General features: G+C 42.3%; 2 protein-coding genes across 3 annotated transcripts; one reads left to right on the plus strand and one right to left on the minus strand.

Moving 5' to 3' along the window:
* Positions 1-14,860: 14,860 nt before the first annotated feature.
* ATP6V1H (ATPase H+ transporting V1 subunit H) lies at positions 14,861-54,966 on the minus strand. Its single transcript, XM_082755018.1, has 14 exons — positions 54,849-54,966; positions 53,765-53,891; positions 47,299-47,401; positions 46,770-46,859; positions 43,401-43,514; positions 41,389-41,493; positions 40,467-40,511; positions 37,647-37,744; positions 35,216-35,408; positions 32,212-32,390; positions 31,330-31,455; positions 29,716-29,817; positions 25,129-25,242; positions 14,861-15,729 (listed from the first exon to the last, which is right to left on the minus strand). The coding sequence occupies exons 2-14, from the start codon at positions 53,866-53,868 to the stop codon at positions 15,669-15,671; spliced, it is 1,434 nt and encodes a 477-aa protein (XP_082611144.1). The 5' UTR covers positions 53,869-53,891; positions 54,849-54,966; the 3' UTR covers positions 14,861-15,668.
* Positions 54,967-60,945: 5,979 nt separating this feature from the next.
* On the plus strand, positions 60,946-119,375 carry RGS20 (regulator of G protein signaling 20; the record flags this gene model as incomplete). Of its 2 annotated transcripts, none has more annotated exons than XM_082754820.1 (5): positions 60,946-61,068; positions 112,098-112,246; positions 116,707-116,793; positions 117,660-117,894; positions 119,187-119,375. In XM_082754820.1, the coding sequence occupies 5 exons, from the start codon at positions 60,946-60,948 to the stop codon at positions 119,373-119,375; spliced, it is 783 nt and encodes a 260-aa protein (XP_082610946.1). The 2 variants fall into 2 exon arrangements, with proteins under 2 accessions (XP_082610946.1, XP_082610947.1); XM_082754821.1 differs by lacking the exon at positions 60,946-61,068 and adding an exon at positions 101,402-101,432.
* Between the last annotated feature and the right edge of the window lie 2,521 nt (positions 119,376-121,896).

Raw genomic sequence — 121,896 nt, forward strand, 5'->3', positions numbered from 1 at the left:
TTTGCTTTAAATGAGAGAAAACCCCCATGCACGTTGTGTGTCTGAGGGCAGATGGGCACACACAGTGGTGCCAGGTGAACCTCCTGGAGAAGCCCCACCACCTCTTGTTCCCCTTTGGTGAGCTGTTGCTCAAGCTGGTGAGGATGTGCTTGGCAAATGCTGTCACCACACCTTCCGTGCCAGTTCACAGTCAGCAAGGCTTTATCTGAGAGTTCCTGTCAGGCTCTCCCTTGGCCATGGCTCAAGGTGTAAAGCACCAACACACAACCAGACAGTTTTCTGCTTACACCACATCCAGAGCTTCTCCTAGGCATTTCTGCCACAACACCACAAATTGGTTACAGATTCTTAAAGTATCTTGCCTCTATTCTTAATATTTATTTTTATTTTTTGCTATGCCTTCATTATTACAGCCTTTATTACAATGTCTCCTTTAATTAGTTTTATATCAACAAAATAATTCTGTTCAATCTACTTCAGCCTCCGTGTTTTTTGCTCAAGTGTACGTATGAAGAACTCGTGCCTTTTTTTTTTTTTTTTTTTTTTTACATAACAGTCCATAGCTAGTGAGTGCAAAATATATTCTCTCAAGTATTAGGAGTGGAAAAATTATACTGAGGGAACATTAGAGAGCTATGCTTTGGGGAACTGTAGCTTGAAGGTGTGTTTGAAGACAGAAATTAAAATATAACAAAGGAGTTGTAACCTGCGTTATTGCTTTATGTAAGATTTAAATCACATTGGCAAAGTATTGCACAAAGAGTGTAGAAAAATATTTTGCACAATAGTGTTTATGCAGATAACACAGTCCTTTCTGTGCAGTTGAAGCTCATGGTGGTGTTCATATGCTAACCTACTTCATTCTAAATTCAGACTGCAAATCATTTTTCAAAGTTTGTATGGAGTAGCTTTAATTTTTCCATTAAACATTTTTTTTGTTTGTTTTCTTTGCTATTTAAAGGTAGAAAAAGAGGGGAACAGGAAAAATAGGTGGAGAAATAACTTGTTTGGCTAAACCAATGCTTCAAAATTTCAGGTGGCTTATTCATCATTCTTAATTTAATCAAGATGGGGATAAAGGAACAAAGCCCTATATTTTATTCTTTCATCCCACTAAACAAAATGCTTGTGAGCTGACCAAGTAAGAGCATGTGACAGCACCCTTTTCTGTCTGTATTTGAAGATGAGTACCGAAGTAGGAGTGTTTCAAATCTCTACCACCTAGTATTTCCAGAGCATCTTTGAGATCTAAATGCTTTAGGCTGTTACTAGTTTTTACTTTAATTCCATAGGAAAACCAGGCTTAAAAGGAAAAATGTTTCATGAAAGAAAATTATTAAGCCTATTGCTTTGGAAGGGATTGACGTTCTTACGTCAATTGATCAGCTCTTTTCTTCTTATTTCAGCCAACCTTTACAGAAAAAGAGCCATAAGCTTTAGGATAACTATAACAACAAATGATCTAAAAATATGAATACACATTTCAAAAGCACTGGAAACCCAACAAATAACAAATCTCTTGAAATAAATATTGCCCTGTAATACAGATCATAGGGGAAAAAAACACTTCAGTGAAGAGCTATAGGGAGCTTGTATTTATTTTTTTTTTAATAAAAACCTAGGTTTAAAAAAATAATAATAATGAAAAACAGTCCCTCAGTAACTAGCAGACTTACAGTTCATTATACACGGGGGGGAGATGCAAATGAAGCCATCGCTAAAGATACATGCATAGGATCCAGTTCTCCTTTTGACCCGGGCTCTTGCATGCAATTACCTGCCTTTTTTCAGATAGTTGTTTCTCAGCTGGTGAAAAACACCTGCTGTTTCCATAGTTGTTAATCTTTCTGTGGACTAACGGGAGCTCTGTTCCAACAGCTCTTGCAGAAAATCTGAGGATTTAAGATGCTGTAAGACACCCATTTTCTTGGGCAGCCAGAGCCTATTGCCTTTCCAAAGCCTAGTGCAGATATACCCCCAGAAGGATGGGATAAGCCAGGCATAGCAAAGCCTGCAGAACACTGACAAAATCTTTTTCCCCCTATCTATGCAACTTGGGTGATAAAATGATACAAATTCTTGAACCAAAAATGCAACTGAGAAGCTGAGATAACATAACCTGCAGAGTCAGTGTAAGGGCCCAAGGTGTCCCCCTTGATAGAGAAGCAGCATTTGGCAGCTGTGCCCTCTTCCATCTTCCCTGTTGGGTTTGCCAAGATTCCCAGCAAGACTCAGGAGTTAAGCACTCCAGTCCTTCTGTTCAGGTCTGAATCACAGTCAGCCATAGATAGCACAGGGGAGAAGTTGCTGTTTCTCAGCCTGAAAGGTGAAAATATCTTGCAGAATTGCAATAACTTATATGAAAGATTTCTACTTACGGGTTATCATCAACTTGTAACCAGAAGGGCTGCAAAGCTGATGATTCTTCCCAAACGGGCCCAGCTGACAGCTATTCACAGGGAAAAGTATGCATCAACTAAAAGTTATCAGAACAGTAATTTTTCCCTGAGATCCACTACCAAATCCACGTTTGTCACTGTCCATAACTTCTGGCAATTCTGTTTATGCTATAGTGTATGTACCTAAAAGAGGCTGTGTAACAAATTACTGTCTTGAATGTAATCACATTTCTTTTGTCTGCTTCCCAGAACAAGAAAACAATATTGCATATACACAAGATATAATTATAAGTCAAAATGCTCAGCATTTAAACCACCAAGGCTCTGCAGCTAGTACAGCCCATATGGGATGATGGGCCCTATTTCAGGCAAACAAGCAAGATGCTGTTAGAGTACACACTGCAGAGCGAAAAGGGCAACAGCCCCCATTGGGGTTGGGAGAAACTACTGTAATATAAATAATTTGCAAAAGGAGATCTCATTTAACATCCAAACTCAAAAGAGAAATAAAGATAGGCCATTGTGTTTAGGGCTGACATTTCAGATACTGTTTAGGTCAAGAGAAGTTTCCTGATCCTCTCCATTTACGGCTGAAAGTTAACGGAGTTTACGGAGAAAGTTAAGTCAAATTAAAGAATAAAAAAAGCACTGATGGAATCACAGCCTGCTCATAGGCATTTCTATGTACAAACTTCATCTCAAATCCAATAACTATTGTAGCAATCCACTCAATACCACTTCTATCCAAGTGAATGAAATTTTACAGCAAAGTTAAGAGAGAAACAATAAAGCACCACATTAAAAATCAAGACAATATTATATTAGCTCTTCTGTGTGCACAGGAGATATCTCCTATCCAGGTGTTAAGTGGATTAACTTCTATTGCCCTGTAAGACGAAATCAGGTTTGCCTGGCTGGATTTAATTTCTGTTCTACTTATTACACTTCAGAGTTCCCATTAACTCCAAAGCATTTAAGCTATTTAGGAACTTAGGTCAAAACAGAAAAATCAGCAAGCCTCAAAACAGCGGTTAGACTAATCACGTTGTGAATGCTACTGTTCAAATACCTCATCTGCCTAATTTCAGTTTGAAACCAGTTCTCTCTCTCCAGAAAGAAGCTGGGAGCACCAGCCTGGACTTCCTTAGACACTTCTCCATCTGCTTTGCTGCAACAGCTTCATTTCATATAGCTGATTCACTGAGATAGGTACAAATCTCTGCCTTCTGTGCCCAAAGCAGGTGCTCAGACTCCTCTGTCCCAGTATTTCATGCTCTGTATAAAGTAAAGAGTAGTGCATCAGTACACGTCCAGTTTCCAGCATCAGCTCCACTGTCCCCTTGGAGCTGGACACGGGCTAGAGGCCTCCAAAGACGGTGACTACAATTTCAGACTGGCAACACCAGGTCATTCTCTTGGGGAGTCTCATGTTAGCATCATTAGTTCAACAGTTACTAATTATCTGCTTTTAAGGTAAACCTACTGGAGAATTGGTATCATACTCAGAGTAGTTACCAATACCGTAATACCTAAGCAATTTTGTTAAGATAAAATCACCAACAACTTGTGATCCGAACATGTTTTTCTAAAAAGACAATTTTATGCTACATTAACAATCAGCCCATTAAACTCTGGAAATATTTCAGTGCAGTTCAGCTCAGGAAAAGGACTGCAAAACCTCTTAATCAGATCTTGCTATGCAACCACATGCATGCAGTAAAAATCCTGCATTTCAGGACAACACATTAACATACTGTTAAGTCTTGTGAACAGAAGCAGGAGTTAACCTCTTCTTAGCTCCAGAACTAGGAGAAGAGTTCTTCATCTGCTCTGCTAGCAAAATTAGCAACACAAAAAAATAAATCCTACCCTTATACTCAATAACCTTGTGAAGCCTGACTATTTTTTGCAGGATTATACTAGTCTCTTTCATGAAGAGCACGGGTGGTTCTCATTGCAGTAGCAAGTCAAGAACTGAGTTACAGAAGCCTGGGTTTTGTCCTATCAGCCCATGTAGACTGAACAGAATGGACAACTGAACTGGGGGAGGATGGACAGACAGGACCTAAAATACTGTTGCACAGCACTAATATTTACATGAAACGGGTCAGCACGGGAAGGGCACTGACATCAAGGACCGATGATTAATAAGTAAGGTAGCACCCAAATTATCTCAAATTTAAGGCTTATTTAATGCTACATATCTTCATCATCCCTTCACATATTCAATTTCATATACATCAAATAAATTAAGAGACCACTGGGAAGACAATGATGAAACAAGCACAGCTGTGTGATGTTAACAGAATATAGTAGCAGTTACATCAGAAAAACAGAAACTATTCAAAGGAAAACAGCTTCCCGGGGAAAAAGCAACTCAGAGACAACAGAATTGACTTTTCTCTTTGAGAAGAAAACATTAGCATAGAAATGGAGTAATGCATTTCTAAATTATTCCTATGTCACTTAGGTAAGAAGGAAGTGAAGACTGACATATTTGGCCACATAATTCTTTGGATGCAAGAGAAAAACAAATTCAGGTAACAAAATCAGGGAAGAGTATCGTTATACTGCAGGGTGGTTCATTCTGTGTGGAAAAACAAGTCCAAACAGCAGACTCAGTCACAAGATAATTGTGAAGTATCACATTTACAAGAGCTGTTTTGCTCCTCTACAGAACAATAACAATGAAAATAAATAAATAAAATAAAAGCCACATGTATAAACATCTTAATTAAAGCTTCTTTTTTTTTTTTTTTTTAATTTAGATACAATACCAGTCTTCCCCAGAAAGCCACAAATCTGACCCAATCACAACAAATAGCATATCAGTTCAGTAATTAAACCTCTAGTTATCCACCAGCTCATTAGTTATGTGCGTGTTACTCAAGCACAAGATTTTTGTTTGTGTGAGAAGGTATTAATGCCATTACAGATAACACCCATGCAGCCTATGTTTTACAAACGAGTTCCCTCCAGCACAGATTGAAGTTCACATCAGAACTTCCTAGCACCTCTAATACATCTGGTCTGCGGTGCACTTAATTGTGTGGGGTTTTGTTTGCTTTGCATTCTGACTCAAGGAAGAAAACAGACTTTGTGGTAAAATTAAGTCCCATTAAAGACAGAGGTTACCAGTGTTTTTCCCTAAATGGCTGTGGTTTCTCCCTAAATGACCTAGGGAGGTGCCTGGGGGAAGTTACTGCCACAGGAGTGTAAGTAGCTGTAGGAAAATACTTGCAAGAGTAAATGACAATATCCTTGCCATAGCTTCAGTGAACCTGGAAGAAAGGTTTAGGGCCAGAGGAGTGGGTTTCTGGTCCAATCTTCCAGAAGGAAGAATAAGAGCAAGAAACAGCTGATACTAGGAGAAAGACACTTAATGCTGCAGCCTCTGAGAGCTGGCGACCAGAACCATGTCAGACCTTTGCTGATCTTTCCTGAACCTTTCCTCCAGTCACAAGACAACTCTGTTTCCAGAAATTCAAACTTTCAAGCCTTTAATGGAAACTGGTTAAGCCCCCAGAAAAAATACAGGGGAAAAATTGTTTTATTTCTTTTCCCTGTTGTAACATCTTTGTGGGCACAAACGGGCAGTAGTCTGACTCCTGCAGCTCAGGAGAGCTTGCTGCAAGGATCTGCCCTTGGAAACCAGATCATGGAATCAGCCTCTAAAAGGGATGAAATCAAGAGTAATTCTTATGGTGTGAGCAACCTAGAGGTACAGCACAGCAGCACCAGCCCCTCATGGGGCCCCTGTGCACGTTGGCCTAACGCTCTGGTGAGCCTGGGGTTACCAGGCCGTGCCACGCACTGCTCCTGGCACCTCTTCCAAAAGCTGGGCCCTTCCCATCAAAGCCTTGCTGTTCTGTATAAAACAGGGTCTCACGATGCTGCAGCCCAGAAGGGGGCTGTGCAGCCAGTTAACTGGGGAACCTGCTCTCTCCACATGGCATAACAACTATTTTCGTAACAAATTACATCAGAACACAAATTGGTTTTGGCCTCTTCGGCTTTTTATAAACCCTGTGCTGCTATTTAATCACCACTGTTGCATTTCCAAGCACTGGTTTAATTGTCTTGCTAGACAAGAGCTCCTGATAATACTGTAACCTTTATTTTTCCCTCCTTCACTGCAAAGTTGTGCTGAAAAAAGCAGCATCTGCCTTCTACTCTGATCACTCCCTTACTAGTTACCAGACGCTCATTTTCCATTTTGCCACCTCAAAGATGTTGGGAAAATGGCATGTGTTTTTGAAAAAAGTAATGTTTACAGCAAACAAATTCCCAGACATTTAGAGAGGCTCTATGGTGACCCATCTGTAAAAGCCTAAAGCTTTCTGTGGCAGTTACTGCATCCAAAATACCGTAGCAAGGAGGTACCTCAAGTGAAGAGATGAGTTGCTACAGTCTGTCAGCAGAGTTTCCAAAGGCTCAGAATGGTCAGCAAAAACATTTAGTGTTTGACTTTTGGTCACTGGTGAGGAACCCCTTTAAAAGTAAACCAGAAGTTGTTATACATAGTATTTTATGTATACAAGGAATCAGTTTAAGTAAAGATGAATACCAGGGGCCCAGAAAGGATATTTTTACTAACACATCCCAACCAGCACATGCTGCCCCACATACAGGTAGTTGATGCCCTCTCTGATCTGACACATGCTTCAGCCTACAGGTAGAAAGCCAGGACACTATTATCAAGTCCTGAGCAAGTCTCAGAAGTACCACTTTATGATGTATGGCTCTATTTCACTCCTGCCCCAGGCACTTCAGATTGAAAATAGCTTGTCTGCCACTCCATAAAATGAGAAGTTTTATCTGCAATTTCTAACAGCTTCATATAATAGGAAAAATATAATCAAGATAAAAACAGCTCTAAAGGAACAACAAACAACATTCACCCCTGGAAAAGCTGCATGGAGCTCCTTAGCCATAACTACAGCAGGAGGAAACATCACCTCTCCTGGCTTGCCTGCTGTTTATGCCTCAGGATGGGGAGCAGGTTTTCCTGTGGTCATACTGGAAGAAAGAAAAAATGAAGCTGTACATCCAAGTACAGATAGAAGCAAATTGACAGCAATGAGGTATATTCAGAACAGGCTATGCAACCCCCTCTGCTTCTTCGCCAGCCTCCCAGAAAGCCCAAAGGTTAAGTGAAAATAGCAAACAATTCTTCACCATCTTGGGAGTCTGCATTTGTATCAAGACACATCATGGAAGTATGGTAAGGTGCATTTAGGAGAACAGCAAAACTACTACTACACAGATGCTATAGTAGTGCCTCAGCATATATTCTCAATGGGTTTGGTTTGTTGTGTTTTTCCAAAGGTAAGCAAGATGTAATTTTGTCCATAGAAAGAAAAAAGCCATTGATATAAATTCTTTTTGCTTCTGTGAGACAGATCTAGAAGCTGCCTCATGTTTGGTAAGGGCCCCACTGCTGACCAGACCCGAGCCAATAAGCGATGTTGGTTTGTGCCTCTGTGAGAGCAGATTTAAGACAGGGAAAAAAACGCTGCGCCACACAGCAGCTGGGAGAGTGAGAGGAGTGAGGAACGGCCTTGCAGGCGCCAAGGTCAGTGCAGAAGGAGGGGGAGAGGTGCTCCAGGCGCCGGAGCAGAAGTCCCCTGCGGCCTGTGGTGAGGACCATGGTGAAGCAGGATGTCCCCCTGCAGCCCATGGAGTACCACGGTGGAGCAGGGTTCCACGCTGCAGCCCGTGGAGGAGACCACGGTGGAGCAGGTGGCCCTGCACTGACGGAGGCTGCCGCCTGTGGAAGACCCCTGCCAGAGCAGATTCCGGGCCAGACCTGTAGCCCGTGGAGAGGAGCCCACGCAGGAGCAGGTGATCTGGCAGGAGCTGCTGCCCATAGGGGAGCCAGGTTGGAGCAGTTTTCTCCTGAGGGATGGACCCTGTGGTATGGAGCCATATCTGAAGCAGTTCTTCAAGACCTGCTGCCTGTGGGAAGCCTACACCAGATCAGTTCACCAAGGACTGCATCCCATGGGAGGGACCCCACAGCACAGGGGACGAGAGTGACCGAGAAGGAGCGGCAGAGAAGAAGCGCTGTAGACCGACCATAACCCCCATTCCCCCGTTCCCCTGTGCTGCTCTGGGGGAGGAGGTAGAAGAGGATGAATGAGGGGGAAGGTGCTTTTGGTTTCTTTCCTTTGTTTCTCACTTCTCTAGCTTGTTAGTAATAGTAAGATTTATTGTTTATCTCCTTACTCTGAGTCTGTTTTGCCCGTCACGATAATTACTGCACAATCTCCCTGTCCTTATCTCAACCCTTGAGCCCTTTCCATCGTATTTTCTCCCCATTCCTCTTTGAGGAGAAAGAATGAGAAAGTGGTTGTGGTAGAGCTTGGCCACCCACCTGAGTAAAACCACCACAAACACATACTTCAGAATCATTTTCTGACATCTATTTCTCAAGCCATCTTGAAGCAGGAGGCAGAGAGAAATATATTTTAAAAAATCATTTCAAGTATCCTGTTTATTGTTTCTGATGATTTAGAACTACTCCATTAGTACAAGCTGGCTTTTTTTAACTCAGGTCATAATTTGTTATATCTACATACAACACTTAAATAGAAGAGTTAAAATTTAAATTACACCCTCTTGACACTGCAGCCTCACAGCCAGCAAGAGACGTGTTCCCATTGCTGTAGAAAAAGCATCTCCGTCTTTTCAAAACATACATTTAGAAACCCAACCAGCTTTACTAGGTTCTATCAAGTAAACTGCCAATTTAAAACACTTTTTGTTTTCTTGTTAGGTTAACAGAGGTTTTAAAGAGAAAAAGTGCCTCATCCAAGGTGATAATTGAGCAGTCCTCACTCCTCAGAAATAAAGGAAGAGAGAATACTGATGGCAACTGATGAAGCACTGAAGATAGACCCAGTAAAGAGGACCATAAGTAGAAGTTCTAATTAATAATCTCAAACTCAACGGAGATGGTGGGGTGGGTTTTTATTGCATAAAGCATTGGGCAGATGGAAACTGAAGATGCATCTAGAAATGGAGTTCATATGCAATTTTAAGGAGACAGTTAACTGAGCATCTGCAGTTTAAATAAAAATAGCTGAGGACAAAATGGTCTTATAATTATATGACCAAAAAGGCATCAAATAAAGGAGAAAGTAACAGTCCTGTAACACTTCAGAACATGGAAGAAAGGAGCAGAAAGAAAAGACAGAATGGCTAATAGAAATAAGAGACCCCAACAAAGAGGATTATGTAAGCAAAAGGCAAGCCAGAGAAGACCAGAGGTTTGTCCCAGTACAAGAGACGCAGCTATACATGACTAAGGACTTTCTCATGCAATGAACCAGCTGATAGAAAAGTCAGATTGTGTTGAGAGCAGGAACACAGGATGGAAAACAGAGGATGAAAAGGATTCTCAATGGTTTGATGGAATAATCCACTATTTATCCTCCACACTGAGTTGCACCAAAAGTCTCATCCAAAATGGCAGCTACCATCCCTGATTAGGAAACAACAAAAAGGAAGATTCCAGCAAACTTCAGAGTTCCTTCCATCTCCAGAAATGGCACATAGACATAACAGGACTAACAAGTTGTAACAAAGAAGTTAAACCACTTGGTCCCTACAAGGTGAACAAAGCCTTGCCCCCAGCTCAGCTTTGACCCAAGCTACTTGATATCTACATTTAATGCCCATAAGTGTGAAAAGGGGGAATTATCTTGACATAAACAGGCTCTTAACATGATCCTGAGTCTTTCTTTTGGGAACAGTATCTTATAGAATTTGAGCTGGAACGTGTAAGGAAAAATAAATAAGATCCAAGACAGAGGATCCAAAAATATTTCTGTCTTACCAGTAAGAGATAATTTTTTCTAAAACATTTCAATTTTTCTAGGTCTCATCCATCATCTGCTTGACACAATATCATGATGTAATTAAATTGGGAAATATCACCAATTCTAAGAAGAATTAGGATATAATACAGAAAAAAATGGATGGCGCTATGAACTGGAATACTAACAGAGAAGTGACATTCCACAATACTACAAGATGTACAATTTTTTGCACTTCATAATAAGAATCTTCTGTATAAAAGAAATTCATCTATTTAAGACACCTAAGATGTACCTGTATTTCAGTATCTTAATTATTAACTGATGATGATTATGCAAAGCTTTGTGAACACACATCCTACTGCTCCTCAAACTTAAATAGGCTTAAATAGCCTTACTCGAAACAACTACGATAATTTTTTTTGTAGATTTAAAATATTGAAGAAAACTTTAGAAATGTAAATTACCAAATGTGTTAATCTGTTCTGTAATTCTCCATCAAGTGTTAAAACTACAGTTTTAAAAAAAAAGTGGTCTCATACCTATGTATCTGGATAGGACAGAAGTAGCTCAATTCAACTGCACTTGGCTGGGGAAGCCAAATACAAAGTGATTCTTTCAGATTAATATTCCTTATGATCTCTTAACAAAAAAATAAAAAAAAAAAAAGTTGCAACACTGAAAAGGCTTAAAAGAAAAAAAAAAACATTTCTAAGAACTATTTTTCTACATGGTATTTATGTCAATTTTTTTTCACCTTTTTGATGACTGATGTATTTGTACGCATCTACAATCCAACTATTAGCTGTGATCCCCACAGTGGCAGGCTCATTATCTGAAGCTGTATTTTAGCCAACTGAACATGATAGAATAGGCTTGTTTTGCACCACTTTCTTTTCATTTAAATTATCTAGAGAACAATGACCTTCAAGTCTGCAACTTGATTACATTCTCCTACCACAAAAGGATCTGATACCATGGTAGTTCTGGAATTTCTGAATCAATAGGTTATAACTGTCATTGCCACAATCAGCTACCTGTTTTTTTGCCCATTTTATGGCTGGGCCAGATGTAAAGTAGCTTATGACTGCATTCAAAAAGATATTTAATTTTTAAGCTTTGTCTCTACATAGAATCGAGACAAGGAATACTAACTGAAGAGCCTTGAAAACAAAAAAAGTCATATCATGAATATGCACAGAAAGACACCGAGATGACTCATGAAAATGTAATTGTTCTTTGCTGCAGATTTAGTTTTCTTACAGACACAAATTGTACACTTCTGGGAAAATCTGTGATATTATCAGACTGAAAAAGAAAAAATATGTTCCTACTGCCAACATTTATATAAAGGGCTTTTAAAAAAGGAGTTGTTTCCTCCAATAAAAATTAGGTTCTTAAGGCACAGAAATTTTCTTGGGTAAAACCAAAGAACAGAAACAGAAAGAAGGCACAGCACAACAGTTAGACATTATTCCTTTTCTGTTATTATGCTCCTTACTGTACAGTAACCTAGCTTTAAAGTAGCAGTAAGGCCCAGGGGCAGGTCATGAAAAATATTCTTACATACGTTAACTGCTTTTAGCATGTTTTTCATGTTCAGCTGCTCCTTCAGCAGAAATTAAAGCTTTTGGATAGAGATGAGTCAAGAGAACAACTTCAGACCCTTTGTAATTTACTGGGCTAAAACTTGCACGGAAAATTCACTGAAAAAGAGTATTTTCCCAGCAGGTCCAAGTAGTACAAACTGAAAAACTTAATTTGTTCATGCACAAAGATATTTTTACCATTCTGATAAGCTATTAAAGAGGTTCAGTGCAGCAGGGTCCATCTAGGGCCCAGGCAGTCCACCTCCTGCTCAGCCCTTGTTTGGTTCAGTGTGGGAAAGCAGCGCACACTGGCCACGACCAAGACCTGGTTTCTTCTTCATCCAACTGCAGGCTTGTAAGAACCGTAAAAATGTACTAAGCATATCATTAAAGCATTTTCTTAGCTTACTTCTAGAAGGCAGTACTGTTCTTCCTCATGCTTCCTTTCTATCTCTTCTGCTTTGATTTATGACAGGTTTAAATTCCTTTTATGATTACTGTGTACTGCAAATTCACTCATTTATTTCCACTTACGATTTCAGACCCGGAGTCCAAAAGTTTAGAGAAAATCATTTAAGCAAATGTATCATGAAAAGCAGAAGAAACCTCAAATGAAGAAAATTTAAAGTCTGCTTATAAAGATTTCAGAGGTGCAGTTACTTTCATTATAGGAAAATTAAACTCCTGGAATCAAAGTGAGAGTGCAAACAAATTTAGGAAAAAAGAGTATTCATAAACAGATGTATTACCCTAATTTAGAGGAAGGTAATTTTAACTCTTTGCTTTATGAGCAAGGTAGTCACCTGGTCTGTGACAGATGACTTCCAGTAATCTCTAAGCCTTCAAGTCACCAGAGCAATAGAAGGAAGCTGCTGGCACACACTTCTCTTCCCAACACCAAGCTCTACCCATGCTGTCATCACAGGGCCCTGAAGTGTTCAATCTGCCACCATGGCATCTGCCCATATTCCACATGCCAGATTTTGGGAGAATGCGACTGAGCAACTTAAGTGAGCAAACAGGTGAGCAGTAAAAAGTATTAAGAGCTACAGCTAATCAGAACTTTTCAGACTAAAAACTGACATAGCAGAAAGTTTTATGAATTAATTGAGATTCAGTGAATGTTTTTGGTCAGGTCCCCCAATTTCCACATTTAAAAGCTACAGGACAGCTCCACCACAACCGCTCTCTCACTCCCACTCCTCAGAGGGAAAGGGGGAGAAAATACGATGGAAAGGGCTCAAGGGTTGAGATTAGGGCAGGGAGATCACTCAGCAATTATCATCACAGGCAAAATGACTTACCATAGGGAGATTAATGTAATTTATTGCCTATCATTAGCAGGCTAGAACAGTGAGGAAACTAAAAGCAAAGTAGAGCCCTCCTGTGTGGTCTCCTCTCCACAGGCTGCAGCTCCGGCCCGGGGCCTGCTCCTGCGGGGGCTCTCCATGGGCCGCAGCCTCCTCCAGGCCACATCCACCTGCTCCACCGGGGGCTCCTCCATGGGCTGCAGCGTGGAGATCTGCTCCATGTGGGACCCATGGGCTGCAGGGGGACAGCCTGCTCCACCAGGGGCCTCTCCACAGGCCGCAGGGGAACTGCTGCTGTGTGCCCGGAGCACCTCCTGTCCTCCTGCTGCACTGACCTTGGGGGCTGCAGGGCTGCTTCACACTCCTCTCTCTCCCAGCTGGCATGGCACAGCAGTCTTCCCTCCCCTTCCTTAAACCTGCTCTCCCCAAGGCCCAAACAGCATCTCTCCCTGGTTCAGCTCTGGCTAGCAGCAGATAACTTTTGGAGCTAGCTCTGCTCTGACACAGGGCAGCTGCTCTGCTTAGAGGTCACTCCTGCGGGCCCCTACTATCAAACCCTTGCTATGTATACTCAGTACAACAGTAGACAAGCATAACATTTAGACGTTTGTGGACAATCCCACTGAAACCCAAGTTTCCTACCAAACAGTTCTTCTGTATTCTCTTTAGACAAGAAAACACCCTAGACTTCTGTTTTTGCAGACATAGATATACCTCCCCCTTAGTGCTCCATCACCCTGGGCCCAACATTACAGCTGTAAGCATAGGACCAACCTTTTACAGCATCTTCAAAGTTTGTCTTGAGCTATACTGACACCAACAAGCAGGGTGACCCAAGAGTCTCATTTGTGAAGCAGTGCCAATTGCCTTAAGCCAGTCTTCACTCCACATGCATTTCAAAGGGCTTTATTTCAAACAAATTCTTACCTGGTTCAGCGGACTGAACTCTTGCCAAGTAACCAAGGTACGTGATGTGCATCCTGCAGCTGAATCAAAGAATTTGTGTACCAACAGTAATGTGTGGTGCAAATCCAAGTGTGAAATCAGGGAGGACTGATTTACTTTGAGACCACTCAACTGACCCAAGACACAAATGGCTGTCTGTATGCATGTATCCAGACTCTGCCAACAGCTTCCCAGGTCACCAGCATCTCTCATGACTACAGGAACATTCACCATCAAGTTAAGATCCACCTAGATAACCCTCACTCTTACTCAAATCAATTCATATCCATTCAAGCCTTATTATTCTATTTTTATGATAACCACAATATCAATGCCTACTTCATACGTGCGTAAGCAAGCAGTCATGAATTTACATAATCCAATTTTAATCCATGAAATTGGAAATTGTCATCCATAAGCCCACTCTCTCTCCTTTGCAACAGTGGTCAAACTTTAGTTGCGTACAATGAAAACCCAAAAAGCCAAAGAAGTTCCCCCAGTTTGTTTTTTGCTTGACAAAATATCCTAAGCTTTCTCGGAGACTTGCACCACACATGAAATTAAGTCACATTCTCTCATTACTTTCCCTTCTAAAAAGTGAAGCACAAGAATATGCTTGGTGTTGCAAGCACCTGTAGCCATGCTCATGTGTGTGCAACAAAGCTTTTCATATGCAAAATCCTATATAATCCTTAATCCATTGATGTTTACAGGTGATATCAGGTGCTATAAAATACAGAAAAACGTGATAGCCAAGTAACTTGAGTTAATGTAAATGGAATACAATGGATTTTAGAATGACACCAAAACCACAGCATTTACAAGTATCTCTAATAATCAACAGAAACACTCCATCAAATTCTGAGTTCACCTATTACTGCACTTTTGTTATTAAAATGAAAAATCATTTAATCTTTGATCTGCAATTTTAACACTGCTATTATTCAGCTCCACTAATAACCTTAAGTATCACTTCTCATTAGAGGAGTCTTCTCCCTGCCCTCCCACCTTGTCCCCTTCTTGTGTACCAGTTTTAAAATATAGTCTCAAAAGAGAGAAGTCTACCCAAAACTGCTCCCATACATTTCTTTTATTTACAGTATTAACATTGTTTTGAGAGTTGGTATGTATTCCAGTACTGATAGTCAACAGTTCTCAGGCATTGCCTACAGAACACCAAGTCAAAGCTTTATTAATTTCTCTGGAGACACACAAGTGGATTTATCTTTGCTTTTCCTGTTAAGTGACAAGACTGATAATCCACTAAGAAAACAGAACATTTTTTCTAGGTTGTGACATGGAATGAAAATCCTTTAGTAGCATTCTTTATTATTAGAATAAATACATAAAACAAATGCAATATATTAGCCACATTTTTTTTCAGATACATTCAGAATATAACAGGAAGAGATAATAGGCATATTTGTCAGAACTAGCTGAACAAATTTTTACTAAGCCAAAAAACACTGAAGGAAAGTTGGAAAGCTTATGCACTAGCAGCAGGCAAAGACAATGAGATTTGTTTCCTTGGACAATTAATTTAACAATTAAAAGACAAACATATTCTAGTTAGAAGCAGGAACTGCAATGCACTGATGGAAGTGTTTAGCTCCGTGCAGTGGCCGTTTGAGGTTGTTCTGACTGCAATTGCTTTCCAAGGTATTCCCTGAAATACAAAAAAAAAATAAGTTGAGAAACATTCTAGAGAACAGGGAGGTGGATGGTGGTGGGAATTAGAAAGAGGGAAAAGATTTTTACATTTAGAGCTGTTCTTTCAAATAGAGTCTACTATCATTTGACAGTCACTGGAGCTACTATGACAGTACCCAAGCTTTAGGTATCCAACATCTAATCTTATGAAAATAAGGTATGAATTGAACATCAGCAAAACTCTCTGGAAAAACAAAGAGCCCTCCTGTAACATTCATGAGTCCTGCTAACTGGTACAGAACACCCATGAAGTCTACAGATTTTCCTTGCTGAATAAACATTTTAAATAATTTACCACAATCTCTAATGTGTATCTCCTTCATGTGTTCACACAGATGTTTTACAAGTAGTACTGTGTCAGTTTAACCCATAAATTGTCATTTTAACCCATATGCTAGCAAAGTCTTCCTATAGCTAAAGAGGCACTTAGGAAATTTAATTTCACGTTGGAAGAAATAAAAGGTATTAAAAGTCACACTGCTGTATATGAACAGGTCCTTTGAATTTTTTTTCCCCACTTGTTCTGAAGTCTACCTAGGCAGTTATTTTGTATCTGTCCTCTCAACAATCGAATAAACACCAAAGTTTCTTAGCATTTGCCTTAGCAACAATATCAAAATTCTACAGAAAACTGCACAATTCTGAGTCTTCTCATCTTTCGCTGTCTCCAATAAAAGCAGCTCAACACTTCACAGAAGCACAAGGAAGTTGGAAGAGGTCTTTAACAGTAGGTGGGTTGAAATTCGTTTTCTATAATAAGCATTAGTAATTGCACTGCTGTACCAGTTGAAAGAAAGGTCTCCAAATCTGTGGAATCTAGGCATTTTTCCACTTGCCAATCACACACTTTGAACCACAGTTTTCCTCACTAAACAGCTGTTTCAACCTATACAAGTTAAGCATTAGAAGCAAAGGAATGATGTTCAGAATTGAGTTTAGAAAATAATTAACTCAGAAGTATGCACTTGTGCTTTAAAAAAATCCTTTTCTAAAAGAAAAAAAATCAGTTCTTATTGCCCATTCCAAAAAATTGCTTTTCAGTTTAGTGTCTTGTTGATCTGCAATTCCCTATGCATAACAATTTCTATTGCAGAATAAAATTTAGCAACACACCTGTATCACCCAACAGCATTTGTTTTAAAGCTAAAAACAGCTAGAAAAGCAAAATTCCTATAAAATACAATACTAGCTTCACACTCTACAAGCAATAATAGTAACATTTGCATGTGGAGCCACACTTGATGTTTTAGCACCTTCCTTCACAGCTTTATCAGGTGTTCCTGCAGGATTGCTGTATTTTAAGGCTAGCACTCAATAGAAATACTTTTGATCGTAATAAATAGGTTATCAGCCTCAAAGCAGAGGCTCCTGATGGCAAAGAAGGAAACAAACTGCTCTCTTATGGTTTGGCAGGACCCAAAATTATACCACCAAAATACATTTGACAGCCATCCAAAACCACAGCCAGCAAGTATGGAATGGCTTCCAAAATCATCAAATCTCCTTCTGCTCTTTCTTTCATTCATGCCTACATGCATGTACCAGTTTTATTTCTTCTCACATCCAAGCCTTGAAAGCAACTAATGCTTGCATGTAGATCTGCTCGCAGCACCACAAGCCTGCCAAGTTATTTATTCTTAAAGCACACATGAACCACTTTGAACATGAATTTCCAAGGTAATTATTTAGAAGTAGGTATTTAGAAGTAGGAAAATCAATCAAGCTAACAATCCTTAGCAGTACAAATTGCAAAGCTTACACCAGTTCAGAAGCATACTCAAGGCATAGTAAAATCCAGCCACAGTACACTGTACTCAGCAAAAATGGCTTTTGAGAAGGCAGAGCAGGAGAATGTTTTATGAGCACTCACTAACATAATCAACCTCTACCTGCTGTTGTTAGAAGTACCAGTTAATCTTCAGTTTATCGTTTCCAAAGTATGTTTTATTGCTTAACCTAGGACCTTTTATCACCTCCCACATATCTTCCACTAAAACTCAAGCTTCAGCAGCCCCCTGTTCTCCCTCCGTTAAAATAGATACTGAAATACATGAAGATTTAAGTGTGTGCATGTATATTTTTTTCCACACATGGGTATTTCAATCACATCATGAGATTAAGCATCATTGTAAGCTTGTCTTCACACAAGCTGGGCACAAGCGTCCATCATTATGCTCTTACAGATCAAATGTTTAAGATTTGACTTATCCTGCATTTATCCTCAGTTAAATTTTAAAATACAAAATGGGATTTCAGAGCTACTGTTCACACCACAGAATTAAAGTTACCTTTAAGAACACAAGCATTCCAAACACTGCACTGGAAGATCACATAGAGATGAAAGATGAATAGACCTTGTCAGCAAGGTAACTTCACAAAATATTTAAAGAAGCATCTGACACAGATTAGGGGTGCACACTACAGTGGAAAGTTACAAGGAATTAAAGTGATTTTTGAAATAAAAGTGATATATCCATGAATTGGACCACTTCTCCCTATCTTAAACATACTGTTATTCCTTCCTTTCCTTCACAGCTGCAGGAAAAGGCCAATTTTATTTTTTTTTTTTTTTAAAAGCATCACAGTCTTTTGCAAGCACATCAAGTTTCTAAGATGGTTATGCTCAGAAGCAAAAGTATGACAGATGAACACGGCAACTACTGGTACAAGTTTGTGCCTGCCTGATCAGCTCGTTCTATAAGCTACATACATGTAGTCCTACTAACATCTGAGATCACCAGCTTTTGGGACCCACATACCCATAGTCTTGCATTGCTTGAGTCTTACAAGTTATTGTATGCTTCCCTTCTAATCAGGTCAAGCAGATCTTTCTTAAAGAACACACATTGAGTGATTTGCTGAAGATACACAAAACTCAAAGAACAAAGCTGTGGAAAAAAGAGTAAAAACACTGCCAAAATACAAATTCAGTCAATAGTTCTTCCCACTGGAGGGCTGCCTTTTGTCTCAAGTAAGCATTGCATTATGGCATAAAACACTACACACCTGTCAGAATAGTAAACATTTTCACAATGCACACATGATTTTTCTTTTGAATCATTTAAGGAGATGAAGGGAAATTAAATTCTGCATCCTGGTAATCCAGTAGTACTGAACATGTTTATGTATCACGCTTTATTCCTTAACTGCTGTCCAGAAAGTGAAGGAAAGCTCCTGTGCATTTAATGGTGCTTCAAGTACCTGGAAAGTTCTGCCCTTTTCCACACAAAGCAGACTTACCAGTAAGCACATCACTTCAGTACACTCTCCTCGCTGGGGCTGCCGAGTATCTACAGAGTTCGCTTCTCATGTATTGAGGGTACCTGGCAGCAGTTCCTCTGAACTTACTCTGAATCAGCACTAGAAACCACCCAACAGAACAAGCAGGCAATTCATCCTCCAGCCAGCATTAATAACCAAGATGTAAAATTAATTGAGCAAAAAGGCCCAAGCACCTCAGAGATTTAAATTTGCAAGTTTAGCACTTTGGAACAACAAGTTCTACTCTTTTTCAGTTTTCATCACACTGGAGCAGAAAGACCTTTATAAAGCATACGAAGCCAATCTAGACAACCTTGCAGTTACAGATAACTGCATTCAAACATGAAACAATCAATTCAACTTACAAGAGCACAAAATATTACCTCTGCGCTGTAGAAGCGTGTCCAAACATGCAAGTTAAGTATATCACTTTGTAGTGACTCAAAAGTCCTCAATAACTCAACTAAAGCTCAGACCAACAAAAATTGAAACTCCACATTTACCCCTCCTTGAAGTGAGGTGTAAATTATATTCCATATGAATCCTTTAATTCACACCAGAGAACCAAGTCCTTATACATTAGCAATTTCCCCTTTTTCAGACCTCATCTTTAAACACAGGTTTTCTAAGGTATCCTAAATGCTTTTTCCAACATGAGAAGGAAAAAAGGAGTATACAAGAATTTCTTGCATCTCAAACACTTGTTCTAATTTGTTTCTTAATTCAGTTATGCTCATTTAATTGGTTCTGTTTGCATACAAGAGACACGAACACACTGGAGCCGAGATATACTTAAACATTACAGCAATTGCAACAAATGCTGAAAGGTCATTTGGGAAAAGGCACAAGGAACTGAGCCAACTAGTAAACCAGCAAATCCACCAAGTATGGGGTAAGGAGATAACCACAAACAGGCACGAGAACCAGGCACAAGACTCTGAGAATTTTATACTAATTCTCAGATTCAGCAAAATCATTGTCAACAACAAATAATTTATGATAGGAAATTTTTAAGACACAGACCACATTTCCAGAGGTCACATGCCAAAAGGAACAAGCTTTGCAGTTTAAGTAGTATTCCTTCTAGGGTTATATTCCAATTTCCAGTCCAGTTTAGTCTTTAAAGGAACACTAATCAGAAACAAAACCACCAGAAAATTACTTTTTTGGTGACATCTTTCCCTATTATTCAGCATAGCACATGAAATTATTTCTTTGAAAAATAAAAAGCAAACTGAGCAGGATGGTCGATATTTGCAAAATATTTTCAGAGTTTCTACCGATGTGGAACAAATATCAAAGTGTGTTTTATAAATGGTGCAAATCTCATGAGAGGAGATACAATCATAAACTGCAAGGTCCTGGAGAGCACATGCACAATACAAACCAGTCTCTAACTATACTGAATGAACCTTTACAAAGACACATTTACATCCAAATGAAAAGATGGAGCACTCATGCTAAATATAAAGTATGCCTATAATTAATTGGATTTTTGCTTAATTTGTCTCACTCTACCTGGCAACCATGCTCTTCAAAAATTATTAATCTTTAATCAGAGAATCTTCTCAATAATAGTTAACTACCTGAAAAGTTTGAGAAGAAATACCATTGATAATGAAGGCCACAGAAGATAAATATGTTTTGGATTTAAGTCTACTGTGTTAAGCATTACATGTCTGAGTGCTTGGAGAAACAAGGGGCAAACTTCATGGCTGCCAGTTAACTATCATCACATCTGCACTTGCTACCAGGAGCAAGTAAGGTACAGAAGCTATCTCAGGGGTTGCATTGGCTTTGGAGAAAGAAATTTATGCCTAAGAGAAGAATAATGACATGCTGCGTGCTCAGCGCAGGCTCCAGAACAACAGCTTCTAAATATACCATACTGCAAATTCTAGGCAGTTTCAGATTTTTTTATTTTTTTTTTATTACTGTCTCTCTGCACACCTAGTCATTTTAAAAGATGAGAAGCAAGTAATTTTGTCTGGGATGTGCACTCTGAAAATAGCACATGAATCTGTTGCATATTCAAAGCTTACCTGAATGTGTTGCTTCCTTCAGTACGCCATTTGTTAATTTTATTCCCAATACCATACTTGATTGTGCAGAGTATGAGAACAGAGGATGCTGAACAATGGGAGTTCGGATGTGTCACTGATGCACATTGATGCCTATTCATTGAATCGTATTTTATTTGAAAAGCCTTTTCATTTGAAAGAGGTTTCTAGCTCAGAGCCCACGCAGGTAAAAGGTCCCTGGGTAGACCAGGCATTACACCTGAGCCCAGAGATGCAATCCCTCACTAGCAGCAGCTCACTAAGGCAGGAGTAGAAGAAAGGTGCAGCACAGTTCAGTGCTTTATTCAACGGGAGCGATCGCCGAAGATGCTACCAGTTCAGCCATTACCTTGACTCAGCCAGAAGAAAAACAAGCTTGCAGCCAGATTCACCGTGATTTTAGCACTTGTATGAAAAGTGAAGAAAATTTCACCTATAGGGGTTAAGCTACCACATTTTACTTCAAACTTGCATGAACAAAGAGCACAAGCGGCACATCTCAGCTCACTGACAATAGGCCAGTTCCTCCCTTGTCATAACAAGTACACCCAGGCAACCTCCACTTGTCAGCCCTCCACCCTCCTTTCTACAGCAGTAGAGCACTCATCTTAGCACACAATCTGTAAAGTTGGGAAAATAAGTCACCTAGGGGGAAGGGACCTTCAGGATCATCGAGTCCAACCGTTCAAGTGTTATGCTGTGAGGGACATGGTTCGTACGTAGGGATATGTGTAAGTCCTGTCACTTTAGAACTTAATTTGGTACTTTTTTATTCTGCATCATAAAAACATCACTCCAGCAATAGGTTCCGCAAACCAGTTCCTATTACTAAAATGGTCAAGTTGGGCATTGCCTCTGAACACCATCAAAAACAAAGATGCTCCTCACACACAGAGAAGGCATAAATGGAACAGGACAGCAGAAAAACCCACACTGTTATTCCCACTCCAAACTCCCTCATCTGCCGGTAACAGGCTTTCATCAGCAGCAGTGTCAGGACTATGCACACAGTTAAGTGAAATTAAAGCACAGAACAAGTTATCATTTAAAAATATTTAGCAACGCTAAAAGAAACCTTCACTACCTGCTTCCTCAAATGCATGACCATTTAACATGCAAACGTAACCAGAATATTTCACCTGAATTTACCTCAGAGAAACTGACAGCAGTTGCTGCCTTTGCCAAGGAAGTTTTGCCATTAAACAGAATGCCTGACAGGCTGATTTCTTCCCCATTTATCCCTAACTTAAAATCCCCTAAGGAAAAGCCAGCTGAGCAGCCTGTAATGAACTATTCAAATTACTTAGAAGTTAATTGTCTCCAAGTTGAGGTATTAGCAGCCTAATGATACAGCTGTGTTCTAAGCAGGATGCCACTTCAGCTGCTTCATGACACTCCCACACTCAGGTACAAGAAGTTTGAGGCTTGGTGCAAGCCTTTATTTTCTTGTCCTTCTCTATTAGGCTCCAGATCTAGGAAAAACTCCACTGCTGTCATGCACGCATCACAAACAGTAATGCAGGGCTGTACTGCAGAAATTAAATTCAAGGAAAAACAATTGCCTCAAGTGAAATAACTGGAACTCCAAAACATATGAAAGCAAGGTGAAAAACGCTTATTTCCCCACCTCTGAAGAGCAAGGTAAGCAAACTTTGACACTGCTAGTTAATCCATATTATGCCAAAACGAAGCTAAACAAGCAGGCACTCCAACTGCACTATGCAGCATTTAAACACTCCAGAACTAAAGTTCTCTCTCCTCCCCAAACAAGCTATGAAACTGAAGAGCTCCCAATTCATATCAAAAGCCAAACCTATACCAAGACAAATTTATCTTCCTACTTCCAAACAATGCGTCATTTCTCTAGCACAAACTAATATAATTGCCAAAGTGTTCTCCTTATAACGGATGAGCCAAGGACAAATCACTCCCAGAGACTCTTTCCAACAAGCATTAAAAAATTCCCTTGAGAGGTGACAATACAAATCTGAAAATGGCGCTAACAAATTTTCTATTGACACCTCTGGAGATCTGAAATGAGATTTAACTGCAATCCCTCATTCTCAAGTCTAAAGGTTCACAAGCTGGGAAAGAAAATCAAGGGAGGGATGTATTCACACCATAAAAGAGCCAAGACTAATCCAGAATAGCAGATTTTATACATTCAAAATTAGTACACAAGTTGAAATTGAGAAAAGCCAGGCTAGGCATCCAGGAAAACTTCCATTGTCAATGAGATACATGCTGGAGAAAGACCAAAGATTAATATTTTGATTACCAGATTTTCAAGGCATCAGAACACACAGCAATTAAGACCCTGTAGAAGACAAATTCAGTAACCAGCCCTTCCATGTCGTGATCTCTATATAGCAGTGGAGAATTTATGATACTAGGAATGTTTCAAATATGTCAAAGCAGCATGAAGTTAGAAAAAAATACTGCTAAAAACAGCCATGCACGGTAGAGTGCAATACATTGCACTGCCCTCAGATTACGTTGCACAACACCACACCTCATCCCCATCTCCACACACTCAGAAATTGAATGTTATTTACCAAAGTCATGCTTACAGGCAGAGAACATTCACTCTGGATTTGTTGTAGTACATGATTTAAATTTTTAAGTGTTTCTCTGTTACAGGAGGCTGCCCATAGTATGAAAGGAAGAAGCAGGACAACATGAATTTTATAATATGCATGAGTTAGAAAACCAAATACTTCAAAAAATGGAGGAAACTAGCACTGTTTTATAGAAGATATTTTTCAGGCAAAGGGGTCAGGAGGCTTCTGTCATCCTTGATAGCCTGTCTTCTACAGAAAGTAGGTCACAATGAACCTTACAGAACATACTTGGGAAAATTCCTGCCCCTTACCACTTTGACACTGTGTTATCATCACTAATCAGCATTTAAAAAAAAAACACAAGAACATCCAATAGAATTTATAGGTAATTCCAACGACCAGTCTTTTAGAATTAAAATGGTTAAGTTCAAAATTAAAATGGATGTTTCTATCTTCACATCTGTGTTCTAATGTATGCTGCACTTCACATCTGTGTTCTAATTCTTCCACACAGAACAGGACCTTTATAGGTGAGGCACTTGAGAGGCGGTGTGACCCACCAGCAAGTTCTGTGACAGAACACTCCAAGACTTGAAGATTTGTGGAGCTTTATTAGGAAACTAGTTGACAAACAATGAAATGAAAAGCCTCACTTCAAATGCTATTCTAGGCAAATGATGAAAGAGAAACTGCTGAGTGGTTTTCAACTTCAACTAACCAGCCAGCCCAAAAGCCTTTGTATGCCATGGGCTCAAGAAAAACTGCACTTACGTCCCTTAAAATGGAAACAGAAAAATACCAGTGTAAAGAGGCAGAAGAGATCAGAGCAAAGAACAACAGTGCAAGAGAACAGTCAAGCATGCACTTCGCAAAACAACTGTTACTTAAATATTTGAAATACCAATTCTTATAACCACATCAGCCAAGACTAGTAAGTTTGTCAGGATGCCTATGGACATTCTTATCATTTTCAAGACTTTATAGTTTTGCAAGCCTGAATTGCAGCTCATATTAAGCATTAAGCAGTTCAACTAAGTCCAGAATTTCACTAAACCAAATTACTTATTACTTCAGTCCCATAAGGTCAAGCTACAACATTCAATGGCAGTAAAAACATATGGAGAACGTAGCTAAGATCCTACACATCAGCATTACAGACAAGGATTATTGAGTCTGACTCCATATAGGACCACCCAAAAATCAAACCAGATGTCATGGACTGTTGTCTAAATGCTTCCTGAACTTCAGCAGGCTTGGTGCCTTGACCACTTCCCTGGGGAGCCTGTTCCAGTGCCCAACCACCCTTCTTGGTGAAGAACCTTTTCCTAACTATCCACATCACTCTATCATTTAACAAGTGTAGTTTCATCATATTGAAGTGTTATTCCCACTCACCACCCTTAAAGAAATTGGTTTTCATTTCTCTTTATAGCCCAACATCTGTTACTAGTATATTAAACAAGCCTCACATACCAGTTGTGAACCATCAGCTTCTGCACAGCCAGCAGTGCATTGTAACGAACTTGTTGGTCCTCGTGATGCATGTGGTTCATTACTAGCTGTTTACCACCAAGTTGTTCAATCACTCTGAAAGACAGAAGAGCAAGTTTTTTCACATTACTTCAGCTTCTGGGTAGCAATGCTATCCAACATTTTCATGTTCAGGGCATTAAAACTTGAAGTAACGTACTATTATTTTATTACAAGTATTTACTTCCTAACATACACATCTTATTTGACATGTTACCAATGCAGATCTCTCATACTACCTACTGAAAATATATATATATTTTTTTTTTTGGAGAATCCACATCAGAACAGGAGTTTGCTACCCACTACCATAAATTTTGGAATAAAGCAATCATCAAGCAGGGAGCCCTTTTCACAGGAAGGGTGAAAACTTTACGCAGCTTGCTAAAGAACTCAGTATTGCCTTGAGAAGGTTGGCAGGGTACTGCACTATCGAGTATTACTTAGGGGAAGGTAGCATCCTCTATTAATTGATGACATCCAGGTGACCCCCTTTGATTAATAATAAATCTCTAACCCAGTCCAGCACTGCTTACTGTGCTAGGTATATCAATACCTAAAGATCAAGCCTAATCTTCATGGCAGTTATCAACAAACTGGTACTGCTCACAGGGCTTTTTGCCACTCAAGCTATACTGTATCGAGCCACAGTAATTCTTGTACAAGATGCTGAACTGGCTGCTAACAGTTACAACTGCCAAGAAAAAAAAAAAAAACAGTTTAAGCTGCATCTCTTACCACAGATTTCATAGTAGTCAGCCAGACCTTAATATCTATGCCAAATCCCATACAAAAAGCTGATGAAGCCTTGTATCATTTCATGAATAAATTGCTTCATAAATAAGCTGGATGGCAACATACTTAATCCTATAAAAGGTTGCATCCAGATGATATTACACGCAGAATTCTAGTCTTTCATAATAGTTTGGAGAAAATTTGCAAGGAATGTGTAAACTGATTACTCACCAAGTTGTAGTGTTGTTTTGTTTTGTTTTAAAAAAAATTGGTTCTCCTACTTATCACTGAGTAGTTAAATATGATTTCTCTGTTAAGAGGCTATCAACAGCATTACTCAACTCAATGCTACCCTGATATTCTAGTCTTGCATTAGCTGCCTATTTTATTTTTTATTTTTGCAAATTAACGCATTACTACTGCATAACACACCATGTTTTTGTAAACGACAAACAAGTATAAAGACAAAGCGGAGATGAAAAAAAACTTATTTCATAACTCAGACAAAAACCATCCTGGAAACCCCAGGGAATATTATTTCCCAAAAGCATTAAAACACAAGGATGTTTCATACAAAAGGCACGGATTGAGAAAAGTGCAGTTGCTTTAAGCCAGAAAATCCTCACCAAGAATTCTCTAAGTTATTAGTAACAAGATGAATTCATCAAACCTTTACTCCTGACTTTGGGTTTCTCACATTTCTATCAAGTTAAACCTAAAACCACTGTACACAAATACAAGACTATGAAATAAAATGAAGACCCTTTTCCTCATTACAAGACTGACTTGAACACTGAATTTCCAGAAAGTTAAAGAAGGTAAAAGGGGCACAAAACTCAAAGCCTTCCTTTTGCAAGGAGCATGCAAGAATCAAATGGAAAGGTCAAATTTGACCTACAATCAAATTGAAGTATTTTAGATGACAGGACAACCCCTGACTTTATGGCTGAGAACATGAAGAGCCCAAGAATGGTGTCACTGCCCTTACAAAACACTTCCTAATTGTACAAATCACTTCCCAGCTACATGTTTTAGTCTGAAATGTAAGCAACTAATGAGGAAGGTTCATAGTAAAGCTTATTGCTTCAATTGCTTCAAGTTCCAAAGCTGCTTAACACTTTTTTTTTTTACCTGCTCAAAAACTTTAAGTTCTTTTCCCTCCCCTCAATTTCTAGCCATTTTAAAATAAAATACAGCTCAGTTGGCCAGTTACAATCTTTGTACATCTTCTGCAGACTCTTCCCAATAACAACAGTGCAGTACAACAAGACAGGGGCAATTCAAACAAGTCTTCTGGATGCTGAAGAGAGATTTTAATATAGCATATTAAAGGGGGAAGGGGAAAAAAAGATAATGAGAACAGATTAGACTATTAAAACAAAATATATTAATTTGAAACATACAGTACATATCTAAAAGCAGACTAAAGTGAAAAATGGAAAGCAACCAACCTGTCCCTGAACCACAAGCTAAGGAAATGAAAAGCTTGAGGTGACAATCTTAGACATGAAAAGAAATTTCGGAGTTGAGGTGATTGTAAACACGCCATATGCAAACTGTAGAGGAGACTGATGTTTGATCTGTGCTTATTTTAATGACAAACACCAATTACATACTTTATTTCTGCTGTTATATTCTCAGCAAATGCATATTACTGACTTATCAGAAGCCCCCAGTGCTTAGTGGCCTTAATAGTCTGCACTATGATGAACAATTTTAAAGGCAAGTTAAAATTATGTAAGCTGACATCATTAGAGAACAGTCATACAAAAAATGTAGCATTTGACTTAAAAGATATTTTCTTTTGTCAGACAAAGAGGAAGGTCGGTGACCTTTTAACTCCTGAGTCTCTGCTGCACGTAGCTGGTAAACTCAAAAAGTTTCAGGATTTAATCAAACACTTCAACATTCAAAGGCTTAAAGAGGATCCATTTAGAAGACAAGGATAAACACTTAGAAGAAAAATTTACTTAAGATATTTGAATTCTCTCTTCTAAACCATTGAAAAGCATCCATTCTCCCAGTGAGTCACACAATAAAAGTGTGAAATGTCAACCAAGCACGGGAGCAGTAAATAGCTATATACCGAATACCACTGTGCTAAGGAATGGACTTTTCAATAAGAACTGACACACAGTCCTTTGGTATTTTAAGCTTTTAGCCCTAAAACTGTTTAACTGGAACTCGTTGGATTCCAATGAAATTCCTTAAAAGAAACAGGCGTTTCAGTTTGTCCTTCAGAACACGAACCTAAACAATCCAGGTCTGCACATAGAAAACAAATTAAGTATTAGAAAATGATAAAAGAACATGGGTTAGAATGGTAGTAAGGACACTTGTCATTTCCAGTGTTCACTCCTTTTGAAGGAGGATACAGTTGTGAATAGGTTTACCAGCCTGGGAGGAAGGTAGCATAGCAGCTGAGCAGAGCTGAGGTCCCACCAGAAGTACATTTTCCCAACCAGAAGCAGAGAAATACAGGTCCTGTTCATCCACTCATTTGACTTCATAGCTTCAGTCCAGCAACTGTACAGCTGTACTAGACCAAGCATTACACTACACTTGAGTATGCATGCAAGCTGCTTGAGGATTATGCAGCTATCTAATAAAATTATTTCAGACAAAGGACAGCTTGAAACAGGAATATTCAGTACTAATCCTTCAGCTTTGCCTCCTTGCAGGCAGCAGTATGTTTCCACCTTAGAAAATATATTGCCTCCACTCCAACATCACTTGTCATAAATCTCTTCTGGAAGACACAGGAGCTAATCAGCAAATACACAGCACTTCTCAGTGTAAGTGGAATACTGAACACCTGATTTTTTTTCTTAGTAGACACAGTTAACTTGTTCCAATAATCTAAAAATACCTTCAGTTCAAATTGCTTATACAAAGTCTGTGAGTACTTGAGCAAGTCTTTCTAGCATATGGCATCAAGTTGCAGTCTGGTGTTCATGATGCTGCTAATGTCAAGATAGCAGTCTACACAAGAAACGTTCACGCCATTTCCAACAAGCCCAGAAAACCATGCCATCCTCCCTGTTAAACCCTATGCAGAAACCAAAACCTGACAGCTTCATTGCTAGAGAAATTAAGTCACATGTCACCTTGGTGACTGATGAGTATGATTTCTGCAAAACTGAAAGGCCCCTTTCTGTTTCAGCAGTCTCTCTTCATTAGAGATGCAATTATTCAGCAAGTAATTTCTTAGCTCAGAGTTAAGCAAAGCAAATACAGTAGTGTCTGTATATTTTGACTAGAATTCAGGTTTACAATAAATTAACATTTTCAATTAAAATTTATACTTGTATAGCCACAAGATGACACAGTAAAAATAACGCAAAAACTGAGTCTGTGCTAACGCCACTGAAGTTACAATGCCAATTGTTTGTGACAAAAATCTTCTTGATGGTTTTAAGTCACAAAATAGACTTAATCCTTGTGGAAATAACCCATCACTATTCTAAGTCCAATATGTATAGTCCAATAGTTACTGAGGGCAAAAGCAACATGGTAATTAAATAGCTGTTCTAATTTCTTCCCATGCACATCTGCTGCTTTAGTCTGAAAAACTTACTCAAGATTGCTTTAGACATAGGAAAACGCAGACTAGGTCTTTGACTTCATATATTCTAGCATCCCTTAACAGTGGAGAAAACTTATCTGTAAACACCTTCCCAACCAATTACCTTAGTCATCACCTGCAATCCCTATGTAACATTTTAATATAAATTAGAAAAAAATCAGGTGAAGTGTATAGTAGCCAAGTGTTAAGCATATTGGCCTTTTTCTTACCGTTTCCCACGGGGATAGTGTCGTACATATTCTCCCACATCATGAGCAGCTACAGCCAGCACTTGTGGATCATCAGAAACCTCCAGAAGTTTTGTCAGGATCCTAGAAAACAAACAAGTCCCAGGGTTTTTTTTGTTTGTTTGGTTTTGTTGCTTTTGTTTTTTTTTTCCTCCCCTCAAACTGATAAACTGAAATAATAAAGCTGGCAAACAAAATCAACACTACAAGTCACGCAAACAGTAAAGCAGAACTTTTTTCAAATATGTCATTGCATTTAAAACAGTAGAGACCTGGCTTTCATTAACAGAATTATTACAAGTATTTACTAAATTCCAAACAAGTCCAGCATCACTCACTTAAGAAGTCAGTCATAGTTGACGGCAGAAAGAACAGTGAGTTCAACAGTAAGTTGAAGTATATTAGAGTTAGAAAAAGAGTAAGATGGTAGATAAAGGAAAATAAAGTGACGGGGCTTGAAGCGAAAAGAGAATTGTTTGTCAAATGCCTTACAACATAAGAAATTCTTAGATACAAGAATCTCTCCACATTTTTGTTTTTGCTGTTGTGTTGTTTGTTTTTGGTTTTTTTTTTTGAAGGAACTATTGTAGATCACTGTCTTTGTGTTAGTACAAGCACGATATATCTAGCTAAACTGTCCCAAAATCTGGAGAGAAGAACAGAGCAAAGTATTTCCTGTAGTAACTGCAATACTAAATCTCAACATTATATTCATGTTGCAGTTGGCAGCAGCTCTTTTTTTTTTTTTTTTGTCTGCAATACTGAATATTTAAGAACATGCCCTCAACGTGACTTATCAGACTGGGCTTGATGAAGTCTCAGTGCAGACTGAAATGCACCTAAATTTCAGACTCGGTACATTCACTGTCTTCCAACATCATGCATATTTCACTTGATGTCCTGCCTGCTGTTAGGTCTTGCACTCATTAGTGAACACCAAACAGAAAGATCACCACATACTATCAGTTAATGACAACAAAATTAGACAACTAACAGCTCCCACAGAAGTTTAAAACCCAGACACCTTTTGAGTACATGCTTCCAGAAGTCAGCAAATAAGTCCTTGACCACAATAAGAATAAACTTAAGCTTCAGCTTCACTTCATCTAACAAACTTACACCAAACTGTGTCCCAAGTAAAACCAGACTGTATATATCTCAGTAACACTGATTTTCCATGAAATAGTACCACTACTTTCGACTCCCAACTACTCAAGAGAAAAGCTCATTGCTCATATCAATGACAAGACAAAACACAATTACAATTAGCATAATTAAAAATGTTTTTAACATGTCTATTATTATAGCTGTTTTTCAAGTGCAGGCATTAAAAGATTCAACTGTACACATCTGCAGCTGGGTTAAGCTAGAGATATTCCCTCTATCATCAATACATTTTGACCAGTAGAAGCAAATAAATAATTCAGCTTTTGAAAAAAATTAGAAAAAGTACTAAGGACCATCCATTCTAACAACAGAAAGATGCTCTGACTTGCATCTCATTCTGCACATTCACACAAATAAAGCATTAAATACAGGCTCAGTTCAATATTGAAAATATTAAAGAATGATATAATTCAAGACTTGAAAACCTACTTGAGTAGTTCATAGTTCTTCTCATTTAATCTTACAGCGTTCTCCCGCCAAAACTTTTCAGACTTGTGCACAGGACTCCACTCCAGCCTTCCCGACTTGAGCTCGGAACTGTACTCATCGAAGGAGCTGCAGAACAGAAGACCTGAATGAAATACTGGCTGTTTTCCACAAATGGAGTCTGAACCATACACCAAAGCCTGTGCCTAGCAAGACAGTTGGAGCACAATTTGTTATGACACATTTAACACAATTGGAAGACTGCTGTCATCAGTGCATGAGAACTGCTCCCTGTCTCAGAGTTCAGGTGAAAAATACAAAAAGGCATGAAAAGTAAGAGAAAAATGTCTTCAAAACAATCCCTCCATCCAGTCCAAAACAGGAATCCTGAAGAAAAAACACATAACACTACGATTTTGGGAATCTGTTGTCTGTTCTGCATGGTTTCTGTTTTAACTTCCCTAATCAAGGATCCTGGTCCTTATCTTTCATAGAATCAAACTTTTGATAGCAACTACAACACAGTTCAATTTACACACAAAAGCAAAAGTTAGGTAAGCACTAGCAAAAACTTGAGTTAGCCTGGACAGCAAGATGTATGCTAATTAGTTTTTAGCTTAGATTAGAACTCCTATAAACCTATTGTTGTCACATAATTATCAGTTAAGAAGATTATATATCCAGAAGTGAAAATTTATTTTCTATTCAGCCAGCATATACTCATTTCGAATAGGAAACTTTTATAGATAGAGAATGTACGGAGATTCTTATTATCAGCTATCATTTAAGTATCATAATTCCATATATTATACAGCTTTAAAGTAAAAAGGTTTTACCAACATTCATATAATTACACTTTTTGAGAAGTTCCTACTTAAAACATACCTAAGGTCTTGCACGCTCTCACCAAGCTTATCCAGTAGAAACTTGATATCTTCACTTATGTCTTCATCATCATATTTCTGCTGATCCAAATTCTCTAGCTGCTTTAAGACTTTACACTGAATCATGGCAAGAGCATACTCTTGGCGAGTTTCTCTCTCAGTCGATTTCTCCAGCAAATTCTAGAAAAACAAAAGGTTGTTTTTTGTTTTTAAGGACAGACTGTTTTGACCGACTAGTACCATTGAGAAATTCTTATTGGAACAATTTATTTTAATAAGTGACCATTAGGCAGAATTGAGCAATTCCTGAAATAATGTCTCCAAAGAAGTACGACTTTACCAAACAATAGCTGCTTTACACCTACATTTAGCGGTGTCACCTAGGGCAGACATTGCTACACAGGAGTATTCATGTGTGTCACTCTAGCAGACCAAGAGGAATTTTAAACAAAAAAAAAAATAGGCTCTAGCTTGCAAGAGCAAAGTAATGCAACCATGCAAGATGAAAAGCACAAGTACCACTGCATTCAAGTTTGGGTTACTCAGACTCTTTTCTTCCTAGATGGTATGCTACCTTAAATATTAGAAAGTATTAATTACCTGTTTTTTTTTTTCATTTTCCATGTTAAATTGGGCTGACTAGAAAGACTATTCAAAGAAAAAGGGCACACTTAAATACCCCAAATCCCAGAACCTCTACCATGAACAATTGGTTTTATCTGGAATTATCGTTTTAGCTTTGGGTGCAACATCGGTACAGAGCATGAAAGCCTTTTTAAGAAAAAAAAGGAGTAATCTTTCTATCTAAAAAGCTAGCATCTGGATTAGATCAGCTTCTTTTGAAATTGGGAACATTCTATGTATTTTTATTCAAAGAGATGCTTATTGGTAAGACTGGAATTAGAAGCACAGAATGTAATAGTCAAGTTCCAATGTCATTTATTCATTACGTTTCTACTCAATCAGCTTCAAATTACGTTGTTCAGAGCTAGCCACCTACATTTTCCATGAGATAAATTCCACGTAAAAGATGCTGTCCTTAGCAAACAGAAGGTGTGTCCATATAAATAAGCCTTAACACCTACCAGAAATAAGCTATGCAACCACACAGAAGAAATTAGACTGCATCATTAGTTATATCACAGAACCCCTATACTTAAGTTATTAGTAAGGTAGAACACTGCAAAGAACTACTAAAATTTGCCTATTGAAAGTAAGTCGTATTACTGCTTTTAAAGTTAATTGTATGTGGCCATTAATGTGTGGAAAAAGATGCATTTCTATTTCAGCAAGAGAAGGTAATTTACACAAAGTAATGCAAAATTACCTACTTAGAGTTGTAAGTGCTAACAAAAGAACAAATCATGGACCTTGAACTTAAATTTTGTCTTTTAAGGAGCAGGTATATAAAGTTTCCAAAGAGATATATAGACAGCTACTCCAAATACTATTACATAACTCACACCAAAGAGCAGTATTGAAGCTTTTTATAGTGAAAGGATGTATTAGGAAAATACAAACATAGGACTAAGTAGAATGGATCACTGAACTATTCACTGATAAGTTTCACAGTACAAAATGAGTCACAGCTATGAGAGGGGCATAAAACGCAATGAAATCAAAGAAATACAGAAAACAAGGAAAAAATTTTAATAGGTAAACAGAGAAACTAAATGATATAACATAGACAGTTGCTTTACAGATAAAAATGTAATTACATACTTCATATAACTAACTTACCAAAGAGGTAAACCAGAACAAATTAGAAGTCAGACAGTAAAGAAAATGTACTCAAGTCGTTAAGCCTCATGCCAAGCCTTTGGCAGGACAGCAGGCATGATTTGGAGAATTCTCAAGCCTACTTCTTTATACAGATCACACCCACGACCCCCAAAACTAATACTGCAACCTCTCACACAGAAAAAGGTCTATTTTGCCTCCACTACCTATTTTAACTTTGCTTCAGAATTCACAGTTCTAACATCTAATTTCTAATCTGTATTTCCTGGCAGCCAGTTTAAAACCTCATGCTCATGCTACCACTTACCTTCAGTGTTGGGAAAAAGAAAACAGACAATTTTCCCTGAAGCCTGTAACAGAACCATCTTATTCTTTCTCAGCCTTTATTTATTAAAAAAGCTTCTCTTGATTTTTGTCTTGTCTTGCAAAACACACCAACCCTAAGAACTAGAAGTTTTTTCTCCTGTTTATAACTTCAAGAATTGGAAGAAGTTGAAAATGAACTGCTGAGCCCCTCAATTTTTTTTTTTTATTTTTTTTTTTTTAGAAGTTGTCTTGCTGTAGCTCCCTGCCTAATCCTAGCGTCAAGGCCCTAAAGCACACTAGAACATCTAAAGAGATGGATACAGTAAGAATAGTCCAACTGGATACCTCACATCACTGACCTCCTTTAATAGGATAAAAATCATGTTCCTATAATCTGCCTCATCCAGTTTTTCAAGTGACAGATGCTTTTGGTTAGAGAGACCATTTAAGTCATAGATTGAGCACCTTCACACAGCTAGTTACAGCTGATCAGCAAGTCAGTAAGCAACAACTACCCTCTCCTCATCCAAATTTGTCTTCAACAAATCCTCATTCATCTTGACAGAGTAACCAAGACAAGGGTTTTGGACTAGGAGATAGAATTCAAGTCAAAGAGCTACCTGATTAAAATATATTAAAATATATTAATTTTAATTGCTTCATAAGGCAGAAATGTATCAGATATTAATGAACTCCAGTCTTTTAGACTAGGACCAGCAGAAAAAAGTATCTTGAACTCAAGCAGCCTGCACTAAGAAAATTTTTATCGATCTCATTTTAAGAGACTGAACAATAGTCATTACCCACAGCAGCATGTCTACTACCAAAACTCAGCTCACACAAAAAGGGACAATTAAGCTTTCATTCCAGGATACCTAATGCCTAACAGAAACAGCTGTGCATCAGCAGCATCTAACATCTGCTCACCTGAGAGAAGATTGCAGTCCAAAGACACTTACCCGAAATGCTGCAAGGATGATTCTAGTCACTTTCTCTTTGACTGACTCCTGAAGAATATCCGACAGCACTGGAACAATATTATACCGGCGGAGATATTCACACATTTGAGGGCTAAACGCCAACAGCCACACGCAGAAAATCATCTGATACTGGAGCTGGAAGCCACATTTGTTGCTCAAGACTCCCATGATACTGAAAAATTAACAGAAGTGTAATTTGATTTTAAATTAACTGCATACATTGTATTGTTCTGCACAGAAACATGAAAATAAATGTGTAACAGGAACTTATTGGAAAGAGCTGCTGAGATGCGTATGCAACCCACTTCACAGTATCCTGCACCAGTATTTATCATTGCATGAGCAGCTTGTTCAGAAAGCCATCTTTAAAAAATATGCTTATTTCCTCCTCAGCCATACAGCCATAAAGAAGCTTTTCCAATTTGAACTACGGTGGTAGTGTATCCACCTTCAAGTTTACTGAGATTCTTTTTCCAGTGCGAAGTTTCGAGCATTATATGTCATTCCAGGAGAAACGGAGCTGCTTTTTCAGTTGAGAAAGAAGAGTAAAAAGGCAGAACAAAATCTACAAGGATTGAATTTGTTCCTGTAATTGTATTTCTCCATCTAACATCTGAATTGAGCTGAGGTAATCACTAGTTAACATGTGAGTTTTCAAAAAAAAAAAAAAGGTTATAGGTGTAACAGGACAAACATACAGAGTATAACCAGAGAAGAAATGGTATCACAAGACCTCTGAGGAAAAGAATTATACAGAAGCTTTGTTCAGCTCAACTTTTGAAAATTTAAAAAGCAATTTACAAGTGCATTCCAAATAAACACTAACCCAATTAAAAATTACTTTCAAAACTTCTCAACAGTGAAACAAGGTTGAAATGTAGACTTACTGTAACACTTCAATAGTTTATTGTATCAGCTTCCTTAGTGAAAAATTTTGTTTCAGTAGCATCATCTTGACACATATTTTGACCTTTCATTTTAAAATTAGAATAGTTCAGTTGAAAGGGACCTACAAAAATCATCTAGTGCATCTGCCTGACCTCTTCAGACATAACCAAAAGTTAAAGCATATCATTAAGGGCAGTAACCAAATGCCTCTTGAACACTGACAAGCACAGGGCATCAACCTCCTCACCAGGAAGCCTGTTCCAGTGTTTGACCACCCTCATGATAAAGCCATTTTTTCCTAACATCCAGTCTGACCCTCCCCTGGCACAGCTCTGTGCCATTCCCAATCATCCTGTCTTCAGTTCCCAGGGAGCAGAGGCCAGCACCTCCCTCTGCTTCCCCTCCTCAGGAAGCTGCAGGGAGCAGTGGGGTGACCTCTAGTCCTCCTTTTCTCTGGACAGGACAATCCAAGTATCCCCAACTTCTCCACACAGGACATGCCCTTTACCATCCTTTTTACCAGCTTTGTTGCCCACCTCTGGATGCTTCAAGTACCTGAACATCCCTTTATATTCTGGAGCCCAGAACTGCACAGAATATTCAAGGCGAGGCCATATCAACACTAAACTAAAGTGGGAGAATCACTTTTTTGGACCAGATTGCTATTCTTAATGCATCCCAAAATAGGGTTTGTCTTCTCGGCTGCCAAAGCATGCTGCTGGCTCACATTGAGCCTGCTGTTGACCAGCACCCCAGGTCCCTCTCCACAGGGCCACTCCCCAGTCACATTTCCCATCCTGCAGCTGTGTCAGGCATCACAAGTGCAGAACCCAGCTTTTAACCCTTGCCAAATTTCATACCACCAATGACTGCCCAAAATAATTTTACTGAACACTTTGACTTTTCTCCAGCTCAGAGAACAGTGCCATTTTTTCTTAAAATTAAAACTGTATAGCCACTGTCCCCAACAGACATACATGACAGAAAAGTTACTTACAATTTTTAAAGATGAGTGATACCATCCTAGCCTCATGCAAAACTAATTGTGAAGTAAATTTGAACTAAGGTCTATTTGAAGCCATATATAAAATAAAAAAGACACGGGATCTTAGCTCTAGAACATATTTCTTAGTTTCTCCTTTCACTAATATACTGGAATTATTTAATTTCAAACTGAAAGACGATGATAATTAACAGAAAATTATTTCTTCAGTTTTTGTTGTAACAAGTAAAAAAAAAAAAATCAAAGCATCTTCAGCTGGAGGCAGTCAGCAGGTCTATTACCCTTCAGATATTTATGTCTACTCCATGAAGAGTAAAGCAGCATTAAGGCCTCACATTGGTACCCACATCTGCAGTTTATTTGTCTGGCTGTATGAATTTAACACAAATACGTTTTGTACTCCGACAAAGAAGCTGTCTTTTGCAAGAGAATTCTATTCCGAAAGAAGTCATTGGGGAAAATGCTATTGTAAGGTCAAGTATATCCAAATAAAGTTAAAAAAAAAAAAAAAAAGCTCACCAGTTTACCCCATCTGCTTCTACCCACGCAAAGCGATATTCGTTGACCCTTAGCATCAGCTGCAGGCATCCAGCAACGCACTGCACGTACTGGGAGCTCTGGGTGGAAAGAAGAACACATCACTTCTTACAAGAAGAGTTAGGTGGCAAAGGCTAAAGCTCAGTTTTCCAAGCTAGGCTCTACTGGCATATTTCAGTACACTTTTCTTCAGCAACACTTGTGAGTTAAAAAAGGCTCACCCATATAATGCTTTCCAAGCCCCTATTTAAATTAAAAAAAAGGACAAGAAAAGGAAAGGCAGAAAGCAAAATACAAACAGAAGCATTTTGAATAGGAAAGAAGTGTTATGCAAGCAATGCCATTTTACCATGCCAGCAGTAGATTATGGATAGCTCATTTGAACGTGCCTTCTTTTAGCACATATGAAGGCTACCTTCTGTTTGATTATAGTGCCAGAGCCATTTGATCAACTGAATCAATTACTACTCTATAGAGCATAGCAGAAAATAAATCAGCCAACTTTTACAGAGCCTGGTTAAGTCTGCTGGAGGCCTTTGTAGTCAGAGGAACTGAGCTCAGTTTCTTCCCATTTCCATTCTTGACTCAGAGCAGCAGCGATGCCATTACAGCTTTATGCTTTCCTATGCATGTGCCACAGAGGACCACGCTCACCATAACGAGATGTGTATTTACACAAAAAAGATAACATTAGGAAGATGAGTACACAAAACCATCCTCAAACTTTAGCCCTGCATTTTAATTTTTTCTGTATTCATTGAAGTCTTACCACATAACACCGTGCCAAGAAAAGAAAAATGAGTAAAACTTTCACATCAGAAAAATGCTGTGAGATGCATCGCTGAATTCCATTTTCATCCAGATTCCTTTATGAACTGTCACAGACTTAATCATTAAACAGCTTTCTAACTCTAAATGTACGTATTTTTCATGTAGTAACAAGATCAGCTGAAATTCAAAAATGCTTTTTTGGTTGTTAAAAAGAAAGATCAAGGTATTACAGAAGTGGCATTTTATTCTCCCTCCGTGCTCAGATTCTGGTATTATCTTCGCTAACACTCAGACACCCTGCAGATAAAATATTTTTTCCTATAAGCCTTTTTCTTTATTAAGTGTCTTAAAAGTCTCACGGTAGATCAGTCACATAACTCAAGGTCAAACCTTTCAAACATTTACTGGAAGAAATGAATCAGGCCAGCCCATAGGAAAATAAGATAAAATAAACAGAACAGTATCTGATGAGGGTCACAGAATGAATTTATCCTTATTTTTAAGACCTTTTTGTAAAAAGTGATTCCAAACACCTAGATCCAAATCAAATAACATTTATTTCACTGGATAGCTATTTGCTCTCACATTTTCATGCAAATTATATAGTATAAACACAAACACTTCTGCCCCAAGTAATGTATTAACTTATCTGCATCACCAACCTGTGTACTACTGAACTTCTTAAGGCATTCTCTTATAACCCTATTACAATTGAAATTTCTGAGGTCCCAGACATCACTTCCAATCTAAAATTTTACAATTGCATCACCAGTTTACTCTGATATAAATTAGTTAGGACCTGCTTGGAAACGCAACCCAAGCAAGATCTGAAATCAGAAACAAAATCAACAGCAAACTTGCCCAACTTAATTATCCTGGAACATATTTGTACCATCAGTTCTGCTGCTTTGGGACCCTGCAGTGGTACATCCATGCAGTGCTAAAGCACAATGAACACATTTCTAACCAAACTGGAACTGCTAAACAGCTCTGCAGCAAGTGGTATGGCGTGCAATAGAACTATTTACTGTCATATGGCCATATGACAGAGCCTAACACAACCTAACAGTATGGGACATTGAACTACACACAACCTACTGAAATACTTCAGCTACCACTCTCAGGTTGTAATTTCCCCCCTACCTATGGCCATACATAGCAGTCTTTCATCTTTACTATTTTAAATCCCGGTCAGGTGGTAATTTAAGAGGCTTTTCTCTACAGGAAGCTAATGCTTTAAAGCTATGACCGCTTTTAGAAAGGAAACAAATTCCAGGCTCATATTTAAGTCTTCTGAAAGACTACAAACACTTTCAGGTTACAAGAGGAACAAAACCCACACAATCCCGCTCCACGTTCAAAAGGCAAAATAAACTGCCTCGCTGCGCCACAACAAAGATGAAAATCAAGTGTTATCATCACTTGCATTTGCTATACTGCCTAAATTCATCTTGGAGCCTAATACCCATTATAGCCACAAGAAATTTAATGTAAATGAACACTGATGAGAAAAGAACAATCCACTTTCCCCTGAATTCAGGCTATTCAAATATAAACAGTTTATAGCTTCAAAAGCACTCTTGCAATTTCATGCTACAGAAGTTTCCAGGGCAATGTTTGCTTTAACAGTTGATGTGCTGTAAGTTCTGCACATTACAAGACCCAGAAACTTCATACCTTGTCTCATATTAGTCAGACAGTTTGGTGCTAAACAGCATCGTTCAAATATTAGATGAATTTGCCCACCATTCCTTCAAGTTTTATCAATAAGGATACCAGATACATCTACAGTTTTCACAACCCAATCCAACTTTGGAAATACATACTTCCACTGCCAGCATTTTCTGTGAAACCGGTGATTTTAAAAATACTTTTGTTTCTTGGCGCCATCACCTGGCACTCTGTTGTTGTACAGTTCCATTTGAAGCATTTTCTTTATTATGGATATCAGAACACCTCTGCACCTTAATCCAAGGAGTGGTTATCACCTGCCTTAAACAGCAGATTGAAAAGCTCGAAAGAAACACTCACATCACTTGTGGAGACTGCTCCTGCTTCCACAGAACCACGTAACTTCTAGGGAAAAAAAAAGTGTAAAATCAGAGCTGTCCTTCACACATACAGAAAGGCTGTTCCCAACACCGCTACAATTTTCCCATCCCTCTAGTCATAAGATGTTAAGAATTTATTAGATATTTTTTCTGGTTAATATATTATGATAATATATTGTATTTCTTTCACACACACCATCATGTCTAGAGGAATATGCTTATCGTGGCATGCCACAATTTCATTTTTTTTCCTTTTTAGCTTAAGCATAGATTTAAGACTTTTATCCACCATTATCTTTGGATTCAAAAGCTCTTTTGAATCTTTCTGTAAGAAATTCTAAGATTCTTTCAGAGAAAAACAGAATTCTTAATAAAACTACAATTAGGAAACCTATGCAAAAATACACTGTTACTAAACATACTGAATTATGTTTCTCTGTTCTCTGTAATCTACTTCTGTTTTGGCACTACCTTAGAGAATGATGAATCACAAGGTTTTGATAAGGACTGAGGTGAAGAAACAGGTAAACCTCAAAACAGGAGGCAAAGGAGGAAGATTCATATCTGAAGGACATGCCAGCAGGAAGCAGGAGGTAATGCCATACAAGTTCTGTCCAAATAAATCAGGATTTATTTAGTTTCAACTGGCAACTACAAAAAGACTTATAGTAAACTGGAAAAAAGTTTCCACATTCAATTCCTGTTGCCATGGGATTTTTCCTTCCTAGAAACAAGCTAGGAGAAGCAAAACAATGCAGTGAGACAGAAAACCGTCATGGTTCCTTACTGCCCAGTAGACAACGTACAGTAACCAACAGAAAAATCAAGTCTTATTTTTTAATTTTAATTCAAACTTTTAAATGTAGAGTCACTGTAAAGCTTAAACAGAAGTAGCTTTTTACCTGTGAACTTAGCTGAGTTTTAATCCAGTTGAAATAGTAGTTCAAGTCACTGCCCTCCATAAGTTCTCTCCCCCAAGCAGCCAGTTTGGCAATAATTCTTGCAGCCTGAAAGAGAATGGAATTAACAGATTCTCAAATCCAGTAGTTTCAGTATTCAATGTCAGAGAACAGTCCTACCAGCTCCAGAAATCAAGTTTAGGTAAAGGATGGCCCCTTACAAGGAAAACAGGTTTCTATCCCTGTGCCTAGTAATTTGGTTTCTTCAGCTTTCTTTTGCTTCTACTTCCTAGTAACTGGTGTATTTTCACAAGGTTATCAGATAGCTGCAGCTGCTGAAGTTCAAAGCCCCAAAGAACTCAGAACGGGCCTATCAATGGGATATGCCTGCAGGATTCTACTGAAGTCAGAAATCCACCAGCAAAAAGACACTTAATAATCTAAGACATACATGAGCACGCTTACTTTAAGCAATTAAGGCAAATGCCAACACAAATTTAATAGTTTGCAACCATGTATTTTGTACTTAAGTTGAAGCAAGTCATTTTCAAGATGGAAGAAGGTTCCAACCTACAGAAAGAAAAACAGAAAACCAGAAGGAAAGGTAGAACTTAAGAATGAGGTTGAGACATAAAAATGGTGCCAGACTAAGAGTTTTCATTAAGTCTACAGCATAAGACTACACACAAGGAATCAGAGGAGTGCATTTCTATGCCAGCCTTCTCAAATTATTTTAAAGTAACTATGTGCTACAGCCTGCAGCATATAAGCAGAAATATCTGAGCTAAACTTATACATAAAGAAACAGTCTAAAAAAATTACTGAAGCAGGTGTTAGTTTACCTGCATACAGCTCCATGATGCAGTGGGAAGTCTATTGCAGGGCCCTTGCCACTGTACTGCAATGGACCTAATTTTCTTCATAGCAGCCCACATGGTGCCATGTTTTAGGCTGGTGACCAAAACAGCTGCTAACACACCAGTGTTTTAGATATTGCCAAACGGTGCTTGCACAACACCAAGGCTGCCTCTGTTTCTCACTTGGCGTTCGCAGCAAGTAGGCTGGACAGAGGTGCAAGAGACACAGCAAGGACATCTGACCTGAACTCAAACAGCTATGTTCTGAGTTAAGTGTTCAAGGCCAGGCTGGATGGGGCTTTCAGCAACCTGGGCTAGTGGAAGGTGTCCCTGCCTGTGACAGGGGTTGGAACTGGGTGATCTTTAAGGTCCCTTCCAACCCAAACCATTTTGCAATTTTATATAACATCACACTCAGTAAGAAAGCTGGTAGGGAAGCTTCCAAAGTAGCTCAGTGACTGGCTAAACATCAGTCTGCTGGTGGTGAGGGATTGCTTTTCCATCATTTGTTGTTCTGTTTTTTGGGGCCTTTTTGCCCCATTTCTGTTTGTTGCCACCCCACCACCACCCCCAAGCCTCCTTCACTTACTAAACTACCTACTCTCAAATCATGTTTTCTCACTTTCACCATTCCAATGCTCTCCCATCCCACTGTGGGGAACGGGACAAGCAACTGGGCGGGGCCTTTTTTCCAGCCATCCAGGGTAAACCCACTACAACAGCAGCTGCTGTTTCCTCCCTAGTATGCTTACAAACCATTTTAAGAAGACTTCAAGCAGCGTTATAAAAATTTGACAGAGTAACGTTCAGCAAGATTTGTCACAGGATTAGAACTGAAATTCTGATGTTCATATAGGAAGAGGAGCATAGACTGGTAGCTGTTACAGAATTTACTTCTCTAGTTACACCTTACTGTGCCTAAATCTAAAATCCTTTCTTTTCTGAATCCTTAAAATCTACTCTAGTCCCCCAAAAACCCAAACATCAGCAAACAATACAGCTTTTCCTTCTAAAGAGTGGTTAAGTCCAGCTTATATTAAGAATGACTCCAACTAGAAAACTTTGAAGTCCAGGCAGTAGATTAAGTTTCAAACTCCAAAAGGAAAATAAAGCCAGCATTTTTCTTCGTCTTCAGAGGTGGATTCATTTGAAGCTTACCATATGCACAGTGAAAAGATCTTGTCGATTCAACATCGGCAGGAAGTAGGACCATGCAGTGTTTTTACCACGTTTTGCATAATCGAAGAAGATACAAACACGCTGATGATTTTCCTGTAAAAATAAGGAGAGGGCAGAAGATACAAGTGTAAGAGCATTCAACAAGAGAGAGGTACTTCTGCTCATCATTATATGTTAATACACTTTATCAGAGCGTATCCAGGATTGTAATAGTGCCTGGAAATTTTTCAGTTCGACAGTTACTTGCAGATACAGTCCTTTTCAGCACACTAATATTGAAGTTGGAGATTTGAGAAAAGTGGAATTAAGCTTTGAAACCCTAATTGTATCTCAGTGTTCCAACACCTGTTACAGTAAAAATTGATATGTCCTTCTGATCAACCACAACGAGAGACTAGTTAAGTGATGCCATTTGTCATTATGCTTGAATAAAATCCAGGAAGTCTTTCACATACTGTCACTTCCACACTCCTCCCCTTTGTTGAGTCTGGCTGTGTATTCTATGACCAAAACCACAAGCACAAGCTAGCCCTGCCTCTCAACTCCCCTCAGTGGGAAGCAAGCTCTTCCAAAGCTGCAGCTAGTTCACCTTGGGCAGCCTGAGCACCAAGAGGACAGAACCACCACAAGTCTGTTCTGCAGAGCTGCTACACTGAACCCCAGGATATCACAAGTGCCTGAACTCAGGCACTCTGCACAGCTGCTTCTAGCATTTAATGTAATAACCAGTGCGCAAAGCAGCTTTAACCTTAAAGCAGAGCAGAAAAGAGGCCACACAAGCCTGAAGAAGAAAGAGCAGCTCTAAGTGCCTGAAATATATTCTTAGAGAAAATAAAGTACATGAAGTCGTGTTTTCCTCAGCACTTCCACATATTATCTAGCCTGGTGGATAGTAAGCTTTTATTATAAAGAGATGTCTTCCCTTTGAAGTCAAGCTACTTCAAACAAATACACAGTTTCTATCAAGGAAGATGAAACTGTTCAAGACACTGTAATTAGGAAACTTGCACAATAACAGTATCTCAGCCTCCACTATTGCACGAATTTTTCAAACTCCACTAACCGAAGAGCTTTCCACCACTCATACAGCACACGATTAACAATATGTGGATGAAAAAAATCAGCTGGGCAAGTCCACTTATTGGAGTACCTTCCATTAAACACAAAATCTGAACATATCCAAGATCCAAATACTGGCATTTTACCAAGTATCAGAGTTGCAGCCAACCCTTTCTTTACAGTTTCAAAGTTGTTGCACCAACTGGGCTGCAAATTTCTGCCCTGCCTCCTTCCTAGGGAGGATCAGATGTCGCTAATTATCTGATCCTCATAACTCTTCCAGAGATTCACCATTCAAGCATTTAATACTCTGAGACATATCAAAAAGCTCAAAAACTCAATTTCTGTTGTTCAAACTATGGAATGAAAAGAAAAAAAAAGACTTAAGATCTCAGAAACACCATGTCTTCACAGAGAGCCTCAGCTCTGTGATAACTAGTTTAAGGAAAAATGACAGCTTGATCAAATAAAGTCACTGTTAGCATCTATACTTGTGCTACACAAAGCCTAGCTAAGAAGAGCAAAAATAAGGTCAATGAATACAGTTTGCAGCATAGTTACAAAGGAGACGGGTCTGTAAGCAGGAAAGCTGAAATAACTTCAACATGCTGTCAATCAGAAAATCAGTCTGGTGTTTGCTGTTAAGGTGAGGCACAATGACAGGAAAAAGGACTGGAGAACAGCTGATGGCCCTGAAATACGTAGTGCTGCACCTTTCTAGGCAGCTGACTAGATCAATAAAGAGGAAATCCTAAACATCCAGATCAACAGTTGATTAATTATCCTTTTTCAGAAATGCCAGATGTTAAGTGAAGCTCACTTGGGTGGTATTGCTCCCTCCACTAACTACTCTGCAGAAGTAGAAATCTTAAAGATTTCACAATTAACAGACTGTGAAGTGTGATGGGGTCACTAATTCAGAGAAATCGTTCCAAGCATTTAGCACATGATTAGAGAAATGAATGCTTTCTTGGGGATCCAGTACGCAAACACTCTCCATCTGCATAAACAGAATGGTGATGTTCTCAGAAGGCAATTTCCACATCAGCCTCCGAAAGAAATCTTCCTTAGAATGACAACCAAACCCCTAAATAGAACTGCTGGAACGATCCTAGACAGCCAGCTGGGCTTCTAGCACACTCAAAGCACAGTTGACATGATTTTTACAACCTCACAAAAAAAGTATTGAAAGAAAATAGACACAGATTGTCATTATCACAGAGAAAAGCTGGATGTTATTAATTATTATAGCTTCTAGAAGTTTCAGCTATCAAAGATGGCTTTCAATTATTGTTCCTTCATCTCATGAACATACAGCAGGCATCCTTGTTCAAAACAATTTCACTGGGAGAATCAGTGGCACCATGAACAACTTATTGCTTAAAATCTTGGATGTACTGAATTAAGCCCACTAAGGCAAAAAAAAGGAGACATTTCCACTATTGTGGATTCTTCCATGCTTGCCAGTTGCAGAGCACTGCACTAAATTCAGCCACAGAATTAGTGGCCAATAAATATCCTGCTCTCCAACAAGAACCTTGCACCTTGGAAGTGCGCAACAGAAGGTCCATAAGGTATCACTGTCAGCATTTTTACCATCTGAACAAGATCAAAACAAAGTAGAAGCCCTGTTTCAGCTTTGTCTAGCAGAAGCATGAAGGGCTAGGCAGCTCTGGGGGGATGTGATGCAGATACCTGCACACAAAACCTCTTTGCCAGCAGCAAGATATCTCTGAATAATGAAGTGTCACAGAGCATTACAAAAGCCAGCACAGCCTTTCAGAAACTGAAGCAGAATTTCTGAAATGAAAGACATCCCAATTCAAACAAAAGCAAATATACATAGAGAAACTTGCACTGACACCTCTTTTCTGCTCTATCGCCATAAAGCCTGAACAACTTTAAATCATTTAACTTTAAGAAGTTCACACTGCTGTAACATGGTAAGGCCCTGAATACAGAAACATCAGTGCATGACCATAAAGTCGAGAAAGCATCTGCATCTAGTTGAACATGACAGAATCAAGTACATGGTTATTTCCAGCTACTTTCTGTAACCAGCTAGAACTAATGCAGTTGTTTGTGTGGGCCAGAGATAACCTCTACCTATGGGGTAAAGCACAGCACAGGAGAGGGTATCACTTATTGCATGCTGTAGCTACAGGGGATGTACTAACATCAAGACCCATAAGCACAAGACCCACTAACATTCACTAGACTTGAACTTGACCAAGTAAACATACCAACATTCCTTTAAAGACTTGAAAATAAGAGAGGTTATTGACCTACTTGCAGCATATCATCAACCATAGTCAGAATGTACTGAACCGTCTGCTCCTTCGAGATGTGAGTCATCAAGTTTATAAATGTTTTAGCACACTAGAAAATAAAAGACATTAAAATTAATATTAACAAGTGTGTTCATTCCTTTTGATAATACAAAACAGAACCTCATTAATTCGCAGTTAAGTCTTACACATTAAGCATCCCAACATTTTATTCAATTGCAGTAAGAGATGAATACATTTGGCATTCTACAACAAAGAAAAGTTTTCTGTCACTGATTATTACCCTTTACAAATTGTTTTATGGCTTTCAAACGAGATAAATACTCCCCAGCAAAAGTCAGCAGCTTTCTTGAAAGACTGATTAGGAAAATCTCCATCCTATATTTAGCAAAAAGTAATTTTTTATACAAGCTTTATACTTCTTCCACAACATCTTAACTGTATCATCAATATTAAAATAAAGTTGGTATGAAAATTTCCTTCCATTCTCCCTCCCTGAAAAGGTATCATTAAAAAGAAAGGAAAATTACTTGGTTGCCTTCAGTTTGCAACAGCTCTTGTTTCTCTTCTGGATTTCTTTTCTGTTCAAATCTTTGAATAAATTCACAGTCTTCACCTGAAATCATCTGCCCTCTGAAAAGCAAAGTGTGAAACCATTAGCAACACACAATAAATTATTAAAAACCTTACTTTCTTCAACCTGGTATCTCAGCACAATCATTTTCACCAATCCTATATCCCACAGCAGAACATAAAGGGCTCCTTTTTGTAGATAGTCTCACGTGCAGAATTTAAAACTAATAACAGAACAATCGCTCTGAATCCTTCCCTGTGCAGTGCTTCTGTTCAACAGCATTCTCTAAATCATTCTTAAGCTTCCAGAGGTTGAACATGATGGAAGTAGTTGAAAGAACTGAAATACATACAGCTATCACTTTATGCCATAATTATGAGTAATAGTCTAATCCAACCTGAAATAAGTGGTGAAAAATAAAATTGTTATTTTAAGTTTGCCATAAGCATTGAAGAGAATTTTCAGAAGTACGTAGAGGTTGATTCCTAATACATTTTTAGCTTTCATAAATTAACATTTCAGCTTTTCCTGATAATTTAAAAGCTGATACGCCCACGAGCCCATCCATATACATAGCAAGAGGACTTGAGACAGTGAACTGCTGCAGGACAATTACAAGCTAACAGATCTCCATTTGGTCTTTTCCTTAGCTAAAACAAATAGCAATATTCAAGGGGTTACTGCCACCAGAAAGCTGTTGACTCAGCTGAGGAGCTGGCAGAATATCCTTGGGGTTTGTTTATTTTTGTTACAGTGCAAAACTTACCATCACACCAAACAATGAACAAGTCAAAATAGCATAAGTCAGGTAGTCTTAGGATAAGAAAACTAATTTTAAATCAGGTAGTCCTGAAAATCCAAGACCAATAGGTGACCAGCTTTACTAGTTAATATCAGGAATGCTGCAGGAAAGAAGAAAATCGTGCACATCATCAAAATCAAATCACAGAGGATTAAAATATTAGACAGGAGGCTGAGGGGAGACCTCATCACAGTCTACAACTTCCTCGTAAGGGGGTGTCGAGAGGCAGGAGACCTTTTCTCCATTAACACTAGTGACAGGACCCGAGGGAACGGGGTTAAGCTGAGGCAGGGGAAATTTAGGCTGGACGTCAGGAGGGGGTTCTTCACAGAGAGGGTGGTTGCACACTGGAACAGGCTCGCCAGGGAAGTGGTCACTGCACCGAGCCTGTCTGAATTTAAGAAGAGATTGGACTGTGCACTTAGTCACATGGTCTGAACTTTTGGGTAGACCTGTGCGGTGTCAAGAGTTGGACTTGATGATCTTTGAGGGTCCCTTCCAACTCAGGATATTCTATGATTCTATGATCTCCTCTTAATATTTCCACTGAGTCAACTGCCTCCTCCACTTTTCAAAGCTATATAGCATGATTCTTTTGACCCATCTTTTCCATGTCCTGGGTCAGTTTCTGGATGTTCTGTGAATAAAGGTTCCATTAAAATCCTTGTAAACCCAAGTAAAAGCACAAGTTTTCTGTGATTGTCTCACTCAAACTCATGAACTACAGAAATATAAGATGTACAACATGTTCTCATTTCTATTCTTCCTTAAACAGTTATATCTCAGGAAAGCCTCATTAGAGGCATCTTTTTTCACACTTACTTTTCAAGCAAAAACATAAGCAATCCGTACATTGTGTGCCATTCTTGTATTCTAGCTGTTTGTGTTTTTTTTTTTTTTAAGAAATATCTTCATATGTGCTGAGAAAAGGCAATTAAGACTGACTACACAGAAGATTCATGCAGCCTGTGGTAGTCTTTAACAGTAGTTTCTACTAAAATTGAATTATAGAGAAAAAATAATTAGCCAACAGTGACCATGCTGCCACCGCATGCCTTTTAGATTAAATAGTCTTCTTTCTCACCTATTAAAAACAGAGTTTGAGTAGTTGATGAAAAAAGAGGACAATTCATTTGCTAACAATATTGGCCACAATGATGCATGACTAGCAGCCACTCTTTTTTCAGTCAATGCTGGCCAAGTCAGGAACACCTGGATGCCAGCTATAAACAAGTGTTTATAAGAATACTGCCACTTCGGAAGCACTTCAAAGATGACTTAAGGTGAACCCTTAATTTTCAGCTTTAATGGTAGAAAAAAGCCTCAGCCCAAGAAGTGCAATGCTTGTTTACAGGCAGGCTATTAGAAAACATATGCTGATTTTCAAGGAAAAGTGGGATTTCCCAACCCCTTTAAGCAAACAAGGTAACCAAAGCTTCCCTCTATCCCTATTCTTAACAACCATTCGATTTCATTGCTTTTATTTTCCAGGACATGTCTACACAGTCTTTTGTCAATATGTAACATTCTGACTGAGCTTCAGCTGTCTGGATATAATCAGGTTCGGACCAAGGGTTCTGTAACCCTGTTACCAAAGCTCTGTGTTTGAAACAAAGTCCTGCCTTTGAGGGCACTAGCTACAGGACCGTAAACTGATTTTTAAAAGCATGAATGTGAGATCACCACTTTTTAAACCTCTTGGTCTCTCACAATGATTCAGAAACTTGTGATTTATTTTTGTTATTATACATTTTCTCCAACTGCTGTTCCTCCTTTTCTTTGTCTGAATGACTTAATTAAAATTATGGACTTCCCTCCCCTTAAAAAAAAAAAACACTAAGTACCATCTGCTACAAGTGTGAAGCTTGCATTTAGGGCTACCTACCACGATGTCAAGGCATGATTTCTTTTAAGCAATTATCTATAATACTTTACAAAAAAAAAAGTTAAAACCTACAAGTTAGGAAACTTCTCTAAGACAAGATTTGCTTTTGAAGTCTGAGGTAACGCTTGAACTGCTTTAGAAAGTTCCCACCCCCAGGAAAACTAAAACAAGTATTTTAAAATCAGAATTCGCAACCATTTGTGAATTACTTGAAGACACATGGGAAGCTAAATACAAGTCAGCCACCAGGCACCTCAGCTGATTAAACAGGGAGTACTGTCAAATGCTGTATACCTAGAAAACCTGCAGTGCAGTAAGATGTAATCTCTGAAACGAGTTCACTTCTCCAAAAAATCACTTACTACCCTTAGAAAACAAAACCAAAGTTTCCTTCCTTTGGGAAAAGGTACCCTACAAAGGCATTCTGACACCTTGAGGCAAATGCTGACAGCAACCCCACAGAACAAAACAGCAGCATATCATATTTCCCACTGACAGCAAGCACCAACATCTCTAAATTACTAGGAGTTTCAAGATCCAAAGGCAGGAAAGGCTGTACAGAATTAATGGCCTCAACGACATTTAGTTTCCAAAAGATAACAAGATCCCCTACAGTTTTAAGGTTTGCTAGTTTTTTCTCCCCCAGAAACATCTGTTCTGTGTTGAATTCTAGCTGTAAGTTTCACTATCAAAGAAACAAGGTTTCCACAGCCTAATTTTGGAATGGTGAACACTGGAAAACGCAGGTGACATGTCCAGTTGTCGTACCTAAATATTTCACTTTTTTATGCCAATAACACACATAGAAAATATCAAAGTCATCAGCTGAGTTAGTTTGACGTTTAGTTTACAGTTACAACCTTCAGAGATGAAATAAACAGTATGCCAGTTAATCTTTAGCTTGAGTTAACTCTACAGAAGTCAGGCTGCTGCAGCCTGACCAACTGCTCGTAAGCTATTTTATTTTTCCACTGAGGAACAGAGAGAGCAGAAAGGAACTTCAGAAGTCCTTCCTCTGTGACCCAGACCCCTAGAGTGCTGTGAATGGTGCAGTCTTTAAACCATCTTTACACAACTGTCACAGCCAGATTAAAAAAAATAAATTAAAATCAAGATTTCTTGGGAAGTTTCTTTTTTAAAACTCTAAGTACAGAAATGCTACCTAATCCTTAAGAACACAAATTATGTCACGCCTGAGTTGGTGTGTTAATTTAAGAAAACCAGACAAAATTCCTTCCTCTAATGTAAAGATATCTGAAGACTTCAGTAAGTCTCCATCAGTGGTGAAGGCTTTACGTGGAAGTTCACCTCACAAACTGCACAGACTGCCAGAACAGCAGCTCAGAAGAGAACAAAGAAGTGTCCTTCAAAATCATCAGTACACCAGCTTCCTTCTACTCTATAGGACAGAACAAACCACTCTGACGGGCCCCGAACAGGTCACCAGAAGCCAGCAGTTTCCAGTCAGTAATACAGCATGCCTCATTCTAGAAATGCCAGTCAATATAGCTGCACTAGCTGACTTTTCAACAAATCCCTTAAAGCACTAGCCTCAAAGACATTATCATGACCAAATTTGGCTGTTGTAGAAAGGACACGTTCAAAAAACAGAAATAATCTTTTCCTCTTTAGAAATCCCAGACATTCTGCTAATATTTTCCAGTAAGTAACGATAAGCAAGCTTGTCAGCCAAGGAGGCACAGTTCACAATGCTCTGCGATCCCTCTGGCACCACTCGAGTTCATCCTTGGAGCCACCTCAGTCAGACAGCCTGTTATCAGTAAATACAGAACACAGGGATTACGTTTATTTCAGAGCAATAATAAACAGGACACGCTGTCATTGACATACAGAGGGCACCCAGAACTGAGCAGTCTCACAGTATGGCGACAAACATTAGTCAAATGCACTACAATAGCCTCCAAAACCTGACTAACCCAAAGAGAGGAAATAACTGACACATTCTCCTTTCACAGACTGCATATCAGAACAAAGTCAGATCCAAGGACCTGAATAAGAACCATCAAGTCCGCCTGCTGGTCAGAAGTTATATGGGAAGTTGGTGACGAAAACAAAGCTGCCCAATCTTCATCGATCACCACAGAGAGAGAACCCCAAGAATGAAGGTGAGTTATAAATGGTAGACCACATGAAACACATTCAAGTAATTAATACTACATTATATATTCAAAATATAGCCCTCTGCCAAACAGAACCATCCCCTACACCAACAACAGCTCCAGCTTACCAGCCCAGTAGCCTGAACCACTAGAGATAGAGAATACCACATACTCAACAGACCAGCAGTAAATAGCTGTACTTCCACCATCCAGTTACTGCCAATTTCCAACTAGAACAGCACTGAAACAGCCACAGAGGCTTCCCCAGAACACATTTCCTACCAGGTGGATAACAATGCATACAATAACAGCAAAAGCCACGCAGAGACGTGTCAACAAACTCTTGGTAGCTGCCACTCTCAAGTTACCACACCAACCTTGCTCTTTTGCACTGCCACTGTAATGCCATCACACTACTAACTGAACCAGGAATCACCTGAAAAATAACCCAGAAAAAGGATGTTTCTTCAACAGATCAGTTCTTTAATCCAGTTTACCATGAAGAGTGGGAAAAATAATTACAACTGAACAAATGAAATAGGCAGGACTGAGCTCCATAGCACAGTGCTCTGTAGTAGGCTGTCATTCATGAGCTTCTGCTGTAAACGCATTTCCCAGCTTCCCTGTGTACAGTTTTGCAATCTTTTTTATTTTACTGTCTAGCAAATATTTACATATACATCACAGCCATCTGGAAGAACAATCATCTTTTGTGAAGTGGTGCAATGATAAACACAAAGCATTATCAGCATGGTCTGTACCTCTATAATCATCAAGATATCTACCACTTCAGTTACAGAGCAACTAAAACTGAAGTAATTTGCTGCCACAGGGGGACAATCAAGAGACAATACCAGTTCACACTTTGCTGGTATTCTTCGTAGGTACTGGTCAGGAGTGCAGGGATCCAAGTGTTTCACATTTTACTTCAGATTAGAGTGAAGAAAAGTAGCAAAGGTCTGTTATTTTCCTTTTTCCCTACCTCATACACAAATTTATTTTCCTCAGCTTGTCCCTGTATCCTCTTTAGACGATATTTCTCCCACCAATTTCTGTGCTGTTACTTTCTGCTCTTACCTAACAGCGCAGCTCTCCCCAGACCAAAAGTATCAGCTACATTAATAAAAATAATAAAAAGCATTTACCTGCTTCAGCTGCTGTCCAGGACAATTTGTCCTTTATTTAAGGCACAGTTTGTTTTCCCAGACCAGTTTTGCTAGCACAACTTGTGTTTACACAAAAGACACTTTACCAGTAGAGAAACTCTACCTACACCTAAAACAACTCTTACTGTAAATCAGATTTATTTCAGTACCTGTCTGATAAAGCTAAAATTGAGAAAGGTTTTTCACTGGTAAGGAGAAAAGCAGACTCTTTAACCAAGCATTGACACAAAGTTACATTTGTTATTACTGTCTTCAGTTCACATAAGTAGAGTTCCTTCTTGTAATAAGAAAAAATTCCCCAACTACTTGCATTTAATATAAACTTTTTCCAACCCTTCACATGACACCGAGACAGATTGTTCCACATTGTAACAATATTCCAGTGCAACCCAAAAGCCCAAGAAGCCTAAAAAGAAAACAAAAAAGATTTGTGGCGATATTTTACTTACTGGAGATAAGACTGCCAATTTACTTTGTTTGCACGAACTTCAGCAGCTTTGGCAGCAATGATATTCGTTGGGACAGCAGCATCTACAGCACCTCGGATATCCATCTTCACTGATATTTAAAATGCACCTGGAAATACAAGTCAGATTTGAAACCTTTTGTTAAAGTCCTAAAGAGCAGAATATTTGCTGATAATTAAGGAAAAAAATAAGACTTCTTTTCAGTAGTCCCATTTGCAAAAAACATTTTAGTACTTTCTGAGAAATTAAAGTTATATAAAGCATCTAAAGTGTGAGTTCCCTACAGCAGACAAGGGCATACTATACTTGGACACTAAACTCTAAGCAATCAGAAGTTTCCTAAAATAAGAGATATAAACCTGTATTAAATAACTTCCCATCTTATCAGTTCTCAATTAATCAAGTTAAATTATTTCAATAGATGCTACACTTCTAGAATGTTCAAGGAGCCCTACAGACAGTAGAAACCATTTTCCTTCCAAATCAGGACTGACGATAAGACTTCAAATCCTGTGCACACGTGCAGCTGTCTCCTAACCATACTTCAGGACTGATTTAGTTATTTGTCTCTTAATGTAGAGGATAAATAAAAGAAGCCTACAAACACATGAACTACAGTTTCAGAAAGAAAACAAAAACACCAGTCATATAGACGAAGAGCCATGCTACACGGACCAGGAGAGTGACCTTCACCACTTCTGCTTTCTCCTTCCCTTATGATTTAATCCCCAGCTGACTGATGCCCCAACAAGGCGCTGCTGGCAGGGCCGGCCGCAGCAGCAGTTCCCGACGCCCTGAACCGGCTGCAGCCTCCTGGCCCGGCCTGCTTCTGGCCCCTCCCGGCTCCCCTTTACAACAGGGACCCGGAGCAAACCGGCACCCGCTGCCCCACCCCCTGCAGACACAGCTCCCTCGCGTTACTGACCAAAAACACGACTTTAACCAAAATAGAAATAATAAATGAAGAAAAAAAAGAAACAAAAACACAGAAACCGACCTCCCCTTGAACCCCCACGACCGGCAGACACCCGCCCGGCGCCCCGGAGCCCCCCCCCCGCTCCCTCACCCGTCGGGAGGGCGGCGGGAGGCCGGGCAGCCCCGTCCCGCCCCGCTCCGCTCCCCGCCGGCCGCAGCTCCCCCGCGCCGCTGCCGCCGCCACCGCCGCCGCCGCTCGACTGGCGCCGCCGTCACGTGACGCCGCCGTCACGTGAGCCGCGACGGCGGCCGCCGAGGCCCAAGCCGCGCAGGAAGGCGGGGCGCCACGGGGAGGGCTGGGGGCGGGGCCGGAGGGGCTGAGGTGCCGCCTTTAGGGGGTGCCCGGGTGGGGGGGAGCCATGAGTGTAACTCGCAGAGTCATTAGGGTTGTTAAAGCCCTCCAAAATCACCTGGTGCAGCCACCCCCTACCACCAGTGCCACCTACAAACCCTGTCCCCAAGCACCACGTCCAGCCCTTCCCTGAACACCCCCAGGGACGGTGACACCACCACCTCCCTGGGCAACCCGTCCCAGTGCCTGACTGCTCCTTCTGAGAAGGAATGTCTCCTCATTTCCAACCTGAACCTCCCCTGGCACAACTTGAGGCCATTCCCTCTAATCCTATCACTAGTTATCTGTGAGAAGAGGCCATCCCCCAGCTCCCCACAGCTCCCTTTCAGGTGATGTGCAATGCCCCCTTGGCTTGCAGTGAAGCAGCAGGAGTCATCTCCTTGACCCAACATCCATCCCACTCACTGAATATGCAGTCACTGCAGCCGTTTATTTTCTTTTTTTTTTATTTTAATACCCATCATTTTCTCACTTTCTAACCCAGACACTGCAATAAGGCAAGCTTACTCTTTCTTCCAGCTGGAAATTTGGCAGCTGGGCCTCAATCTCCACTTCTGGTTGAGAGGGCGGAGAGACAGAATTAGGCCTTACTTCAACCAGTTCCTGTTATATGAGTATTTGTCACTTCTGCCTCGTGGCACTCTGCATTTCCTTCTTCTCCACTGCCTTTTTATGCTGTGTTTAATTCTGCTCTTCTTTCTGGTTCCAGCATCAGGCACCCGGAATGAACGTACTCACCTTTTCCACAGTCATTTCAAGTCCCATTACCAGTGATGATAAATATGGCTCTGCTCATTTTATAAACAAAAAAGCCAAAGCACAAAGGATTTACAAGACAATCTGAGCAAGCCTTGAGGCTTTTAAAATGGGACTTGCAGAATGAAGGCATCGAAGACCTATATGGTGACCCTACAGGCTACCATTCAGCCCTCATCTAACCTGGAGGCACTTCAGGCTTTCCTTCCTTGAAAATTCCTCAGTCATCCGAAATAATATTTCTGTTCAAACCCCAGATTTCCCAGCACCTCCTGAGCACACTTCTGGCTTAACCCATATACAGTAACCAAGTACTCTGGTTGAACTGAAGTACAAGTATACATAGGACTGATTCTTAGTTCTAGTCCCTAATAACAATATTGATTTGTAATATACAGTGTTCATGTAAAAAAAAAAAAAAAAAAAAAAAAAAAAAATCAATTTGGTGCTCAATTTGATATCTTATTTGGACAGTACATTAGGTCGTCATTGGTCCTTTTCGGAGCAGACAATTTTTCTATTAATTGCACCATCTACAAGAATCTAGCGCTATCCAATCAGTCTGGCTAAAAGAAGAGAATTTGCTATTTGCAGTCAAAGTTTTGATATTATAGGAACAGGGTCATTTTCCTACAGAAAAGCACTTTGAAAGGATATGATTTGTCATGTTGATTTTTGAATGGCAGATTCTAGCTTTATAGCTTTTCTCTAACCTTGGAGAAAGGTGTAATGGCTGGAAGTATGTATCTACTGAATTATCAGAAAGAGAAATACAAAGAGAGGAGAAGTAATTGTAATAGTAATTAATCACATTAATGTTGTTACAGGTGTTCCAGGGGACATTTACAGAAATAACAAACAGCAAACAAGACATTTATACCAGGCAAGTTGAACACAATACACCCTATTGGAAAATGAAAGCAATATATGGCTCTTCAATATACCAGTATAATAGTACACTTACGTAACATATTTTTCTACACCATGTAAAGGAATAAAAGCAAAATGTTAACAGAAAACCACCGCAGTTCTGTAAGGGACAGTTATGTCCCACATCTCTGCTGGAGTTCTTTGTGAGTGTGGAGAAGGTTGGTGCAGTAGACTCCACCTGGCTGATACAATCCACTTGGATTTCCAAGAAGTGTTCTATGAGATGCATATGCACATGCTTTAAAAACAATCAACCAAGCAACAGCAACAAAAACAAAACAAGGGGAGAATTATATTAGACATCAGGAAGAAATTCTTTACTATGAGAGCAGTGAGGCACTGGCACAGGTTGCCCAGAGAAGCTGTGGATGCCCCATCCCTGGAGGTGTTCAAGGCCAGGCTGGATGGGGCTTTGGGCAACCTGGTCTGGTGGGAGGTGTCTCTGCCCATGGCAGGGGGGTTGGCCCTAGGGGATCTTTAAGGTCTCTTCCAACCCAAACCATTCTGTGGTTCTATACAGCAGAGGGTAGAAATAAATGAACAATCCCATCGTATGTCATGCAGATGAGTCATCCTCAGAGGAAGACTACACACAGCTGGATCATGAGAGTATTTTCCTGTTCCCCTTTTATTTCTTGTAATAAGGACTATGTATCATTGTCTCTCATATACTCTGCAAATTACAGCAGTGTTTTGCACACTTGCTGTTTAACCTTTAGGTATTTACTACATCAATTGGCTGTCTCTTGCATGTCTACACAACTTTTTAGCACATATAGAAGTAGCTTAGGAGGCTTATCCAGCTGAAACATAAGAGTGAATACATTTCTTTAATCCATAAAATACTCTTGACAAATAATAAGAAAAAATGACAAAAATTGTAAAGAAGGACATTTTCAAAGTGGTACCTGTACACTAGAAAAGGACAGAGAATAGCCTCACCTTTAAAGAGTTTCATTCCTAAAACAAGCACCTCATTTTACCTTAGGATGATTCATCCAGGGCTTCAGACCATGTCTTCTGAGTGCTCACGCTTCCATTTTTCCAAGGCTTAAAATTCATCCTTGCAGGGCAAAGTGGAAAGGAACAGCAGATACACCGCTTGACAAGGGAGGGATGAGAGCCATAAGCATGGGCTTCTTTCAGCATGATAGGATAAATAGAACCAATTATTTTAAAATTTTAAATAATATCTAGATAATATGCTTTATATTTTCATTTATTTATTTGTAATTTTAAATGTGTTATAGGTATACATTTCAGCTACAGATTAGTCAAAGACCAAGTCGCTTTGTGCTTTCAAATGGACTTGACTTCTACAATTCTGGTTTGTCCCTATTTACATCTCATGGTTTTCCCACTCAATCCATCTCTCCCAGCAGATTTTGTGTTTGCCTCATGTTAAGATGCCATTGTCACAGGCATCAGGGAGGACCTTGGGGATAGGGGATTTTAATTTGTTGGTTATTTTCTTTTCTCTCTCTTTTTTTTTATTTTTTATTTATTATTATCTCACTTTCTTATTATCTCATTTTCTTTTCTCTTCTGTCTAAAAGAGGAGCGTTGTCACAGAAGAATCTTCCCTTTCACAGGCACAGAAGCGATTTTTCAGTGTGAGGTGCTTCACTGAGCCTTTCTCCTGAGTAATTACAGAAAGATTGGCTCACACGTTTGTTTGTTTTACTGCTTCAGCTGTCTTGGTCTTCTCCTCTTACTTTATCTCACTTTAGTGTCTGTGTCATTATGGGAGATCATTATTCTCTGAACACTTTTTAAACAAGAGTAAACCCTGCTTCCTGAAATCAATGCAGAATGCTCTGGCTTCAATGTCATAGAACTTGGATCATTTCTATTTTTAATTAATCAGATCCTGGCCTAAGGGATCCAGTAAAGCTAATACACCACAATTTAGCAAATTTCTTACCAGGCAGTCTTCTGTTTGTTCCACTACCTCTTTGAAATTATTTTTTGCATTCTCATTTAGGGTGCCACACATATCTTACCCTCAGTTAGAACTACATTTTCCAAAGAAAAAGAAACTACAATTGTGTTGTAATTAATACATCTTCAATCTCCCCCCTCCCCCTAGTAGAATGGAATAATGCTAAATTGCCCAAAAATTGAAAGTGAGGTACTGGGCAGAAACAGGGATAGAAAGGCCAGAGCAAAACTAACTATTTTCAGTCCTGAGAAATAAATGCAGCTGTAGTTAAAATAGACGGCTACGTTATTTTAGAGAGTTGGGAGATGTGTCTCTCAGTCTCATGAACATGCAATTCTGTGTTGAAAGCTTGAGGATCTCAGACTCTTCAGCCCATCTTTACAGACTACAGCATCTCTCCTCAGTCTCCACTGCAGCCTTATCTGCTTCATGCTGGTGGCACTTGTCTGCACAAGCAGTTGGCTCCTGAAAGTGTAGAAGGAGCACACTTCTCTGGGAATTTGCTGCAGCACCAGGTGAAATGAAGCCCACCTCTGGGGTAAAAGGATAAAATAAAATAAAATAAAATAAAATAAAATAAAATAAAATAAAATAAAATAAAATAAAATAAAATAAAATAAAATAAAATACAAAGTAGATCTTCTAACTTCATCCTCTCTCACAGAAAAGGCTAGATCAGAGCAGTACCTTCTTGGGGGAAGAAGGAAATGCTGAGCTGCCCAGTGCTGTTGATGATAAGTCTGGCCAGAGGACAGAAATGAAGGTGGTAACCTAAACCTCAGCAGTAACTCTGCCAAAGTTGGGCTTATTACCAGGGCTTATACAACAGCTTTCTTACTGTGCAGTGATTTCTGGTGCAATTCAGCTTGTTAAGCCAAATGTTGGGAACAGTGTTCTCTCGTTGTTCTGTATTTTTCTCCTCAGCACTTACTGGATTTTTCCGAAGAAAGGCAGAAGTGTGAACGAGCCACTTGTCACAAGAGGCACTATAATGGCAGGTGGCATTATACCCACCTTATAGATCTAGTGCTGAATTGTCAAAATTTTTGACTCTTGGCAGAAAAAAAAAAAAAAAAAAAAAAGTTTCTTTAGACATTTTTCAACTTGAAAAGGATGTAAGCTTTCAAAATAGATGGAATATCCCATCCTACCCTTTCAAAATAGAAACTCTTTGGGTTCATCATTTATAGTAAATTATCATTTTGAATAGTTTCAGCTAATTTTAATAACAACACTAATATAAAATATAAAATTATTGACACTGGACATATTTTCAAATGGTGAACAAGCTAAAAGACTGATGATTTTCAGTGCACACTAACATGTATGATTTTTACTTTCTTCTCTCTCCAGGAAAATATATTTTTTTAATGATCCTGAATATTTTGCCATAGAAGAAACACTATAACTTGCTCAACTCTCATTAAAGCAGATTTGTAAGCAGTGTTGCAATTAATACTTGAATGATAAGTTCACCATAGCTCAATATTGCTCTTACTTTTTCTATGTTTCTCCCATCTCTATTTCAAATACTGAGCAAATGTTGACAAACAGGAGTCAGTCCTCTACAAGGCTAAGAGAAATAAACTATTAATAATCTACCTGGAGTCTGAGCCTTTATATTTAGTTTGTCTCTATCCGCAGACGTGGCTGCTGCTAATGTGGTGTTTTCCTCCGGGCTGGAAGGATTACCACTAGGCCATCTGTTCAGTCGCTTAGAAAAAACGTGATTGACAAGTGCCACTGACCTAAGGCAGACATCTCTATTTGGTGCTGTCTGCAGAGTATAACTATGCAGTGGGTTGCGACTTGCTTTCTTATAGAAAGTGTTTCATGGTTGATACTGCCTATTTCTCTTACATATATTCCACCACTACACACCCTTCTTCCTCCTTTTCAACTAGCTAAAACCTACAAAGCAGTAAATCTAATCTTTAAGCTGGCATGATGCTCAGGGGATGAGGCACCACAGACATCTGAGGGCAGATAATCCTGTTTGTCTCCAGAACGGTGGAGACCACAGGAGGATCTGGCAAGCTGCAAGAGGCCCTGACATTTGCCCATCGGCAGAAGGACAAGCGACCTCTATGTTGTTGTCATTCAGCCCAATGTCTGGGATTTGGTTTTGTTTCATTGTTAAATAAAACCTGTGCTTTTACAAGAAAGGTCACTGCAAGATTGGATTCAGGAAGAGCCTTTTATTTCCCGATGTGGAGGCAATTTTTGCTGTACTTCAGGACTCACAGCTACCGTGCAGACAACTCTCAAGAAAAGGACACCCTGCAAAGTGAAAATGAAGAGGATATTAAAACAGTACAGCCACTTTTCAAGGTAAGGCCTTTCTCAAGGTTACATCTAAGGGAGGGCAACAAAGGTGGTAAAAGGGCTAGTAGGCAAGTCCTGTGAGGAGAGCCTGAGGACACTTGGGTTAATTTGGAGAGAAGGAGGCTGAGAGGAGACCTCACTGCTCCCTGAAGCTCCCTGAGGAGGGGAAGCAGAGGGAGGTGCCATCCTCTGCTCCCTGGAAACTGATGATAAGACACATAGGAATGGCAAAAAGTTATGCCAGGAAAGGGTCAGACTGGGCATGAGGAAAAATGGCTTTATCGTTGTCGTGGTTCCACTCGAGTGGGCAGCCAAGCTCCACCACAGCTGCTCTCTCACTCCCCCTCCTCAGAGAGGAACGGGGAGAAAATATGATGAAAGGGGCTCCGAGGTTGAGATAAGGACAAGAAGATCATGCAGTAATTATTGTAACGGGCAAAACAGACTCGGCATAGGGAGATAGTAAGACTTATTGCTTATTACTAACAAGCGAGAGAAGTGAGAAAACAAAGGAAAAAGCAAACCAAAAGCACCTTCCCCCCATCCACCCTCTTCCACCTCCTCCCCCCCGAGCGGCGAAGGGGAACGGGGGAATGGGGGTTATGATCAGTCTACAGCACTTCTTCTCTGCCGCTCCTTCTCGGTCACTCTCGTCCCCTGTGCTGTGGGGTCCCACCCACGGGATGCAGTCCTTGATGAACTGATCCAGCGTGGGCTTCCCACAGGCAGCAGCTCTTCCAGAACTGCTCCAGATATGGGTCCGTACCACGGGGTCCATCCCTCAGGAGAAAACTGCTCCAACCTGGCTCCCCCACGGGCAGCAGCTCCTGCCAGGTCACCTGCTCCTGCGTGGGCTCCTCTCCACGGGCTATAGGTCCGGCCCGGAATCTGCTCTGGCAGGGGTCTTCCACAGGCGGCAGCCTCCGTCAGTGCAGGGCCACCTGCTCCACCGTGGTCTCCTCCACGGGCTGCAGCATGGAGCCCTGCTCCACCGTGGTACTCCATGGGCTGCAGGGGGACATCCTGCTTCACCATGGTCCTCACCACAGGCCGCAGGGGACTTCTGCTCCGGCGCCTGGAGCACCTCTCCCCCTCCTTCTTCACTGACCTTGGCACCTGCAAGGCCGTTCCTCACTCCTCTCACTCTCACAGCTGCTGTGTGGCGCAGCGTTTTTTTCCCTGTCTTAAATATGCTCTCACAGAGGCACAAAACAACATCACTTATTGGCTTGGCTCTGGTCAGCAGTGGGGCCCTTACCAAACCTGGGGCAGCTTCTAGATGCTTCTCACAGAAACCACCCCTATGGCCCCCTGCTACCAAAACCTTGCCACGTAAACCCACTACAGCAGCCCATGTATGGGGCCTTTCTGGGCTGTTTGTGCTAGAAAAAAGCTACTGATTATGCACAGCTCCTGTCTTTGATATAAGTTAATTTGTTTACAAAGCATGTGAGTATGTATGCTTCTGTTTCCTTGAACACAAGAGAGAAAAATGAGGTCTCCTCCCTCGCAGTTTTCGTACGATCCTTCCAGGGGCAAGGAGATTGCTGGAAGGAAGCAGGGAGAAGGAGAGGAGGGAACACTTACTGATCTCACTTGGGGAAAGCTTCATCAGTAAGATAGCAAACTATGACCACTCATAACCTGGTGCAACACTGTCAGCCCCCCCGGATGATAGCTTAAAACTCAAGACAGACAGTGCTTTTCCATACTGTGCATCATTTTGTATGTGTGATAAAGCGTTGCCAGCCAAGTGCGTCCAGATGGGCATTGCTCCTTTGAAGAAATCATTAAGACGTGGCAATTTGTGGGAATCTAGGCTAGAATGTGATCTCACATGGAGTACTGGTGCAGGGCAGAAAGCTGAAAAAATCATTCTCCATGCTTGTAACTGAAGGGAGGGAGGAAGCTTTGGAAAAGGTTGTATAATCATGTAAGTCGCTTCTTCATGGAACTCGAATATAAGGCACTTAAAACACTGTGAGAACAAGGAGTGTTGTGGTCTTGCACCCAATACTCTAGTGTTGATATACAAAATACTTCCCTGACATATCTGAGTTCTCCTTTCAGCTGACTTTAGAGGGAGGATTTTGGAACAAATGTTCTATCTCATGTTATATGCCTGTAATTTCCAGGCTAGCTTATGGCAGGTTTATAAACACTCGTGGTTTTTTTTTTTTTTTTTTGCATTCCCTTTAGAGAGTTCTGCAAATGTTTGATAAATCCAGATGACTGGTGCAGGTTTTAGGGAATATGTAATTTGGCATGTGGAAGGTGCTGGTCACTACCTCTGCTCATAGAGGGGATGGCAGATTTCCTAAATGCAGCTAGCTAAAATGATGTCTGACAGGCTGTTCTGGGCTGTGTGAAAGGGTCGCTCATCTCCTTGGGTTCCTGTAAATCGCTGGAGTTCCAGATCAGGGTAAAATTTTCAAAGTTGACGAAAGTACCTTAACGCTGCTGACTTCTTAATTTTAAAAGCGATTTAGGTAGGGGCTTACACTGTTGAAAACTATAACTGCCTTTGCAATGCTTTTCTAGTTGGTCTTCCTTGAAAGAATATAAAGCTATTTACTGAGGAAAAATTAAAAAGGCTAACTTTGTCTATTTCTGCTTGCAACCTCATTGAAATGTTATCTATGAGGAGTAAAATTTGGAAGTGACTTACTGAACTGAGAAGATTGTCGGGGATAGTAATGGGTAAATGTTTTGACCTTCATTGTATAAATGATTACATTCAAAACAAGTGCTTTTTTCCTCCATGCTTTGTCTTAGGAAAGAAACAATGAAGCCTGAGTTATTTTTCCTTCTCCAGAATCCATGTCAGGAAGGGGAATTTCCTCAAGCAGCTCCATCACAACAGATGAAGGTTTTCCATTAAATATTATTGCCCAGGCTGCAACCAGACCTCATTGCTTGTGCCCTTATTGACTAGGGTGGCCCTCAAAGATTAATTGAAACCTGAAAAGATTTACCCCACTTCTTCCCCTCCTTTGCAACAGAGGGCTCTGTCTGGGCAGCAGGAGGGAGATGTGATCTATGAAACCACGGCGGTTTTATTTTCAAGTTTATGTCGTTTGTTGTCTCCAGTGGCTGGGGGTCACACTTTCCTTCAGGATGTCTCCGAAGTGCCCTGACGGCCCCACAAGGACGGTGCTTTGTGCCTGAGAGCGCAGGTACCAAGCATGCCCCAGGCAAGCTGGTGCTCTATACAGACAGCCACCGCAGGAGCTTGCAGCGACACAAGGACTGAGCTGCAAGGAAGGGAGCGTGCCTTGTAAGCAAGCTCCTTTCACTGGAGTAATGAGCGGTGCTGCTGCTCCTCTGACAGCAGCAGTCCCACCAGCATGGTGGGACAGAAGGAAATTCAGTCTAAGCACTGCAGAGCCCCTGTCAGAGTGTTTTGTGGTCAAAGAAGGAACAGATTGCTGAAAGAGGGAGCAAACTGGTTTCCAGACTGTACTGGGTCTGGCTGGAATGTTAACTTTCCCGGCAGCAGCCCATACAGTGCCGTACTCTGTACTTGTAGCTGGAACAGCAGTGTTATCACACCAGTGTTGTGTCTACTGCTGAGCAGCAGTGGCACAGCGTTGGGCCTTTCTCTAACCCTCCTAGGGGGTGGGCAAAAAAGTGAGGAGAGAAACATCACTAGGGCAGCTGACCTAAACCAATCAAAGGGATATTCCATACCATGTGGTGTCACACTCAGCAATAAAAGGTGGAAACAGGAAGAAGAGGGGAGGGGTGGGCTCTCGTTGAGAAGACGTCGGTCCTCCTCTCGAACACCGGCTGCGTGCGTTGAGGCCTTGCTTCAAGGACGTGGTCAATCATCGCTCATTTATGGGAAGTAGAGAGTAATTTCTTTCCTCTGCACTTCCATATAGCTTTCATTTATTTTGTTTGTTTGTTTTCCTCCCTTTTCCCCTTTCCCTTTTATTTTCCCCTTAGTTAAATTGTTTGGTTCATGGTAGTCTTTATTTAATTATTATAATTATTTCCCTTTAATTAAATTATCCTTATCTCAACCCGTGAGTTGTTCTTTGCTTTACTTCTCCCCCTCCTTATCTAAAGGAGGGGGAGTGAGAGAGCGGTTGTGGGGTTTAGCTGCCCAGCACAGTAAAACCACCACAGTCCTTTTTGGCGCCCAACGTGGGGCTCGAAGGGTTGAGATAACAATAGAATTGATTAAACGCATACAACTAACACACTTGCTTGCTAGTAACCATGTTCCTTGCCCTGTTAATAATAATGGCTTTGTTCATATGTCATGCAATTCGTGTCATATTCTCCTTTCTCCTATATATCCGATCCGACCAAGTGCTACAATCTGTGTTCACTTTTTTTAATTCGTTGTGCTGCCAAGCACTGACCTTGGTTTTACTCTGGAATTCAGGCTCTGCGCTGTTATCATTTGGGTCCCATGGAAACTATCTTTCAGAGAATATTCAGAACTACACTGCCTTCTTTTTCTCATCTGGACACCAGTTTATTAATAATATCAGGAATGGTACCTTTCCCTTCTTTCACAGTGGGCTAATTACAACAGTTTGGGAGTATTTTGAAGATCCATCTGTAACCCATGTATTGCTATTTCTAATTCTGAATAACAGGTTTCATTTTCTCTCTAAGATTAGTCGATTGTTTAAAAAACTTATTTGGGAATCTGTCCCGAAACAGTCTCGTGGTGAGTGGCACGGTGTGTGGGATGATGTTAGCAGATACCTGTCACGAGTGTCTCCTCCAATAGTTTTGAACTTCACCCCTGAGCAAGTGCTAAATCCTAAAAACTTGGTAGAATGTTTGAGAGTTGTATGTCCTGATCCTGATAATGCCGGAGAACAACAGCTTGCAGCATTGTGCTGGGTCCTGGTTTATTCCTATCAAACACTGTTTAACATCATCCAGCAACTTGAAGAGAGGGAGGAAGTCTCTGAATCTGATGACCAAGTAACACATGCTGTGGCTGACCCAGAGGACCAACCAACTATGGTATCAGTCGCCCCCATAGTCAAGTCAAAACAATGGAAACGGAGGTCAGCTCGTTTAGTAAGGGAAGAAGGCTCTCCTAAGAAGGAGGGAGAAGGGGAATTGGCAGGTACCTCTAAAGCAGAGCCATCACAAAAACAGCAGGAAGACGAGACGGAAATCATAAAGGAATCAGAAATCACTCGATCCTTATCCCTGAGTGAGATGCGAGAAATACGAAAGGATTATGGTCGACGCCCAGGTGAACACATCCTCACTTGGCTGCTCCGATGCTGGGATGCTGGGGCCAGTAGCCTACAATTAGAAGGCAATGAAGCCAAGCAGCTGGGATCCCTCTCTAGAGAAAGGGTAATCGACAAAGTAATCGGGAGAGGAGCACAGGCCCTCAGCCTCTGGAGACGACTCCTGGCAGCTATCAAAGAAAGATATCCCCATAAGGAAGATATTGTATATCACATAGGCAAGTGGACCACTGTGGATAAAGGTCTCCAACATCTGCGGGAATTAGCTGTGCGGGAGATGATTTATAGTGATTTGGACAATGCCCAGACACCTCAAGACCCCGATGAAGTCCAGTGCACAACATCCATGTGGCGTAAATTTGTGCGGAGTGCACCAGCAGCACATGCCAGTACCCTGGCAGCAGTTCACTGGGATGAGGGGATGGGACCAACAATGTATGATGTCTCCTGCCAACTTCAAAAATATGAAGACAATCTCTCTGCTCCGCTACAGTCCTGTGTCTCAGCTGTGGAGAAATTGTCTAAAGGACTTGACAAGCTTGTGGAGAAAGTATATTCCCCCTCATCTAGACAGAGTGATACTTCAGCCACTAAGAATCAGCATTCGCCTGCTCAAGAGAGAGAGTACCCAAGACGTACACCACGTGGCACCTTGTGGTTTTATCTGCGTGACCATGGGGAAGATATGAGGAAATGGGATGGTGTACCTACTTCAACCCTAGCTGCTCGGGTACGTGAACTGAAAGGAAATACAGCAGCAAGAAGAGGGGCTCCTAAGAGAAATGCTGCTCCAGTTTCTATTGGGCAGTACCCCAGAGGCAGTAGAAGAGCTGATGTTATTCTTGACCACGATGAAGGGACCTCTACCTCTCATTTGCCAGAATTTGTGCATTTGCAAGAATTAAGTGGCAGACGCTCCAGCCAGGACTAGAGGGGCCCTGCCTCTGGCCAGGTAGAGGAGAGGGATAACCGGATTTATTGGACTGTGTGGATCCGATGGCCTGGAACATCAGAACCACAGGAATACAAAGCTTTAGTGGACACTGGCGCACAATGTACCATAATGCCATCAGGCTACCAAGGGACAGAACTCACCTGTATCTCTGGAGTGACAGGGGGATCCCAACAACTATCTGTACTGGAAGCTGAAGTGAGTCTAACTGGGAATGAGTGGCAAAAGCATCCCATTGTGACTGGCCCAGAGGCTCCGTGCATCCTTGGCATAGACTATCTCAAGAGAGGGTACTTCAAGGATCCAAAAGGATACCGGTGGGCTTTTGGCATAGCTGCTTTGAGCACAGAGAAGATTAGGCAGCTGTCTACCCTGCCTGGCCTTTCAGAAGACCCTTCTGTTGTAGGATTGCTGAAGGTTGAAGAACAACAGGTACCAATTGCTACCACAACGGTGCACCGACGGCAATATCGCACCAACCGAGACTCCCTGATTCCCATCCATGAGTTGGTTCACCGACTGGAGAGTCAGGGAGTAATCAGCAAGACTCGCTCACCCTTTAATAGTCCTATATGGCCAGTACGAAAGTCTAATGGCGAGTGGAGGCTAACAGTGGACTATCGAGGCCTGAATGAAGTCACGCCACCACTGAGCGCTGCAGTGCCAGACATGCTAGAACTTCAGTACGAACTAGAGTCAAAGGCAGCCAAGTGGTATGCCACAATTGATATTGCTAATGCATTTTTCTCCATCCCTTTAGCAGCAGCATGCAGGCCGCAGTTTGCTTTCACTTGGAGGGGCATCCAATACACCTGGAATCGGCTGCCCCAGGGGTGGAAACACAGCCCTACCATTTGCCATGGACTGATCCAGTCTGCACTGGAGCAAGGGGGAGCTCCTGAGCATCTTCAGTACATTGACGACATCCTCGTGTGGGGCAACACAGCAGAAGAAGTTTTTGAGAAAGGGAAGAAAATAATCCAAATTCTCCTGAAAGCTGGTTTTGCCATTAAAAAGAGCAAGGTCAAGGGGCCTACACAGGAAATCCAGTTCTTGGGGGTAAAATGGCAGGATGGACGTCGCCATATTCCAATGGATGTGATCAATAAAATAACAGCAATGTCTCCGCCAACTAGCAAAAAGGAAACGCAAGCTTTCCTAGGCCTCGTGGGATTCTGGAGAATGCATGTGCCAGGCTATAGTCAGCTTGTGAGTCCTCTATATCGAGTGACTCGAAAGAGAAACTATTTTGAGTGGGGCCCTGAGCAACAACAGGCATTTGAACAAATCAAACAAGAAATAGCTCGTGCAGTAGCCCTTGGGCCTGTCCGTACTGGACCAGCTGTGCAAAATATACTGTACACTGCAGCTGGGGAGCATGGGCTCACCTGGAGCCTTTGGCAGAAAACCCCAGAAGAAACTCGAGGTCGACCTCTGGGCTTCTGGAGCCGGGGCTATCGAGGATCAGAAGCCAATTACACCCCAACTGAAAAGGAAATACTCACAGCATATGAGGGTGTTCGAACTGCTTCAGAAGTTGTGGGTACAGAGGCACAGCTCCTCTTGGCACCGCGGCTACCTGTGTTACATTGGATGTTCAAAGAGAAAATTCCCACTACACACCATGCAACTGATGCTACATGGAGTAAGTGGATAGCGTTAATTACACAGCGGGCTCGAATGGGAAAATCCAATCGCCCAGGAATCCTGGAAGAGATTATGGACTGGCCGGAAGGCAGAGATTTCGGAGTGCCAACAGAAGAGGTAACCCGTGCTGAAGAGGCACCACCATACAATGAGTTGCCAGAAGACAGAAAGCAGTATGCGTTGTTTACTGACGGATCCTGCCGTGTGATAGGGAGCCATCGGAAATGGAAAGCTGCTGTGTGGAATCCCATACGACGAGTTGCGGAAGCCATGGAAGGGGAAGGTGAATCGAGTCAGTATGCAGAAGTAAAAGCCATACAACTAGCCCTAGATATTGCCGAAAGAGAAAATTGGCCAGTATTGTATCTTTATACTGACTCATGGATGGTGGCAAATGCTCTGTGGGGGTGGCTGCAGCAATGGAAACAGAGCAACTGGCAGCGCAGAGGTAAGCCTATCTGGGCTGCTACCCTGTGGCAAGATATTGCTGCCCGGGTAGAAAACCTGGATGTTAAAGTACGTCATGTAGATGCCCACATGCCCAAGAGTCGCACTACTGAAGAACATCAGAACAACAAAGAAGTGGATCGAGCTTCGAAAATTGAAGTGGCTCAGGTGGACTTAGACTGGGAACGTAAGGGTGAGCTGTTTGTAGCTCGATGGGCCCATGAAACATCAGGACATCTGGGGAGAGATGCCACTTACAGATGGGCTCGTGATCGAGGGGTGGACTTGACCATTGAGGCCATCACACAGGTTACCCATGAGTGTGAGACCTGTGCTGCAATCAAGAAAGCCATGAAGGTAAAATCTCCCTGGAACAGGGGGAGATGGTTAGGGTTTCAATATGGTGAGGCCTGGCAAATTGACTATATCGGACCACTCCCAAAAACTCGCCAAGGCAAACGGTACATACTCACCATGGTAGAAGCAACTACTGGGTGGCTGGAAACATACCCTGTAAACCATGCCACAGCCCGGAACACTATCTTGGGCCTGGAAAGACAAGTATTGTGGCGTCATGGTACACCAGAGAGAATTGAGTCTGACAATGGGAGTCATTTCCGAAACAATCTTGTTACCTCCTGGGCAAAGAGGCATGGTATTGAGTGGGTGTACCACATCCCTTACCACCCACAAGCCTCTGGGAAGGTTGAGAGGTACAATGGACTGTTAAAGACTATGTTACGAGCATTAGGTGCTGGGACGTGGAAACAATGGGACACAAATCTACCAGAAGCCACTTGGCTAGTTAACAATAGGGGGTCTGACAGCCGTGCTGGTCCTGCTGAAACAAAACCCCTACACACTGTGAAAGGAGCTAAGGTTCCCGTAGTGCATATAGGAAGGTGGATGGGGAAGGCAGTGTGGGTTGCTCCTGCCTCGGGAAAAGGCAAACCCACTCGTGGGATTGTCTTCGCCCAAGGACCAGGGTATACCTGGTGGGTCATGCAAAAGAATGGGGATATCAAGTGTGTGCCTCAAGGAGATTTGACATTGAGAGAAAACTAATCTATAATCTAAGTTATATGTTGTAGGAAGATGCTGTAGGATCAACGACAGGTCAACTTTGCAAGGAGCCGGGCAGTGCAACAAGGACTTGAACTAAGCTGGTGCTGGTGTCCAGACATCCAACTCCGCCTGCCTTGAGTGGCCACTTTGGCAGATGAAGACCTAATCATCAACAGTTCTTATGAACATTTTCCAAGAAAGACCTATGGAATGAAAAGATACATCTGCCTATTAATCCTGTCCTGTTAAATCCTTGTCCTGTTAAAGGACAAGGGATAATGATGAGAATGCTTGTATGCTAAAGTATGGGGATCTGAGTGTGACACAAATGTTATGGAATAAGGGGTGGAAGTTGTACTGGGTCTGGCTGGAATGTTAACTTTCCCGGCAGCAGCCCATACAGTGCCGTACTCTGTACTTGTAGCTGGAACAGCAGTGTTATCACACCAGTGTTGTGTCTACTGCTGAGCAGCAGTGGCACAGCGTTGGGCCTTTCTCTAACCCTCCTAGGGGGTGGGCAAAAAAGTGAGGAGAGAAACATCACTAGGGCAGCTGACCTAAACCAATCAAAGGGATATTCCATACCATGTGGTGTCACACTCAGCAATAAAAGGTGGAAACAGGAAGAAGAGGGGAGGGGTGGGCTCTCGTTGAGAAGACGTCGGTCCTCCTCTCGAACACCGGCTGCGTGCGTTGAGGCCTTGCTTCAAGGACGTGGTCAATCATCGCTCATTTATGGGAAGTAGAGAGTAATTTCTTTCCTCTGCACTTCCATATAGCTTTCATTTATTTTGTTTGTTTGTTTTCCTCCCTTTTCCCCTTTCCCTTTTATTTTCCCCTTAGTTAAATTGTTTGGTTCATGGTAGTCTTTATTTAATTATTATAATTATTTCCCTTTAATTAAATTATCCTTATCTCAACCCGTGAGTTGTTCTTTGCTTTACTTCTCCCCCTCCTTATCTAAAGGAGGGGGAGTGAGAGAGCGGTTGTGGGGTTTAGCTGCCCAGCACAGTAAAACCACCACACCAGACCCACGCCTGCAGACTCTGGTCTCAGATTAGGACACTTAATCTCCTTTGAAATTCTCTTGGTGCCAGCACCTGAAGAAGCGGAGGCTGGTGCACTCGCTTCTTCTGCAAAAGGCAGAGCCCCCCGAGGTTTCCTCAAGAAGGGCAGGAAAAAGCAGCCGATGAGGTTGTGAATCAGAGGCTTTATTTGAGCAAGGTTTGAGAGACGTGGGGTGGGGTGGGGTGGCGTGGAGGCATGCTGAGCTCTCTTCGTCCATAGCTGCGGGGCCTGTTGGTGTGTTTGTAGGACCATGGCTGGGTAGGGACGGGATTCTTGTGTGCTTCCTGCTCCTTTGGTGGCTGTGGTTGTAGAACGCTGCCTCAGCCTTCAGGTCAGTGGCAAAGGAGTGTCTGTCAGTGGCAGATGTTCGTGTGCTCGGGGCTCTGTGATGGGGTGAGAAAGGAAAATGATCAAAAAGAGCAGCCCCAGCCTGTTGCCAGGGTCAGCCCACGTGTCCCTGAGAGAGGCTCTGTGAGCCTGACAGCAAGGCTGTCCATCCCGGGTCTCCCTCATGGGCAAGACTCAGCCGTGTTGGGCCAGGCCTTCCCGCAGGCAGTGAGACCGTGGTGGGGAAAGGGCTGGGGCGATCTTATCTGTCCTGGAGAGTGGGGAGAGTTCTCCATCAGGGTGCTGGAAGAGAGAGTCCAGGAGTGTGCCATGGCTTCATTCCCTCACTGTCAGTGTGTCCAGCTGTAATAGAGGAGGTGACAAACAGAGCAGCCACCCCTGGCAGCGCTGGAAGCCATCCCTTGCTCCCTGTGCGAGGCTCTCCCAGCCTCACAACAGTGCCGTCCATCCCACATCTGTGACAGCCAGGAGATGTCGATCATAGCCCAGCCATTTTGTGTTGGGGGTCGCTTATCTGTCCTGTAGAGCGTTGGCAGCTCTCCCTTCAAGCTGAGTGATCGAGGGCAGTGAGGCCAGGTTGTGCTGTTGTCTGGTCCCATCACTGTGTGTGTTTCCAGCTGTAAGAGAGAAAGCCAAAGGGCAGCAGCCTTCCCCTGTGGCCAGGAGCAGTGCCTGCCTCCCAGCCTAAGGCTCTCCCAGCCTCACAACAGTGCTGTCCATCCAGTTTCTCCCTGTGGGCCAAGAATTATCCACGTTTTACCAACTCCACAGGCCCTGAGACCATGGTGGGGAATAGGTTGGGGGTAGCTTATCTGTCCTGTAGAGCGTTGACACATTTTCCAGCTGAGGTCTGAAGGGGAGAGAGGCCAGGAGTGTGCCATGGTCTGGTCCCAAGCTGTGTGTGTCTGGCTTTAATAAGATACAGAACAACAGAGCAGCATCCCCCTGTGACCAGGGCAGCACCTGCCTCTGTGCCCGAGGGTTTTGAGCATCTCACCACGTCCGTCTGTCCTGTCGTCCTGATGGAGCTGTCACTGGTGTCCTGGCCCAAGCGTGTCGCTGTCCTGCTTGCAGTGATACTGCGGTGGGGTGTGGGTTGGGGTGATCTTACCTGTCCTGTAGGGCGTGGAGAATTGCCTGGCCCAGTGCTGGAAAGGAGCAGCCAGGAGCGTGCCATGGTTTAGTTGGGTCAGTGTCCTGCAGGGTGCTGAGAGCCATTTTTAGGTGAGGGCCTGAAGAGAGAGGCAAGAGGAGCTGAGTTCCTCTGGCGGAGTTTTGTGTCCACCAGAGCTGAGGCTGAAGCAGGAGCAGGCAGCCGAGCAGCCTCCCCGTCAGCACAGGCAGCCATGGCAGGGCTGCATGGCCACTGGGGCCAGCATTCTGGGTTCTGGGGCCGTCCCCAGCCCTTTGTGACATGGGGCACCCCCTGCCTGCTGTGACATGGGCGCTGCACCGGGGGTGGCAGCAGGTGATGTGGAGCCCAGGAGTTTCAGTGCATGGGGCATTTCTGGATGCGCCTCCTACAAGAGTCGGGAGCGGGACTGTGCAAAAGGAGTGCCGTCCCCTGGGCTTTTGTTTTACATCAGTTTGTTTCTGGCAGTCGGGTTTGTAAGCAGGAGGTGGCCAAGCTGACTAGGAAGAAGCTGGCCTAAAGTGAGCTGTGATGGCCAGCCATGGCAAGGCTGGTACATGTGAGAAATGTGCAGGAAAGCTATGAGAGGCACTTAATCCCGAAAGGTAGAAAGCATGGTTCTCTTTGATTTCCAGCAGTGGGGCAGCCCCCACAGCAGCTCCACCTTGGGTCCAGCCCTCAGGTGTTATCCAAAGGCCCGGCTTTTGGGCCTGAGGTGTTTGTAGCAGCCTACGCACTTCCCGGACAGTGACAACACTTTTATTTGGCTTTAAAAAAAGGGGCAGCTTCTGAGTATGGGGAGGGTTTGGCATGTGTTTTTTTTTCCTGTAAAAAAATTCAAAGGGAATTTTCTTGGTTTAGAAAGAAGGAAGTTGACTCTCTTGATTGAAGAGTGACAAATAATAGCATACAGAGGAAAAACAAGATGAGAATATATCACAATGAGCAACTGAGAAACATATATTCAAATCCAATTTTACTGCTTGTATACACATTTTCATGTGAACTTCTGAGTTCTTGTTCCAGTTCTTGTATGCTCCAGAAGTTGGTGTGTCACAGAACTGAGCGATGTTAAGGCGTAAGCTGCCTCTAACAGGCTGTTGGCTGGTCTCGGCTCCAGTTCACTGAAAGCGGAGCACATACTCAAGTATTTTGCTGAGCTGCAGTATTTATGATTTAGACGTGCAACAGCTATTCTGATATTTCCAGTAAGAAGGGTCCAAGAATATCTGATCAGCCTGAATAACCCCGAGCAAAATGCTGTTGCATTTGTTTGTGGAATCGCTTCACACCATTCATTAAGCATCTTCTAATGTCATGCATGAGATTTGCTGTGTTTTAGGCTTTGTCCTCAGAATTTGGGCTGTATTTTGTCCTCTGGCTCCCCTGGAAACCTTGTCAGCTGATGGGAACCCAAGCAGGAACTGGCTGAGAAGACAAATTCCCTTTGTCATAACACTGTACAGTGCAATTTCTTGGTAAAAGAGAACACCATTTGTCCTACCAGCTCCCTGGCAGTAGCAGTTTACTTCTCCACCTTGAAGCATCTGATTTTGTCCTCTTACACCTGCTTTATACCAGTGTAGTTTATAAGAGCCTTAGCAGACTTGTGATTTAGGCACAAACACAGCAGTGTGGTTAAACTCACCTTGATTTTAATCAGAACGAAGCCTGTACTTAAAGCTAATTTTGTACTTAGATATGCACCTGAAGATTACTTCTTCATTGATTTATGCAAGGGGGAAATTGAGCCCACAAATATGTATGGAATAAGGCAGGTATCTGTTTTTTGAGATTCTATTTCTAGTTTCCTCCTCTTTTTCCCATTTGTCTGTACTAAAATACTATCTTTTTTGGATTTCCAAAGACTTGATGATGGTGTTTTCTGTAGCTAAACTGGCGTCTCCAGACTTATGCCAACAAATTTAATCCATGTGCTTTCCCTCTTTCCTTAGCAGTCTCACTAGACCTACAGTAGCTGTTAAAGCAGTTCTGCTGCTAAAATTCTGTTTAGCTTTGCCTTTTTTTTGATATCTCTTTTGGAAAGATTGATGTCTGCAGATACTTTTCAGCTTTAAATCTTTGAGTTTCTTCAGGACTCATAATTAGAGATGATGGGGCGGTTACTTCTGTCACAGAGCCTCTGCAGGATGCCCCAGGTGTGTGCAGCCACCTCTGCTCTGTAGATGGGGTAAGAAGGGAAGCCCAAAGCCTTTCATGGCTCGCTGGTGTAGGAGCATTTTACCTGCTTTATTTCTTTGCCACAGCTCCAGTGTTTTCCAAGGTGACCAGGAGATCTGCTGACGGGTGTCAATGTAAATGGTACTTTCAGCCGACTACTGCTAGGATAGCTGTGCCAGCGTCCCCTTGCTGCTAGCAAAAGAGGCCCTCTTGCTGGCAGTTGCAGTAGAGCAGCCAAGACTTGAACAAAGCCCAGGAATCACAGAATCACGGAATTTCTAGGTTGGAAGAGACCTCTAGATCATCAAGTCCAACCTTTGACCTAACGCTAACAGTCCCCACTAAACCATATCCCTAAGCTCTACATCCAAACATCTTTTAAAGACTTCCAGGGATGGTGACTCCACCGCTTCCCTGGGCAGCCCGTTCCAATGCCTCACAACCCTTTTGGTAAAGAAGTTCTCCCTAACATCTAACCTAAAACTCCCCTGACGCAACTTACGCCCATTCCCCCTCGTCCTGTCACCAGGCACGTGGGAGAACAGAACAACCCCCACCTCGCTACAGCCTCCCTTGAGGTACCTATAGAGAGCAATAAGGTCGCCCCTGAGCCTCCTCTTCTCCAGGCTGAACAAGCCCAACTCCCTCAGCCACTCCTCATAAGACTTGTTCTCCAGACCCCTCACCAGCTTCGTCGCCCTTCTCTGGACAAGAGTTTTTCAGTTCCTTTCCAGGGCTGGTGCTTTGCTGAGGATTTCGCTTTGTGGCTTCTCCATGCTGGTAATAAAGCCTTACTGCAGGAGGTGGGGAGTCCTTCGCTGAGCCAGGTCAGCCTGCAGTCCCACACAATCAATACCTGTGTAGAAAATAAAGATAACCTTGCCCAGCAGTCACTGGATTTAGGTAATCAGGACACTTCATTAACCTCTTCTCTTGAAGCGTATAAAAAACACGCTGCATTTCCTGTTGAGCAGTGATAGCAGGTGGCAAATATTAACCCAAAAGGTGTAACTCCATAACAGGCCCCCTGGCACAGCACACAGTCAGTCACGCTGAGCACCCTTGTAATTCTACCCCAAAGTCTCAGTGCTTTGTACCATGCCCTTGAGCTATATGATCATATCTCTGCAAAGAGCTCCTAAAATATGAGCAGAATACGCATCAACAGCCTAACGCCCTGTGCCAGTGGCACACACTTCAGTGGGTCCAGAGTGAGCAGAGGCAGCTCGGTCTGTTCCCTGCCCAAGGTCAGCGTATCGCTTATTGGCTCGGCTCTGGTCAGCAGTGGGGCCCTTACCAAACCTGGGGCAGCTTCTAGATCCTTCTCACAGAAACCACCCTTATGGCCCCCTGCTACCAAAACCTTGCCACGAAAACCCACTGCAATCGTGAGGGTGGTCAAACACTGGGCAGGCTTCCTGGAGAGGTGGTTGATGCCCCGTGCCTGTCAGTGTTCACAAAAGAAGATATCCCACATAAATCAAACACAGTCTAATGCTAAAACCTTTTAGGGTGTTACAGAAAATCTTCTCTAGTAAATCTGTAGAGCTGAAACATTTTCCCTAATTAAAACCAGCTGTCATCTATCCTCTAGATTTCATCAAAAGCCTGAAAGCTGTGTGAGGGCTGAACCAAAATAATTTGTGGTGAGCAGCATGCTCCTGTGCAGCTCAGTGGAGCAAGAGAGACAGGCGTAAGACGCTATCTTATTAAAACTTTGATGCAAAAATAGTACACCCTTGTGTTTGCTAGGGAAGAAGATGTAATAGCAAACTCGGACACTCTTGGAATAACAAAGCTGGGGGAAGGGGGGTCAGACTAACAGCACCAGAGTGGAGAGAAACTAATCAAAGAAACTAATCTCTTTGGTAAAAGGCAAGACGGGGGAAGAAGCCATTCCCTATTCCTTAACAGCCTTAGAGCCATTCAAGTTAAAACAAGAAATGGCTTAAAACAAATGGTTAAAACAAGAAATGGCTTCTCCATCCCATCTTCTTCCCCAGTGCATGTCTGTTTCCTGGTGGCCATTTCGTTTGAATTACATGCAGGAATACACTCATCAGAAATCCTAAATGACTTTCGGAGGTTTTGCTGAGAGGAAATATACAGCCTGCTTTGCCACTCTTAGGACCCTATTCTTAATAATCAACAAAGTACTTCTCTTTCAAAATTTCATGTCGTTCTGCCTAGTTATCTGTCCATTTAGCCTGGCGCCTTCTTGGCCTTCTTGAAAGCAATAGGAGTTCTCTCACAGGCTCAGTGGCTTCTGAATTTAACCCTCCTTAGTCACAGCTCCTGGAACCCATACACTGAGTTCTCCTCGGCTCGGGTACCAGGTTGTACACCATGTCTCTTGCCTGAAACTGTGTTTTGTTGATGTGTCTCTGAGAACATGGCGGACAGGACTGACTTAGGGACATAACAGAGCGTGACCTATTATTTCACTGCTCTGTAAAGGAGTTTTTCTCCAGAGGGACCTAAATGATACTGCAAGGTTCAGGGTCTCTCACTGTCCACAGTTATTTAAACAGCACTGCCAGCTTCCTGGCTTCCACTGGCTGTCTGTCCCATTTACTTTGATTTGTGCTTATATTTCTAAATGCTGCAGCTCCACTGGTGTGGCTCTGACCTCTGGTAGCTTGGACGCCCCAGGAGGTGCTCTGTAACCACTTCATGAGCTCAGCTGTGGTGAAATTCCTATCATGTGGAAGCTCTTGAATAAGGCTGCATGCTCTGGGGGAACATGGCTCCACAACTTCATAAATCATATCAGCAAATGGTTCAATATGCAACATGAGTAATGTTACTAGCAGATAACAACTGTCCAAAAGGGCTGTGTTAGAAATTACAAAACTTACCCATCTAGAAATATGTGCAGCCCTAAGGCTGAGGAAATATAACTGGCAAGCCTTGCTTCATCTCGGAAAGCAATAGTTTTATTTTTTACTGATAGGGGGCCAAGGCACAGAGGGTTGACATGATTTCCCAGGTCTCAGGAAATAAGCTTGAAGTTTGTGAAGTTTAAGACCAGTTTGTCACTTACAGTCCCAGAACAGACAAGATCATATTAGAACTTTTTTTCTTGGTGACACTGAAGCCTTCAGAAAGTTCAGATTCTTTCTGGTATAGTGTTTCTATATGTGACATTGATCACTAAGGACAAACGATATCACTAGACCCATACATTTGCTTGACTGACAGGGACTTTGATCAGACTGATTGCACAGTCCTCATTAATTCTGGTGTTCCCATCAGCCTTAGAGGAGGTTTTGAATTTGATGCTTCTGAATCTGAGCAGGGGCTGCTTCGAAGAGCAACTTGCATAGTAATCCAACATGCCAAGTAGTAAAAATCATTGAAATATTAAATAAATTGTTTTGGTTGTTGTTGTTGTTGTTGTTGTTGTTGTTTTTAATATTTTAACAGAACACTTGAATTAGACTTTTTTATTCTTGAACACGCTTTCAAAGAGAAACTGAAGAGAAATGTTTTTGGAAAATGGTAGGCAGAGTTTAAAGGCCTTTTAAATTATCTTCATGACATTTAAATCAACCCAGTGAGTTGTTTATTTCTCAACTCCATTTGCATTGCTGAAAACGCCTTTCCCTCTGACATGTTTACAGCTTGTTTTATAAAAGTGTTAAAAAGCAAAAGTGAATAAACTTTTTTTTACCAGTCTCAATGCAACTATGCAGAGACTGATTTAACCCAAAGCTAACAGGGACACATTCTCATGTACTCACAGTGTACTTTTTGCCAGTAACAACTCCCAAGAAACATTACACTGAGGAGGAAGATAGTGAGAGGGTGCAAATAGGTCACTTAATATTTTCCTAATGACATTTGTCTAAACTCCTGTTACACAGAGCTCAGTGTCATCACTTCCTCAGAAGAGAATAAGCCTGTTTGCAAAGATGCCACGTTTTAGTTCATGCCCAGCTTACATCTGAGTAGGACCCATTTCACTCATGTCATGTAAATATGACTTTTTAAGCATGCTGGCCACAGATTCAATTGGTTTTACTGAATAATACACCTACGGACAATATGTGACTGGGGGAGTGCAGATAGGATGACAGTGTCAGGTCCCTAAGGGCACTAATAAGCCTTAATGGCCCTGACCAGCCTCACCTCGGGCTTCCACCCACATGCATAGGACCAGCAGTGCTATTTAAGCTCAACCCTGAGGGCTTATTTCTTGCTTGAGCTGTGTAGGAGGAGTGTTGGCCTCCAGCCAAGCTCCAGCCACGTTCAGTGTGGTAATGAAGCCACCTGGTTGAGCCCATAAGCCCTGGGCTGACTTCCTGGCTTGCCCTTGGCTATCCCTGGTCCATATGTCCTTGCCTGATGTTTGTGGGACCTGATCTTAACCCTGATCTGGGGAATAACTTCTGTCCTGCCATGATATTGAGATATTGCCTGATGGTCTGTACTCGTGGTTGGGCCTGGCCACCGTCTCCATGCCTCTCCTGTTTGCCTTGCTGAGGCACTGTGGCAGGTGAGGCATTTGTCCTGCTGGCTGTGGGATCCCTGTGGCTCCTAGCTGAACTTGCCTAGGGAGCAGCCCTGCTGTTCTTGCTGCTCCCTGACAAGCAACATCCTTTCCAGCTTCTGCTAAAATTGTCTTACCTGTAAGTGCTTTCTTTGCGCTGTTCCCAAGGTGGGGAGCAGAGAAGTGGAGAAAATCAGAGTGTGAAATGAGGTGTGTAGCAGAGATAAATTTTTAAGCTTTCTTAAATGTCAACCTGTAGGCTGAGACCATCAACCTCAGGCTGAGCACCCAGATGCGACCTCAGTTACACCATCACTGCCTTTCTGCTTCCCAAGTCCCACCTGCCTGAGTTGTGTGCAATTTCAGGCAGAACCTGAAATGGTCACAAGCACACTGGAGGAGCAACCAGAGGGAAGTACAGCATCCTTTTTCCTTCGCGTCACTGATCTCAGCTCTGCAGAAATCCTTTGGGTTTGTGGATGTCAAACGTTATTCCATGAACTGCACAACATGGAAATCGCTCGTGACCATGCATAGTTCATCTAGATTAGTCAGCAATTGCTGTGAATCATGATTTGTTTGATGAAATATGGATCCATTCACAAACAACTCCAGAAAGGTCAGAAATCATAAAAGACATTATTTGTGAAGGACAGCATGCCAGTTGTGGGATTACAATGTTCTGCAAAGCACTGTAGTGTCTTCAGGTGATAGTTATTAATTACTGTTAGCAGTCCTGCTGAAGTCAGATATTTTTGTTATCTTTCATAAGAATAGGAAGATTTCTGATATTAGTAAGTATACTCACCCTCTTCAGTCAATGTAATCTCTCCCAAGTAGATCTCCATGGCAGTAGTGTTTATTTGGTGAATTCAATTTTTCACACTTAGTCACAGTAGCATTTGTATGTCTTAAAGCTTGTGATTGTGTCACAGGATGTTAGAAGCAAGCCAAACTAATGTATACCAAGAACACATTCTTGCTGTTCTTTTTAACAGGTGTCGTGCCTAGCTAAATAGGCGGAAACATAGTTTAATAGTCACATTTTATTTAATTCTTCTGTTTGAGATGGGCAGGGGATGCTAACTGTAGGCTGTGGATTGAATCACTTGGCAGCTAGCACTCTTCATCTATGCCAAAACATTTTTTCTTACATAGCAGCCCTTACATTTGAGATATGTTTGATGCTCTGTTTTATTAATGGGCAACATTGCTTCAACCAAAGCCAGACTTCTGGGAGAGAAATAGGAGTATTACAGGGTATGGACATCAACAGATTATGAGTGTCTAGTCTTACTGAAAACTTCTCTGAGGATACAGTATATTTGTAGGTAGGAAAAAGGGTGCCTATTTTGCTGAATAGTTAGAGATTAGAATAAGACAGAGAAGTAAAATAAAGTATCATTGGTTTTAAAGTTAAACAAAAAAGATTCTCCAGATAGTACAAACCAGAGAACGTTATTTCTCTGTAGTTTTCTGTGCTGTTTAATTTTATTTTCCTGACATGTATCCTATATAAGAAGGATGTATTTTGTTCCTGATGTGTTTTTACTAGTTAAGAAAGTGCTACTCCTGCACACTTTTAGAGTATCAATCTTTTTGAGAGCTGCAGTGTCCCACTAAATATTGGGGTTCATCTCTTAAGCAGATCTATTAGCAGGATTAAGGCCCATCAGACCCCATCCTACACAGGGTCAGGTGGAAACTGGTAGTGGTTTCTTGTTTGCGTGAGAATTCCTCCAAAGGAAAACCTGTTGCATTAATTGCCACCTGCAGAGCTCAGGAAGCACTCTGGCAGTATTTCAGGGTTACTCATACCCCAGCCTATAGCACGTATTAGGGTCAGGTCATATATGTTGTGAGAAAGACTGTAGTAGTCATTTAGGGGTGAGAGTCCTGCCTCTCAAGATATTAATCTGAAGAGGGATGTCTTCTAGCTTAACTATAGTATATGTAACTGTGGTAAAGACATTTTGTTTTTGAAGAATTTCCTTTAATTAGGGCCAATTTCCCTTACTCTGCAGGTCAGGTGAAGCTCCTACGGTTTTCTGTATTGTGTGAGGGAAGTAAAACAAATAGCTTGAAATTAAAAGGTACAGGACTGAAATCCTGCTGCATGTAGGTGCATTGGTGTCCACTAGAGCCCAAGTTCCAAGTTAGGGACCAGCTACCTGTGTAATGTGTGAACAAAACTGAATACACAGTAAGAGGATTCAAAAAGCCACTCTTCTGGAGAGGCGGCCATCAGCAGAAACACCAAATGACATGGAGATGTGCCTGTCCTTTCATTTGTGAACCACGGACTCAGACACTCTCCTGAAATTAGGCCTCAAAGAGGGCAAAGAAGTGCTTTCTCATTTGATAGCCCAGCACTTACTGCTGTCACCCAAATTATGGGAAGTCCAGGTTTAAAATCTTCCTCTGAAGTGGCTTGAAACCCGCGGAGGTTTTACTCATGTGGGCAGCTGAGCTCCACTTCAGCCACTCTCTCACTCCTCCTACTCAAAGGGACGGGGGAGAAAATACAATGCAAAAAGCTCAAGGATTGAGATAGGGACAGGGAGATCACTCAACAATTATCGTCACAGGCAAAACAGACTAAGGGTAGGGAGATAGTAAGATTTATTGCCTATTACTAACAAGCTGGAGAAGTGAGAAACAAAGGAAAGAAAACAAAAATGCCTTCCTCCCACACACCCTCTTCCACCTCCTCCCCTTGAGCGGCGCAGGGGAACGGGCAATGGGAGCTGTGGTCAGACCCTGATGCTTCATCTCTGCCGCTCCTTCACGGTCCCTCTCTGCCCCTGCTCCCCATGGGGTCCCTCCCACGGGATGCCATCCCTCCTGAACTGAGCCTGCGGGGACTGCCCACAGGCAGCAGCTCTTCAAGAACTGCTCCCACACGGCTCTGTACCACGGGGTTTATGTGTCACAAGCAAACTGCTCCAAAATGGGTCCTCCACAGGCTGTAGCTCCAGCCCGGGGCCTGCTCCATCAGGGGCTCTTCCACGTGCTGCAGCATGGAGATCTGCTCCATGTGGGACCCATGGGCTGCAGGGGGACAGCCTGCTGCACCAGGGGCCTCTCCACAGGCTGCAGGGGCACTGCTGCTGCCTGCCTGGAGCACCTCCTGTCTTCCTTGGGGCCTGCAGGGCTGGTTCTCACTCCTTGCTCTCACAGCTACTGCTATGCAGCAGTTTTTTCCCTTTCTTAAATCTGCTCTCACAGAGGTGCAAACAGCATCGCTGATGACTGGGTTATGGCCAGCAGCAGAGCTCTTATCTAACATGGGGCAGCTTCTGGATTCTTCTCGCAGAAGCCACCTCTATGACCCCCCAGCTACCAAAACTTTGCCATGTAAACTCACTACAAAACCACACACTCTGGAAGAGCAACCTAACTGCTTACTGCAGTGTATCTGTGAGAAGGATGGCAGGTGTCCCTTCCTTTCTTATTGTTGAAATTATTCTTTTCTGAATCATAATTAAATATTCCTTGTAGGATAGAGTGGGTGGTGATGCTTTACTGTGTTTAAGGCATTTACCAAGCAAAGATCTGAGATTCACTGAGAAATACTTCCATTTTCCTTTTCATTTTTATCAGGGATTCAGTGAGGCCCAGAATGAAATCCATAGGGGATTCCCTTGCAGCCAGATTGGAAAATCATCCCCCTTGCCCTCCACCTGTTAGCCAAGTCCAGGCACTTCTGGAAGCAGAGGCTGGTGTAGAAAGCCTCCAGCAGCTAGACCACCAGTCTGGGAGATCAGCCCATAAAAATTCACAATGAAAGAAGGATCTGGACCTGTATCACCAATAAATATGTTAACAACAGCATGGAGGCCTGTGACAGTGACTAAGGAGGTATCAGTGATGCATATACAGTGCCAAATCAGTCCCATCGCTTCCTTTGAAATATGCAATACAAATGCTTGTTCTTGTGTTTGGGAGTTCCCTCTGCCCCCATGGGGCAGCTCCCTGTTCGGTGTGTTTGGTTTTTTTGGACAGCGTGTTTGGATACCCAGCTCCGTCCATGTATGAGAAGGGAGAAGGCCCTGCTGCCAAACTCAGGCCTGTGAGTCCTGCTGGGTGCTGCAAAGGATATGCCCTGAAATACCAGCATATGAGACTCATTTCACCACCTGCTTGCTATCCCTGTGCGACCATGCAGATCTCTTTACTGTTTGGTTTGGGGTTTCCTTCTCCCTATGTCTCCTCTGAATGCCCTTGGCATACCAATGTGCTCCAGGCAGCTCAAACCATTACATGTAACTCCCTTGAAAAATAATAATATGCTTTAATTTTTAGCATCATATGTGAATGTAAGAACCGATGAATGTGGCTTATGGATAAATTGTTCTATTAGGCAGAAAACATTGTTTGTTAACTACTGGGAGAGTGGTTGAGCAGTGGCACAGGTTGCCCAGGGAGGTTCTGGAGCTTCCATCCCAGAGGTATTCAGACCCTGCTTGGTACTGTCCTGAGAAGCCTGCTCTGGGTGACAGGGGCTGGACTAGACGATCTCCAGAGGCCCCTTCCAACTTCAACTATTCTGTGAAACAAAGAGCTCATCACAAGGTCCTTTTTAAACTGTTCCATAATTGCTAAGTCTAAATGGCATAATAATAGCTTTTTACTTTATAAAAGATTTTTCTTTTGCATCCATAAACAGCGTTTTGGGAATAGATAATTTGTATTGTTCCGTGTTGTCTGTGAGCCAATAATAGCTGTGCAGACAAAAATCAGAGGGCATTCTTTTGTAAAAGTTGTCAAAATAATAATGTACTACACAGTAAAGGAAGGAAAACTTGCATATTAATGATGTGTGAATTTTCTAGGCCTCTGAGATAATTTGTACTAATTAGCAATCATGTGTTTTTCCAATTTAGTGATTGTCGTGGTTTAACCCGGCTGGCAGCTAAATACCACGCAGCCGTTCGCTCACCCTCCCCCCTCCCTCTCTGGGACGGGGGAGAGAAATGGAAAGTGAAGCCCGTGAGTTGAGATAAAGACAGTTTAATAAGACAGGAAAATAATAATAATAATAATAATAATACAATGATGATAATAGTACTACTACTAATAATATGTACAAACAAGTGATGCACAATGCAATTGCTCACCACCCGCTGACCGATGCCCAGCTTAACCCCGAGCAGTCCGGCCCCCTCCCCCCGGCTAGCCACCCCTATATATTGTTTAGCATGACGTCAGATGGTATGGAATACCCCTTTGGCTAGTTTGGGTCACCTGTCCTGGGTCTGTCCCCTCCCAGCTCTTACTGCACCCCCCAGCCTGCCCGTTGGCAGGACAGAGCAAAGGCTGAGATGTCCTTGGCTTAGTATAAGCACTGCTCTGCAACAATTAAAGCATCGGGGTGTTATCAGCACTCTTCTCATTCTAAGCCAAAACACAGCATTCCACCAGCTACTAGGAAGAAAATTAATTCTGTGCTAACTGAAACCAGGACATCTATCCACCCCTTATTCCATACCATTTATGTCATGCTCAGGTTACACTCTTTTCCATACATTCTAATTAGTCACCTATAGTAATCATGGTAGTGATAACATACAGTATAATATACTATTTAACATGGTGCAATTCAGTTCATGGGCTATTCTCACCCAGTATTAAATCTCCTTGAGGTACACACCGGACCTCTCCGTTCTTTTGCATCACCCACCAAGTATATCCAGGTCCCTGAGCGAAAACAATTCCACGAATAGGTTTGCCTTTTCCTGAGGCAGGAGTAGCCCAGACTGTTTTACCCAGCATATTTTTTACATGCACTACAGGAACTTTATCCCCATCTACAGTACGTAACAGGTTTGATTGGGCAGGTCCAGCTCGGTTGGTAGATCCCCTAGTATTGACTAACCAGGTGGCCTTTGCCAAATGCGTATCCCAGTTTTTGAACGTCCCAGCGCCCATTGCTTTCAAGGTAGTCTTTAACAGGCCATTGTATCGTTCAACTTTCCCGGAGGCTGGTGCATGATAGGGGATGTGATACACCCATTCAATACCATGTTCTTTGGCCCAAGTGTCTATAAGGTTGTTTCGGAAGTGAGTCCCATTGTCTGATTCTATTCTTTCTGGGGTGCCATGTCGCCATAGGACTTGCTTTTCAAGGCCCAGGATGGTGTTCCGGGCGGTAGCATGAGGCACAGGATATGTTTCCAGCCATCCGGTGGTTGCTTCCACCATTGTAAGTACGTGGCGCTTGCCATTGCGAGTTTGAGGGAGTGTGATGTAATCAATCTGCCAGGCCTCTCCATATTTATATTTCAGCCATCGTCCTCCATACCAAAGAGGCTTTGACCGTTTGGCTTGCTTGATTGCAGCACATGTTTCACAGTCATGAATAACCTGTGCTATAGCGTCCATGGTCAAGTCCACCCCTCGATCACGAGCCCATCTGTATGTTGCATCTCTACCTTGATGGCCTGAGGTGTCATGGGCCCATCGGGCTATAAATAATTCACCTTTATGCTGCCAATCCAGGTCCACCTGAGCTACTTCAATCTTAGCAGCCTGATCCACCTGCTGGTTGTTTTGATGTTCTTCAGTAGCCCGATTCTTGGGCACATGAGCATCTACGTGGCGTACTTTCACAGCCAGGTTCTCTACCCGAGCAGCAATATCTTGCCACAATGCAGCAGCCCAGATAGGTTTGCCCCTACGCTGCCAGTTGTTTTGCTTCCATTGCTGTAACCATCCCCACAGGGCATTTGCTACCATCCATGAATCGGTGTAGAGATAGAGAACTGGCCATTTTTCTCGTTCAGCAATGTCTAAAGCCAGCTGAATGGCTTTCACTTCTGCAAACTGACTCGATTCACCTTCTCCCTCAGCAGCTTCTGCAACTCGCCGCGTAGGACTCCATACAGCAGCCTTCCATCTCCGATGCTTCCCCACAATACGACAGGACCCATCAGTGAACAGGGCATATTTCTTTTCATTCTCTGGCAACTGGTTGTACAGTGGGGCTTCTTCAGCACGACCCACCTCCTCCTCTGATGATATCCCAAAGTATTTGCCTTCTGGCCAGTCCATGATCACTTCCAATATTCCTGGGCGACTGGGGTTTCCTATTCGAGCCCGCTGAGTAATCAGTGCAACCCACTTGCTCCATGTAGCATCAGTTGCATGATGCGTAGAGGGGACCCTTCCCTTGAACATCCAGCCTAGTACCGGTAATCGGGGTGCTAGGAGGAGCTGCGCTTCAGTACCGACCACCTCCGAAGCAGATCGAACTCCTTCATATGCTGCCAATATCTCCTTTTCAGTTGGAGTATAGCGGGCCTCAGATCCTCTGTATCCCCGACTCCAAAACCCCAGAGGCCGACCTCGAGTTTCCCCAGGTTCTTTCTGCCAGAGGCTCCAGGTGGGGCCGTTCTCCCCGGCTGCAGTGTAGAGCACATTCTTTACATCTGGTCCTGTTCGAACTGGCCCAAGGGCTACTGCATGGACTATTTCCTGCTTGATTTGTTCAAAGGCTTGTCGTTGTTCAGGGCCCCATTCAAACTCATTCTTCTTACGAGTTACTTGGTAGAGTGGGTTTACAATCAGACTGTAATTTGGGATGTGCATTCTCCAAAACCCCACAACACCTAGGAAAGTCTGTGTTTCTTTTTTGTTAGTTGGTGGAGACATAGCTGTTATTTTGTTGATCACATCCATTGGGATTTGACGACGTCCATCTTGCCATTTTATTCCTAAAAACTGGATCTCCCGTGCAGGTCCTTTGACTTTATTTTGTTTTATGGCAAAACCGGCTTTCAGAAGGATTTGGACTATTTTCTTCCCTTTCTCGAAAACTTCCTCTGCTGTGTCACCCCACACAATAATGTCATCGATGTACTGCAGGTGTTCAGGAGCTTCCCCCTGCTCTAGTGCAGACTGGATCAGCCCATGGCAAATGGTAGGGCTGTGTTTCCACCCCTGGGGCAGCCTATTCCAAGTATATTGGACTCCCCTCCAAGTGAAGGCAAATTGTGGCCTGCACTCTGCTGCTAGAGGGATGGAGAAAAATGCATTAGCGATATCAATTGTGGCGTACCACTTGGCTGCCTTCGATTCAAGTTCATACTGAAGTTCCAGCATGTCCGGCACTGCAGCACTCAGTGGTGGTGTCACTTCGTTCAGGCCGCGATAGTCCACTGTTAGTCTCCACTCGCCATTAGACTTTCGCACTGGCCATATGGGACTATTGAAAGGTGAATGAGTCTTGCTGATCACTCCTTGGCTCTCCAATTGACGAATTAGCTTATGGATGGGAATCAGGGAGTCTCGGTTGGTGCGATATTGCCGCCGGTGCACAGTTGTGGTAGCAATTGGCACTTGCTGTTCTTCGACCCTCAGCAACCCCACAACAGAGGGGTCCTCTGAGAGACCAGGCAAGGTAGATAATTGTTTAATGCCCTCTGTCTCTAAGGCAGCAATACCAAAAGCCCACCGGAACCCTTTTGGGTCCTTGCAGTATCCTCTTCTAAGATAGTCTATGCCAAGGATACATGGAGCATCCGGACCAGTCACAATGCGGTGCTTCTCCCACTCATTCCCAGTCAGACTCACTTCAGCCTCCAATACAGTCAACTGCTGAGATCCCCCTGTCACTCCACAAATATAGATGGGCTCTGGTCCTTTATAGCTCGATGGCATTATAGTACATTGTGCACCGGTGTCTACTAAAGCCTTATACTTCTGTGCGCGTGATGTGCCAGGCCATCGAATCCACACAGTCCAATAAACTCGATTGTCCCTTTCCTCCCCCTGGCTGGAGGCAGGGCCCCCCTAATCCTGGTCAGAATCTTCCTCGTTTCTGTGTTTGAAGGACTGTCTGCTGGAAGTTGGAGCAGCAAACTTTTCGGAGAATCCCTTTTTCCTGATTGTTTTCTTTTGCAACTCACGTACCCGTGCCTCTAGGGTCGCGGTAGATTTTCCATCCCACTTTCTCATGTCCTCTCCATGGTCTCGTAAGTAAAACCACAGGGTGGCACGGGGTGAGTACCCACCATATCGTCTTCCTTGTGTGGGTGAACGCCTACCCCTGACAGCTGAGACACTGCTTTGTACAGGTGCGAAGGAGAATAATCTCTCTTCAAGTTGGTGAACCTTTTCAGAAAGTTTCTCCCAAGTGTTCTCCTTTGGTCGGTGGGCACTGGTTGGTTCAGGTGGGGAGGACAATAGATTCTCTTCAAGTTGGTGAACCTTTTCAGAAAGTTTCTCCACAGCTGAGACGCAGGCCTGTAAGGAAGAGGAGAGACTTTCTTCGTACTGCCGGAGTTGTTTAGCCGCTTCACCCACTGTGGGTTCCTCATCCTCTTTCCAGGCCATTATTGCCAATGAGCTGGCATATGATGATGGTGCACTCCGTACAAACTTCCGCCACATGGGTCGTGTACACTTGACTTCATCTGGATCTGTGGATGTTTGTTTGAGGTCTGGATCCTCATAAATCACTTCCCGTACGGCTAATTCCCTCAGGTACTGGATTCCCTTCTCCATAGTGGTCCACTTGCCTGGTAGACATAAAATATCTTCCTTGAAGGGATACCTTTCCCTCACAGCTGAGAGGAGACGCCTCCAGAGGCTGGTGGGTCGTGCTCCATCTGCAATTGCTTTGTCAATGCCGGCGTCTCGAGCAAGGGATCCCAGCCGCTTGGCTTCCCTGCCGTCTAATTCCACACAATTGGCTCCAGAGTCCCAGCACCGGAGCAGCCAGGTGACAAGCTGCTCACCTATACAGCGACCAAAATCTTTTCGCACATCTCGTAGCTCGCGCTCGTTTAGGCTTCGGGTAGTTACTGTTGCTCTTTCGGCATCCTCATCTTCCTCCTCCTGAATCCTTGACGGCCCAGCGTCGTCATCATCTTCGTCATCTCTATACTTAGTTTTGGCAGAAGCCTTACCTGGATTGGCAGAAGACTCTCTGCGTTCTAAACGACTTGAATTTCTATACCATATTTTCACCTTCTCTACAGGGGCAGCTTGCACTGCTACTGCTCGTTTCTCTGACTTTGTTACAGGGTCTGCCACAGGGGTTGGAATGCCCTCTGCAGGGTCAACTTGCACTGCTACAGCTCGTTTCTCTGACACGGCCACAGGAGCTGGAGCGGCTACAGGAGCTGGAGCAGTTGCAGGAACCGGAGCTGTAGCGGCTACAGGAGCTGGAGCTGGAGCTGGAGCAGTTGCAGGAGCTGGGACTGGAGCAGCAGTAGGAGCTGGAGCTGGAGCGGCTTCAGGAGCTGGAGCTGGAGCGGCTTCAGGAGCTGGGACTGGAGCAGTTGCAGGAACTGGGACTGGAGTAGCGGCCGGAGCTGGAACTGGAGCGACTGCAGGAACTGGGACTGGAGCAGCTGCAGGAGCTGGAGCTGGAGCGGCTTCAGGAGCTGGAGCTGGAGCAGCTTCAGGAGCTGGGACTGGAGCAGTTGCAGGAACTGGGACTGGAGTAGCGGCCGGAGCTGGAACTGGAGCGACTGCAGGAACTGGGACTGGAGCAGCTGCAGGAGCTGGAGCTGGAGCGGCTGCAGGGTCTGTCACTAAGTTGACAGCAGTATCAATGGCAGCTCGATAGGCATGAGCCAGGCCCCAGCACGTTACAATGATTTGTGTTACTTTGGAACTGCCAGAATCATTACACCTTTTTTTCAAGCATTCCGCCAGTTTTTGAGGATTTTGCCATTGTTCAGGGGTGAATTTCCAACACACTGGGGGTGCTAACTGCTCTAGATGCCTGCCCATATCCACCCATACTCCCTGCCACCCACAACTATACTGCCTCCGGGCAGATCTCCGGATGAGCTTCATAAGTAGTTGTTTAACTTTAAGCAGAATCTGAAGTGCATTCATGAGGCAGAGCAACAAGACTATGGTATTCTGAGTATTCCAGAAATATTCAATATCTTGGAGAGCTATTGTAATAAACTCGGAGGATAAGAGGGTGGTGAAGGAGGAAGGGAGAGTGATCAAGGAGGGTACAGGGGTGGTGAAGGAGAAAGGGAGAGTGATCAAGTAAGAAAAATTATCTTCCCCTTTCCCCTCCACAGATTGACTCCCTAATGAAAAAAGGCAACAGATACAATTGCTAATAGTTTCCAAAATACAGTTTCCAAAGTACAGAATCGAAGATGTTACTGAGTACAAATACCAGGTTAGAGTCATGGCCAGATATTTCATCATCTCATAAGCCACTGATACAACACACAGTACCATAATGGTCTGAAACCAGGGCCCGGAGAGGATAAACAACATGACAGAGAGCACATACGGAAAATAACGTGCTATAATACTCAATTTGGAAAACAGGCGCAGCACAGTTGAGATTAAAGCAATCAGCATTATGACAAGTGACTATTAAGCAGGTCTAATACTTATACCAATTTTATTTTAACACACTCTGGTCAGATCTGCCGTTATCTCAACCTTTCGAGCCCCACGTTGGGCGCCAAAAAGACTGTCGTGGTTTAACCCGGCTGGCAGCTAAATACCACGCAGCCGTTCGCTCACCCTCCCCCCTCCCTCTCTGGGACGGGGGAGAGAAATGGAAAGTGAAGCCCGTGAGTTGAGATAAAGACAGTTTAATAAGACAGGAAAATAATAATAATAATAATAATAATACAATGATGATAATAGTACTACTACTAATAATATGTACAAACAAGTGATGCACAATGCAATTGCTCACCACCCGCTGACCGATGCCCAGCTTAACCCCGAGCAGTCCGGCCCCCTCCCCCCGGCTAGCCACCCCTATATATTGTTTAGCATGACGTCAGATGGTATGGAATACCCCTTTGGCTAGTTTGGGTCACCTGTCCTGGGTCTGTCCCCTCCCAGCTCTTACTGCACCCCCCAGCCTGCCCGTTGGCAGGACAGAGCAAAGGCTGAGATGTCCTTGGCTTAGTATAAGCACTGCTCTGCAACAATTAAAGCATCGGGGTGTTATCAGCACTCTTCTCATTCTAAGCCAAAACACAGCATTCCACCAGCTACTAGGAAGAAAATTAATTCTGTGCTAACTGAAACCAGGACAGTGATTTACATATTTTACCTTTGAAATAACTCTAAAACTTCTTTTTAGCTGTGCGTCTTTGAAACGGAAAATGCAGAAGCCTGGGCTGATTAGGACATTACTGTCAGAGAAAGTTATGACTACAAAAAACAAGGCAAATTGTTTTTTTGTAGCAGTTCCAGAATTTTTTCAGCAAAGCAATCCCAGATCAGCCTGAATTACAAAGTTTGTTTTTATTAATGTAAGATGACCTTCTTTAAGTGGAACAAAATGTCAGGATGGCTAATAAATTACCTGCTCAACCTAAATCTAAATGAACTAATTCAAGGTATGGCTATGGGTAACTTAGGACTTAAAAATATGCTAATTTAGGATTTCCTCCCATGAGCAAGATTTGATGGTTTAGATAAAGGATCCTGAGATAAAGCAGCAACCCTTTCTCTCTGGAAGACCATACGGGTATCTTCTTTAAAAGGCAGTTATCTTGGGTGTCTGTGAAATGGGAGGGATTAACATTTATTCCATGATACGTCTCACACACAGACTGATGAAAGAAAATGATTTCCAATAAAAAAACAAAACTAAAATGAAGTAGCTTTGTGCATCACTGATCCCAGAATGATAAGATGCAATACAGTTAAGGTTGCTCTAATTTATGCCGTCTAGAGGACATCATGTGATGGAGATCATATGAGCACCATGTGTTCCTATCACACCTGGTTTTATTCCCACTACACCTTATGCCCATGGTGCCAATGGTGCAGAATAAGAAAGAGGAATTTTTGTGGGTTGCTTTGTTTTGTTTTTCAGTTCAAATTTGTGAGAGATTTCTGAGTGGCAGAGGAATCCCTAAGTGCCAGAACAAACTGTGCCTGGGTTACAGGCATCAGCCAGTCCACTTTAATTAGCAAATCCTTCCAGTGACCAGGAGAATCACCTGGGGTGCAGTATTGTCAAAGGCACTTCTGGGTATGAGCTTGAAAGCATCTTCTGACCCTTGCTGCTATGATCAACTACCCCTGAGCCCTTCCTGGCACAGGTTTACTTCACTTGCTTGTTAAAATCTCACTAACACAGATGCCACAGTCTAGGCAGCCTGCTCCCGTGCTTCACACTGCTACCATTAAAAACCCATTTTTCACCTAAATATGCCTGCCTGCAATTTAAATCCATTATTCATTGTATTACATGTAGCGAGCACGGAGAGGAATTTATTACTTCCCCTTCCCTGCCTGCATACAACGCACACTGCCTGGCATGTGTTTCTCATGAGTGAAGCAAAAAAAACCCACAGAAAATTCATGAATCACAAACGTTTTTTCACAGCAGTTTCTTTACACAAAAATAAAAAATAAAAATATCAGAGACTCCAGGGGAAGAGAAATGTTTCTTTCAATCCATTTAAAGCTTACCCAGTCCTACATTTAGCTGACGCTTTCCCCGCAATAGCAGGAGAGCTTTTTAACTCACATTTAGTTACATGTCTTTATAAATCATCTTTACCCAGTTAAAAGAAAGATGCAAAAAGAGACAATAAAATCCTGCCACAGAGACCCTGCTCTCAAAGCCCAGCTCCAGGTTGCTAGGTGAGAGCTGGGTGCGTCCTGCTCAGAGCAGGACAAAGTCCCCCAGGTTTGCAGGGGGGAGACCTTCACACTTCTCCCAGAGTCCACACAGGGAACAAAACCGCTGTGTTGATGTACAATATGAGGGACTCTCTGTTTCATCATAAGCATTAAGACAACTCTGAGGCAGGCTGAGTGTTATTTTTCTACCAGCCACGTCCAAAAGATGTGCTGAATGGTAATGCTTGTGAAATGGAAGGGATCTGTGAGCATGTGAAGTGGTGAAGCCTGGCTCCCAGGGCATCTGCACCTGCCTACTGACTGATTACAATGTCTGAGAAGCCAGTGCCTCTCCCACAGCCCACCTCCGCGCTGGGCACTGCTTCTAATGAGACTTCGGGGAACTTGGAGTTCTCTGCAGCATTCAGTACATGAGAAGATGGTTCTTACTGGTTCTTACAGCTTAAGCGTTTCCACTGGGGGTTATCAGGATAATGAGCAAAAACAGGGGATCAGACTTTGAGATAAAATAACGAAGGGTCTGGAGGGCAAGACACACGAGGAGTGGCTGGGGTCCCTTGGTTTGTTCAGCCCAGAGGCTGAGGGGAGGCCTCATGGCGGCCTGCAGCTCCCTCATGAGGAGGGGCAGGCGCTGAGCTCTGCTCTCTGGGGACAGCGACAGGACCCAAGGGAACGGCATGGAGCTGGGACAGGGGAGGGTCAGGCTGGGGGTTAGGGAAAGGTTCTGCACCCAGAGGGTGGTCGGGCACTGGGACAGGCTCCCAGGGAAGCAGTCATGGCACTGAGCCTGTTGGAGCTCAAGAAGTGTTTGGACAACGCTCTCAGATGCATGATCTGAGTTTTGGGTGGTCCTGTATGGAGCCAGGAGTTGGCCTTGATGATTTTTCTAGGTCCCTTCCAACTCAGGTTATTCTATGATTCTATGATTCTAACGTATTTGTTCTTGAATCTTGTTCTGAATAGCAATCAGCATTTATTTTAAGTGGTAGAGGGATTATAATATTTTAAAATATTGTTTTGTTTTTGATTTTTTATTTTTTTTTTTGCATCACAACACTTGATTTTGATAAAAACATGATCTTTGAATTTTATTGCCAAACTTCCTGGTTTAAACACCAGCATTCTCCTGTGGTGGATGTCTCTGGGGAAAGGAATCTCGTTTTAGGGCCTCCTTACCAATCCTGGAGTTGGGAATCCCAAATAAGCTTTGGCACCCACGCTCTTTGTAACTTTTGGTACTTGGAACTTGTGTTCAGAGTCACACGAGTGCTCAGAAGTTGCTAAACAAGAGTTTTAAGGGGTGTTTCTCGGTTTACCACATCTTCTGGATGGTTTGCCATGAAATTGCAGGCTAGCTCTCTGTCAAAGACTGATGCATTTAGTCACAGCCTTAAATGCCAAGGACATTTCTTCAAAATGGAATTTCTTAATGTTCACTGAAATATTTTATTCCAAAAGATAGCTGCTGTTCTTATGACAGACCCCATATGACAGACCTTCCTCACTGCACTCTCTATTGCGGGGACACAGGCCCTGTGCAGATGAATGAATGTGCTTCATTTAAGTACAAGAAAAGCATCTGCTTGAATGATTTACCTGATCAAGAGTCTCATGCTTAGACTACAAAATTGCTTCAGACTCATAAAAATCTGTGCTCTCTTGAGTATCTTACTGTGTTGTAAGCAGACACACGTTACACAGAAAGAAAAGCCAACCTGCAGCCATTCCAAATCACCAGGAGAAATAAGTTAAAGGTGTTACAGATCAGAGAAAAAGTACAGGCTGTTGCAGACAGAACACTTTCAGGCCCGCTTTGTCATCTTTGTGTTTGGGCAAATGGTAGGTTTGAAATGAACGGCAGAAAGGAGGTTGGGAGGGACGTTTTGTCCCAGGAGGAGGACGTGGTCTCTAGAAACAGCAGGGTAACAGAGCAACTGCCACGAGTCTGGTCTTCTAATGAGTTGGTTTGAGCGACAACACATAGAGGGGGGATGTAAAAATGGGTTTGTACCAGTTTCTACCCATCTGGACTTCTGTACTCCCTCTGTAAGACACTTCTGGAATCTGCAGCAAAGTACATTGGGTTTTCAATGACAGAGAAACGTGGCAGACAACCCTGGTGTGGCCAGGGAAGAAGGACCAGCCTGCAGTGCAGGTTTCTCTCGGCATCAGATGGAAGAAATGTGGTTTCACAGGATGAAGAAAAAATCAAATACTTTCCCCAGAAGCTCAGAGCAGGTCCTTTGCATCTACAGCCTGTAACTCACTACCTATGGTATCAAAGGAGACCTGGGAACTGTTACCATTTGTAAGGCTGCTCCTAAGCCTAAAGCAAGCATGACATTTAGCCAGCAATTTGTGCTGTCTGCAGTCACGGTCTGTGTAATCCAGGCATGCACACCTACTGCGAGATCGTGCAGGGCATCTCTGAAAAAGATTAGTAAGAAATTCTGCAGGGAAGCCCCCAGCCTTTCTTCTTGCTGCCACAGGAGTATAAACACGACAGGGATAATCTGGCCTTTCCAAACTAGTACTCGTTAACTACCATTGATAATCTAGTACACTGGGGAAAATATCACCTGGAGCATTCCCATTTCACAGCTGCTCACAGCTGCTCCTCACCATCATTCTTATCAGGTCTGCTCCTCTTCCTCACATCATTGTGGGATTACAGTGTCATTACATTACACTGTACTTATAAAAGGAATTACAGTGTGTTTCAGCCATGGTGTCTTTTCGTGCTCTCAGCCACATCCTGTAAGTGGATTGTATTTTCTGCCATCAGCCTTTTAACATGGCTGCATAATTCCTCCAGATTTTCTAAGGTCCAAAATCTGACCAAAAGTCAGTGGCACAAGTCCCGTTGGCTTCCTCAGGAATCTTGTCAAGCTGCAACATTACCGTGCAGCCACTTTGGGCAATCAGGTTCCCAAACTCATGTTGAACTATCCCCAAAAGTCAAGCTGTTCAGGAACATTAGTTTCAACTCACTCCATTGATCTTCCTTAATGAGTCAGCTCTGGAAGAAGACAAACTACTTCTGTAGCTTGATAGACCTTGAAGTTGCAGTCATGTCAGTTTGGGGTTTTTCTTTAATTTAACTATAGTTATTTACCAGGTCCTCTGTAGTAAGGAGTCTGCAAAACAATTAGATTAACAATTAGATTAACAATTCATAACGATTCTGTATGCCACAGAATATCAGGGGTATTTCTGCGTGTCATGGTTGATACGCATCTCTTGAGTGATGTCGATACTGTGAAGATCGTTATTGCTTTGCTAGTCACGAAAAGAGGAAAATATTTTTGTCTCCAGATCTAGTTCTGTTGATTTCCATTATAGGCAGAGAGGGGCACCCCTAATAGGAACAGAGCCTTGGCACATAACGTTATCAGTCCTCAATTGATGAGGTTCTCCATTCAAACTGTGGGTGCACAGTGACACCTTCTGGAGGCCTGTAATGAGAGGTACTTGAGCAGCTTCCCTCATTCCTAAACACAAATTTTACATGTAGAAGCTAATCCTTTTCTGATCAACATTTTGCACAGCTTTTTGGCACGAGTTCTGTAATGTCATCGGGACATATAGTAGCAGAACATTGTCCTGATGGGAGAGTTTTCTTCAAAAATCAACCCAAAAGTGTAGGGTTTTTTAATGATCACAAAAAATTCAAATGTTTACGCAAGAAACAAATGAAAAAAAAAAATAGAGGATAGATTTAGTGATGCATGTTAACTGTGTGATAAAAAAAAATGGTATTACATTCTTAACTCTTTATTGATACAGATAAGGAAAGAGAGTCAGACAAAATATAGGGTAGGGGGACAGCAATTTGCGAACAGGAAATGAAATGAATGGCGTAGATTCTTGCTGCAATCTTGCTTCAGCAAAGATTTCATTTTAATGTGTGTTATATTGCAGTTTCTAACTAGACACTCTTTGCCCAGGCTGCTGACTTCCTGGGTAGTCTGCCTGCCAGTCTGCCAGGATCTCTGAGTCACGGAGGATTTTAAGCCCGTGAGTTGTGCCACAGACCTCGGTCCGAGGGCTCGCAAACCCCACAGTGCCTGCGTGCATCAGCTGGACGGGGGCCAGAATGGGAAGCGGAGCATCGCTGAGCCGACTGTGATGCTCCAATGCCCGGCATTCGGTCCCATTACTGGAAAACAACTCCTTATTTCTAATATTTTATTCCAGCTCAAAGATTACTTCTCCTTAAGCTTCCTGTTGCTTAGAAGCAACAAAGATGTGATATGTAGGAGTGGAAAAGGAACAGGGCTGTGTTTGGAGACAGCAGAGGCTGATTTCCAGCCTTCCCGAGACAACACAGTAGGTGCTAACTGATATGGATACTTGGAGACCCACTGAACCCAAATAGGCTTGTGATTCACACCCGCTGTGGGCTGACACTTTGGTTTCCAAAGAGAGTTCCCCTGATGTATCTGGAGAAATCTGTTTCGCCACTATCTAAAATGACACAGTCACTACAGATTCAGAAGTAAACTGCATAGAGAGCCACGTCTTCCCACAGTGGTCTGCACTTTTGGCAAAAGAGTAGCACTATGTAAAAGTAATCATTGTGTAGCAGAAAGAAATAAAGGCTGACAGTTCTGGCAGGACATCCATCTAGGCCCAGCCAACCCTGGGAAAATACATTGCCCTAGAAAAGTACCTTATGGAGCTGTAATCATTAGCAAAGTGCTAAGCAGAGCCATCAATAGCAACCAGTTCTGGATGCACCGAGACCTAAGTCCAACCATTACAATGGCTTTTCAAGCATGAGTTAATGCAATTGCCTAACCTAATGCAATCCCAGGTTTGAGCACAAGACCTCGAGGAAAATTAATCCTCCGGCAAAAGCCTAAGAGAAACCCTATGATTTACATATCTCCTACTGAGCGTTACACTCTAACAGTGTAAATGAAATAGCCTTGGGAGAAACTTCTCCCCAGTGTGAGTTTCACACATGGACTCACACCAAATCAGTTCTGCTGGAGAATTAATGCATTGCTGTTAATGTTTATAACACATCAAGTACTAACGTGCAGTGCCTGCACGTAAGATGGTTCCTTTAAGGACTGCTCCGTGCAGCTCTATAGTTTGTTATACATGTTTGAAGACCCTGGTTTATCTTTGCCTCTAGTCAGCCTTGAACCTAAATCTTCTGTTTCAAGTTATCTACTAACAGATCCATTAAGAAAAGCTGCTTACACCTGTCAGTGACTAATGTTGAAAGAATGCAAATATTAAAAAGTTAAAGAACGAATATCACTAGGAATACATTCACCACAAAATACGTTTACATCAAATGATCTTTTTAAATTACATATATATATATTTACATTTTTGTTTTCATTAAGGAACAAAATAAAGCAAATACTAGAACATTGCTGATATTTAAAATAAATAAAGAAATAAATACTAAGTGGAGAGTTCAACTAAAGTCCCTGGAAAGTCATTTTACTTCTGAAAATGTCTCCTCTCCCCAAAAAGCCTATCGGTTCTCAAAGTGATTTGCAGCAAGAGCACTTTCATGTTGATGAAAACAGACAAAAATGGCTCCTCGCTTGCTGTTTGAATCGCTCACTAATTCACTATGAATTGGCTCTACTCTACAGTCCAGAAACTCCCTATTTCACAATCTAAGTGAGCAGGAAGCAGTAAAATAGATTAGCACTCATAAAGCCACCAGGTTACCTGCTCCTTCACGTAAAAATGTGGAAACCCTCTCCTTGGGCAAGGAGCAGAAGCTGAAGTGCGAGGCCCAGCAATCTGTCTGAACACCTTAAAGCAAAGCAAGACAAAAAAAAAAAAAAAAAAAAAAGGTTTTTGACATTATGTCACCCATTGAACTGTGATTGCCAGAATGTTGAAATACAATAATGTTATTAAAAAATAGATGTGTTCTATTTTGCCTTTATCGTAACCCATTCTTAACATTTTCAATGGAAACAAATTTCTTTAAAAAGTTACTGTTTAGGTTTGTGGTAACTGAGGTTTCTTCATTCCCACAAATACTCAGAAAAGTCTAATATATATATATATATAACTTAATGCCTTACATAGTAGCTAATATCAATATTGAAATCAAATTGTGATTTGCTATTTACCTTGCATATTACAAAAAGAGGTGCCACGATGTGGGATTAGGAGGTACTTTCATTAAACCCACAGTTCGTGTGTCAACCAAGAATTGTCCATAGGGTATTTTTTGTAAAAAAAGCAAGGCCCAACTGTGGCCAGTGCTCCCAGCTGGGTTGACAGGGTGTCCGTGTTTCCCTTCTTCTCTGTCCTGGTGAAGGTGAATGAACCTGTACAAAGTGGGGCAGCAGCGGGGACTCGGAGTACAGCCTCAGATGCGCATGCAGAGCAAGCAACTCCGATGGCTGGGGGAATTTTCTTCCCCTGTGCACGTGAGAAATTCACACTAGGGAGAAGGGGCGCTATCTTTTTACACAAAGCCATGTGCTGTCACTATGCACTATTCCTGTTGAAGTAACATCTTTAATATGGTGTTAGGTGACCATGACCCTCCTAAGAGATACGTGAAGGATGGGGCAAGACCATGCCTCCCAAAGGGTCACGCTGTGCCAGCACTTGCTGAAACATTCCTGATAGTGCTTTGAAAGCCACCTGAGACCAGAGCCTAGAGCGGTGACCGCCCTTCGCAGCCGAATGGCTCAGAGCTGGGTTCAGACACCAGTGGTGTAGCAGGTGATTTGCTCTGGATCCCAGGACACAGGAGGAACCACCATGGCACACCTGCTGCGTCTCTCTTCCCTTTTCCCCGCCAAGGAGCGAGGCAGGATCTTGCAATCCCAACCATCAGGCCTGGCTCGGCTGGGGACGGTGCCATCGCTGTGGGAAGGAAGGGCTGGTTTCACACTGGGCAGGCGATGCCAGGAGAAGGGCTGTGGGCCAGGAGCAGGGAAGATATTCTGGGACGGGCTGAAACAGAGCCCAGCGCCGGGAAAGGCAGAAATCGCTGCCAGGGAACAGGGCAAAGCCTGAGCCTGGCACGGCTCCGCCGGGCTGGGGGGGAGCGCGGCCTGCAGGACCCTGGAGAGCGGCAGGGCCCGGCTGCGGCTGGCAGGGACCTCCTGGTCTTGTTTATTTATTTTGTTTATTTGACTTTATTATTTATTTTACTTTATTATTTAATTTTATTTTACTTTTTTCCCTTCCCTTCCCTTCCCTTCCCTTCCCTTCCCTTCCCTTCCCTTCCCTTCCCTTCCCTTCCCCCTTTCCCTTCCTTTTCCCTTTTTTTTCCCTTCCCCTTTCTTTTCCCTTCCCCTTCCCCTTCCCCTTCCCCTTTCCCTTTCCCGTTCCCTTTCCCGTTCCCTTTCCTTTCCCTTTCTTTTCCCTTTTCCTTTCCTTTCCCTTTCTTTTCCCTTTCCCTTTCCTTTCCCTTCCTTTTCCCTTTCTTTTCCCTTTCCTTTCCCTTCCTTTACCCTTTTCCTTTCCCTTTCCCTTCCTTTTCCTTTTTCCTTTTCCTTTCCCTTTCCTCTCCCTTCCCTTTCCCTTTCCCTTTCCCTTTCCCTTTCCCTTTCCCTTCCTTTTCCCTTTCCCTTTCCTTTCCCTTTCCCTTCCCTTCCCTTTCCCTTTCCCTTTCCCTTCCCATTCCCATTCCCTTCCCTTTATTTTCATTTCATCCTCCCGGGGCTCCCCGTGCTCCCTCCACCCCTCAGACCACCACCACGCCAGAGGGTCTCCCTTAGACACCAGGCTGCACAGGACACCCACCTACCCCCAAAAAACCCCCCCAAATCCCACACTATCCCCTCTCCCCCCCTCCCCTCATCCCCCTCACCCCTCCCCACCCCTTCCCCCTTCCCCCTGAGCCTGGGGGCGGGGAGGGGAGGATGGGGGGGGGGGGGGCGTGTGGCGGGCGGGGAGCCGCAGCCCTGCGGTGCCTTAAAACACGGCGGCGGCGCCGGGGCCGCTTTTTGGAAACGGCGGCGGCGGCGGCGGCGGGGGTGTGGGGGGGAAGATCCCAGCCCCGGGGCCGGCCCCATGGTGGCTCCCCCCGCGCCCCCTCCCCGCGCTGGGCGCCGCTGAAGCCCCAGCGGGACCCGCCCCGGCCGCATGCGCGGGGCCGCGGAGCCGCCGCCGGCAGCGGGCGCGGAGCCCGGAGCCGCCGCCGCTGCCACCGCCAGCACCGGAGGGGAAGGGGCCAAGGCCGCCCCGCGGGGCCCCGCCGGCAGCGACCCCGTGAGTAGCGAGCGGGGCGCGGAGCCCCCACACACCCCACGCACCCCACACACCCCGACCCCTCCCCGCCATGGGGCGCTGCCCCCGGCCCCGCGCAGCGACCCCTGGCGGCTGGGGGCGGCACTGCACGGCCGGGAGGAGGAGGAGGAGGAGGAGGAGGAGGGGGAGGAAGGAGAGAGGGGAGGGGGGTTTGGGGTGGGTGCTGCTGGTGCCCTCCCTGGGGGTGTTAGGCTGGACGCGGTGCTCAGGGATGGGGTTCAGGGGAGGAAAAGGGGTAGGGGGTGGTTGGATGTGGTGGTCCTGCAGGGGTTTCCCAGCCCTAATGGGGCTGTGGTGCTGTGGAAGCGGGGTTAGGGTATCCCTGTGTCTGGCAGCAGGGCTGGTTGGCAGCCCGGTGGTTAACTCGCTGTAATCACCCCGATGTAGCCTTTTGGGTGCACGGGGCACAGCCCTGGTTGTGTCCCGGCTAGCCGGGAGCATGCTGAGACCAAGTGGGTGGTGGCACCGTGGTGACAGACCGCTTCCAGGACCATAGGGTGGTTACTTCGGATCTCCGGGAATTTCTGCTCTGCCCACACGGGTCAGAGCCTGTTTGGATACCTTCCCTTTGGGGCTCCAGCAGGCTGACGTGGAGGGACCATGCTCACCGTTACCCCCAGCCTATCCTCCTGAAAAAGCATGGGGTGAAGTGCTGAACCTGGGCAGCTCAGGGCACTGAGGCTCCTCTCTGCCTCTCCTGGATCCCAGGTGGCAGCTGATGAACCATCAGCCAGGCCGGTGCCAGTACCCAGCCACTTCTGCGAAGTGACCCCGTCTTTTTCCCACCGAGCTGTCCCAAGGAGGCAGCAGGCGTGGGGAATATTGCAGAGACCTCCTAGCACTCAGAGCAACAGGATATTAGCTAGAGGCTCCCGACCCTTAACTCTCAGTGAGCAGGCATGTTTCAGATGCTTTCACAGCCAGCTGATGCCAAGAAGTCCATGGGTTGTTGCGGCTGAAAGGTGCTGAGCTGGTCCTGACCTTACCTCAGCCTTAAATGGGGTTGGTAAGGCTTCCCAGGCTCCATCATCCATGGGGCTGACGGTGGGCAGGGGCACGGTGAAGGCACCTGCCCGCCCGGCGCGGCCGGATTCCAGCGTAGTACAACCCGAAGTGAATCGCGACAACCAGGATCAATAGGGACCAGCTTGTGAATCACTATTTAATGCACTCCGGCGTGAGTCATCCTGACTGAAAGCAGCTTTCAGCCCAGGACAATGTCAGTCAGCTCCTACCAGGTTGGGAATGAGTCAGATCTCAGCCCGAGTACAACGCGGCGTGAGTCACCGGCTGCTCCATGTGACTCCAGAACCCAGCGCGAGCTGCCGGAGCCGCTGCGTGCTCTGAGTCACTTCGTAGTACAGGGAAATGGGCTTTCTGGAGACCATTCATAATGAAGCACGATGCAACCAAGCGCTCGGTTGGAGACGCTCTGCTCGCTCCCATCAATCTGCTCTGCGCACCGGCTCCACTGCGCGCATAGTAAGGAGGTTTGTAAGATGCTAGGCTGAATGAACTCCGTGTGTGCGTGCTTGGTTTACAGCGAGCTGCATAAAAATAACCAGAAGCAGAGGCTTCCTCTGACTTTAAAGGCAGCCCAGGCAGGGCTGAAGCGGCAGTACAACTGCTGGCACTGGAGCTACCCCCTGGTCCTCTGAGGCTGTCTCCAGCAGCCACAAAAGACGAGGCAAGGGATGCCGAGAGTTGGTGCCCTACAGAGGATATGGGCTTGGTGCTGACTTAACTTAATTCCTGTTTACAATGACTTGGGTTGTGAAGGGACAGAGTTGTGTACGTACTTGCTTGCATGCTGCTCGACAGTCTCAGCACTCACGTAAATGGCTAGACCGGAGCGACAGGTTGCTTTTGTTGCTTTTTCTGGCTAAAAGGCTTAAAATTCTCTCATGTCCTTTGCATATCACAGGAGAAAAAGTGACTGAGAATGACCCTGCTGGCTGCATTTTGGAGTAACTTTTTCAGTGAAGTCTTAACATGTTGCAGTCCAAATCAAAGACATACTTTGCTCTGCAATAGCACCAGCAGGGAAACAGAAACAGGGCAACACTCTTAAACACACCCCCTCCACCCCGTAACTGTTTCTTAGCAAGAAAGCCAGACTTTACTCAGAAAGAGGCTCTAGTGCAGGTGGTGTTTTGCAGGGAGCAGGCTGATCTTGCAGCCAAACGTGCAGCACCGAATACTGAAGAAGGAGCAGAGCACATGTAAGCCCTCGGTAGAAAAAGATGTAAGCTACAAGTGGCACGATCTAGGCACTGTTACCTGTTACTGTGTGGGAGTGATACATTTTCAGCTATTCCTTTTGAAATGTAAAGCAAGGCGTTCATCTGGAGAGATGAACCAAGCTCCTCGGAGCTGCTGCTCCTCTGGAAAAAGATAAATGAAATAGAACAGGTAAAGGCCCTTGGTTTCTGGGCATCTTATCTAAAAGCAGCCCAGAGCTGGTGCTTACACTCAGGGAAGGGTACTGCCTTCTCCTGTCTCTCATCCATGCACTGAAGCCTTTGACAGACTTGGGTGCAACCCATCTGAAGCTGCATTACGTGGCGTGGCTCCCGGTATCCACTCTATGAACGCCCGTCTTGCCTTCTTTAACACTTAAATCCTCCCATTTCTATTACAAGAGATCAAATCTCCAGTGATATCAGATCTCCACAGAGCTCTTACTATTAAGTGGGCAGTCCGATAACTATGCATAAAGTGTGTGCATACGTGTGGGTGAGTTCATTGACACAAATGACAGCTCTTTATTTAAAATAGCACGCTGCTCAGTGCAGAAAGCACGTGTCAGATTTGTCAATGAAGAGGAAGAGGCATGAGTGTCAGCCTTCCTGTTCATATTTCAGCTGACAACATTGCCAGTGAAAGCACGTTGTGGCCCCAGCTACTTCTGAATTAATAAAATGCAGCTTCAGACTTACCTGCAAGCCTCGTCTGACATCAGTGGACAAGGACAATCTCTTTCTTCTAACTCTGGCTGCCATTACTGGCCTGAAGAAAGAGCAGCAATTGCAATATTTATGTAGCCTCACCTAAAGCTCACTGAAACCCGTGAGTGTTCTTCATGGTTTCGGTGGAGTTTGGATCAGGCCCAAAGTGTCTACTGAAAAAAGGCTGGACTACAGCCATCCAAACCGGGCACTCCCACTGGCTGCCAGCTATTTTCATAGCATGTGGCTTCACACGCTGTGCACTCACTGCAAAATCTTCAGGCTGTGGCTGTGCAAATCAGGCCCTGGCACAAGCTAGGGCTTGCACACCTGCTTACCTGTAGCGTGTGTAGGGAGGGAAGGTGCTTTATGTTTAACAGAATCTTTGCTCTTCGCTAAGCTAAGAAAACTTTATTGTGCTTTAGCATAAAGTGAGGATGAAAGTGTAAACATTGTCTACCATCTTTTTGGGGGGAGTGGTATTGTGATTTTTTTTTAATCTTTGCAATTTATATTTTAAATATTCCTCCTTTGCGAAGGCTGTTTTCTGGGTGGACCACCTTTCTACCCAGAGATGAGCAAATATTAGAAATGTTACAAGTTAAATACCATTAGTATGGTGAGGTGCTTTTAACCAGGGCAGTAATTTTTTATTCCTGACCTTCATGCTTTGCTGTGTTCATAATGTTACATACGGAAATGCCTCCTAACCCGAATATCAGATAGGCATCTCATGGAGTGGAAAACGTATGACAGTCGTACTTATTTCCAGTACTTCAGTGTTGCTCTTAAGGCACACAGGATTGCTTCTCCACGGTTTTCAAAAGTAAAAATACTTGCTGAAGTCCTTGGGAGACTTTGCTGTTGTATTTTTGTTTTCTGAATTACTCATTAGCATTCAGTAATAATGTGTGTGCTTTTTTTTCATTTTTATGAATCATAGATGCTGTCTAGCTAGATAAGGAGCAAGATTATGGGCCATTATTTTTCTCTATTTTTAGTTCACTGCTTTTTAGGGATATTTTTCTAATGGATTAAGTTTGCTGTTATTAAATAGAGAAGGATCTCGCTCTCCCTGGGAGATCTAGAAACTCCATATCTGTGTGCTGACTTACAGCAGTGAACTGACCAGAGACAAGCTGATCTGGTCAACAACTACTGCCCTTCTCAATTAAACACTTGACTAATTGGCAGTTCACCATGGGGGGAATCAGACAGTTGTGTGGATTTCTCCAGGCAGATCCTGCTGTCTGCCTTAATCTGGTCCTTCCAGAGATGCCAAGGCTGCAAGACTGGTCAGACCCCACATAGGTTGCAAGTAGTCAGGGGAAGCTTGTTCCTCACGTGGAAGCAGTCAGAAGAAACTTCCTGCAGATGCAGAAATGATTACCTATTAAACTGTCCTATGTGACAGGCAGTTAGGACATGCTGTGTGTGTAGCCTAAGGTAATCACTAGGGGTGGATCGGGGATGTGCCAGAGTGGTCCCAAGGAGCACGGGGCAGTTGGATGCAAGAACTGTGCATGGCTGAGGGAGTCTTACCTGATCTAGCCTGCAATGCCACAAGGACCTCGGAAGAGTGTTGCCAGCAGGCCAAGGGAGGTGATCCTCCCCCTCTACTCAGCCCTGGTGAGGCCTCGCCTGGAGTATTGTGTCCAGGTCTGGGCTCCCCAGTACAAGAGGGACATGGAGATACTGGAGCAAGTTCAGAGGAGGGCTACGAAGATGATGAGAGGCCTGGAGCACCTGTTGTACAAGGACAGGCTGAGAGAACTGGGCCCGTTTAGCCTGGGAAAGAGGAGACTGAGGGGAGACCTCATCAACGTGTATAAATATCTGAGGGGAGGGTGTTGAAAGGATGGAGCCCGTCTCTTTGCAGTTGTGCCCAGCAACAGGACGAGAGGCAATGGGCACAAACTGAAGCACAGGAGGTTTGGGCTGAACGTGAGGGGGCACTTCTTTACCGTGAGGGTGACAGAGCACTGGGACAGGTTGCCCAGAGAGGTTGTGGAGTCTCCTTCCATGGAGATATTCAAAACCTACCTGGATGCCATCCTGCACAACATGCTGTAGGTGATCCCGCTCAGCAGTGGGTTGGACTAGATGATCTTCAGAGGTCCCTTCCAACCCAAAGGCCTATTCTGTGACCTTTGCAACAGAAACTCCTCTTGTTGCCTGGACAAGAGCCAGCAGAATAGCACCTTTTATTCCTTCACCATCCCTATGAGCCAGTTTGTTTTTTTCTATGAAGTTATGTCCTTCACCAAGCAGATATAGGTGTCTTTGACAGCGCCATAGGCAAACTAAAGAAGACATCTCTGTCTACTAGAAGTAGACAGAGATGCATTTCATGTTATATCCAGCAGTTGGCTAAAACTGTATCCAGGCTGGAGTTAAATAACGCTGGAGACAGTAGAGGTTAAAGACCTTTGGTTAAAGGTATCTCATCTCATTCCATAAAAAAATCTGAAAGTATTTTTCTTTTCTTTTGAAAGATTCCTTTCAAAACACGTACGAGAGAGCAGCCCACCTCCAGTTTTTAAGTCTTTCTCCCCTGCCTTTTATTCTCAAACCCATTTTTAACAAGGCACATTTCTGCTCCAGGTGGTGGGGGACAGAGAAGGCAGATGCCGATTCTCAAGTGCGAACAGCACCCAGCACAGAGGATTCTCACACAGTTTGCTCTTGTTCATAACACCTTCCCCGAGGCCTGAAAATCTAAGATAAAGGACGCCCACAACACAGGAAGTTTGGAGCAGTGAAATTTCCATTTTGGTACGAGGACATTACCTATAAGAAGAAAAACAATTCCTGATTGTCTTATTTCTCCCTTCCAAACCAGACTTTAGAGCGTGGATCTCTCATGTGGTACAACAACTTACTAAGAGCATTTAAGGTAATAGGGAATTAAAAAAGAACACGAAACTAGGCAGTAGCTGAGGTTTTTGAAACCCAGGCATATTCTGGAATACATCTCTCACAAATGAGGTTGATGAATTTCTCCATAAACTCTCCTCCTGGACTTTTCCTACCTTGAAGAAGTGATATAGTTTTGCCTGAAACTTAAAAGGGCAGAGCACTAGAGCTCTGTGTGACTATCCAAGTGACTTTCAAAATCAACAGGCCAGTAATTTGGACTTGAACCTGTGAGATTCTGACTTTCATGAAGATTACAAAATTTCTCTAAGGATAAACCTATCCACTGCTCCTTTCCCATTTCAGTGCCATAGTGGCAGAACAACAGTCTGCTGTCTGATTTGAGTGACCTGAAGGCACCAGATGCAGGAGGATGCCCGTACACCTTGCTTTCCTCAGGAATGCACCCTCTTGTTCCATGGCCAAGTAACAGCTCCGGGGAAGCCCTCACCTTTGAACACACTTATATTTATACATACTTCATCAGTCTGGGCTTCTAAAGCTCCAAAGTCTTCTAGCTGATTGCTGCACCTAATGTTTTCCCTGGCCAGCTCTGTACATGCGTTTCTCTTCAAAATCATGCTACTGGTTCAAGAAAACAGAGATCATTATTTCAGCTTAAAACAAAAATAAGAAAGCAAAGCATTATAATCAGGTTGTGAGGATGAATTTAAACCATCTCTTATGCTACCTATGAAAAGCAGCAGCTGGCAGGGGAGCAGTCCACAGGTACCTCTCACCCTGCTTCCTCACTCCACCACCTGTGAGTCTGCGAAGTGTAATCACAGCTGGGAATGGGAAGGAAAAAGATTTAGCTAAACGTAAGCATCAACATGTCATTCCCTTTAACAACTTTAAAAGTAAGCTATTAGCTCAAAATGCCAATGATGATTGAAATGTTGTCATTAATCACCTACAATGTTGGTCTGGAACATAAAGTCCTCTTGCAGCATGAGCCGTCACACTTTCGTTTTGATTTCAGATAGTTCAGGCCCTTCAGCTGAATACTATGAGATAAACTTGAGGAGATAACAAGTCACTGATACTAGCTACTATAGCAGTAGGATCCACAGGTCAGTAATTCTTCCAATTATGTTGACTGCAAGTCTCTTCACTGATGCAAAGAACACAGACTAGATTTTTTTTTAAGTGGTTTTACACCTACCGCAAGACCCAGTCAGACCATCTGATATCCCAAAATTAGCAACCATAACATTTAATGAAGAGAGAACTGTTTACTGGGAGGTCTAAAAAACCCTCTCCTCTTTGCTATTAGCATTTAAAATCTACTGAAGACAGAAGTAATGGCCATCATTCCCATAGATACACAAGGTAGTCAAGCAATTGTTTAAATTGCTGCTTTATATTACAATTAATGTTAGCAACAAGTGGTTTTGTAAATTCCTACCAATACTAGTCACTGGAGTTGTTGGGAAAGCCACTGCCCATTCAAGCATACAGCACAATTCAAAACAGTAATTCTGGTGACTGACTGGGAGGGCTCATTACATAGCTGTGGTAGCTGTAGGAAAAAGAAGGAAAGAGTGATAGTGAAATTCTGGATCCAGTAGAGTCAGCAGAAAAAATACTACGGACATGAGTCTTTTCTGGTTTGGGTCCTGTTGGTAGCTCACTGCATGATCTCAGAAAAGTTGTAACATCTCTATAACTTTTTTCCATTACACCTTCCAATACACATACTTTTATGTGTACAAATCCATACCCAGGTGGTTTCAATGCTTTTTAAAGTACTTTTCTTTGAGTGCCTAGATGAATTGCATAACCTCAGCCTTTGTGCCTTTGCCTCTGTTTCTGCTACAGCGTGGTTCAGTGGGAAATAGGGAGCTCTTGGTAAACTTCTTATATCACCACACATGGCTGTAAAATTGCAGCATTTTTGTTACTTTTTTTTTTATAATCATCTTTTAAAAAAATAAAAAGGCAAAGAAATTCAGAAAACAAGTACATATCCTGACTAGACGCATGGCACTGACATAGCTTGGAGCAGGGTCTGTGTCTTACAGCATGTTCAGGTTCATGTTTGGCAGTACACGGTCTCAGCACGATCACAACTGGAATATCCATTTGCAACAAACTGTGGTGCAAACATGATTTTTTTTTTAATCTTTTTTATCTTTACTATGTGGCCAAAGGGAGTTGGGTTCCAGTGGGTGATTATAGATAACAATGTGCTTGACTATATTTTGGCTTAGAACCAAAGCTACGTTAAAAAAAAAAAAAAAAAAAAAACAAAAACAGGACAGTGGTGCTGGATGGGTCTCTTACTCATTGCCTGTCCTGTGACCTGGGCCAGCCTGATGTATTTTTTTTGTCTCACAGGTCTTAACTCTATTTGCCAAAGGAGTTTCTTCAACTTTTTTTTATTACAAAGTTGTCTACCTTGCTACTCTATAAAATCTAGCCTAGATTTTATTTACTCCAGGCTAACCCATTATTTGCCTCTGAAAGGAATAGAGAGCAATAACAACCTTTTCCTGATCAGAAGATCAACATGCTTCTTGGTTTGCTTTTCTAGGTTAACAACCCTAACTTCTACAATTTCTCCATGTAAGTTGTGCTTCCTAAACATCTTGCATACCCTACTCGCTCTGTCTTTCTTGGCATGTGATGCTCACAAGGAGTAAGTTTACACAGAGGAGTAAATTACTTTCTGTATCTGAACACTATTCCTGCTAATACACCTCAGAAAGTCACATCCTGTTTAGTTTGTGATCCACCCCAAACCTCTATCATATGTGCAGTATGGCTGTCAACAAGCCTGCATTTCCTGTGGTAGAAAATCATTGAAAAACTCTGTAATAAAAGCTTGGGCTGTCTTTAAGCCAACAGTCCTCTTATATATGTTACGCTAACCCAGCTCTGCTATCACAAAAACATGCTTTATCTGCTACAAGTATCTTTCAAAACAAGTCTTCACCACATAAGTGACCAAAAACTACTTGCCTATTCAATGAGAAAGTTGGTCTACATCTGCCAAATAAAAACGAAAACGCGTAACTTGATCTGAAAAAAAAAAAACGTGTTGAATTTGTTTTGCTCAATCCTTCCCTTTCTGTAAGTTGTGTGAGAAGTCATGCAGTGCTGAAGATTCATAAAAATGTGTAGTGCCAGAAAACTTCCAAGTTAGGGGAATGATTCAGAAGTAAACCAAAGAGCACAACACGACTGGGCTGTACAGCTACTTCATCAAAGATGTCAAAGGACAATTCTGAAGAAGAACCTGAGATGGCAACAGTGGATCCAGAAAGAGTTTTGTTTAATTAAGTCGTAGTGGGATGAAGTGGGGAGGAAGAGTGGATTCCTCCTATTTCCACCATCTTTTACCTTTCTGCTTGGAAAAAAGCAAACAGGAACCACTGTCAGTTCAATTGTAAAATGGATTAGAGAGATGAATTTATGAACTATCCACATAAAACATCTCAAGAGAAAGAGTGACTGGATTAGGCTATATAGACAGCATATATTTAATTCCAAATTATGCTTTTCTAATAATTAATAATTGTTTAATGTCCAAGAAAGCATGAACTGCTGTTAGATACAGTATCATCCCAACAATGCTTTATAGTTCTTTACTTTCTAACTGAAATACAAAAATGCATTATTTTTTTTAAAAAGATAGGTATCTGGAAAGGAATTAATACTTATTACTTTAATATTATAAAACTCTGAAGGAAAGAAATCTGAATTTACAGATGTGCTCTGCATTTCACATTTATGTTTCCACATTTTGAAATGAAAAATGTCCTGAGTTTTCTGGAAGCTATATCCTTTTTCTGATTTTCTGTTTCTGGTCATTTAGGAATTGCTTGTGAGAACAGGCCTGCGGAGTTACCAAATTGGTTATCATTTCTATCTGCATTGTTCTTATGTTTTATTTCTCCTGCAAAACTGGAGCATCTTCTACTCAGCATGTCATACGTTTTTCCCTTGGGAGAGTGGGTGGTTCTCATAAAAACAAAATAAAAACTATTAAGCTCTATAATAGAAAAACAAATTCAGCAGGAAAAAAAAAAATCCAGCAGAATTCAGTGCTGCACTCTGCTAAAATAAATCCACTTACTTCTGGCACTTCTGAAGCCTGTGACAATGTCCCCGCATCCTCCCTCCAAGTTACAACACTACTTCCTAAACTTTACTGAACATTTTAGAGAGGAAGGCAAGTTCTAACTGTCTGGTGTTCAGCTCATCAGATTGTGTTTCAAGTGTGATATTAAATTATCAACACGCAACTAACATCTGTAGCAACTGATTTTAGTTCCCCTACAATCATCACAGCCTCACAAGGTTCAGCAACCTGAAAAAACCTACCTGCAAAGGGAGATCTTGCTACAGAAGGGTGGCTAGCTATGGATCCGAGAATCAACCTTGCAAGTCAAAAACCTCAGGAAATCCCTTGCAACCACTAGGCTTGTATGCCAGCGCCCTGAGAGCTGTGGCTCTCCAAGAACAGACACACCTGACTTCACCAGCATGCTCCTAGGCTCCCTATTCTCATTTGTATTCCCATTTGTGTGCAGAACTCATAGGCCCCTTGCCTTCCATCACAGCACTTCAATGAAACGCGTGAATTTTCCACAGGACTCAACACCTCGGAGATTTGATAGCGAATAAAAGGAAGCATTTAGCTTCTTGGTTCTTTTGAAGCTGTGGCTTTCCATAGTTCTTGGTAAGGTTTTTGTAACAAAAGCAAAATAAAATAAAAACACGTGTCTTACTTTCCCCTTCTCTTTTTGTCTTGCAGCCCATGGGATCGGAGCGGATGGAGATGCGCAAGCGGCAGATGTCCACGACCCAGGAGACCCCGGGCGCTGCACAGGCTCAGCACAGCACGGGCAATCGAGGGTCCAACGCCTGCTGCTTTTGTTGGTGCTGCTGCTGCAGCTGCTCATGGTACTACACGCTCTTATTCAAGCCTCTGGGGAACGGAGTAGCAGGGGAGGGAGGTAACAGGCAGCGTGTAGGACAGCATAAGCTAAACAAAACACCTGGGAAATTCGGCAGGGCTGGGACCGTGAGAGAGATGACTGTGCGCTAGTACTAGACACAGCCTTCTGCTGTAGTGCATTTTTTCCCACTGAAATAATGGATATTTATGTAAAAATTCTGTAAAGTATCATCAGAAGAGATCAGAGTAAGAAAGCATTTTAAAAGATATTTTAGTTCTTGCCTTAGCCTTCCTCTAGGCTTTGCAGATGCACACCTATACACATGGAAGTGACCCCCCTTTTAATGAAGCTCAGCTAACACGTTCAGCTGAAGTTTTAAAAAAACACCACAACAACAATGCAGCAGTAAGAAGAGTGTTTTTTCCTATGGGCATTAAGGGCTCTGTAGAGTACTCTTACATGCCTCCTTTTAGAAATCCTTATCATCCTCACTCTGCATATTTCTGCTGAAGAGCATCCAACTCTGATTCGATTTCTACCTATATAGCTATTCACCCCTAGACAAATTTGCTATTCTATTTATCAGGATTTCATACCTAAATAGATACCTTCCTCTAAAGCATTTCTACACAACTCCAGTTATACAAAAAGGGAGTTATATGACTAGTATGCCTTTAACACACAGAAATTATATTCTCAGTGCCATTTTATGCAGTACCAAAAGCAGCACTTATTATTGAAATCAGATCTATTTTTATTTAAAAAAAATTAAAAAGGAGCAAAAAAAATCATGTATTATGTAAATAGTTATGGTGATGTCCAGAAGCCTGGTTATATCACAGCTCTCCACTTTAAAATGCTTACTCTGCTAATGCTATGGTACCAAATGGCTTGCATCTCAGCCCGTGGCTCCAAAAAGCACTCGCTTTCTGTTGTCCAACTTAAGGTCAGAGCTTGCAACACCTGAACAGCTGAAGGAATAGGACAAGCTTAACCAATCCCTACGTAACTGCATGCGTGAGGATATATCTTGCTTTATTAATGTTTTTTGGAAACAGAATGAAAAATCTAACACACAAAAATCTAACACACGCACTTTTTTTTTTTTTTTTTTTTTAATTTCCTGGTATCTGTTTTTTACTGCTGCTTGTTCTTAGCCTTCTCCTTGAACTGGCAGTTCTTACCTGGTATATCACATTCTAAATGAATACTTCACTGCTTATACTAGTTATAAGAATCATCTGACCACGTTTTTGAATAATACCAGTGATCCTCAGTCACCGCCAGTTTTTAAACCATCTTTCACTTGTTTCTCAACACTTTACGCCTTGAAGTTTTACTCTGCCATTACACCTGTTGCCACCACTGTGTACTTCTCAGCCTTGAGCTTCAACCAGGCTCTCAGTAAAAACTGAAAGCAATACCAGAATATGTAATAGTTTTGGATTTAGGATTGGGACTTAGGAGCAGCATAGACTGTATTAAAGGGAGTTAGGAGTAGGTGTAAGAATTCATTAGTCAGGAAACTAATAACCAAGTGTCCATTCCAACAGATCTGTTGTCATTAATTAGCAGCGTCAACCCATGGCACCTACAGTTCATGTGAATTTGACCCTTGGGATTAGAGACTTTAAACACTGCATGCATTATTAAATAAGGATGAGGCAGAACCCAATTCCAAAGAACTCCCACTGCAAGGTGTTGAACAGGAAAATTAATCAAGGAAGCACAGCAAGAGAGGAAAAGGAATCACTTGATTCCTTAAAGTATTTGTTCACTTTCTCTCTCATATCAGCTCCTCCAGATCCAGCTGATTCCATTCAAAATTCAAGTAAAGCTTGCTGCACTCAGTTCTGTTTCTGTTTGGGCCCATTATTAATGGCTGAGACCAGAAGTTGCACTGAAATAAAGACAAGTCTTAAACATCCATAGGAGTTCAGCCAAAACACTGACAGCAAGCTGAATGCTTCTTATAAACGCACTATCCACCACATAAGTACTTCAGAGCAAGTAAACCTGGCACTGAGGTGAAGGGAAGAAGTCGTAAAACAACCTGCCTGGCCAGACAGGGAATCTATTCACCATTACTTCCCCCTTACACACATGTACCAGCAGTTAGAAGTAAATGCTTTAGAGAAGAACATGAGCAGTAAGGGCAAAGCAGGCTCATCATTTCTCTGCTGTTGGTACTCAGCTTATCAGAAGTTATACAGACCCAACTCTGCCTTAATGCAAACAGTGAATATCTTGTAGGGTCAAAAAGCTTCGTTTTTTGCAAGATGTCAAGTACTCTGGCTCTGATTCTACAAAGCTTTTCAGCAGGTGCATAGAGGTAAACTAAGGTAACGTTTAGAGAGAGGTAATTACTGTGCCTGGTTAGGATTGGAGTTTGTTACCTCGCAGAGTGGTACCTATGTTAAAGCCTCGCTATACAAATACCAGTGTCATCTGAACAACTGTCCAGTGCCATCTCAAGTGGCTCAGGTTGGAGCTGCATGTTACACATACAAGCATCTTTCCATAAAAGAAAAAAAAATAATCTGTCAAATCAGAGTACATAAAAATTGCATTCCATCTTTTAAATTGTTGCTAAACTGCTTTTTTTAATGTCTTACCTGATATTCTTGAGAATGCTCATTATCTGTGCATCCCACTATTCAAACAATTCAGAGAAAGCAATTTACTCAGAGTGTGTTAAATTACCCAAATTTCATGATGCTTAAAATTCCTATTTGCATTTCAGAATCATCTGGGAAACCAATACAAGCTCCAAAACAGAGCAGCTTGTTTTAGCTTTAAAATAATTTGTGATTTCTTGTAGAACAATTGTTTTCTAGTAGCAAGAAATGCAAAACAAACCGTAATTAAGCTATTTTTATTTCCTATTCATAAAGCCTTTCCTCAAAATAGCTCAAGTGCTTTGAGCAGAAAAATTATGAATAGGAGCAAAAATAACAGTCTGCATGAGTCATGCAGCTGAGTTGCAGAACATCCAATATTCAGCATAGTCCTAATAGTAGACTTAGAAAGAAGAAATGGTGAAACAAGTCTCTCAGCCAGATTCTCACAGCCTGTGTTCGCACTACAGTTAAAACTCAAGCCCGCAGTCCGTCACTCTTCCAAAACCTGAGAAGATGCAGCATTGCATGTTTAGTCTCTTTGCTATGTTTACCTGTACATTTCTGGGAAGTCGGCCAGCCTGCAGGGGTACTTTGTGAGACATGGCGTGTTCTCTTAAGGAAACTTCATTTCATCTTTCTACCCTTCTGCGCATTATCCTATGAAGACTGAAATCCTTTCCATCGGATCTGATGGCTCCTTCAGATTAATAACTCTGACAAGCACATAAATTCTTGTGTATGTGTGTGAGGAATGCACAATATACCACTTCTCATATTAAAAAGGCCAACACTACTGGTACTTAGTAAAAGTCTGAATCCCATAGTCCCAAAGAGAACAGAGCACTAACATTCTTTAACTACTTGTTTTCTTTTCTGAAAAAGTGAATTCAAATAGTTCATTGATTTGAATGTATGGTTCAGATGTTGCAGAAAAATGTGTTTGCAGTAGGCAACATGCTTGCTCTCAAACTTCTGTGCAACTAACTACTTACTCATATTGACCTTTGAGAAAAGCAGCTGGAGTTGACACCTACCCTTCCAAGGGTCATTAAAAATTCTCAGTGATCACTAGTGACTGCAGCACAATTTTTTTTCTTTTAATGCTACAAACAAGCTAATACTCATTTCCAGTCAAACATAGTCAAAACGATATTTAGCAATGATCTGCTGTTTGTCTACAGGCCTCAAATTTGGATGCATATACTAGCATTTACTTAATGCTGCAGTTCATAACCACACAATGTGGTTGTGTCTCCATGTGATCTCTGAAGGATGCTTGCTCTTTCAACAAGGCATACAGAAGGATCTACCTTGCTTAGAACTTTAGCTTCAGCTCCTGAATTCAGGCTTTCTTGAGTAATGCGGTGTCACCACTCTAAACCAGAATCTCGGCACTCATCATGCCCTATGGATATAAAAAATAGCCAGGATGCAAAAAGAAAAACAAATGAACAAACAAGCTTGAAGTTTAGCTTGCATAAAACCACTGCATCAAGTGTATGTCCTGTGAGAACACTGCATCAAGCACACAATCAACACAGCATAATAAACCTCAATGGAGTACAGAGAGATTTTGTAGCTATTAAAGGCTCCTTGTGTGTACATACACTTTCTATACAGTGATATATATATATGATATTGAACAGTTCTGCTCTACGTTTGCAGGTTTACACAACAGCAGAGCTAGCATCAGAGTATAACTATGAGTACTGTGGCTACAGTTAGCTTCTGTTCTTTTAGCTGATTTTTTATTTTTTTTTTTTTTAAGTATTAGAGGAGAAGCATCTGCTGTATATTCAGTCTTTCCTTTTATGAAACTGACAAATTAATTGCTACCTTGCAGTCTTACTGTTAGAAATCAAGAGGAGGAGAGAACAAGGAGAACATCCCATGAACTCCAAGCAGAGGGTATTCCAAACTGCGAGGAAAGGTATGGTCTTTCTGAAGTGTTCTGTCAAACTAAAAATGAAACAAACCCAAACCACGCTAAATCAAGTGAATCCCCTGACATGTGCAACTAACTACTATTATCCATTTGTCATTTGAGATGAATTTGCAAGTCATCCGTCTCTTGCCCCCCAAAGAACCAGAGGTCTGATCTATAATTTTTTACCTTATTTATATGCAGTATATAAACAAATCACCAAATCCCAACTCTCACAGTACAACAATAAAAAAGCATAGTAATTACAGATTCCTTTTTTTTTTTCCTGAAATATTTTTTAAATACATCCTTTTCCCACCCAGCAAATACACACCGAAGCTAACTACTAGCTCTCAGCCTTAAAAAAAGGAATAAATACAAAGGGGAGCTCAGATCCTCTTGAGAATCAGGTAATTGTCTCTTACCAGTTAGGCAAACAGACAGGAGCCCCGCTGAAGTTGTAACAGACCGTGTCTTTTATAGTATTTGGATTCTTACTTTTTAAATATTTTCATTGAATTTTTAACAATGATTCCACAGGAACTATTAGGAATTTAAAAAAAAAAAAGCTTAATTGTTGCTGAGGCACTTTTTTACTGCAATTACTTAGAGCAGTAAAGTGCAATTTCTGCAAAGTACAGGTGATCATCTTCATCTTTTTTCTCTCAAAAGATGCTTTTGAGAGAAAAAAGCATCTTATAAATATATTTACTGGAGTTTACACCTAGGTAGCTGCAGTGCAGAATTCAGAGGCACGTGAGCCTTGCATTTTTGTTCCATCGCGATGGCAGATGCCTCCTGCCAGATGAAAAGCGTTGAAAGCAACAATCACTCATTTCTCTCTTCTTGCCCTCCTCTCCTCCTTCCTCCAGCCCTGCTCCTACTCTTGAAGAAGTAAATGCCTGGGCTCAATCATTTGACAAGCTGATGTTTACGCCAGCCGGCCGAAATGCTTTCCGTGAATTTCTACGAACAGAATTCAGTGAAGAAAACATGCTTTTCTGGATGGCCTGTGAGGAACTGAAACAGGAGTCCAACAAAAGTGTCATTGAAGAAAAAGCAAGGCTAATTTATGAAGATTACATTTCTATCCTTTCTCCAAAAGAGGTATATTACTTTCCCTAATACATTCTTTGATGCCATTTTGCACAGTTAATTCTAACGTGTTTAAAGCCACAAAAATACCCAGGAATAACTCTTATTTCCCTGTGCTCCCACATTTCACTGCTAACAAGGAGAGATCTAGGGCTAAAAGGCAAACCTTGAGGTGAGATAGTCAGTACTACTTTCAGTACTACTTTCTTTTTGGCTAGAAGAAAACACTTCCTATGCTACCTTGACATGCTGATGTGAAGGATTTAGTTTGAGGCATAACTAATGTACAGATGAAGATTTTATCCTTAAATTTTATTTGTTGGACAAATCAGCATGGATTTTGTTTGGTGTGTGTCTGTGTGTGTGGAGATTGGGTCTCCAAAAGCAAAGTAACCACAAAGAAAGTGTTGCTTGCACAGCACAAACTGCTCTTGTGCAATATGTGCAACTTGCATGATTGCAAAGCACAAAGAGCAGCTGACAAAGTACAGCACAGAACAAAGCCTCCAGCTTCTTGAAATTTCAAACCTACTTGTCTCCTTGCTGCTAACAAGCATGTCAAATTTCAAAGACATCTCAGTTCACGGTTTGAATATAATCCTAGAAGTATGCTGGAATTTTAAACCCTTCTATTTTCCTAAAAAATTCATACACTTCGTTATTTGTGGTGCAAACTGTACGTATAAAAATAATGTTTAAATCTAGACAGTGCTTTCCAGTAATGTTAGCATCTTTCTACCTTCTAGTACTTGCAGGAAAAAAAATACAGCATAAAAGTGGTGCTTGGAATCATTATGTAACCATACTTTCAGTCCACATCAATTCATTCTGCTTTTTAACATAGGAATTTGATTAAGCAACAGCTTCCCAGGTTACAGCTTGCGTCTGCGTCATCCTGCTTACTCCAAATTCAGTCTCTTTCCAAAAGCGCTACTTCCCGAGGAAACAAACTGTCACAAAACATTACAGAGCCTCTCTACTACGGAGCAGGATGCTGGGGTGGGAATAGCCTACCAGTCTCTCAGGTTTTAGTAACAACGGGATTGCAGGCAGTGCTATTCAAAGTAAGGTTGCTCCAGTGAGAAAGTTTCTCTAACCACATACTCAGCAGGTTACTACTGCCAAATTTCAGCAGTCATTTTTCCTGTAAGTATATTTAACAGTCCTTAGACTCTGGAAGGACACCACCTGAAGCTATTCAAAATACTTGCTTTTTCAAGCCAATAGAACAACACGAAAAAAAAAAGAAAAATCAGCTACTGTACACCACTATTATTTACATGACTTTTTATTTTAATATGCAGGTCAGTCTGGACTCCAGAGTAAGGGAAGTTATTAACCGAAATATGCTGGAACCCTCACAACACACCTTCGATGACGCACAGCTTCAAATTTATACCTTAATGCACAGAGACTCCTACCCACGGTTTATGAACTCTGCTATTTATAAGGACTTGCTTCGGTCCTTATCTGAAAAATCCATCGAAGCATAGGATTTTTTTCTTAAATGTATTTATTTTAAAACAAATGGGACTCTGGGCTATACCAATCAACAGGGAATTTAGTATTGATCGGATATTTACCTGAAAATAACTCAGGCAAGTTTTACTACAGACTGAATGTTTGAAACCCACACAGGGCTCTGACACAATCAGCTCACTGCAGTTTCTGATCAAATCAAGTATTACTTTGGAAAAGAGAATGAAGAGAAGATGTTAACGTTCAAAAAAAAAAAAAAAAAAAAAAGAACCCAGTATTTTTACAATGAAGCATGCAACTCACACACAGATCTCTTATAATGTGTATCTGAAGTACAAATGCCAACTGAGCATGAAAACTAATTTTTAAGTGGAGTGCCAGAATTTTCTTGAAAGCCAAATCAGTTGCCCCCATCCTCACTGTGACCAAAGTAAAAACAGTTGTACTGGCAAAATCTGGGTTACACTAAACTGCATTTCACAACCTCTATGAATTGTGCCTGGCACAGGTACACACCACTTCCCTTGGTATATTTAAGGTGCATACAATGTGATAATGGAAATCAGTATGGCAATCTCAAGTTTATGGAAGCTAATGGTTGAAATAATGATGCCTATAAAACCTTTTGCTGAAAAAATGTTATTTTATTACTAGAGTCTGCTGAAAGCATTTTTAAGTTCATATTGTTCATGTTTATAAAGTTAAATTATTTAATTAAGAGGAAGAAGAGTCTGGGCATTTAAATTCTCAAATAAAGCACAATTCTCACATATTTATTTTCCTTCTGTAGGGATGTAAAAAGCATTTCACTATTTGTTCCTGAAAGGATGGTGGTATCAATCATCTTGGTTTTGTACATATTAAATTGTCCTGTTAGCTGACAGAGCTTCTATGGTTTATATAACAGATATTTGTACATTACATTGAGAAAAGAAGGAAGCCGGCACTATCCTGTTCCACAGCACTATTTCAGACTGTCCAAAAGAAAAGCAACATCTCCGTCCACTAATAAACTCCATTCATTACAGTATCCCCAAAGCATTGCACTTGATTTCCAGTCCTATCTCAAAATTAGTAATCACAGGAAGCAGTAGGAAGAAAGTAAGCTGAATCTGCACAATCCGTTTGAAGATCTGTTATTCTCGTAAATTCTTCATTTTAAATTACATGATCCACTACAATTCCACTGTATTAAACTTTGGGGCTTACAGTGGACTTCCATTAAACTGTAGTTTTACCCACACATTTATTTAAATGAACCAAATTGGGCAAATTCTAGAATTTGGGCAATTTGGTTCTAGAACCAATAAGGCAGAATTTAGGAGATCCATTTGTTTCCTTAATACTCTAGCCAGGAGACATGAGCTCCCCTTGGTGCATTTGCAGTATCAAACAAATAGTAAGGAGCTTTCTCATTGCATAGCATCACAGGAGGAGATCTGATACAAGGTAAGTTAACAACAGCTATGAACTGGTTTCTATCATCTTCCAAAAACCAAGACAGTATTCAATACACCATTTAGAAATATAGAGAAAAATAATACACCCTGAGAGCAACAAAAAAAGTTGAGAGGAATTCTTTCTGTATACTACTACTGAAGACATGAATCATATCACAGACTCATAGAATGGTTGGAAAGGACCCGAAAGGTCACCTTGCTCACACCTTCCTGCCATGGGCAGGGATGCCACCCACTAGACCAGGTTGGCCAGGGCCTTGTTGTTCGGGATTGTGACTGCTTCATGTTTGGACATTGGTCATCTCAGCTGACTTTGTAGTAGACATACCCCCGAAGCACTAACAGTACACTCTTGGTTTATGGAAAATATTACATGGCAGGCAGTAACTTCAACAAAAGATCAAACGAGACCTGTTGGTAAGGCAGCATTCATGGGAGCCTGCAGTCAAACTGAGGATGCCACAGCTGCTCTTTTAATCAGGTCGGGTGAGACTGCTCTAAGCTGACAAAGTAAGTTTAACTAGGTCAAATTCTGCTTGCTGGAAAGATCAGACACACACATCAGAAAAAGTTCAAAGTGTATCATTTCATGAGATGGATGATACAGTTTCTTTTAACTTATCTCTCTTCCCTGCAAAGATACCTCATTAAGAGCTGGAAGACAGACTGAACACTCATGCTTTACAGCAGACAATATATTCTATTATCCTGCAAGAAAAAGATACACTGAAATTAAAGAGGAGACAAAGCTATATTGGCTTGGGCAGTTCTATGGCTAACATCAGACCATTAAAAGCAGTGATTTCTAAACTTACTTTCCATGTGCCATAACACCTAAGCAATACTTTTGCATTACAACATCTGATGTTTAAAATGCCCATCTTTCCTTAAAAATCTTCAACATTTATCCTTTGTTTTAGATTCAAGCTTTCACTCTACACCAGTGGCACAATGCTTGTCCCCAGGTATCCTGAGAAGATCTCAAAAAATACACAACCCCCCCCCAATAAACCACATTATTCTGAGGATGTTTAATGTTGGATTTAATTGAAGGGGGAAAAAAAGGCAAAACAAA

This window comes from Aythya marila, assembly GCF_965140915.1.
Source record: "Aythya marila genome assembly, chromosome: 2".
In the NCBI taxonomy this organism is placed as follows: domain Eukaryota; kingdom Metazoa; phylum Chordata; class Aves; order Anseriformes; family Anatidae; genus Aythya; species Aythya marila.

Bases quoted from the DNA above. Each gene is read 5' to 3' on its own strand.
- ATP6V1H (XM_082755018.1), bottom strand. From the start codon at position 53,868: ATGGATATCCGAGGTGCTGTAGATGCTGCTGTCCCAACGAATATCATT. The intron at 40,512-41,388 runs GTAAAAAGCTAC...TTTTTTCCCTAG, and splicing joins AAACTCAGCTAAGTTCACAG to AAGTTACGTGGTTCTGTGGA. The intron at 31,456-32,211 runs GTATGTTTTAAG...TCTGTTCTGCAG, and splicing joins GAGAGCGTGCAAGACCTTAG to CTCCTTCGATGAGTACAGTT.